Genomic DNA, 131,046 nt, shown 5'->3' with positions numbered 1-131,046 from the left:
TCATCTTTTTAAAAAAAACATTCAGAGAGGTTGTATTTACCTTTCCAAGGCTGGAAAGCATGGGAATTGTCCGATTTCCTAATTTTCCACTAGAGGAATATATGTAAGTAGAAAAGTCATAACTACTTACATATATTGTATCTCTCTGTGTGTGTACGCTGTATATATGTATATAAAATTGCGTGAAAGAGCTGCATACTGATTTTCATATGAGAATGTTTTGTGATGTAAATGTAAGACTACATTATAGGCAAAGGCCTCCCTGCATTTGAAGAGCAGGTTTCATTTATATGTATTTTGGGATAAAAAAGGAATAAAATTTGTAAATATAGCCCCATATCTCGGCAATTGAATGTTGGTCCTGGTGAAGCAGCAGTGTTTTCTGAATTGGCAGTGAAGGCGTTTTCCTTCCCAGAATAGTTGGGACAGGTTATATATAGTGGGCTTCACCCCAGTTTCTCCCTGTCCTGGCTATTTCACCCTTGGGGTGTGGAATGGGGAGAAAGGAGGAATGATGCAACCTGCAATCGGTGCTACTGCTGACTGTTCCTCTTGGGTTGAACCTTATGTTAGATTGTCTTCTTTACAATTGTTTTTCCATTGAGGTCTCACGTACCCATGTGTGCTCGGCTAAATGTTGGCGAGTGGGGAGGGGCAGCTGGCTAATGTTTATTCAGAAGAAATGGAAAGATCCTCTTTGAAGAGTGAACACAGTAAGGTCAGGTGAAAGGTTAGATGACCCGACAACGTAAGAGCAATTAGCATCCCCCCAGTGTGTTGCACATGGGCCAGTACAACTAATATTTTCCCAAGTTAAATGTGCCACATAGATCATATGTTACATCTGTGCATGTCTAAAAGGTGGGTTTTGTTTTGGTGAGTTTTTCTCTTGATCCAGCGTGATGGTTTTCTCTTTCAGGGATTAGGCCTAATCTGGCATCTCACTCCAACGCCTCCTTGTTCAGTCTGTTCTATTCGCACTATTGCTTCCTGCAGGCCTTGGGCTTTGCCTCACACACCAGCCTTGTGGGCACTGTGATGGGTGACTACTTTGTCTACATTTTTCCATAACAGGTCCCAATTGTGGAGTAAACTTTTGTTTCCTGTGGATTAAGAGAGTCTTCATGCCCAATATCTGGGAAGGTGTCCCCCCTACATACACCTTTTTTTAAGAAAGAGGGTCAAGGAAAAGATACTACCCATCTCCAAAGCCAAATATCACCAGTAGACTTCTCATTTGAAGCTGACATAATCCTAAAGCTTTCTTCTTGAATGAATTCAGTGCTTAGAAACTCATGTTCATCTAAGCTACGTATTTGCAACTTTATTCTCCACCTTTTCTCTACCCTGGCTGGCTTGTCTACAAATTATTGCTGTCAAAATCAAGCTATCTGCAAAATAGCCCTTTGCTTCTGATCCCCTCCCCCAAATCCTCTGGTGGTCTGAGTCCTGCCAAGGTAGGGGACAGTGTTCAGATTTTCCCCATAAAACCTCTTTCTAGTCATCTAGTTCCCTCATTCTAATATTGACAAAGGACAGCTCATTAACTACAGCTGGTGATGTAACTTTCAAATACTTTTATTGTATCCTGGTGATAAGTAAAAGCACAATAATCAATTCAGACAACTGAAATTTAAAAAAAAAATTTGTATTGAGTATGTCAGTATACAATAGACATGTAGCTTGGTTTTAAAAGGCTTAGAACTTAACATTTTCAGATTGATTATTGATATTGTACTCAAATGGTGATATTTTTTAACATCCTTCCCTTTGTGGAAATCTGTGGATGTGAGGAATGAAATTATATTAATCAAAGCCTAAGTGTGACACACCACACACCAGCAATGACTGCTTGTGAGATGACGTTCTCAGACCACGATGGTCCTGGGTATGTGAATTTACATCAACTGAAAAGGCTACTTGATTGAAATGAAAGCTTTGGAATTGGAAGCTTCATTTGGTCTCCTAGGTGAAGTTTCCAGTATATTTATCAAATGGGAAACAATTTTAAGACAGTTAATTTGTTCACATGTACTCTAAAGTTTTACAGTGAATTAATTCACTAAATCAATAGTTGCATAAGCTTACCATGCTCGCATTTGATTTACAGCTGTGAGTTAGAAGCAGGGAGCAATAATTTAGAGGTGGGCTGCACCATGTGCAAGAGATGGCATTTAAGGTATGCCTTAGAAATGAAGTGGATTTTGCATCAGTAGAGGAGGGCATTGTTTCAGACTGAGCAGTCCAGGGGACAGCAGAGCTGGAGTGGAGGATGTGGAAAGGATCCTGTAACATTAAGTTGTTTACCTGAAGACCCACAGCAAATTAGTGGTAGAGCTAGGATGAGAACCCACCTCAGTCCTGGTTCAGTGGTCTTTCCTCTGGACTGTGGCTTCCCATCTCCCTAGCAGAGCTTAGTGAAGAGATCTGAGGAGGGAAAAGACAGCTGGTGCATTAGGCTGTCCATTCATAGGGGGTTCAAGGAAATCACAATGGCTGGGATTTCCAGGGATAATGAGGGGCTCAGGCAAATCCTCACCTCACCAAGTCATAGCCAGAGCTGCTTGGAAATCATTATGTTGATTCATAAAAGTAAACAAATGTTCAATAATCAGGTAGCTGAGAATTGCCATGAACTGAGACCTCAATGATAAAACTGGCTAAAACTTAGGCGTACTTTCTATGTATAAGGCATAGTTTTAAGCATTTTACATGTACATTGATGCATACCTTGATACCTTCACACTTCTTCCTCATAATCCTACGAGGCAGGCTTCTTTTATCATTTCATTTTGCCGATGCAAAAACTGAGGCACAGAGTTGTTCAAGTCACACAGTGGTAGGTAGGACCGGGATTCAAACCCAGTCACCCTGGTTCCAGATGCCACATGCTTAACCACTGTGATATACTGCTTCTTAGAGCCATGAGAGTTAACAAGATCTGGCCGTCAAAGAGCGATATAACCAGTGCTAGAGCTACAAACAGTGCTAGCGAGGAGAAGCAGTGGGGATTATGGAAGAGAATAAGTATAAGCACAGAGAATAAGCACAGAGAAATAGTATTCAACCAAGCCTTAGTCAGTTACTCAGAAGAGGCCAGTGGGGATGAGGAAAGAAAGGAATATGAATTTCTAGGCAGAGAGACTAGCACTCAGAAAGATCTGAAGTAACAAACTAATGAAACTTTGGAAGCACTTGAAGTTCAACAGGGAAAAAAGGGTGAGTGAGACTTCTTTCTGGTTTCTGAACCCTCCTGCTTGAAAGTAGCTAAAATTTCTGGATAAAATATAAGCAAAACAATTTCTTAAAGCATTCAAGAACCTACAAATTAATAAAACAGTTGTTAGGCAAAAAGTGAAGATAAATAAGAATCCAGAGAGAAATGGACTGTAGATGTCTGGAAGCCACATTTGGTCTAAAGGCAAACCACATTTGATTCTAGGAAATCAGATCTTACCCTAGCTTGAATGGGACAGAAATCAAAACCCAAAGCCCACAGGCAATAGTCTAATAGAACATGATTCCCACAAAAAGCTGGTCTATCAGAGGTCTATAACTTTTAGAATAAAAGAGTGGATCAGAAATTGAATCTTCCCAGGTATTTATAGCCTGGAAGCTCAGGAAACCTCGGGCCTTGAACTTGGTTTAGGATGACCCGGTGCCTCCAGGTGTCTGAAACAAATGAAATTCATCTTTGGAGGAAGGGACTTTTTTATCTCCCCTCTAGTTATTTCCACATTTCCCCCCAAAGATACAATTATTTTTATTAATGAACAAGAAAAGGCACTATAGGTGAGAAACAACAGAAATAACGGGTTGGCCCGGTGGCTCATGCTTCTAACTCCGAGGTCGCCGGTTCGATTCCCACATGGGCCAGTGAGCTGCGCCCTCTACAGCTAAGATTGTGAACAACGGCTCTCCCTGGAGCTGGGCTGCCATGAGTGGCCAGCAGCCAGCGTGAGCCGCTAGATGAAATGGACCAATTCTTCAAAAACCATAAACTACCAACATTTACCTGATAGGAAATAGATTATCTGAATAGTCGTACAGATATTAAAGAAATTGAACTTGTAATTAAAAAGCTTCTGAAAAGAAATATCCACACCCAAATGGTGGAAGAATTCTACCAAACATTACAAGAAGAATTAGCACCATAGTGTACCTTCTTTTCTAGAAATTAGAAAAACAGAAAATACCTCCCAACTTATTTTATAAGGCCGTTATTATTTTGATACCAAAGTCAGACAGGAAAGTACAGACCCTACACACCAATACCCCATGAACTTAGCCACAAAAATCCTCAGTAGAATATTAGCAAATTGAATCTAGCAATATATAAAAAGAATTACACAACATGGTCAAGTGGGGTTTATTCCAAATATGCAAGGCTGGTTCAACACTTGGAAACGAATCTGTGTAATCCACTACACCAAGAGGATAGAGAAGAAAAATCACAATCTGACAAAATTCAGATTCAGGAAAAGAATCTGACAAAATTCAATACCATTCATAATTAAAAACTGTCAGTAAACCAGGAATAGAGGCGAACTTCTCAACTCGATAAAGAGCATCTACAAAAACCTTACAGCTAACATCACACTTAATGGTGAAAGACACTACTTTCCTAAGACAGAGAAAAGGTTAAGGATGTCCACTCTGACCACTCTTATTCAACAGAGAACTGGAAGTCCCAGCCAGCACAGTAAGGAAAGGAAAGGAAATAAAAAGCACACGGGGTGGAAAAGAAAAAATACAACTGCCAATTTGAAGAGGAAATGATTATCTGTGTAAAACATCCCAAGGAATCTACAAAAACACCTCCTGAAACTAATAAGGGAGTTCAGCAAGATCCCAGGTTACAAGATCAACACACAAAAGAAATCCAGACTGTAGCAGAGAGAGACAAAAAAGATAGTGGGTAAACAAAATGAAGGATTATTATGTTTAATCTAGAAGGAGACAGAAAATGAGGCAGAGGCATTATCTGAAGGAAAAAAGCTGAGAATTTCCCAGAACTGGTGAAAGATACCAAACTATAGATTGTAGAAACCCAAAGACTTCCAAGTAAGGGGAAAAGGAAGAAACGAGGAAGGAAGGAAGGAAAAAGAAAGGAAGGAAGGAAAGAAGGAAGGAAGGAGAAAGGAAAAAAAGAGAAAAAAGAAGAAAAAAAATCCTATCGAGATTAACGATAGTGAAATTTACATAACTGAAAATTGGAGAGCGCTGAGGCTGGAGAAGCAGGGCCCAGGTGAAAACAGTGAAGGAGACTGCACTTAATGAATAAAGCTAACACTCACATAGTCCTTATTACTTGCTAAGCCCCTTTACAGACATAAAGTGATTTACTCCTCACAGCAATTGTATTAAGTAGGTACTATTATTACCTCCATTTTAGAGATAAGGAAGTTGAGACAGTGAAATTTGGTTACTTGCCCAAGGTGGCTCAGTTTATCAGTGGCAGCTAAGGTCGGATTTTGAACAAGGTAGTTCTGGCTTCGGTTTTCGTTCTTAACCACCACACATACAGTACTTGTCTCTCTAAAGGGCAATGAGAAGCCATTGAAATGTTGAAACCAGGGGAGCGACACATTCGTTTTCCAAAAACAAGTTATCCTGGCACCACTGTGGATGAGAGATTAAATGCAGTTTAAGTGTGGAAACAGGAATCTGTTGGAATAATGTAGCCAAAAATAGGGAAGGCCGGGATGCCCGAGGGAGATGGCAAACACAAGTAAATAGATTTGCGGGCTCTTCCAGGGTCCAGGGAACTTCGTTTTGTATGGGATGAAGGGGGTGAAGGAATGAGGCTGATGCCCAGGTTTTTGACTTGGGCAACTCGGCGGGCCGTTTAAGTCATTCGCTGATGTGACTTAGGAGGAGTCTGGTTTTGGCACGGTGAATTTGCAGCGCCTGGAAAAGTCAGCCGTCCCTGAGGGGCAGAAATGCCTGTAGTGCCAAGACTAGCAGATTGCCCCACCACCGCGGGCCTCCAGGTGAGCGCGCGCGGGACCGAGGCCCAGAGCGCCGCCAGGCCGCGTCTCCGGAAGCCGCGAGCGCAGGCGCAGTGCGGCGCGGGCGCCCCCTGGCGGGCGGCGGCGGGCAGGGACCGCCCCCACCACCCGGCGCCGCCGCTGCCGCCTCAGCCCAACATGGCGATGCACAACAAGGCGGCACCGCCGCAGATCCCGGACACCCGGCGGGAGCTGGCGGAGCTCGTGAAGAGGAAGCAGGAGCTGGCGGTGAGGGGCTAGCACCGGGGACGCACGGCGGAGGATCCGCGCCTGCCCCCACCTCCAGGCCCCAGCCCCGGCGCGCCAGGCCGTTAGGGCGCTGCGCGGCGGCCGACAGTCCGGCGGCCCGAGGCTGGGCTGCGCATTCCGCGGCTCGCCGGCGCCTCGGCTTCCTGGCTATGCGGGAGCCCGGGCCCCGAGGGCGGGGCGAGAAGCCAGGAAGAGGAAGGAAGACGGGGAAGGGGGACTAGGCGGGCGGGGGGCGTGGAGGAAGGATGGCGCGTGGGGCTGGGGTGCTTAGGTGTGGGAGCCGCAGAAAGGCAGTGTCCGTGAGCTTTGGGGGTGGGTGAGGGCGGGCGGGTTCGCAATCTTTGAGTGGGGGGGGCGGGCGTGTCGGTGGGCTGTAGGGGATTGGTTCGGGCTTGCCTGTGGGCTTTGGCGGGGTGGGGTAGGAGGCGTCTGTGGAAGGGGGACCCAGTCATCCAGTCTGGTCTTTGGAGGATGGAGGGGCGCATGTCCTTTTGGGAACTAGGAGTAGATCCATTGGATGGAATTTTTGATGGGCAGGGATGTGATGTGTTTGGGAATATCTAGAAGGTGACAGCCGAGGGGAGCGGATTCAATCTAGGGAATAGGAATGTGACCCAAGGTCTCATGCACCCTGGTGGCTAAGCCCTCCCTACCCCCCTGAGTCTTGGCTTGGGCACCTGGGAGGCTCATCTCACCTGAAGCTGCCCTTCCAAGTTTCCATAGCAACTGGCTGACCATTGCAGGCAGCCTTTTTGAGCCTGCGGGGAGGGGAGCGACTTGGCGCTGGAAGGCTACTCGCCCTTCCCTCCCCACTGGCATTACCTTTTATGAGTGGAGCCTGCCTGAGCTGGGGTTTTTGACAGCTGTGTTTCCATGAACCCTCTGAAGTATACACAAAATTTTGCATGTATGTACATTTTTCAGGGGACAGGCTCTCTATATTTCATTCTATTCTCAAAAGGATCCAACAAGACAGGTCTAGACTGTCTTAGTCTGAAACAGCTTGTCCCTTCACATACCATCTGTCTCTCCACAAGGGTAGTTGAGTGTAGTTGTGCTTGAGTTTCTAAGTCTAATATTAAGGTTTCAGTTTGGTCAGACTTAATGTTTGCATTTAAAAGGCATTATCCGTTTCCCTGTTTTTCATCTCTCAGGAAACACTGGCAAACTTGGAGAGACAAATCTATGCTTTTGAAGGAAGCTACCTGGAAGACACTCAGATGTATGGCAATATTATTCGTGGCTGGGATAGGTATCTGACCAATCAAAAGTGAGTGTCAGAAAGAGTACAGTGTTTGTACTGTGACCTACTAATACTTGTTTTTAATGCTGTATATATTGGTGGCAACTTTGCAGGGAGGCAGAACTAAGTAGCAGTGTGGAAAGAGGTTTGCGCTTGAACTTTGCACTCTGGCTCAGCCTCGCTGAGTCATCCTAGACAAAGCCTACATCCATAGACTGGTCGATAGTACAGGGGTGTGAGAAGCTGAAATGAAATACAGCCTATCCTACCTTACACAACAGCATTCTCTTAGTGTCTTCCACATTTTAAGCAGTCATGAGTTCCACCGTCACAATATTTGCCAGACCTGTGTGCCAACCCTACCACTATTTATTTAGTGCTATTAGTCTTGAAAACTTTCTAAACTTTTTGAAATTTTTAAAATCTATAGAAAAATGGAAAGAATAGTACATGAACACTTGAAACCCTTCGCCGACATTCACCGATTAACTTGCTGCATTTACTTTCTTGCTCTTTTCTCTTTTTCCTCACTATTATATAAACACACATACCTGTATTTACATTTTAAAAACATTTTGTTTAAATTTTGAAATCATTATAGATACGTAGGAAATTACAAAAATACTACAGAGAGGTCCCATGAACCCTTCACCCAGTTTTCCCCAGTGGTTTTTGTGTAACTATAGTACAATATCAAAACCAGGAAATGAACGAGTACAATGTGTGTGTGTAGTTCTGTCATTTTATCATTGTGTATAGATTCCTATAACCACCACTGCAATCAAGATGCAAAACTGTTCCATCACCACAAAGATCTGTTATGCTACCCTACCCCTGTGTGATTGTATCTCCCTTTTGCCCTATACTTTGGGTTTTTTTTTTCCCTAAACCATTTAAAAGTTAGAAACAGATATCATGACACATTGTCCCTAATTATGTCAGCAATTATCTCCTAAGAATAAGAACATTTTTCTTAGTTAACCACAGTTATCATGTCTAGAAAATTAGCACTACATTAAAAGTATCTTCTAACACACAGTGTTTATTCACATTTCCCTAATTGTCCCCAACATGCTTTGCTACCTTGTTTTGATCCAGTCAAAGTTTTTCATTGCATTGATGTTTCTTTGGTTTCTTAATAAGAGCGTCTTCCACCCTTTTTGTTGGTGAAGTTGTGGTTTACAACATTGTCTTGTAGATTGTCCCAATTCTAGATTTTTCTTACTGTGACCTCATGAGCGATCCTTTAAACATTTTTGGCAGAAATGTTGCATTAGTGATTTGTGTACCTCTTGTTTACCTTTATTTTATTAGGCAGCACATAATGTCAGATTGCCCCATTATTGGTGCTGCTAAGTTTGATGATATGATTTCTCCATTATGAAAGCTTATTTTTTCTCTTTGTAATTGACAAGTAATTTTGGAGCTTATACTTTTAGACAGTGGGAATATATTGCTCCCCACAAATTTTATTCACTGGTTTTATTATACATTGTTGATTCCTACCTGAATCAGTTATTATACTGGAGGTTGCAAAATGGTGGTTCTAATTTTACTGTTCCTTTTACATTTATTACTGGTATTCTGAAAGAAGAGCCTTCCCCTTTTATCTTCTCTCCCTTTCATTCTATCTCTGTCTCTCTTTAGTATCACTATAGACTCGTGGATTTATTTTTAAATCGGTGTTGGGATCTAGTGCTGTCACTTTTTTATTGTTGAGGTTTTATTTTTTAGTATAAATTAATTTATTGAAATTGATAGAGAAGTGCACAAATCATAAATATACAGCTCAGTGACTTCACAAAGCCAACACACCCATCGTTAATCCTTTTTGATGCTAGTTTGTCCCGAATGTGGCCAGAGGGAGCCTCCTCAACCTGATACCTTTGTCCTTTTGATATGATCCTATTAGTGTCAGCGCTTTGTTTCTGTCATGTCCTTTTCTTGTCTTAGACCTAATTATCAGCCATTTCTCTAAGGAATCTTGGTTTATTTCTTTAAATTTTAAAAATTAAGTTTGTATAACAGAGACACTTCATATCAGTAGTCTACTAGTTGTTTTTAATAATCATTAAAATAAATACATATTAAAATGAACATGATTATGAACCAGCTAAAGTAATCTCGTGTATCACAGAGGAGTACATTCCATACATTGGAAAACATTTGTGTCTTCATAGGCATTCAGCGTAAAGCTTATTATGGTCAATCTGAGTGGTGTGGAGGTAATAAAAACAGAGTTCTCACATTTGCCCTGGGACAGCTTCAGCTTGAACCATAGACCGAGCTTGGTGCTTATAATGAATTCTTGTGTGTGTTTTAGAAACTCCAATAGCAAAAATGATCGAAGGAACCGGAAGTTTAAGGAAGCTGAGCGGCTCTTCAGTAAATCCTCAGTTACTTCAGCAGCCGTAAGTGAGGTCGGGGTATCCTTATGTGGCCCTTTGTTGTGGAAGCCCTCAGTTAAATTTCTGAGTTTTCTCTTTCCCTTCTGTCTCTGAGTGCTCTCCGGAGGTCTGTGATAATCTTTCTAGTAACTAGTGGTTTTTTTCTTCAGGCAGTAAGTGCATTGGCAGGAGTTCAGGACCAGCTCATTGAAAAGAGTAAGTTTATGTTTTTACTTTTTCATCAGTTTATTTTTTAAATATTTCATTGGGGAAGGGGAATAGGACTTTATTGGGGAACAGTGTGTACTTCCAGGACTTTTTTCCAAGTCAAGTTGTTGTCCTTTCAATCTTAGTTGTGGAGGGTGCCGTTCAGCTTCAAGTTGTTGTCCTCTCAGTCTTAGTTGTGGAGGGCGCAGCTCAGCTCCAGGTCCAGTTGCCAGTTGTTAGTTGCAGGGGGCGGAGCCCACCATCCCTTGCGGGAGTTGAGAAGTTGAACTGGCAACCTTGTGGTTGAGAACCCACTGGCCCATGTGGGAATCGAACCGGCAGCCTTTGGTGTTAGGAGCACAGAGCTCAACCGCCTAGCCACCGGGCCGGCCCCTCATCAGTTTATTTTGAAGCTACCATAGTACCTATCTTCAACTCCTATCCAGCTGTGTATCTGAAGATTGTATCTGTTATACTCTTATCTTTCTAGAAGTTGGTAACTCTCTTGCATATCTTTAATCATGTCTTTCTTATGAGAAAGACATTATCATGTCCTTCCTTCCTGCCTCTTCTATCACAGGTATGTTGATGTTAGCTGCTCAGAGATACAAAGATATGTCTTCACTCCTGATAAGTCGTAGGGAAGTTTTTTAAAGTTTAAGTATGTTATCATGGAAAATTTCAGATTCATCTAATAAATTCCCCACGTACCCAATTTAGTAATTCGTAGGAAGTTCTGATCCTGCAAATAGAATATACCTGTGTATTCTTAAATATAAAAATGTAGGTAGCATTTACTTTGTAGAGAAATTGTCATTCTTTGTATGTAAGCCATACAGTCTAATTCTGTTTTAATTTCTAGTGATGGGCTATAGACCTGTACATTTATCTTTCTGAGTCAGACTCTGTGTAGCTGTTTTGGATGCTGTCCCTGTGTATTGGTTCACTTTGAAATACAACCTGTCTTTTGTATTGTGGCTGTGTACTTCTTTCAGGTGGCATATCGTGTTGTGGGATCCAGTTCTTTTGTTTGCATTGGGGCAGTGGTTTGAGGAAAAGCGATTTTGGTAGTTTGGAAATTAGAATTACTCAGTGACTTCAATTATTATCTCTATGAGCAGATTTCTAAATTTTTAGCTCTAGCCTTAACCCTTTCCTGAGCGTTAGTCATACATTTCTAAGACATTCTAGAAAAATGCCTTCTAGACATTTCCACACAGATACTCAAACCCAAACATTTTGTCTAAAACTGAGCTGTTCTATTTCCTTCACAACATGTCTGCCCAATTTTTCTGTTATGGTACTTCTGTTCTCCCTCATTCAAAACTTTGTAGGCATCTTTTTTCTTTTTTTAATTTTTATTTATTTTAAGTGTGTTCTTCCAGGACCCATCAGCTCCAAGTCAAGTAATTGTTTCAATCTAGTTGTGGAGGGCGCAGCTCTCACTGGCCCATGTGGGGATGGAACCGGCAACCCTGGTGTGACTAGCATCGCGCTCTAACCAACTGAGCTAACTGGCCGCCCCTGGAGGCATCTTTACTTTTTTTCTGCCGACCTAATCAGTTGTACCAAGTCTTTTTGATTTCTGTTTTGCTATGATTGTCAGTTAAATCTTATTTCTTTTCAATTAATGCCACTTTTAGAATGTAGAGCCATTTCATCTGCTTTGTACAGTAAATAAGACGGTTAAGGAACATTCTGGATCTCACTCCTGTGAGTTGAGAAGGAATGATATCTGACTTCTCAGTTTTCACAAGAGCCTATTATCCTGCCCCTGGCTTAGCAGATAGTTTAGTATATGGCTCTGTACCTAATTATGCACCTAGGAAAAGACTCTTAAAACTAGAAACTTGACTGAGGCAAGTACATTATGTATTAAGGATTTTCTGACCGCCCATTACCCTAAGATCTTCCTCCTGGGTTGAGCCTCACCTCTGTAATACCTCATATTGGTATTCCTTGGCCTTCTGTATAAAGTTGTATTTGGTCTTGTAAAATGTCTCTCTCTATTGTAAGAGGATGTTGCAAATGTTGTTTACTATCATTCTAATTATCATCTCCTTTAGGAATAGTTTTCCCTGACCGACTAGGTGTTTCTTACTGAAAATCTTGTAATTGACTGCTAAAGTGTTTAAAGCCAAATTTGTGGTTCCTCTCTAGAAAGCAAATTGGAATTTATAGCATGCATTTTGAAACTGAACCATAGTATTGCATCCAGCTTACTTTCCTTTTCTATTCCTCTTTGCCGTACATATCTCATTTTAAATTTGTTTTATTGAATTTCATTATACGAATCACAGTAAACTGCCTTGAATTCTTTTTGGAATAAAGCAGAATATAGAGTATTACATAAATACTGGAGTTCATTAATTCAAATGGTTAGAGCCCCTTTAAAGTAATTCTGTTGCATTTTATCTCACCACCTCCATTACCACTTTCCACTGCTATTTTTAAGACTTTATTATATTTTTGTCTTGATTTTCTGCAGTTAACTGCTATGTGTTTAAGTATGATTTTATTTTTTAAATTTTTCTCGGCTTGGTTTTCACTGGACTTCATGAAACTGTGGTTTGGTATTTTTTTTTTTTTTTTTATCAATTATGGAAAATTCCTGGCGGTTACCTTTTTAGATACTACATTTGTTTTATGCTTTCTCTCCTCTCCTTTGGGTAGTTGGGTTAAATGTATGTTAAACCTTCTCATTTTATCCTTTAAGTCTTTCATTATCTTATCTCTTCTATATCTTCTATCTTTTTGTCTCTGTATTGCATTATGAGTAATTTTTTTCTGACCTATCAGTTCCTAATTCTCTTTTCAATTAAATCTGATTTGCTATTAAACCTTCCCTTGATTTTAAACCTTTTGTTATTACATTTTTATTTCCAAAATTTTACTTAATTATTTAAAAAATTTGCTATGTAATTTTTCAATAGCTTTCTTTGTAGTTATTTTCAAACTTGTCTTTTATTTCTTTAAGTATGATAAGCATAGTCATTCTATAGTCTGTATATAATTTCAATTTCTGAAGTCTTTAAGGACTTGTTTTAGTTATTGTTTTCTGCTGGTCATTACTCATGAAATCTAATTTCCTGTGTGCTTGGTTTTCTTTGTGTCCTGCTCATTATTATTAAAAGTATTTGTAGAATAAGTTGAGGGTTAGGATGAAGGTGCTGTCTTCCAGAGAAGACCTATGTTTGCTTCTGCTAGGTACGTGGACCTCTTTAGACCAACTTCAAGGCTTGAATGACCCAGGTGTCCCTGAATGACCCAGGTGATTCAAATGAAGTTTTAATTCCATGAGAGGAATGGTGTACTTTGCCTTTCATTTCTTTTCCTTTGTACAGAATCTCTTCAATGGCTCAGAATTTCTGTACAACAAATCTTGTGGAATGACTTCTGTTTTTCATCTTTGGTGGCAGTGAAGTGAACATTCTTTTCTCTTGAATTTTGACTTGCATATTCTTAGATCTCAAGGATTTTAGAATTTTGCACTTTCAGCATTTTATTTTGAAACCATTCTGAAAATTTTCCTAAAAAATGCATTAATTTTTGTTTCCTTTGGCTAAGGAATGATAAAGTGGATTCGCATGGTCCCCAGAGGGGAATTTTATGCAAATTAGTGAAGCATTGCATATTTTTTTAAAAAGACTTAAAGATAAACAAAACAGGCGTATTTTATCCAGTTTCCTTTAACGGATCTCTACTGTTTGTTTTACTGGACTCCTCTGAAGCTTTCATCAAACCAAATTTCTCCTCAACATTTATGTCATTCCAGTGGGTAAGTAGACAACTGCATGAATTGTTGTTCTGGATATCTTCCTTAGCTCCTTTAAACTTGTGCTGATCAGAAGTTATTGCATTGACACTGTGTAAAAGCTATTCCTTTATTTGAATAAGTAGAGTATCTTATTTGAAGATGTATTAAACTTAATCAAAACCCGATGTTCTTTGCTCTAAAAATCAATTGCTCACTGTTATGTCAATGAGAAACAAACTTACATGTCTTCCCCTGGTGGCAGTGTCATTCGGTTGGCTCACTTGCTGCTGCACTTTGAGATGTTGTCACCCACACCTTTTGCTGTCACTCCTCTTCTGCTTCCATGTGCCAAGGAAGAAAATTATTCTTACTTTGTGTCTCACTTTGTGTTTGAACAGTGTTTAATCTAGTCTCCCTAGCTCCAGACCCTCTTACAAACCACTTCTAGCCCGATAATTCTAAACCGTGGATTTGTACAGAGAACTCAATAGTCATTGTTGGGTAAATCTCTATTCAGAGATTCTTGTTTGTTTGTTTGTTTGTTTTTTGGAGTGTTCTTTTTTTTTAATTAAAATTTATTGGGGTGATGATTGTCAACAAAACTACATAGGTTTCAAGTGTGCAATTCTATAATACATCATCTGTATATTGCATTATGTGTTCACCACCCAGAGTCAGTTCTTCCATCACCATGTATTTGACCCTATTTACCCTCTTCTATCACCCCTCTCCCCCCTTACCCTCTGGTGACCACTGAACTGTTGTTTGTCTATGAGTTTTTGCTTATTTGCTTGTCTTGTTCCTTTGTTGCCTTTAGTTAGTTTTTTTGTGGGTTATTTTTGCCTTTAGTTTTATATGCCATATGTGAGTGAAGTCATATGGTTCTCTGCTTTTTCTGTCTGATTCATTTTGCTTAGCATAATGATTTCAAGATCCATCATATTGTCGCAAATGGCACTATTTCATCTTTAATTACAGCAAAGTAGTATTCCATTTTGTATATATACCACAGCTTCTTTATCCATTCATCCATCGAAGAACATTTTGGTTGTTTCCATGTCTTGGCTACTGTAAATAATGCTGCAGTGAACACCAGAGTACATATATCTTTACGGATAAATGTTTTCAGATTTTTGGGGTAGATACCTAGGAGAGGGATTGCTGGGTTGTATGGTAATTCTATTCTTCATTTTTTGAAGAACCTCCATACTGTTTTCCATAGCAGCTGCACCAATTTACATTCTCACCAATAGTGTAGGAGGGTCCTTTTTATCCACAGCCTCTCCAACACTTGTTATTATTTGTCTTCTTGATGATAGCCATTCTAACAGGTGTGAGGTTTTGAATTGCATTTCCCTAATAGCAAGTGAAGTTGAGCATTGTTTCATATATCTGTTGGCTGTTTGTCTTCTTAGGAGAAGTTTCTGTTCATGTCCTCTGCCCATTTTTTAATTGGATTATTTGTCTTTTTGTTGTCGAGTTGTATGAGTTCCTTGTATATTTTGGATATTAGCCCCTTATCGGAGGCATTGTTTGTATCTTCTCCCATTCAGTTGGTTGCCTCTTTGTTTTGTTGATGATTTCTTTTGCTGTGCAGAAGCTTTTTAGTTTGATATAGTCCCATTCATTTATTTTAGCATTTACTTCCCTTGCCTTTGAGGTCAAATTCATAAAATCCTCTTTGAACCCAAGGTCCATAAGTTTAGTACATATATTTTCTTCTATGCAGTTTATTGTTTCAAGTCCTTTGTTTAGGTCTTTGATCCATTTTGAGTTAATTATGTACATGGTGACAAATAGCAGTGTATTTTCATTCTTTTGCGTGTGGCTTTCTAGTTTTCCCAACACCATTTATTGAAGAGGCTTTCTTTTCTCCATTGTATATGTTTGGCTCCTTTGTTGAAAATTATCTGTTCTTATTTATGGGTTTATTTCTGGGTTCTCAATTCTATTTCATTGGTTGTGTGTGTTTTTCTACCAGTACCATACTGTTTTGATTATTGTCGCTCTATAGTACAAGCTCAAGTCAGGGAGTGTGATACCTCCAGCACTGTTCTTTTTTCTTAGGATTGCTTTGGCTATTCGGGGTCTTTTTTCTTAGGATTGCTTTGGCTATTCGTGGTTCCATACAAATCTGATGATTTTTTTGTTCTATTTCTTTAAAAAATGCCATTGGGATTTTGATGGGGATTGCATTAAATCTGTATATTGCTTTGGGTAATATGGCTATTTTAACTATGTTGATTCTTCTAATCCATTAACACGGAATGTGTTTCCATTTCTTTGTATCTTCAATTTCTTTTAAAAATGTCTTAAACAGTTTTCAGTGTATAGGTCCTACACATCCTTTGTTAAGTTTTATTCTTTTTGGTGCAATTGCAGAAAGAATTTTTTTTTTTAATTTTTCTGAAATGTCATTGTTAGTGTAGAGGAATGCAATGGATTTTTGTATATTCAGAGATTGATAGCTTTGCTTTGTTATGTCCTGCTAACAACTGTTTTACTGCGAATAGTATTTACTGTTTGTTTAGAAGTTGACTTGCATGCTTGTAGACCTCAAAGATATTGAAATTTGAACACTTACTGTATTCTGGACACTAAGCAAACACTTGATTTGCATGATCTCATTTAATCCTTAAAGCTACTGCTTGAGAACAGGGAATATTGCTGTAGCCCCGTGTCTAGCCCAGTGTCTGGTCCATAAGAGACACTCAACACATAAAAGAAATAACTCTTATTTTACAAATGGGGAAACAGGCTCAGAAAGGTTAAGCGACAAGTCACTTCTCTTAACCATCACCTCATACTGTCTCCCTAGATAAAATCCCTTAATCTGACATTTACGAGTCCTCTTAACCTGTCGTTCCATATCACCTCTTATTTCTCAAGCTCTCTGTTCGAGTGATGTTGTTTGATTCATTTGTCCCAAATATACCTTGTGTTTTCTCACCTCTGCACTTTTGCTTATGCTGTTTTTTTGGCTTCTCATTTTTCAAGGTTCAGTTTAAATTTCACCCCTTTAATGAAGCTTTTCCTACATAATACACTGACTCACATGTTACTTAATATCCATATCGGTACTTTGGGACATAGGTTACTGCCTGGGATGTTAACCTCTTTAGAGGTAACATAGGTGGATTCTCCATTCATAGGGCTTTGGCTCAATTTACACTGTTTTGTATGTGTTTGCACACGTGCTTATGCACGTGTGCTTAACTTACAGAATATGACCACCTCATTCATTTACTCAATACTCCCATAAGCATCTGGCCGAAAGTGAATAAATAGTTCATTTTGCTCATCAGTGTCTTTTAATAAAATTGCCCCATCAATGTTAGAAGGGACGGATTGGCCAGTATACCCTTGTTGAAAACCTATTGATCATAAATGTTAAGAGTTTATATCTGGACTCTGAATTCTTTTTCCTGGATCTGTGTGTCCGTTCTCATGCAAGGACCACGCAATCTTGATTACTGTAGTTCAATGTGGTAAGTTTTGCAGTTCTTTTGCAAATTTTTGTATAAAATCTGTTTTCTAGAACTTCAGAAGTGCCGGATTGGTCAATATACTTTTTCTAGACTCATAGTTCTAGAGCTCCCTCTTCTGTTGCTTTTATGAAGTGTTCAAAAATAGTTTCATGAGTTCTGAGATCTGGTTCTGTTTCTCTTTTGCTTTGTGGGGACCATCTCTTCCTTTCACTTCTCGAATTCATGCGCTACTCAATTTGAAGTCTTCCCAGGAGTTTATAATACAAAAACATTAAAAGAAGAAAAGTGGTCCCTGGTCCTGCTGTCCTCTTTTAACAATTTTGGAAGCAGAAAATGTACATATTTAGGGTCCTTCAGCAGCTGAGTAAAGTACAAGTCTTCCCCCATTCTTATCTATCAGTTTGAAGAAATTTTCTTTCAGGGAAAAAAAAAGTATGCATTTACCAAAATATATGTAATTATTCTTTATATATATATATATATACACATATTTATACAAATAATTCTTGAACTTGCTTGTTTCATATATCTAAAGGATGTTTTAAAATTGGGACTGTGTATCAGCTAAAGAGTATGATTACTATTTTGTTAAAACTATTCTTAAGACTTCTCAGAGTAACTCAGGTAATGGGGCTCTCCTCATGGGCCCCTTTTCTTGATAGAAAGACAGGATTCCTGTGTGGTTTTGGGGAAGGAACCAAGACCAGCTATAGGAAGTTTTCCCACGGTCATCCCTCACCTGTCCCAAAGACCTGTTTTCGGTAATACTTCTTGTATAATTATTAATCCCATTAACATAATCTGTGTTTAAATAACCTTTATGCATTGAGGTTATCCTGGTTGTATGGTCCCGTCTCCCAGCAGTCCTTAGATCTGTTGCCTCTGGTTTCATTGTTTCCAGTTACACATTCTTCAGAAACTCTGATAGCTTTAATGCTTTGTCTGTATGTATCTTCTTGTCAATTAGAAGGTATGGTCAGTGAGGAGAGAAATATAGTCGTTTCCTATACATTAGTGCTCAAAAAAAATCTCTCCTGACTGCCAGACAGATTGCCTGAAGAATACTGATGATGTTTCTGGGGGTTTGTGTTTATCCCTTCCAGGGGAACCAGGAAGTGGGACGGAAAGTGATACTTCTCCAGACTTCCACAATCAGGAAAATGAGCCCAGCCAGGAAGACCCTGAGGAACTGGATGGTTCTGTGCAGGGAGTGAAACCTCAGAAGGCTGCTTCTTCTACTTCCTCAGGGAGTCATCACAGCAGCCATAAAAAACGAAAGAATAAAAACCGGCACAGGTTAGTGGCAGGGACCACCTCCCACACCCCGTATCTCCCCATCCCCTACCCCAGCCCACCCACCCAAAGCTTCCATGACCATTGCTGTGAAGGGACTTGACTAGAATAAAAATTCTTCAAGGTTGGTTCTGTCCTTCTGTTGCTATTGGGAAGAAGTTCCATTGGTCCAAAGGAGACAGACTAATTTTTCTGAGGGCTGAATTGGTAGACGTCAGTGTAACCATGCAGAAGGAAGGCCTTCTCACTGTTTCTAGTGTAAAAGAATTTTATTCCATAAAAACTTTAATATGGTGAATTTGGAATCCTTTGAGAAGTGGAGAAGGGGAATAGAAGTAGAAGCTATGTAATAGTGTTTGGAAAATGCCACTCGTCCACGTTGGGAAGCTGCAAAGTAGGATAAAGTCCTTTGCTCTCAATGCTGATTCCTGCCTTCTCTATTCCCTTGTGCACGCAGACAACTAACATTCCTTTTGTTTTTTTTTCAAATATAGGTTCTGTGGTTGCTTGTGATTTCTCTGTGTTTATGTATCTGCAATATGCTGATATCAGATATCAGAGGAGTAACATAAAGTCTGTAAGACGTAGGAGTGCCTTCCTAGATTAACATTTGTCCACTGTGTTTTTTTGCAATGCATAATGAGATAGGAATGACACCAGTGGACAGAGAGGTCAGGTGTCACCCAGAGAGGATTTTAGCGTTCACTCTGCTTGGGGTTTGTATAATAATGCAGTTGCCTATTAACTCTGATAATGGGAAATACAGCTGCACCCAGAGAGGAGAATGCATAGTTTCGAGAGTAAGGAATCTTGCCCTGGCCTCAGGCCTTCTGGAAGGCATGGAAACCAGGTATCCATAAGGGAGCTTTTGTTCTGCTCCTCTTGGGAGCCTGCGTGCTGAGGAGATGAAAGGAGGCATGCAGGGGACGGGTGGGGTTCCCTGTTCTCCAGTGTGCTTCTGGGTTGGGTTGCTGTACAAACATGTGGGATATTCCTTCGTGCACCCAAGATACTGAATTGCTAGCGCCATGGGTATGATCCTTGGGGATAATACAGAATTAACTCTAACTGGTTTAAGCCTCCTTGGCATGAACTGATTCTTTTACTCGTTTAGGAGTTTTTCTTGGTGGTGGTGATAGCTTTTAGATTGCAGATCTAGAATTTCCTCCAAATAGTGGCTAAGGACTGCTGCTTAACATTTTTCTGCAAACAACAGATCATCATGCCAATCTCATAAGTGCAGTAAGAAATAGAAAAAATTACATATCTTTTCTTTTTTGTAAAGGCGACATGTTGTTTGATCACCGATAGGACCGATGCTAGTTTATCATAAACAGTAGCAGAGAACCATACTCTTAAAAATACAGTTTTTCAATTGTCAGGATACTTAAATGTCATGTTCTGTGTTGCTTTTCTTAAATTTATTCCACTGTCATTTTAAAATAATGGTGCTTTTCCTGTTTCAGAGTGTCTAGAGTAGGGGGGACATTCCCTGAAAGTTTCTGGGACTATTTTTCCCATTACTCATACAAATAGACTCTAGCTAGCTATGGTTTATTTCAGGTAATGCTTTATTTTCCATAGGGACCTGATGATAAAATGGGATTAGGCGTTAAACTTAACATACTTCTTGCGGGTTTCTAGTAAATTTCCATAGGAACAGCACTTCTTCCTATCCTTTTCTCTCCTGGCCCTGGAAGCTAACTCCTTCCAGAAAAATTACTAGGATTTATAAAGATCTTTGATGTTAGTTATTGTTTTCACAAATAAGTGCTTTTTGTTTGGAAAGCGGGATCCTTTGGCCGTTTTCCTGGTTTAATCAGGCTGGGCTTCTCCCTTAGTCTTAGGTACTCGCCTGCTCCAAGGGAGCAGAGTGGAGCTGATTTACCTTCTTTCTAGGGAAAACAGGTTCCGTGCGCCCGAATGGCACCCCCGGAGTCAGTTAAGGGTCTCAGCAGATTCCTGACACCTGTCGTTAGGCAATGTGTCTGGCCCAGATGCCTCGCCCCCTGGCTAATGTCTTAGTGGGTCTGACAGAGTGGAGCTGAGGGTGGAGCACTTGGCACACATTTGTAAGTTTGCACCCAGTCCAGTACTTGTTTCTCCTCCAACGTGCCATACCCCATATAGTCAGATAAAGCCAATAGTAAATTATTTCAGCAAGTGTGTGAGTAACTGTTATGTGCCAGACACTGTTTAGTGGTGAGTAAAGCAAAGGGGAAATACATATGGTACTTAGCAAAAAGGAAGTACTTTTGAATTTGTTCTCTTCAGGAATATGAAAATTTATCAATTTTTAGCATTCATAAGTGCTGTTCTGAGTTTTTATATTTTACATGATATCTGAATGATTAAGTCCCAGTATCTTTAAAGAAAAAAGTTAAAATAATAACTTATAGCTTCTCTTTTAGATAAACTACTATACCAAACTCTAGAATTCTTTAAGATAGTTTGTGAATTTTTCATTAAGTAGATACAGTCTAATTTGTGAACAAAGTTAAGTAAGGCTGAAAGTTAAATTTTTGATAATTCCTGGTTTGTACACTTACTGTATCCTCTTTCTTCCAGCTTCACTCTTGCAAACATTGGCTAGGAGGAAAAAACAGACATTATGCATGTTGTTTTACCACCTGTTATAATCTGAAAAGCTTTGGAGCCACCTATGAAGCTGGTGGTGTCATGCTCCAGGTTCATGTTTGTTATAGAGGTCTGTCCAGACATGGTCTGTCAGCAGTGATGGCCCCAAATGGCCTCCTCCTCGTACTGCTCCCATCCAGATCCCCGAGGCTTAGGTGCTTGTGGGTGTCAACTTTCCTTTGTTTTCATAGGGGCGCAGCAGATTTGGGTGTTCCATAATTGTAGCCCTGACATAAACAGTTAACTGCCATCACCAGGGCAGGCTCTGCAGTTTCTGGAACGAGACTCACCTATCACTGAAGTTTATTCACTCGACCCTTGGCTTCTAGAATGAATGCTGTAGAAAAGGAGTACCATGATCTCTGGACATAAGTAGAACATATAACTGGAGTTAAAAGTTGTAAAATGTTTTTTTTAAAAATTGTATAATGTTTTCAAAAATGTATAATGTTTTTATCTTTTATTGTAGTGCAAGTATGTTTTGCTGAGTTGTTAGTACTGTCTTCAAAGCACCTTTCGTTATATGACTAAACCCTTCTTTCTCTGTTTCTTCTAATGCCCTAATTCTATTTGTCATTACAATGAAATATTTTCAAAGTTCTAACTCTGAATCTGACAGCTAATACAAGGCCTGCAGGTATCTAATTTCTAATGCAATAACTTTTCCTTTCATAGTCTGTTCTTCTGATATGAAAACCATTGAGGGAAGGGAATCTCTCAACCACAAAATCTTTGGTGCTTTGATGTTTGAAACTTTATGGCTTTAGATTCTTAAAGCTGATTTTGTTTCTACAAATCTTGTTAGGATGGCTAATCGACTAATTTATTCAATTAGTATATTAATTTCTATTGCTTTCTTCCTTTCAAATGCTGCCCCTCAGCCCGTCTGGCATGTTTGATTATGACTTTGAGTAAGTTTGATTTGAATTAGTATTTGTGCTGTGTTGTTTAGTGTGTAGAGACCAATGTGCCTTTTTGAGACCTTTCTAACCCATAGTTTATCTGTTTAATTGTAGGTATGTATATTAGGTTAGGCTGGGAAGTTTTTTTTAAAAACAGAAAAACGTGATGGAGGTAACATTTTATTTAATAACTTCAGCAAAATTAAGTAAACTTCACTTTTATGCATTTTAATTGCTTTTAAAATAGATAACTTTTACTTTAATTCTTATTTAAATTGATTTTCTGGCTTTGCTTCATAAGGATTTTAATAATTTAAGATCTTGATATTTTGCTTTGGAAAGATTTAAAAACTGAAATTTGTTTAATTTCTTTTTGTGTTTCATGCCCAGAAATACAAACTCCTAGTCTCTTTCCTGTTCTTAATCACTGTGTGTCTCAGTGATTCTCAGTGGTATAGTTACAGAGCTAACACATTAACGTAGAGCATGCCCTTTTAATCCAATCTCTTTAACGTGTAATTTTGGAATCACTATTAAAAATTATATGGCTTTCATAACTGCTATGTATTTCTTTTTGAGTCATCTAAGTTTGCCTTGTGGCAAAAATATTTGCTCATGTTTTAAATACTTGCTTAATAACTGGATAAACAACTAAATATGACATAGTCTAATGAAGAATGTGGATTTTACTTAACCAAATAGTCTTCGTTATAGCTTGTGCCCTATGCAGTAGCTGATTCTTGGACTCTTTCTGTAAATTAAAATGCAAATATCTTTTATCTTTCCTGTACAGGATTGATCTGAAGTTAAACAAAAAACCACGAGCTGTAAGTATCAGCTGGACCATTGTAGAGAGGCTGGTAATTCTGGGGATGATTAGAAAAATGTATTCGTCTTCAGAGCTTGAATGTTCCTAATCCGGGGTCATGACTCTCGTTTTAAAATTTGGGGTGTCCATCTGTACCCACTTCAACTTTCAAGTGTTACTTTTTTTATGTTTTGGAGAAAGGAGTCGCACATTTTTACTGAAGACAACTTCTCTTTGATTAAATAAAGAATTGTTATACTAACTTTTTTTTCTGACTGGTGAGCTCAGGATGTCTAATGAAGGCAGAATTGGTCTTTTAGTCCCTTGGCGGACTCAGAAGACAGGCTATTTTCAGATACGAAATAACATACAGTAGTACCTTGGTTTTTGAACATAATCCGTTCCAGAAGACCGTTCGAGTTCTGAAACGTTCGAAAACCGAGGCACGGTTTCCCCATAGAAAGTAATGCAAAATGGATTAATCCATTCCAGACCTTTAAAATCAACCCCCAAAACTGCAAATTTAGCGTGAATTTTACTATCTAATGACACCATAGATTCATAAAATTTATGGCATTCATAAACCGAAATGTTCGTCAACGGAGACATTTGAAAACCGAAGTACCACTGTACATTACATTTAAAATAGAATCTTTGGCTACAGAACAATCCCCTAGCAGAGTTGTTTATGAGATTTTGTTTGTCTTTAGGTTTAAACCAGGGTTCTTCTGTGAATTAATTGGGACTTTGTTTTTCTCTCTTTAGGATTATTAGAAGACTCATTAGTGCAGAAGCTTCCAGGCTGTAGAGCCCTGCTTCCCTCCTCCGACCTCACAAAGATAAACATCCCTCACCTGAGTGTGTGGCCATCCACCTCTGCTTTCCCAGACCCAGTGCCTGTGACTCTTGAGTAGTTTGTTCTGAAATGTGGTGACAAACAAGTCGTTTCCGTAAGACCACATTGGATCATTTACTTTGTGTCATTTTTAGTAACAGAACTGCAAGAAGACCAAGACATGGTTATAATCCCATCAAGTTGCTATCTGAATCTCCCTTCTTGGAACAAATGTCTCCCCCCAAACTGGCTGGCACCAGCTTTGTCTGTGATACCCATTGAGAAATGGTCTCTGCTTTTGTTTTATGCTGAAAGTAGAACACAGGTTACATTTCAGAGGGAGGCTGTAAATACCTTGCGTTTTCTTATTTTGTTTGTGTTTTATCATTTTTCTATTGTTGTTTTTATCATCTTATTTTCTTTTGGGACTTTTTTTGTAATGCCTTTGTACAGCTCATACCTTCCTGCTTACATATCTGATAATCTGTTTCGTGGAGTTGCCAATATTCTTAACTGAAGGTAATCTGGTTGATCGCAAATAAAATGAGGAACTTGGCTCTTTGTTTTGTTGCAGGGGAAAGGTAAAGAGTGTTTATTTAATAATTACCTATCTTAAATCTTTCTGAGTTGGAAGCAGTTTCATATTCAAGGAATAGGAAAAGGTGAAAAACTAAGTTTTAATCAGTCCTTTTAAAATAGATATTTTTATTTTTTTGTATAAATAAAGTTTCATAGGCTTTGATTTCTCATGCTTTACTTTTAAACCTGAGATTGTTTTTTCATTTATTTATTTGTATCATGCCTTACGGACATTTCTTTTTCCATCTTTTTTCTCTTTGCTGGTATTTGCCTGATTAAGTATTGCTCTTAAAATCTTCAAGGCATATGGAAAGCCTCAAAATTGTGCTCAAAGCTGATAATGTATGGAACTCTTGAACAGGGTGAAAGATAGGATCAACGAGAACCATCAGTGACCAACAGGTCCCCCTTCCTTATGGGTGTGATGGGCCGAGGAACTCGTTGGTGATTGTTCCCTGCTTCTGGAGCAGTGGTCAAGGTAGCTTGACTGTACTTTGGAATTACTGGGGCAGCTTAAAAAATTACTGATATCCGGGTCCCACCCCCAGAGACTCTTGACTAGGGTACCATCTAGTTAAGGGAATTTCCTTTCAAAGAGTCCCTGGAATTGTGATAGGAAGCCAAGCTGAGAACCACTACATTAGGAGACTGGATGGTGTGATTTAAATCCAATGTTGTGAAGCATTCTAAGGGGTAAGATTTGGGCCTCACCTTTCCTTTGCCTCTATTTAGTCATAGTCCTTTACTTATGCCCATATCTTTGTTAGAAAAAATATGTTCCATTTGTGATGATATTGGTAGAGCTGAATATGGGTGATGTCTATTATCAAAACAATTCTACCTTGTCAGATGTGCAGAAGCTTTCACTCTTATTCTCAAATAAACTTTGTTTTGTTTTGGACTCTGGCTGTTTAGATGTCGTTGGCTATGTCTTTGGTAGCAGAACTCCAATGTCAGGGTTTGTTGTTTTTTTTTCAATTTTTTTCATTGGGGAATATTGGGGAACAGTGTGTTTTTCCAGGGCCCATCAGCTCCATGTCAAGTCATTGTTTTCAGTCTGGTTGTGGGGGGCACAGCTCAGCTCCAATTTAAGTTGTTTTCAATCTAGTTGTGAGGGTGCAGCTCACTGGCCCATGTGGGAATCAAACCGGCGACCTTGGTGTTATGGGCACTGAGCCAACTAGCTGCCCCCAATGTCAGGGTTTTTAAGGAAATAGTTTCTTACATTTAGATTGTTCCTTAAAAAAGGAGGGGGGGCGCAGCCAGATGGCTCAGTTGGTTAGAGCACAAGCTCTGAACAACAGGGGTACTGGTTCGATTCCCCCATGGGCCAGTGAGCTGCGCCCTCCACAACTGGATTGAAGACAATGAGCTGCCACTGAGCTTCCAGAGGGGCGGCCAGATGGCTCAGTTGGCTAGAGCGCGAGTTCTTAACAACAAGGTTGCTGGTTCAATTCCCGCATGGGATGTGGGCTGTGCCCCCTGCAACTAAAGATTGAAAACAGTGACTGGACTTGGAGCTGAGCTGCACCCTCTACAGCTAGATTGAAGGACAACGACTTGACTTGGAGCTGATGTGCCCTGGAGAAACACACTGTTCCAATATTCCCCAATTAAAAAAAATTTAAAAAACAAAACAAAAAACAATGAGTAACAATGGAAACCAAAAACAGTCTATATCCTTATCAGTTTGTCTCCTTTTCTGGGCGGCGGGGGTGGGGAGGTGGGATACCTACACTTACCTTAACTCTGCCAGAAGTATATGGCAAACCTGAAAATATTTGACTTTCGTAGTTTGACATTTGCTAAAGGTAGAGTAGGACAGCTCTTTAAAAAGTATATTATTTAAAAGCATATCTGTGTGTGTGTGTGTGTGTGTGTGTGTGTGTGTGTGTGTGTACATGTATGGATATATATATATATATAATGAATATACCCACGTGTATATATGATTGCAGAGTCGTGCTGCTTGCTTTATACTTACTTTCTCTACGAAATTTAATCACTGATTACGGGAACCTCCCAGTTTTCCTGTAAGTTGGCCAGGTGTACTGGAGATTTTCAAGTCCTGAGAGATTGCTTCGATTCTCTATACTCGGGTAGTTTAGAAAGAGGCACCAAGGGCTGCCTGCCTACCATGCTTGTGATACTTGTAACCTCCATTATAAACTATGTTTGCCTGACTTTAAAAGGAGGTAAGGCAATGACTTTGATCAAGTGATTGATGAAAGGAACAAAGGTGCTAACCCAGAAGGACACAGTCACTTAGGTGGCAGATGCCTTCCTAGTACCCATCTGTAAGGTTTGGGAGAGGTAGTCTGCTGGATGGCCTACGATATCCCATCTTAGCAGCCCCCACCAGCGACCTCTGAACTGGAATGACTGCCAGGACCACCCAGAAGGTGCCTCCTTCTGGCCATGCGTTCATCAGGTTAGCTGGGTTTAGAATAGTACTTTGCTTCAGGTCTTAGGGACAGAAAATCGGCTTAAAGAACGAGAGCCAAATTGCAAGATGACTCCCTTCTTCCCTGTCCTGTAATCCAGAGGGACAAGAGGGCAGGGGGCGCTGAGGGCAGTCATGCTGGTGGATTTCTGCCATCTGGGTAAACTTGGTTTTCTGTACTTGAGCCTTCTCAGCTCTTAGATGGAAATAGGTTGTCCTTTGCTCCTTTTGGTAGTTTTAAGACATTAAAAACAAGTCCAGACACTGTACTTAAAAAAACATTTTATGTCTTATCTTGGGAAGGTGGTGTCTGTACCACGCTTCCTGGCGAGTCTCAAGTATGCTCTTCAGGGGGCTGAGGAAATAGTTTATTTAAACTCAATATTCTAAACACCCTCAGGCCCTATAAGTTGCCTACAGCAACTTTGCAGGAACAATCGACAAAGTAAAAGATGGAGTTCCATAGGGCCTGGGTGGGGGACTGAAGGGAGGCAGCATGAATTTGGACAGGGCCCCTGGGTTGAGAGAATGGACTTTCAAAATCGCGATACACATTTTGGGGTCGAGTGCTCTAGGAATTGATCAAAAAGGTTAAACATTCTCCCCACAACTGACTTTATACTTTCTGCTTAGAAAAAAATCCCTTGCTTTGAAAGAGTAGGAAGCAGGCATCAGAATTATTACCAACTCCAAGCTTGAGTCTTTGTGTGCTGCAGTGACCTAAGTACTCTATAAGGAGCGTTCTTGACATCCTGACCTATGCAATAAATAAGGGAACCAGGCAAGTGTGAAATGGCCTGTGCTTGAAAGCAGTAAGTGTGCTGTTTTGAAAGACTATGACCTAGTTTTTGCTTTTCTGACTTCTCTGTCCTTCAACCTTACTCCAAATTACTGAGGCATTATTACACTAAAAATTCACACCTGAAGCCCAACCCCAGGGCAGTGCTGTGGTTTGGCTGCGGTGTGGAGAGCAGATCATGCTGCTTTGTACACATTTACTTCTCCCAGGTTGGTGACAGGTTGGTTGGGAAGCTGATGTGTGCGGAAGATGCAGAGATTATGAAAAGAAGGGATTGGGACTCATGTCTGTGTTAATCTAAATGTTACCACGTCTGAATTTTATAAGCGCTAAGAGTTACGATTTGAAACAGTTTTCCCTTTGCAAAACTGCTTCTGTAGAGTAGAAGTTTTCACTGCTGAGCTGGGCTGTCGTGGAGTTGATTCTGACCCTCACTTTGTAGGGCAGTCGTCCCCAGGGGGGAGGGTATGGAGGAAGGCTCATGGCTGGTGGGAAGAATATATCAAGACTTTGATTTGTATTTACTTTCAGGCTCAACCTTATTTAGTTCCTCACTTTGTGTTATAAACTAAAATGTTAGTTTATTAGTACATGTAGATGATTTATGAATGAAAGGTTGAACTACAAGCAATTGTTGATATTCAACCATTTTGATCTTCAAAAATGACAGCCATCACAGTTTAACAACATATGCATAGTAGAGGTATATATGCTCCAAGGTTTTACTATTCGTGTCCAAGAATAAACTGGAGACCCCTGGACAGTACAACCCACCTCAGATCCTCACCCGCACCCCCATAACTTACTTCTGTTCTCCAAAGGGCCTTTACAATTTTAATTTAAACAAGGAATACATACAAATGGCATATAGTCAGGTACTCTAAACGTTCAGAGAAACTTCTCTAGTAACAAACTACAGAAATGATCCCTGAAAGCATAATCTTTCAAATGGCAGGCATTCAAACGGTACTGAATTGAGTCAACGAAATGTCAGTCCACCTGTCTCAGCTACCAGCTGTCCTTCCCAGAGACAGTTTCTTGTGTATCCTTCCAGATGAACTTGGTACATATGTGAGCAATATGCACACGTACATGTGTCTCTCACAAAAATGGTAGTGTATGACGTGCACTGATAGAACCTTGCTTTTTTTCATCTAGCAATACAGCTTAGAGAATGTTCTGTCATAGCAGCTGCCTCATTGTTTCTATTGGCTACTTAATATTCCATTGCATGTGTATACCAAAATGTATTTAACCAGTCCTCTTCTGATGACATTACAGTTATTTGCCATCTTTCGCAGTTTCAGACTGTCGTGTTTTACACACCTCGTTTTGCAAGTATGTGAAGTACTTGTAGGATAAATTCTTAGTGTGATTGCTGAGCCAAAGGTTGTGTGTCAAAGGATTAAAACACATAGATCTCATTGTAACTTCATCTTCCAGATCATTTGTTAAAAACAAATGCTTGTAGTTTTCTTCTTTTCCTTTCTTGTTCCTTCAGTTCTTGAGAATTTTTTTTTCCATTCCCTTTTTATTTTATATAGTCCTATTTGTTGGAATGACTTTTTACATTGCTTTTATTTTTGTAATTCAAAAGTTTCTTTTTAAAAATTTTAATTAAATTTATTGGATGACATTGGTTAGTAAAATTACATAGGTTTCACGTGTACAATTCTATAGTACGTCATCTGTATATTGCATTGTGTGTTCACCGCCCAGAGTCAGTTCAACATGGATGGATCCTGAGATTATCATGCTAAGCGAAATAAATCCAACAGAAAAAGTCGAGAACCATATGACTTCACTCATATGTGGGATGTAAAACTGAAAGCAGCAAAGGAACAAGACAAAAACTCATAGACAAAGACAACAATTTACTGGTTACCAGAGGTAAGAGGGAAGGGGATGGTAGAAGAGGAAAAAGGGGGTCAACTATATGGTGATGGAAGGAGAATTTTACTTGGGTAATTTGTTACCCAGAACAGTTGTCATTTTCTATAGCTTTAAATTTTGTAGGTAGCTTGACTGTGACCTCTGGTGCTGCTTTCCAGGGTAGAGCCGCAGGATGCCATTAAGAATTCCATGTTTTTGCCTTTGAACTTGAACTTACTTTCCATATTATTCTCTTTAGATTATTGTTTTCAGATCCTGCTGAAGATCCTTTAGGCCCTTTGTTCAGGCCGGTGCTGGGAGCTTGGGTGGCTAAGCTGGCCCCCTGGTCCATAGGCAGTCATACCAGTAGGGGCCAGCAGGTGGCAGGTAGAGCACCAGGATGGCCCTAGCCTTTGCTAGGCTCTTTGGAGAGCAGCCAGAATCAGAGCCTTTGGGCTCTTTCCCAGTGACCTATTCTCCCAGCACCATGCCCAGCTCAGTAGAGGTGGGGGTGGGGTTGCCTGATCCTTTTCTCCCACCTAGTTTTGCAGCCATTTCTTAAATGAGTGAGTTGTTTAAGATTGCCATCAGCTGCCTTGAGTTGGGCTTCAAGAGGCCACACCCCAGGGTGACAGCTTGGTGCCTACTCCCCCTCCAGGAACTAGCTGGAAGGATTTACATACCATGGCCTGGGATGGCTTGGGTTTCCTTAATTGTAGGGCCCTACTTCCTGTCTCTTTCAGCCAAATCTCCCACACCCTTCCCATGAACTAGGAGGTCCCCAGAACAGGCTCTTACGCACTGCCCTCTACTCCACCCACTCTGCTGTGTTCTAGGGGGAAAAAATGAGCCAGAAGTTTGAGAAGCCCTGTGGCAAAAGTACTAACCCTTGGCCTGCCTTTAGGGGCATGAGCCCTGAGGACCAGCTGGGTCCAGAGCTCAGGTGGATGGCAGGCCCCCCTTCTAGATTTGTAGCCCATTGAATCCCAGTTTTTCTGTTGCTCACTCACTCTGTCTCCGACAGAGACCTGCCCAGCACCTTCTTCATGCAGGAGTCTTCCCCTTCTGTGTTGGGGATACAGACTCTGGCTTTTCCAGGAGACATGGGGGAGGTGGGCGGGCACAGAACTCTGCTGGTGGGAAGAGGGAGGAAGTGGCAGCTGCAGTGGTGAGCGGTGACCTCTTCGCAGCCACTCCCCCACACTACCCTGCAGATTAGCCATGTTTGGGGTGTTAGCAGCACTGGGAGGCCCTGGGAGAGATGCTCCCCTTGAAGCCCTAAAGCTCTCCTGCTCCTAGTTTAGGTCCCCAGATCTTTAGGGACTGCTGGGTTTTCCTCAGGCTGGTGAAGTAGGTGGGGACACCCAGGACCGGGAATTTCATCCCGTTGTGGTCCAGTTCATTCTCTGCCAGGGAGGCTGAGGTCTCCGCGGGCATCCTGCTCCCCAGGTGGTGTTAACCTGTGTGTGAGACAACTTGCAAGAAAACTCAGGGTCAGGCCCAGGGTGAGAAACCCAGGGTGGGGCCTGTGGGGGTTCAGGGAAGAGCTGGCAGGAGGCCATCCTCTGTGAGCTCCCCAGGATCATTTCCCAACAAAGCGGGAATTTGCATATTCATTGGTTTCCCCATCAGCTTCTGAGCTCCTGGAACCAGGAAAACTAGAGGAGGAAATAGCACGCAGGGCAGCTGCCCAAGTTTGACCCCCTCCAGTGCCTCAGCCTCAGCTTCTGCCTCAGGATCACTGTCCAGGCCCTGCCACTCCCTCCTTCACACCAGCCTGAGCCTGTGTGAACCTTACAAGCTGTCTAATGAGGCAGGCCAGGAAGCTGAGGCTTGGGGAGGGGAGGGCAGTTCCCCAGGGCCACACAGCCAAGGAGGGGGACTTGAACCCAGGCCTTCTTTCTCTCATGCTGCCATCTCAAGAACTGAGATACCCTCTTGTCAAATCTAGAGAGACACAGGGATCATTGTGTCCCTTTTACAGGTAGGGACACTGAGGCCCCATTGGTAAAGGTGCTTCAGAGGGTAGGGCAAGAGGTCGTGGGGAGAGCTTCACAGTTAAAACCCAAGTCATGGGAAAGAAATATCCTGGGCATTGGGCCTGGCAGCCTCTGAGTGGCTCTGCCCGGAAGTTAGATTGAGAAAGAGGCCTGAGGGGAGGCTACAAAGCCTGTGGGCCAGCCCAGCTGGCGGGGCTGCCTGCCGGGAAAGCACAGGATGCAAGTCCAGGCCAACGGCACTGAACTGACTCAGCCCTCTCCAGCCCAGCCCAGCTCCAGCTGGCACCTGCCATGTGGGCTCTGATGCCCTTGTCGGTGCCTGGCAACAAGCCAGCAGGGCCAGACACGGCCTCCAGACATCAGCCCAAACCAGCCTGGACCTGCTGCCCTCGCCCACTCCCACCTATCTGTAGGATCTGCCTCCGCGCCCCCCCTCCCTCCCAAAGCAGAAGCAGCAAATGAGCAAGAGTTCAGCTCTGGTCAGGGACCAAGTGTGAGCCCTCGAGTCTATGGACAGTCAGCTGGTGGGATGGAGAGGGGTGAAGGCACCCTATTCTGTTTCCAGACTCTGGATGCCTCACGGCCTTCATGCTCCACTGGGGTGCAGATAGAGGGGGCTTGGTGGCTGGGGCTGTTGGGTATCTGCTGCTGAGCAGGGGGGTGGGGTGGTCCTGCCTCTGTCATGCTAGAGGGATTCCTATATGAAAGTAAACATTAAGAGGGTTATGAAGTATGGGTGTTAGTTGGGGCGCCCCCACCACCTCCACCCCACTCAGGGGCCTGAGAATCACTGCAAACTAGTGCCTGGGGCCTTCCCTTCATTAGGTTTGAGAGGCCAGGGGACCCGAACTTGAAGCCCGGTCCGTCTGTCCCCCTCCATGGGACCTTGGGTAAGTCACTCAGCATTGCCATTGGCTGATAATGAACAGGACAGTCTGGTATTTTTGCTTTCTGTCCCATAAAAACAAAGGCCCATGGATAGCCTTTTAACCTGCAGTACAGTTGTTGATTGGAAAAGATATTTTATAAATAAGGCCATGAGATTTCTTTGTGCAGATCCAAATCTCCCAAGGAGGCTGGAAGCCACAGGCAGGGGGCCCCTAGCGAGCATGTTGTGGATTGTGCATGGGCTCCTGCCTTAAGCGCAGGCTTCTTAGAGAACGGTCAGCATGAGGAGTGGGGTGGGGGGCCCACCATGCAGGGAGATCACCAATGTGGCATTTTCAACATGCTACACAGCTGCTCTGTGGTAAAGCAGTTTCTTAAAAAAAAAAAAAGTACAGATACCATAAAAGCTTCATAAACAATAAGTACAGATTAGGTGAGATGTTCAAAGATATGCGTATAATTATTAAAACTCTATTTTTTCCATTTCCCCCTGCTGGTGGTGTTTGTTTGGGGATCATCTGACAGCTCAGCTTTTCACTTAAAATATTTAACATTTATACCTTAGTTTTTCATCTTAAAAAAAAAAAAAAGAGATGTATGATCCTGCCTGGCCTCTTTCCTTCTAGGGGCAGATTGGAGGTGAACACAGCCCATAGAAAGGAACAGCAGAGGTCCTTTCATGAGCACTTACTATGTACCAGGCATTGGACCACACACCCAACACGTATGATCTCATGCAATCCTTACAGCAGCCCTGTAAGGTAGGTACCATTATCCCCACTTCATAGATGAGGAAACAGACCCAGAGAGGGGTATTTACTTGCCCTAGTGACATAATTGGTGGCAGAGCCAGTTCTTGAGTTTGGGAGCAGGAGCCCTAAGCTCCTACTTGGAGGTTAGCCTAGCCTTGCCTCTCCAGGCTGCCTTTGGCCCTGCTCTGCTCTGCAATTCTGGGTTTGGAACAAGGCAATCTCTGGGAGGACAGAGCCGAAACCGAGGGCCCAAGGGCTTCTCCCCACCACCCCCCGAACCCAGCTCCCCTGGAAGCCATCTTCTCAGCCAGGTGGTTTCTCATTCTTGGCTCTGGTCACAGAAAAGGGGAACAGGCCCCATGCCCAGTACCACCCCCTCCCTGCACCCCAGTCTCAGGACGCCAGGACGCTTCCCACTTCTGCTTCCCACTTTCCCCCACCCCTGCCTGTTGCCATGGCCTCCTCCTCTCAAGGGCTGCAGGAAGGATGCCTCTGCCTCCTCTTGGTGGAGCTCGGCAGGTCTGAGGCACACACCTCTGACTTTCCATCCTTAAAAGGCCAGCTCGACCCCCAAGCACAACGCCACCTCTTTAAGGGGCTCACATTGTATTTTATTGATGTGTTCATGGAGGCAAGGACTTTCCACTTCAAATGTTAACATTACACACACCCGCCGCCCCATGTGGAAGGGTGAGACGATGCCAAGTGTGGAGGACGGAGGAGCAGAGGACAGGATCAACACAGTCCATGGACCCCTGGCAGGGGCGATGAGATCGGTGAACTAGGGGACAAAAGGAGGTTAAAAAGCATCTTGCTTATTACTAACATGAAGCCTCGTGCCAGGCAAGAGAGCATGGGTGAGGCCTCATTGGCTTAGAGGAGGGGCCCTTGGAGGGCAGGCACACAGTGCCCAACTAGCCAGCCAAGGCCGGCACCCCAGGGACGGGGCGGAGGTGGGGAGCCTGTGCAGAGGGCCTCCAGCCTCTGCTCCCCCGCCTCCCTCCCCGCCCTGAGAGAAAGGAGGGTTTGGGCTTCAGCCACGGACCACGGCCGTTACCGGCAGCGTCTCCTTAAACTACAGATACAATGTGCATCAACAGGGTGATCGCTTCTGACCCACTTGGGCAGATGGCTAGAGGTGCCAAATGGGCCAGAACCAATCCTACAGTATCATTGGTTTGTGGGTTCCCTTCCCTACTTTAATCCTCCCTCTGTCTAGCCTCCAGGGTGGGCCTCAGGGCTGGGAATGGGTTGCTTGATGGCCCACAGCCCAACCTGACAGGCCTTGGAGGGCCGACAGGGCTGCCTACTCACTGACGTGCTGGCCCTTGTAGGAGAGGATCTCGGCAGCCAGCTGCTGGGGGTCCAGGAGCTGCGGGAAGCGCCCCATCACAGCCTCTACCAGGCGTGGGGGGAAGACCCCACACAGTTTGGTGTACACACTGGCTCGCTCCTTGGCCAGGCTGCCTGCCCCACCCCACGGGCCCCTGTCAGCCCCTGGGCCCGGCACCTGGGGCTCCTGGAGCACGGGGGTGGGTGGGGGAAGCTGGTACGGCTCAGACCAGTACTCTCGAGGTGGAAAGGCGGCTAGTGAGGGTGCATAGTCAGCAGGGACACTGAAGTGACCAGCACCCACGGCCCGTCCGAAGGCAGAGAAGGCTGAAGCGGCCGGCAGCTCAGCCCCGTAGGGGCTGTAGCCAGCATAAGGGCCTCGAGGGGGGCCCGGCTCCCCAGGGCCTCCCCCTCGACCCCCCCACAGTTCTGGCATCAGGTTCTCCAGGGAGCCGATGCCCGAGTCCAGGCAGTCCTGGGAGGCGTACGGCAGAGAATCCAGGGTCTGTGAAAACCAGTCCGTGCGCCCAAAGCTGCTGCCACTGCCCCCACTCGATGGGAGACTCCTGCCTGCAGTCGTGGGGGCCAAGGTCTGGGTCAGACCCTCTTGGTGGGGCCCCAGGGATGCCTGGGCTCCTAGCTTCTTCCCTTCTAGGCTGCACTGCTCACGCTCTGTTGGCTGAGAGCCAGGCTGCGATGGAGGTGAAGGCTGCCGGCCACCTCTGTCCTTGCCCGGGGCCCTGGGGGGCGGGAGGAGGGCATTGGCACGGAGCTCGTCAGCCACAGCGCGCTGGGGGCGGCTGGGCCGCTCCGGGTGAAAGAAGCGGCACTTGATCCCGTAGGTACACTTCCTCCCTGGAAGAGAAGGAAGGGGGACTCTGAGCGGGGGAGCTCCAGAACCAGGGGCGGCACAGGCAACTTGGCGTTAAGTGGTCCCCAAAAGGAAGAATCTAGGGCACAGGTCAACTTAGGTGAGAGGAAAGGGAAGGAGTGAGAAAGGCAGGGAGGGCAGAGCGGGTCTCTTACCATAGGGACATGGCTGCTTCCTGTGCTCGGCCGTGAGTGGCTTCTTACGCAAGAAGTTGTCCAGGCTTGGCCCGTGACGGCCCAAAGGGTCATCGGGGGGCATGAACCTGAAGAGCAGTTGGGAGACATGAGGAGAACTTCCAAGTGCAGGTAAGGGGCAGGACAGCAAGCCTCACTCGGAAGGACAGGAGAGCAGCTCTGGAAGCGGGTGCCCGCCCAGCAGGGCATCCCTGGGTTCTGGGTGGGACTGCCCCAGGGAGGGGAGGAGGTCCCAGCCCTGGGCTATACGTAGCTGTGGGCGACTTTAGAGCAGTCCTTGTTGCTGGGAGCTGAGGCGGTAGGGAGGCCGGCAACCTTAAAACCTGAATCCAAGGCTGTATCCACTGGCCTCTGGTCAGAGTCAGTGCTGGGAACCAGGGAGGCTTTCTTGGAACCCCTGACCACATCCTGTTACAAATGCTCCTGCTCCGTTCCCCAAATCAAAACTCTACGCCGGCCTGGTCCCAGCCTGACCCTTCTTATGCGGAGCCATGTCCATCTCACTCCCAAAGCCGCCTGGATCCAAGGCCACTGCCGCCCAGCAGAGCTCCCCCAGCCCCGCCCGCCCGAGGGCACCTCTGTTTCCCCTCAGGACTCAAAGGCCACCAGCCCGCCCACCGCTCCTCGGGAGCTCACTTGTCGTTGACGAAGGAGTACATGAGCAGCCGCTCCTCGATGAAGCGCTTCCACTCCTGCCGCTCACCCTGGAGGTCCCGGTACGTGTCGTTGGAGACCACCACCCCGTCGGACTCGAAGGCCAGCTTCACGATGAAGCGGTCGTCGTAGCACACCACCCGCTTGCCACCCACACGCCGCGATGGCGTGAACACCATGATCTTCTTCTTCTCCAGTTCCCGCAGGATGTGCTGGTCTGGGAGGTGGCAGGGGCACAGGTCAGGGCCCAGCCTGGACCCAGAGCCAGGCCTGTAGGGCTCCCTAACCTGGTGGCTGGCACAGCGGCTCCTAGCTCCAGGTGCACGAGGACAGGAAGTGGCTCTGCTGAGGCCACTCCACACCCCAGCCGCTCACCTGGGCCTTGCACATAGTTTGCTGCCTGAAAACCAAGAACACCTAAGAACGGACCTGCAGGTCAGCTCAACAAAGGCTCCGGAGCACAGAGGTGAGCCTTGTTCTTTCCTTCTGGACATCAGGTGTGTTCATGCCTGTTCACAGGTGGGCTTGGCTTGGTGCTCACCTAGTCGGCCTCACAGGGGTCCATGAATGAGCCCCCGTTTGAGTGGGGCAGGAGACCTGTCTCGGCTCTGTGCCCTGAATAGCCGGGACAAAGCTACCAGAACCCATCCAGAGGGGGACACTTTTCACAGCCAGCCTGGCCCCATGTTTCAAGACTTCTAGGGACACACAACTCGATTTTTTACTCTCAAAGGTTGGGGTTCTTGTTGTAAGAACAATGGTTAACAGCTAACATTTACCAAGGATTTGCTATGTGCCAGGCACTCTTCTAAGCACTATGTATTAACTCATGCGACCCTCATGACAATCCTGTGAGGTTATCACCCCCCACCCATGTCTGAGGTGAGGAGTACCCGACTCACGGCAAGGTGAGCCACAAGGGACGGAGCCAGGATCCAGAGCCCACAGGCTCAGCCACCACACTATGCTGCCTGTGCCACCGGGGACGTGAAGGGCATCCCACCATTAGGTGAGGGAGGTGTCCAGTACTCAGAGGCAGGGGCTGCACAAAGTGACCTCCAGTGGTCACTGTTCAGAGCAGGGATGCTGAGAACAGCACAAAATGGGAAAAAGAAATGCTGGTCCCTGCTTGAGGCCTAGATGTCATTGGTCACACCCAAAGGGTCTTTCCTGGGGAGAATCAGGGCTCGTGGGGCGGCAACACCTTCCCTGTCCAGAGGTACCATTTACCTGTAATGGGCGCATCAGGCCGAGGCTGCTCCTTCCTCCAGGATGGTACAAATACTGTGATGTCTGTGTGGCCCCGCTCCAGAAACCAGTTTACAGCCAGAAGGATGCCCCGGCAGGAGAAGACCTCCTTGTTCCCATGGCTGGGGGGGAAAGAAGGGTTGGGGTCAGCCCATGGGGATGGCTCGCCTGCTATCCTCTAGATCCGAGCAGGACGGAGGTCCCACTCTAGCCCCTGCCCTGGCTCAGGCCACCACCTTCAGGCTGGGGCCCAAGGCTTGCATTCCCTCCTGGTTCTCACAGTGCCTGGGATGGCCAGACCTGGGGCTTTCCCTCATATTCCATCTCCCGACAGTGAGGAAACGCCCAGGAATCTGGCAGCACTTGCTCCCCACGTGGGGGAGGGTCAGGCTGCTTGCAACACACCTGGGGGTGGGGGAAAGGAACAGGAGACTTCTGGTTCCTGCCCCACCCGAGGGTGCTGGAACCAAGGGGACACAGATGTACACATGCAGACTGAGTCACCACCCCTCCCTGGCCTGGGGGTGGGGGTGCGGGAGGCCTGCCCCAGCTCACTGAAGAGAAACCAGATTGCTGTGGATTAAAGTTCAGTCCTGCACACACTGGAGGAGCTGGGCTAAGGGGCAGAAGCCACGAGCCCAACCTCCGAGGCAGGCAGGCAACAACAGATGGAGGAGGCTGCCAAGGAGCCTTTCAGTTTGAAAGTGAAAGGATACTGCTTTTCCGCTCAAGACCGCCAATTCCCCAAAATGCCTGCACTGCCCTGTACTCTCCTCACCACTCTCAGAAGGGCATAACCCGAGGCAGAAAGACTGTCTGGACAGGAGACTCAGATAGCACGAGAGCTGGGACATGGGACATGCCCCTGCCGTGGTCTCATGACCGGACCTCATCCCATCCTAATGGGGTCGGACCCAGAAGAAAGCCCTGAGGTGCTGCTGGGTTGCTCTGACTCAGTTTCTCTACCTGAAAAATGGGCCTGGCTGTCTGCAACCTCCTTAAGAAGGCCCATATCAGTGGGACAGCTTTCCTGTTTGCTTGAGACCAAAGATAGTCCAGCAAAGTGGAGGGTCCCACTGGCTTCCTGGGAGGGTGAGAGGGTGGGGTCCCCGGTAACACTGGGTACGGTGGAAGGGCTCCAGGACCAGGCTTGCAGAGGGGCTGGAGAACAGCTGGGGGATCCCTCCCCAGTAGCCTCTGCCCCTCGCTAACCCCTCAGTGAACAACTCAGACTCTTATATTTGGCAAATAAAACAGAATAAACGTTACGCAAAAGAGGCAAGTCCATGGCCGACCACATCCTGTGGGTGGCTTGGGGGGTGGGGGGTTTGATAGCTGGAGCCCCAAGAGAAGGTAGAGAGGGAGGTGGGGCCGCTGGGGGGGCACAGAGGCTGTCTGGAGGTGAGGCCGGGGCTCCCAGGTCTGAAGTTCTCTGTAAATTGTAGGGAAGCAAAGTTCAGCCTGGAGGCAGTGCTCATCCCCGCCTGCTGGCGCCTCCCGGCCAGCTGCACCCCGGCCAGCCTGCTTATGATAAAAGTTAACATTTACTGAGAGCTCGGAGCCAGGCCCTGAGCTGTGTGCTTATAATGACTCATCAGCAAGCTGCTGAGGAGAGTTCTACCATGAAAAGGCTCCTTTCCCCTTTGTTCAGATGAGAAGATGGTGGTCCACAGAGAGCAATGAGTTGCCAGCATCACGAAACAGCGATTGTGGAACAGAGACGCAAACCCAGAGCCCGTGCTCACAGCCACCATAGGTGCCGATGCTCAGACAGGTGGCAACCCTGACGGTGAAGATGGAGAGGGGATGAGTGGGTACCAAGCTCCTGTTGGAGGCCAGGTGCATCTCACCCCTCCTGGCTTCACCCTTACAAGGCGAGCGGCAACGAAGGAAACCAAGGCTCCGCGATTCATCTAAGATCTCCCAGCTAGTGCTAAGAGACAGAACTTGAACCCATGTCTGGGACCACTGGATTGTCTTCCTGTTCCCCACAGCAAGATGTGAAGTTTACTTAGGAGAAAAAACAAAAAGCTCCCAAACTTGAATTTGAATAGTGTTAAGAGGGAGGGCAGGCTGGGCACAGGAAAAATGATGCATCTGGCCAACTCCTGCTCCTCCATCAGGACCCATGTGAGGCGTCACCACCTCTGAGAAGCTGTCTCTGACCTTCCAGGATGGGTCAACTCCCTCCTGGTTCGTCCTCATAATGCCCATTGTATGAGAGGGACTAAAATTAGCTGTAGGAGGCCTCCGCACCTGGGAGGACAGTATCTAGTGTTCTGCTTCCCCTATCATATTACTCCCTTCCCTGGGCCTTCTGTTCTGTGTCCCCAAGACCACGGGGGTGTGATCGTCTCTGGCTGGGCTTCCTCTCTCAGGTACGCAGTCCGCACAGCATCCACCTACCTCCTTCTGTACACATGTGTGAACATGCATATGCCCCATCCGAGGCCAGCATCTTCAAGCCCTGGGACTTAGTGGGATGCCAGGGCTTCCAGGGCAGCATTCTGCCTTTGGGCATCAAAAACCTTGGCTTGCTCTCAGATGCCCTAGCCTCCAGAATATTCCCTTGGCAGGTTGTCAGAGCCTTACTCTTGGCAGAAGTAGAACAGATACTGCCCGTCCAGGCCGGGAGTGCCGCCCTACAGCTAACTTTAGTCCTTCTCACTGCAACGGAGGAAGCTCGGCTGGCACAGGAAAACCAGATCCTCCCACTCCCACCACAGTCCTGTTTGCCCAGGTCAGGGCCCCCCAACCTGGCTAACTAGACACTGGTAAGGCACCTGAGTACATAGGAGACTCCTGCTCAGTTGCTCCCACCCTAGGACAGAGGCCAGGGCCAGGCCAGGCTACCCAGGTGAAAAGATCTGCCTGGGCTGGGCCCAGCTAGAGAAAAATTCCCTTAGAAGGAAACAGAGGTGAATTTCCCCACGATTTGCATATGGTGGGGGCTGGCCCGCCTCCCCTGTGGGGGAGGGGGCGGCAGGGCAGGAACACAGTAGCAGCTGAGACAGGAAGTTTGAGGCTGGAATTCCCCTCTTGCTATGGCCCTGAGCTCAGAAACCCCCAGCGGCTCTGCCTCATCAGCCAGCTTCTCCAGTCACCGGGCCTCTACCACCTGCCCCTCCTTCCTCTCAAGCCCCTCCTCCTGCCAGGATACAAACACACACAGCACATGGCTGCCCCAGGGCTCAGCACTCTGGCCAAAACCCCTGGAGGAAGGAATCACAGACACATGCTGGCTCCTTGCCCAGCCACATGCTGCTGGGGCCTGAGAGGACCCCTAACTCTCAAAGCCCAAGTTGTGATCAGCTGCCACTGGCATGTGGGAGGCAGCTTTACCCACCTTTCCACCCAGGCTCAGCCCATTTCAGAGATGGGAATACTGACTTACATATAGGTGGCTAAACTGGGACAAGACGAGCCAGACAGCTCTGACTTGGCCCAGCTGGGCAGGGAGTGGGAGAGGTGGAGGGGTGGAGGGGGCCAAGGGCCTCGGGGCCTCAAGCAGCCCACCAGGCAGATCCGGGAGAGCAGAAAGTGAAGGAGCACTCCACTCTCTGTGCCTGGAGTCTCTCTGTCCATGCCCACAGGAACTTTTCCTTGTGAATGATATGCCAGGCCTGACTCACCAGCCCACCTTAGAGGGACTGAGAGAAAGAAGGCTGGAGGGCAGAGCCTGGACTGAACAGGGGTCTGGGCTGTCTGGGGTCAGGAGCAACCCTGTCCCCATCCCACCCCATTCTGTTAAAGCATGGGGGGAGGAGTACTGGGATTGGGTCCTGGCTCTGGCCCTAGGGAGCTCCCAGAGCCCAGTCCAGCCCAGGTGGCTCTAGCCAAATCAGAATGGACCCAAGTCACAGTTCACCTGACACCAAAGCATTAGGCCACCCGTTTATATCTCCCACACAGAGCCAGGTCCTCGAGGTCACGCTTGGTCACAACTACGAAGGCCTCCATAGCTGGGCCTGCTTCCATGCGAGCCCAAGTCTGAGATAGGCCTCAGAAGCCCCAGCCCCTGAATAACTGTACTCACAACTACTATTACTGTTTCCTGAGCAGTTCCTCTGCAGGCACTGCATTCACTCCTCACAACCGGGGGCTGGGTTAGCCCTGTCTTAACAGATGGAGGAGGAACGCAGGCTCAGAGAGGAGGTGACTCCTGGCTCCTCTAGGAGTGAGCGGGAGCCCAGTCTGATCCCTTCCACTGTACTGCTTCATGTCACAGGAAAGAACAGAGAGTGCTTGCCCTTGGGGAGAGACAAAGGGCATAAGGGGAGCTCTGGAGACAGAGGACCCGAGTTGCAATCCTTGCTCAACCGCTCCCCAGGAGTGTGACCCTGAGCAAGTCTTTGAGCCCCCGTTCTCATCCCTAAAACATTCCTAGCCAACCCACTTCCAAGGATGACAGGAGCCTGCTGGCACGCAGTAGGGCCTCAATAAGGAGCTTTTCCTTCCTCTAGACTAGTGTGTGAGAAGAGGTCAACTCCTTTCCGAAGGCCCCTCTACCCGAGGTGCAGAGACCCACCATTCCTGGCCACATCTTGGCCACAGAAGTGACACGTACCTCATGGCCACGTTGCTCCCGTCGATGACCACCGGCCTTAGGTCACTGCTCTCCTTGTCCTCCTTTGGGGTTGAGGGTTCCAGGATGGGAGCCTTAGGGGTGCCCCCACCTCGGGGGACCAGAGGGGGCTGAGGGCAGGGGTCTGGTGAGGCCTGGCGCTCCCGCTCAGCTGCTGACCCATGTTTCAACAGCTCGCCCAGCACTGTGTTGGTGTCCGCCTGGACCCCCAGCTTCTGCAGGACGCTGTGGATCTCAGCAGATGAGTAGCCCAGCTTCCTGAAGAAGTCCACCTTCATCTGCAGCTCGGTAGTGGCTGCTTCCTCAGCAGGGGGCTCCTGGGCCGACCTGGGGGTACCTTGGTAGCTGTGACTGTCTTCAAGTTCCCACAGACTCATGGCGGGGCTGGCTTCCTGGGTGGGCCTCTCTCCACCGGCCACTCACAACTCAGACTGGTGGAAGGCACCTGTCACAGCTCCTTGTAGAAGAACCACGAGGATTAGGGATGGGGAATGGCTCTCTCCCATCCGCCCCACCCAACAGGATGAGGCAACACTGGTGACACTGTGCAAATCCATCTTCCTGTGTTACCTCTGTTAGTCCTCTCAAAAGTGCTCCCAGCTAGGGATCATCGTTTGCATGGTACAAAGGATGAAACTGAGCCACAGCCATTAAGAACTTGCTCAAGGTCATCCGGCTGTTGGCTGGTGACGAAAGGATTTGAACTTAGGAAGTCTGACTCCATCTCTATCCCAAGCGCAGTCCCACAACAACTCTGGGGACCCACAAATCTCGGGAGGTCTCAGAGAACCTCGCCGCACTCCCACAGCTGCGGGGCGGGGCGCTCGGATGGAAACCCCGGGCTGGAAGTGCGTTGCGTCTGTGTGTGTGGGGGGCGGGGGCTTCCCCACTGAGGCCATCGCCTCTGCCTGCCCGCCCTGCTCACGGAGCCAGGCCCAGGAGGCGCAGGGCCGGTGGCCAGATTCCTGGACCGGGGGAGGAGAACTTTCCGGGGAGACCCACAGGCGAGAAAAGTTGCTGGGAAACTCTGGTTGGCCGCCTACCTCGGTGACGCGGAGGCTGTCCCAGCTCCGAGCTCCGGAGCTTGGTACCCCTTCCCCTAGGTTCCTTCAACTTGGGCTAAGTTGGAAGGGGTCTGAGGATAGGCAAGGCCGGAGAGGATCGGCCCTACGTCCCTCCTCGTCTGGTGTATCCAGCCGCAGCCCTCCCCGCCCCCTCCTCTGCCCAGTCTGAGGCCCTCGCCCCTGCCCCACCACCGCGCGCAACTCACCCCGCCGTGCGCCGGCCGCAGCAGGTGGCGTCTCCATGGGGCCGAGTCCCAGGAGCAAGGCCCGCGGCGCCTTTATACGGGGCGGTGGGCGGAGAGCTTGCGTTAAGGACCTTGACGCGGAAGCCGGGCAGGGGAGGAGCAAGTCGACCCAGGGGGCGGGGCGGCCACCGCCCCTTCCTGCTCCGCCCCACCGCCCCGCCTTCGGCCTTGCCCCGCCCCTGCCCCGCCCCCGCGCAGCTGTGCGTTCAGGGCCCCGCCGGGAATAGGGGCGGGGGACCAGGGGAGGCAGCCCCTTCCGTAGGTCTCCAGGCCCTGGCGGAGAGGAGATGAGGAGGGCGGGAGTGCACGGCCCGCATGCGGAAGGTAAGCACAGGCTGAACCAGACACGACTGACTGAGATGCGTACATAGATGCAAGGACAGGTACAGCCACGTACGTTCAGATACTTGACAAGTACTCCACGACTGACTAAGGTACAGTCAGAGACGCATTGAGTGAATCAGGTACACAGGATGGTCTACTCACCGTTGGAGGTAGGTTCTTAGTCATAAAGACAGGTACGCTCAGACAGGCACTTTTCAGATCGAGACAGGAACACTCAACAGGTACACCGTGACTACATACAGCAGGTACACAGATTCCCTGAGCTGCACTCAGGGCCAGGAGTTTTCTGAAATGAGGACCTTACCAGGATAGAAAGATAGGTACGTAGAACTAGCAGATACACAATTAGGAGGCGGAAAACCAGGCAAAGAACGTGCGTTTACACCAGTCGCCATGTGAGTTTTCACAGCATGCTGTCTTACACAGCTCTGAAACTCACAGAGGCCACCCACCCCTCCACAAGAATGCTTTTAGGTTCCCAGGTCAACCAGTCATGATCCCACACTGAGCACAGCACTTTACAATATGTACCCGTGGGCTTAGGTGAGGAAGAAGACAGAGGTTATTATGCCCATTTTACCCTTGAGAAATTCAGAAAAGGCTAATTGCCCCAGCTGGAAAGACTTGGAACCAGGACCAAGAGCTCCCATTCCAGGGCATCAGCTGCCAGCCACCTTTACCACTTTGAAACCACCAGTGACCTAGGGAAGAGGGGAGACTCTTCTGGTGGAAGGGTGAGGCCTGGGACCTGCGCTCAAGTGTGTGTGTGTACAAACGGAACAGAGAACCCACAAGCTAAACGACCAGTTTTTGGCAGTGCTACCAGCTCACTTTGCAAATGGGAAAACTGAGGCCCAGGGAGCCAAAGCACTCAATACCAAGTGTATCCTGTGTGAGCCAATACTTTACTTACATTTTCTCCGCCTTATCATAGGTAGTATCTTGTAAGGTTGGTATTAGTGTTGTACCTAAGAATTGTTTATTGTAAAAGACACCGTATAGTCTATTCATGGGCAGCTTAACAGATAATAATAATAATAAAACATCCATGTATCTATCACCGAACTTAAAAAACAGACCCTCTGTGTGCCTCCTCCCCTGCATCCTCCTCCCCTCATCCTAAAGAGCCTTTCTAATTGTGCTGATCATTTCCTTGACTTTCTTTTAGTTTTCTCACCCTTGTATGAATCCCTAAATAATATTGTTTAGTTTTGCTTTTTTTTCACTTTGTGCAAATGGAATCATTCTATATGATTATGTGTATATGATTATGTGACTTCCTTTGTTCACGCAGCATTGTTTTTTTTTTTTTTAAAGATTTTATTGGGGAAGGGGAACAGGACTTTATTGGGGAACAGTGTGTACTTCCAGGCCTGTTCTCCAAGTCAAGTTGTTGTCCTTTCAATCTTAGCCGTGGAGGGTGCCGCTCAGCTTCAAGTTGTTGTCCTTTCAGTCTTAGTCGTGTCGGGCGCAGCTCAACTCCAGGTCCAGTTGCCGTTACTAGTTGCAGGGGGCACAGCCCACCAGCCCTCGCGGGACTCGAGGAATTGAACTGGCAACTTTGTGGTTGAGAGCCCACTGGCCCATGTGGGAATCGAACCAGCAGCCTTCGGAGTTAGGAGCATGGAGCTCTAACCTCCTGAGCCACCGGGCCGGCCCCACGCAGCGTTGTTTTTTAAATCCATTTCTATTACTTATGTACCTATAATTTATTTACTTTACTATTGAATAATATTCCATTTTAGAATATACCGCTGGTTAGTTATCCATTCTCCTGTTATTGGATGTTGTTTATAGGATGTTTTTGGTTTTTGCTGTTACAAAGGGTGTGCTTTGGATAGTCTTGTGCCTATCTTAATGCAGTTGTAGAGTTGAGGAAACGGATGCTGAGAAATTCAGCAAGGTGAGGTCACCTGCCCAGGGTCCCGGAACTGGTGGAGCTGGAAATCACACAGCTCTCTCTGAGGCATTCATCTCCACATTGACACCTGCTTATTCTGAGACCACCCCAACGAAGGAGGGAGTGTGCATTTGTAGCCGGATCCTAAAGCTCTTCCTCTCGGCTTGCCTGACCCTGTCTAGCCAAGTCCCTGTGTTATTGCCTGGTCATCTTTAAAGACCCCAGAATGTCCCCTCCTCTGTACCCCCCAGGGACACAACCACCTCCTCACATGCTCACAGCCACTCCCCATCAGTGCTGTGTATGCTGCACCCCTCATTCTTCCCAATAACCCCTTTTAGAGTTGAGAAAAACTCAGTGACAGTAGGCATTTATTTATTGTAGTAACTACCTTTAAGATAGGACCAATCTTAAGTAATGAGTCTAGGTTAATAATCGTGATGACAAGTCACCCACAGCGATAATGCCTCACATGTATGAAGTACTCACCAGGCGGCGGGCCCTGTGCCAGCACCTGGCAGGCACTCCGTGCCTTTGTATCCGCTTCTTCCCCAGCCCAGAAGTGTCCTCCCTCCCCGCTACTGCTTGGCCAATTCTATTCATCTTGTTGATGATGTCACCTCCTCTGAGGCCTGCCGGGACTCTTTAGATGCTGAGTTCCTTCCTCTTCTGTGTTCCCCCTGTGTCCCTATATGCTGGGTTGTGGTTGCCTCCCTGGGACGACCTCTGGGGCCAGGACTGGGCTGGGACTCCATTAGTGCTCCCGGGCTACATGCTGCCCAGCACTGTGCCAACGGGAGCCTGAGGGACATCGATGAGTCATGCAGCTCCTGTGCCCTCCCAGAGTGAGTGCAGTTGCACTCTCTCTTCCGGCTCATAAAGGCTGCTCTTGTCCAAGAAGCCAACTCTTATGCAGAACCCATTGCTGCTCCAGGGAACTCCTGCTCCACTTACAGCTGAATTTTGCAAACGTTGGCCCCAATCCCCAGGAGTCTTCTGGATTTCATGGTGCCCAGCCCACACACGCCCCTCTGCCTCTTGCATGCCTGTCTCAATGGCTGAGCTTGCCAATTTCCTTCCTGGAAACTTCCTGTTCTCCTGCCACCTGCCTGCACCTGGCTAACCTAGATGAGGTCTGCAGAGCTCCAGGACTGGTCACCCCCTGGGTGGGGGGGTGGGTGTGGGGGAAGGCTGGAGAGGGAAAGATCCCAGGAATTAATTACCTTGGCCTTTGGAAGCTCCAGTGGGTATCTCTAGGAAGGACGTGGGCGTTAGGTGACCTCTGTAGAAGTCCCCAACCCTTAGCGGAGTGGCTGCAGAGGTTAAATTCAACAAGGTCTCCTGAAAATGGAGAAAGGGCCAAGTCCCTTCCGTGTTCTGAGGCTCCTGGTATATTTACCAAAGATTTGATACAGTAGAGCTACAAACACTGAAGTATGTCTTAAACTGTAATTGAACAAATTAACTTTTTTTAACATGTAGTCAAATGCTGCGCAATATATTTGGGCTATTGACAAGATGATTGAAGGATTTGTTTTTTAAAATTTATTGTTTCCCTGGTGAAAGGGCAGGGGCAGAGAAAAGGTGAGCCTGGAACCTCTTGTGGTACCAGAATTAGGAAGTGCTCAAAACACGAAAAGGATGGGGGTGTGTGTGTGTCAGTGGGACCCAGGAGCCAAAGGTTCCCAATGGCCAAAACTGCAACAATTAGAGCAATAAAATAAATAACGGAATATTCTATTGTAACCCAAAGCATGAAATACATATCTGTGAGTTCCTACAGGTAGAAATAAATGATTGAATAACTAACTAGCGGGAGCGGGGAGAGAAAGGGCAAAAGAGACAAGTCTTCCAAATAGCGTAAGTAGATTCTCCCCCCTCCAGCTTAATTATCCCTCATCTAATAGTAACTTTGCAGTGGAGAAACCTGACAGACATCACCTTGACCAAGTGGCCAAGTTCAGCATCACCCCGGAGTAAGTCAAGTGGATATCACGTGATGAGGAGGGCACTTCACTTCTGTGGTATGCTTCTCCCAAACCCATAACCCCGGAGAAAAACATCTGACAAACCCCAGTTGAAGGACATCCTACACTATACTTGCCCGGGGTCTCCTCAAAACTGAAAGGGGCATGAAAAGCATGGAAAAGCAAGAACAGTCACAGGTCAGAGGATGCTAGGAGACATGCTGACAGATGCACTATGGTTCCCTGGATTGGATCGTGGAACAGGAAGAGCATTAATGGAAACGCTGATGAAATTCAAATAAGGTTGGGACTTTAGTTAACAGAGATGTGCCAATGTTGTTTTTATTTTTAGTTTTGACAATGTACCGTGGTGGTGTCACATTGATAACACTAGGGGACACTGAATCTGGGAGAGAGGTACATGGGAATTCTACTATCTTTGCAACTCTTGTGTAAATTTCAAAGTAATGCCAAAATTGGAAAGTTTATTTAAAAAATATATAATTTCATGGGCCTTACAGTAGGTGGTACGTTTTGGTAATACGGCCAGACATCTTTCTCCATTTCTCTCTCTCTCTCTCTCTCTCTCTCTCTCTCTCTCTCTATATATATATATATGTATTTATTGTGACCAAACGTAATCATTTGGTGATAGCGTCCAAAGTCTAAACTTGGGGACTTTTTGTCTGTGGGGCCCTGGCCAGCTGGGCCTCCTGCTCCCCTCTCCCTTCAATTCAGCTACTCCTGCTCCCTCTTTTCTGAACTTTAGAAGCTCACTTTCTGATATAAATGATAAACATCTATTACTTTGTTTTGTGCACCTAAAACTAATAAAATAAAAAAAAAATTTAATTTAAAAAAAAAAAGGAAAAACAAAGCTCACATTCTGCACTGTTAGGGTGGGAAAGCCCCAGAGAGCCTGATTAGCTTGAAACCTGTGTTTCGTTGCTGGGGAGACTGAAAGAGGGAAAGGGACTTGCCCCTGGCCACATCACAAGTTCATTTCGGCAAACCTGAGAATGGGACCATCCAGGCTTTCTCCACCCCAAGCTCCCTGGCTCTATGTGCTGCAGACGTGGGGATCAGAAATGCTGGTGACTGACTTGGGGAACTGATAAAGGCAACACCTGCCTGGAAGGAATGGTAGGCTCTCAGGTATCTCCTGGAGAGCATGGTTGCAGTGAGGTTTTCTCTTTGGCACCATTGTGCACTCCCTTAATTGGTGAATCCCACCTGGTTTGGAAGGTACAGAAGAGGTGGGGTCTGAAGGAAGGCAAAAGGGTAAATCTGACTGCCCCCTCTCCCTTCCCAAAGCCTCTGCTGTGAAGGGGCCAGCGGGAATTCTGCAAAGCCACGAGAGTGTGCAGAGGGGCTGGGTCCCAGTTTTGAGGTTGAACACTCCCTAATCTGTACTGGGGGACACAACTTTGGTGATTTGCTGGCCTTCCTTAGGGCTAGGAGAGTGTGGGGCTGGGCTGAGGTGGCCCTGCTATGGAGCATTCTAGAGTGGACATTCATGCCCTCTGGCCTGGGAAGGGGAGGGGCCTGCCCCTGTGCCAGGGCCCCTGCGGCTGCCCCCCTCACTGTGTTCCCACACTGAACTCTAATGGGCTGGGGCGCCACCATCTCCCCACATGACTATGGCTCCTTGGAGATGGGTCCCCAGGACAGGACCTGGCACAAATGGCGGTAAATGCTTGGTGAGTCAACACACGAGGGAGCTGGAGTGGTTTCAGGTATGTTTTGCCCTGAGCACCTCTGTTGCATCCCCTTTTCCAAGTCTAGTTCATGGATGTCTCTGTGTCTCTGAAAAGGGCAGTCATGGGCCTAAGAACTCGGGAGCTTGAAATTTACCTGCTGTCTCCAACTGAGCCATCTGTGGAGAATCAGATAGGAATGGAGAACTAGAAGCTGTAACGTGGACAACTTGCAACTGAAGTCTAACCACAGTCAGGAGGTTGCTGCTGGCTGGGCTGACATCAGCTCATGTGGTCAGTGTGGCCACCCACAGAAGGGGTTGTGTTGTGACCAGCTCACAAGATCCTGGAGGTCACTAGTGTGCACCTCACATGCTGGTCAGAAGTTCTGATGGGCTGTTGGAGATATCATTGGCTAATAAACATGTGATGGGAACCTTACTGGCTGTCTCGACGGTTCCCTTTGCCGGATTCTTCTTTTATACTGGGAATTTCCCAGCCTTGTGATCTGGTCAGATATGACCCCATTCTAGGGGTGGGTCTTAACTGGCTTAAGCAAATGAGAATATCGACTCCTCCAGGCTATAGTAATTGGTCAGGAAACCGCACATGACCCAAATCAGGCCAACCAGAGTTAAATGAGTCTGAATTCTGGGTCTTTTCTTTGAGCTAACTGGGAAGCAAGTGCTCTGTTTCTTGCCAATCACAAATGAGAAAAGCAGGCAGTGCTAGGAGCTTCTGGAAGCCACCTTGTGACACATCATAGGAAGCAGAGCCAAGAGAATGAGAGAACATACGGCCTTGGTAACAGCTTCTGGATCAAGCCTTGCCTGAAGCTATTCCTAGTTCTAGGATTTTGGGCTATGTAAATCTATAAATTCTGTCACTCACAACCAAAAAATCCTTTATAATGGTAACAATAATTACTTAATAATTATTAAGTATATAATAATTACTAAATACAGTTTAGTGAGTAAAGTCTTACAAAATATGGGGTCTATGGGGATGGTTTGGAAATAAAGCAAACCCTTAGTGGTGAAAGGTCAGCAAACTGCTGATCTAGTTCAAACTTTGCCATTTGGTATGTGGTAAGGCTAATGCCCGGAAAGATCTTGAGATTTGCTAGGGGTTTTAGAGCTGCTCAGTAGGGCCTCCTGACTCTGTTCATTACTTCTTGATGTTTGATGATGATAATTGGGATGCTTGAATGTCTGTGCATTCCTTGTGAAATGATCACTATGTTTTTCTCTCTTACCTGTTTTTCCAAGAGGCAGAGAAAGAATGGCAATAATCCTTTTCATTTCTCAAATAGGGAGGCAGAGCCCAGAAGTTGGTGGTGGAGGCTAACTGTCCTGAATATCACCTCGCTCCTTACGCTAGCTACCTCTGCCTCCATTAGGAAAAGAGTAAAGATTAGGGGTGTGGCAGGATTCCTTCTTCTGGTCTTCCTTCTCAGCTGCTGAGTGATTAAAGACGACCTTGAGTTGTAAGGGCCAAGGAAGTAACATGGGCCCTGGCAGATGGGTCCTGCCCCCGCAAACCTTAGGAAAACCAAGGCTATGAGGCTCAGAGAACACTTAGGATGTTTCAGTTGCCAGAGCCTCCATCAAGGGAGACCAACCTAGAGAGATGGGAGTCTGTATGCATGGGATTCTGGCCTCGTAATCCATGTGACCTCAGCTCTGATATCTCCTCTCCCCTGCCCCAAAACCTTTCATGGTTCCTCAACATTTTCAGTAGCCACAGGGGTGATATGCACAGCTGCACAGCTGGTGCACTGCACAACTTGGATTATGATCTGCGTGGTGCTCCCTGGAATTGTGCAGTTCACAGCTTGCACAACCATCGGTGAGCCTAGGTTGCATTTCTCAACACGTTTCTCAACATGTTTGGACACTTAAATTGTTTTCACAGCAATTGATGACCTTTTTTTGAACAAAAAAATTATTTCATCATTTTTGCAAGATAAAGGAGACATTTGAGAAAATTTATTTTAAATCAGTCTGATCCCAACGATTGTGTTAAAAGCTTGTATTTAATAAGATTTACTATTTTTAAAGGCTGCTTCTGACCCTTTTCCATTTCATAAGTGATGCCTAGTGTTTAATAGAATTTAAATTAATTTTATGAGGAAAAGCAAGATTTATAGGCAAATGAATTAAAAACACTTCATCAGGCTTGGTTTAGGGACTGAAGGTAGGCTGAAATTATCATTATGGATTGAAATTTAACTACTTGCTATGAGTTAAAAAATAGATATACTTGCTTTCAATACATAGGAGTTTAGAATTTTTGCATCTTGTGCTTCAGTTTTTGTAATTTATCTAGTTTTAAAAACAAATTTTGGGGGTGGCCGATTAGCTCAGTTGATTAGAACGGGATGCTGATAACACCAAGGTTGCCGGTTCGATCCCCACATGGGCCACTGTGAGCTGCGCCCTCCTTTGGGAAAAAAAAAAAAGATATCCCTTTCAATAAGTATAAAAAACCCAAATTTTATGCTTTGTTTCTAAACAAAGAGATAAGAGAGAAGATATAATTTCTTCAAATAACCCATTTCAGGTATGAATAGCTGTTATTTCCAAAAGATGAAAAGCTGAAATGGCTATATTTTCTCTTTCCAGTGTTGGGTTTTGAAGTACTAGAGACATCTTGATGTTCTACATAAGATGTTTTTTTCTTGAACGGGATACATAAACAATGTAAAAGATTCAAAAGGTACAGGTGTGTTTATAGTAGCTCTAAAATCTTTTGTTCCACAGTTCTTAAAGTGATTCTGCTCTCCAGGAACAACTGAAGTTAGCAGTTTCTTATGTATCTTTCCAGATAGAATCTATGCTGCTACAAGCAAATATTTGCAAATACATATTCTGCTTTGTTTTTCTTTATTTTAATGCAAACGAGGCCCTCTGTACAACCAACAGTAGCTTGCTTGCTTTTCTCAGTTCATAATAAACCTTTGAGATAATTCTAATCAGTACATGTTATACTGCCTCATTACGGAAAGATACTCAGCTGAAAAATATTCTATGTCCCATCATTTATTTAGGCCATTTTTGACTGATAGACATTTGAGGTGTTTCCAGTCTGTATCTATTACAAACAATGCCGCAGTGTAGACCTGGGACTACTCACCACTTTGCAACTGTGCAAATACATAGTAGGATAAACTCGTCTTCCTGAGTCAAAGGGTGTATTAGTTCACTAGGGCTGCCGTAACTTAGTACCACAAAGTGGGTGGTTAAGCAACAGAACTTTATTATTTCACAGTTCTGGAGGCTGGAAGTCTGAGATCAAGGTATGGGCAGGGTAGTTTCCTTCTGAGAGCTGGGAGGGAGAATTCTGTTCCAGGCCGCTCCCATGGCTTCTGGTGGTTTGCTGGCAATTTTTGGTGTTCCTTGGCTATTAGACGCATCACCCCGTCTTTGCCTTGATTTTCACATGGTGTTCTTCCTGTGTGTGTGTGTGTGTGTGTGTGTGTGTGTGCCTGTGTCCTAATTTTCCCCGTTTTTAAGGATACCAGTCATATTGGATTAGGGGCCCACCCTACTCCTGTATGACCTCTTCTTAACTAATTTTATCTGCAATGACCTTATTTCCAAATAAAGTTACATTCTGAGGTACTGAGGGTTAGGACTTCAATATATGAATTTTTTTTGGGGGGGGAGGATACAATTCAAATCATAACAACGAGTATATGAGCATTTACTTTAAGAAAAACAGTGCCAAATTGCTCTTCATAGAAACTGTGCCATTACCTTCCCACAAGCAATGATGAAAGTATCCATGTCACCATATCCTTGCCAGCACATTGGGCCATCAGGCATTTTGATCTTTGCCATTTTAGGAGATGAAAAATGGTTAACTCATTGTAGTCCAACTGGTATTTCACTTTTTTCATATATTTAAGATTTGCGTTGTTTTTGTGACCATTTATTTACGTCTTTTGCCTATTTTTCTATTAAATTATCGGTCTTTTATCCTGTTGATTTGTAAGAGGTCTGAAGATTAGGGAAATCAGTGCTTTGTAATATATTTCAAATATTTTCTTTTCCTGTTAGTCAATTGCTTCTTGACTTGTCTATGAATTTCTTTTTTCTTTTTTTTTTTCTTTCCTACCCAGGGAAAACAATTCAATTTTGTGTAGAAAACAGATCATTCTCTTTATGGCTTTGGGGGTTTTCTGTGCTACATAAGAAGGACTTCTGTACTCCTAGATTATGACACAAATTCTTCCATTGTTTTCTAACACATAGATGGTTTCATTTTTTTATGTACAGTTTTTTGTATCCATTGGAATTAATTTTGGCATAAGTGTAAGGTAGGGACCCGATTTAATTATCCTGGTGGCTACATGGTGGTCCCAGTGGCATTTATCAAGTATGTGTGAGACTGATCAGATGTAAGTAGTGTGTAGATATGAGGAATTTGCAGAAATATTTTCATTAAAATTTTTTTCCTATTAAGTTGTATTTCAGAATCATTTTTTTGTTAGAATTTATGTTTTTAACCAGTGATACATTATGAAAATAGACTATAAATGTGTTATTATAATAAAAATAATTTAAAACTGCGTCATAGGCAAAACTGTCCCAGGTGCTGGTAGTGTTCAGCTGAGTAATAAAAGGTCTGATAACTTTGAATCCCCATTTGATAAGCATTGAGTCTCTCAAACAGTTCCCTTTAAAAAATTAGTATTTATTAATTGATTACAATATAGAAGTAGAAACAGGTGGTAGTACTGCATTTAGAGACAGGAATCCCCTGGGAAAACTCGTTGACCCCCCCCCCCTTGGGGTTCACTTGAAGGGTTAAGAGTTTGAATCCTGACTTTTTCACCTTCCAGTCCTGCTTCCTTGGGTAACTTGCTTGACCTCTCTGTGCCACATTATTAGCTTCACACTAATGATCTCATCACATTTTACTTTAGTCCCAAACTAATGTGATCTCAGGCTGCATCTATAGAGGTATAGGGTTAGGGATGAGGGAGGTGATTGCTGGAGAGTTGTATTCACTTCTGGTTGCCATACTTTTGAGGGGACAGGGAAAGACCAGAATCCAATTTGTAGAGGGCAAAGAATAGTGAGGACTTGGGGATACTGACCTTGGAGAATAGAGACTCAGAGGGGCAGAGGCAGGAGCAATAGTATAACCCTGCCTGGATCCAAGAGCTGAACTGGGGCCCGTGGAGATAACAAGGGGCTGAGCACCAACTTGGACTGCCAGAACATTCCCACAACGAAAAAGATTACATTCAGAGGTAGTGAACACCCCGTCACCAATGGTATGCAAGTAGAGTGAGGAAAGGTTCCTGCTTTGGGCTCTCAGATTGTTTCAACAAAAATACTAGACCCTACTGGTAAAAATCCATATATACACATATTATAGTCAACAAATATGCAATCTACATGTCCCCTATTTTAAGGTATACTTTTTAAAAAAATGAATATTACTTTAATTGGTGCTGTCTTACAATCGATGTGTACACTTAACGCATCCTTCTTTCTGAAAAGTTGTTATTCAAGCATTTTTCAATCAGCAAAATGAAGTGTATGATTTCGGAAGTTTTTTGACAATCTATATTTTTATCTTATACTTGTCCCATTAGGATATGTCTTGAATTAAAAGAAATCGATCTAAATAAATAACATATATTTTTAAAAATCCAACATTCTCTTCTTAGTGAAGCCATTCTCAATCTATTGAACCCATCCGAAGGTGACATTCCACCTTGTCGCTGCCGTCCATGCATCTGAAATGGAACAGATGCAGGCTATTAAACCGTTTTTTAATCAATTCACAGCAGCAGGTTCTTGGCCGGGGGGGAGAAGACATTCCACTTATCAAGAGATGTTATTCCTTCAATAGATGAGAAGCTACTTCTCCATAAAGAGAATTTGGAGGGAGCTCTTTGTTCTGCGGGGACAACATCTGGATTTGAATATGTCCATCCTCAAAAGATTTCTAATAATGGACTGAACTCAAAACACTGAGAACAAGGACCGGTGAGTTTTCAAAAGGAGACACTTCCCGGAGGCGCGAGGGCCCTCGTATCCCCGCCGGCTCAGCTCTGGGGGTCGGTGGAGGACCCCTGCACCCTTCGCCTCTGACTGTCACAATGAAGGATTGATCATCATCCTCGTCCTCCCTACCCCACTCCGGGAATTTGGGACCTGAATTCATTTAAAAACATTGGTGGTTTCAGGAAGCTCTTTTAAACTATAAAGCTGCCAAGGAGATCTTACCATGAAAGACCATTTTAGAGAGAAGAAAGGAGGCAGCGAGGCCAAGGCTGGTCTGGCTCTCGCAGTGGGTTCATAAAGGATGGTACGCGGAGCGAGGCCACCTGCGGACGATGCTGGCGGGCACTAGACCCGCGCGGCAGGCGTCCACGGACCTGGGTTTGAACCCCCTGGCCTGCCCGTCTCTTGACCGTGACCTTGGGGAAGTTGTGTAACCTCTGGCACCGCGACGCCCTTTCCTGGAGCCCGAAGCTGGAAAGAAGCCCCTTGAAAGCACTGACATCAGAGGTGACGCGCGTCTTTGCAGGCGGAACGCGATGCCACTCCCTTTCCCGTGTTGGGGCGGGCGCGGGTGTGTCGCCTCCGACCAGGTGGGCCTGGCTCCTCCAGCAGCTCGCCCAGCTGCCCGCACCCCCTGGCCCACCAGACCCTCCCTCGCTCCTCCGCCGGGTCCGCGGAGCACACGACCCGTGGGCTGGCTTGTGGCGCCCCCTCCTGGTGACCGTAGTGAGGCCATTGTCTGGTCTCTGAGCAAAAAGTCTTTTCCGGGTCTGACCTCGATCTCCCCTGGGGCTGTCAGAAGTATGAAAATCAGGTCGCCTGGAGTCCAGGCCGTCCTTTTTCTAGGCTGGGCCGGCCATCTTGAGGCCCACATGGAAGGGCCCACCTAGCGTGGGATCTATGCAGGATTTCTGTGCTAAAAGGGCCCTTTGGGAGTAAGACTGAGGACTGTTGTGCTGATGGGGTGCATAAGTGGGGCTTCACCTGAGTGTGGGAAGGGCGGAGAGACCCAAAAGAAGGATGGTAGGTTAGTGTGGGGACAGAGTCCCAGAGAGCAGTTTCCAGGCTCTCGGCCTCACGTAGAAAGGTGCTGGCTCAGGTAGTAGAAGGCCATCAGCTGTGACTAGTTAGTCATCGGCTGTTACCGGTCAGCCATTAGCCACTGATGTAACTGCCATGGCTAAGCTAGCAAGGTGGTGGCGTGGTGGTGTGGCGTGGTGGTGTGGCATCGCGTGGCGTGGCATGGCGTGGCGGAGTGTGGATTGCGGATTGCAGTTAGCAGGGCGGGTTGCAGCTAGCAAGTGAGGTTGGTTGGCAGAGAGAAGTGGACGGCAGGTTGCGAATAGTGTGGCTCCTGCTTCCTGTGTCTCCAACTCAGCCGCCAGCGAGGCTATAGTGCTGTGACTCCCCTATCTGTGGCTCCGTGGGTGTTCCTTTTTGGCCTCACCATGTCCTGCGTTCTTATGTGGGGAGCAGGACTAGAGACCCCGTTTGACAGTTAGGGTTTCGAGGAATAAATAAGGACAGGGGAGGGGGAGAGAGTCTCTGCCAGAGGGAGGATTTTGGTGCAGCCCCCAACTCACTGACCTGGTTAGCACCTTTCTCCCATCTCCTCCCGTTCCAGATGTGATCAGTGTTCCAGCTGTATTGGTGAAAGGTCTCAGTTAACCATTTCTCTTAAGAATAGAGAGAACAAAAGGGATTAGAGTTAAGCACCAGGCAGAAGTTCTCAATTAAGTGGGATGTTGAACCTCAGAAAGGAAAGCACCGGGGGACCTTCCCATCCAGGCAAGCCTCCAGCTGGAGTGGGGTCTGGACAAAGAAGTGAGACAGCTCCCCGAAGCTCCCCATCTATCCGGAGGGTTCCGAGACTAGGGAGTAGTCCTTGGGGAACCAGGATGGAAAGGCCTCTTGTGAGGTTCGTGGTGGCTCTGGCCTTTGGGGATGGGACGTACCTGGGCAGGGAGAGAAACAGGGGCCAGAGTCATTGCCATCCTGCCCCACTGGCAAGCTCATCTTCCTTCCCCTCTTATCTGGCCTCCGCTCTGGTCCCCCCGGGGAGGTCATGCTGCTCCCCTCCCCCCAGGTTCTTCCATCGCTCCCATTCTGTAATGGTGGCTCCATGTCTGTCCTTCCCGCTGGGCTGTCTGTCATGCTCCATCTCCGTTCTCTCCCTGGCACCAACCTTGCTGCCTGGCACATCACTGGTGCTTAATGAATATTCAATGACTTCAAATATTGACTTAGGAAGGTGCTCCAGGTCTTCCTTGGCTTTAGGACGGATTTAGGCAGGCAGAAAAGGAGGCAGAGCCCAAGGCTTGACTGCCTGCCCGTGATCTGGGCAGCCCCTCCTCTCTCTGCACCGCCCCCTCTCAGGCTGGGACTCCCCTGGCAGGGTTACCCGCTCCCTTCACTTAGACACCCTCCTCACTCAGTCTTAGGCTTGGGCACCCTCTCCCAGGTTGGCCCCCTCTTCATCCATCTGGGCCTCTGATTCCTCATGCTGGGCCCCTCTCACCTTCATGGCTGCCCTACTGAACCTGACTAGGTGACATCAGCACCAGCTGTCCCATGTGTGAATGCCCCGCTTGTCCCATTTGTACTGATACTTCAGGCCAGACTGTCCCTTGTGATAGACAATCTCCTCACCTTGACATTGACACTGGGCTGCCTCCCCCACACGACCCCCTGTCGTCCTGCTCTGGTTGTCCAATGTTCCCCCACCCCACACAGATGTCTCCTTGCTCCGCTGTACGTAATGGCTTTAGGGTTGAACAGTTCAGGAAGGCAGGAAGGAAGAGAAGAGGAGCCACAGAACAGTGTTTTTTGTAAAAACATTTTAATGGTGAAAATTTTTGTGCAAGCAAAATCTTGGAAAGAATATATATAAACTAGAGCTGCTCTGGTTGAATAGAGTGAGAGAGGAAAGAGAGAGAAAGAGGAGAGAGAGAGGAGAGAGAGAAAGAGAGAGAGAGAGAGAGAGAGAGAGAGAGAGAGAGAGAGAGAGAGAGACTGGAGCCCCACCCACTTGGTCCCACTGTCTCAGACCTGTCATTAAGTCCTAGGGATTCCTCAATGTACAGTTTTGGAACTACTGGAAAAGAATTCTGCCTAGAATAAAAAGGGGCAACCCTTAAGATGTCCTCTCTGAGCTCTTCTGAGAAGCAGCCCACAGGTAGCTCGCTCACCTTGTACCCTGAGGTAGCTCTCACAGCCAATGGGATGGAGCCTGGGGACAGCAATTGCCCCTGCCTGGAAGGGTCTGAGCGGGTGGGGGCAAGAGAGCCCTGGGCAGATGTTGGATGCCCGTGGGAAGTGGGTCAGGGTCTGCAGGGCACTGCCTGTGAGTTATAGGACCTTCATGTGCTGAGGAGCTGAGCAGACCACTTCTTCCCCATCTGCACGCCTTTGGGATTCTTTATGTCTCCATCTCTGGTCACCTCCAGGAATAGAAGCTGCAAATTCTGCTTTGGTGGCTGGAGCAGATGTCATTGACCTCCTAACGGGTATTCATCAGACTGTGAGCAACACTTGAGAGTTTACAAAACACTTTCACATCCATTCACTGGTTGGATTTTGATCTTTGCAACCGTTGATAAGATAGCACTGTTACCAATTTCCTCTGGGAGGGAAGAGGAAGTTAAGGATTGGGGTTGCGTAAATTGCCCTGAGCCGCAGAGATGAGGCCAGGAATCCCAGACTCCCACCCCAGCACCCTTGGCCTTTCCCCACCCTTGTCTTGATCAGGCTAAATGAGGTAATGAGCTTCATTAGCCGGAGCCAAATGTGAGGTTAGGGCTTGGGGTTTGCAACACCAGGGAGCAAGCTCCAAGGCCTCTCGCTGGGCTGGGAAATTCGGAGTAGGATGACTATATAATTAGTCATCCAGATGATGACACTTTGGAGAATGAAAGGGAGGACCACTAATAGTTACCCCAAGGCAACAGCCAGGAACTGGGAGATGAGGTCACTCTGTTATGGAACCACCTGCCCCACCTCTTCTTCACCTCCAGTCTCAGCCCCTCGGACCCGAGGCAGGACAGTGTCCATTCATCAGGCATTCAGCTGGGCACCCTGCAGAACTTGTGTGATTGTATCTTCATGACAACGGTGGCTGATCCAGTTATTGTTCCCACTTTATTGTTGGAGAGACTGAGGCCCAGAAGACTTTCTTGTCCAAGAACACACAGCTGGTAAGGGGTGGAGTTGGGGTTTGAACCCAGGGAGGCTGGCTTTCCTTAGAAGGATTATGAGAAAATTTTAATGAATTGGTTTGGGACACAGAATTGTGCCATAGCACGAGGGTTCCCCAAGCCTCTCCTCAGACCTTCCCCCAATCTCTCATAGATGTCTTTAGTGTAGGGACATCATGGAAAGGACCTTTGAGTAGTGAGGGGATGTATAGCTGAGGGAGGGAGGCAGATGCACTCAGCAAAGGGGACCGTATGAGGAGCATGGAGTGGAAGTGTCAAAGAAGGATCAGATAATAAAAGCTCACATTTATTAAGCACTTACTGCATACCAGGCTCTGTTTTAAGTGTTTTCAAGGTATTGTGCTACTCAATCCTCACAACAACCCTACATAGGATACAACATTATTGTTCCCATTTTACAGATGAGAAAACCGAGGCCACTGCCTTCCATTATTACACAGCTGGTAAGGGGTAGAGCCAGGACCACCCAGTTGGCTTAACCATCATACAGGTTGTCTTTGAGGAAGAGGAGGCTGCTGGCCCGGGTGGAGTCCCTCTCACTTGCCTCCTCTAGGACACCCAGTGGGCTAATTTTCAGGGAGGAGAGAGTCCATGGCCCAGCCTTCTGTAGGCCCCAGCCAAGTGTCCACCAACTCCCCCTTCTGCTTCTTTGTCCCCTACAGGAGGCACGGGGTGGAGGGAGACAGGCAGAGGTGGAGCTGCCATCTCTGATGCCCTCTGCAGCAGCTCATTTTCATTCATTTCCTTCAAAAGCTTCTCACTCTGTTTTTAAATCTAATTTTTCAGCTTCTTTTTTATCTTCACTCAAGTTGCTTTAATGAAACGAAAATGTGTCTGTTTCCTCTGCTGGAGCTGCCTGGGGAATTTCAATATAAAACAAACAAGTTGGCTTTTAAAATTAAATTTTTATGGGTGGCATTTCCTCGTTTAATGGGAGGTACAAAAGGCTGGAGTAAAACCAATTAACACGGGGTTGGGACTCGGTGTTCAGCAAAATTAAACAACAGGAGCACAGTGTGCTGGCAGCTGGGGGAGGTGAGCAGACAAGGCAGCCTTGGATGGTGTGCCTGCCTAATGCCAGTATGCCCTGGGGATGGACGGACACTGGCACATGTCTACCTGCACGCCTCACCCCACCCCTGTCTCCAGGACCCCATGCCCAGGTGCTTGGGTGTACGCCTGCTCTGCACATTCAGATGGCAGGCGATGGTGGGGAGAAGCAAGTAGGGGGAGGGCTGCTTTGGATTCCTGGTGTCCTGGAACTGGACACTGGAGTCCGGAGTGTGGCAACTCCAGCTGACCCCTACGTATAGACCTGATTGTGCTGAAGACACAGGAAGTAGGGTTCACTGACAGTTACAACCAGATCCTGTAAATACTGGGCCATGGCACCACAGCCCCCAGGTAGCTCCCAGGAAAACAGTTTCAGAGAAAGGGCCTGGGCCACCTCTTCTGCTCCCATCACCTCCCTCCTCCCCACACTGATTCTCTCTGTCCTCCACTGGGTCAGCTTTCTTCCCACCCTTTCTGCCCTCTGACCCCTCATTCTATGGAGAGTACCACTCTGGTTACTAGAATCCTCAGAGCGACAATAGGATGGGGAAAGCCGAGTGTCCACCTGCTCTGGTCAGGAAATCCAGCTGGTCACCACCAGCACCCTTAGTCCTCCCCCATAAGGCCTTTGGAGCCACCAGTGTACTCCTGGACAGAGTCCTGCTGTCCCTGACTGACCCAGCGGGGGTGCCGATGGTGGGTGCTAGGTCCTGGCTCTCTTGTGAGGGTGTCTTTGAGGGAACATCTGAGGTTGGAGGGAGGGCTTCCTGATGCAGGTCTGTGCTCTGATCCATGCTCATTGAAGAGTCCCTCTGACTTCTGTCTGAGAATCCAGGTGGGGGTCCTGTTGAGATCAATCTGAGGAATCTGTAATTTATTTGCAAGTCCCTTTGAGGCCTGTTTGAAGCCTAAAGACTGGGTGGGCCTGAGGAGCAGTAGCACAAAACCAACAAAAGTGGCTCGAGGCCACGGCTGACATTGCCCCTTCTCCCTCCTTACAACAAAGAGCAACTGTGGCCAAGCTTGAAGTACATTCTTATGGCCAGGATGCTGGCAGAGCAGGCAGTGCCTTTCCTTTGGTGATGTATGAAGTTGACCCCAATCACAAAGCAGTTGGCCAGAACCCCTACTCTATCCCCCAAACCAGCTGGCTGACCTTGACTAATCTGGCAAAAGCAACACACTTCTTCAGGACCACATTAACGTCCTGGAGAGACACACAATGTGCCCTATCTGAAATGGGTTTTTAAGCATGAATAGGCGTTCACATGGTGCACAAAGTGGGAAGGACAGTATTGACGGAGTGACACCAGGGAAGACACAGAAATATGAAACAGTTCTCTGTGGGCCAAGAGAACTACAAGTGTTTCCTGGAGTCCAGGACTTGCAGGAGGAGTTAGGCATATGAAAACACACAAAATAAGGTAATCGAGACAGCCTTGTAAACTGTAGAGTGCTACACAAAATGAAGCATTGCTGTTGCCACTCGTGTCTCTCGCTTCTCATAGGAACCAAATGAGTCGAGATGTGTGATGTTGCATTGCAAGCTGGAAAAGTGTTTATAAAAATGTTAATATATTTAGAGAATAGGTAGAATAAGTGTGATAATCTGGAGATGGAGTAGACAATTAAAACATCTGCTAATTTCTCTCTTGAATTCACATTTTAGGAAATGTTTATAAACTGCGAATTCTAATTACTTTTCTCTCTCTCACCTCTTTTCAGATGAATACACTATGAGAGATTTACAGTAGCTATTAAAAATGTTGTCAATTTCCTGGTATTATCGGTTGGGATTCTGTAGCCAGTAACAGAAGACCCATCACAAAAGGATGTGTAGCTTATGTAATTTGAAAGTCCAAAGGTAGCATGAACTTCAAGATAGGTTCGATCCACAGTTTGTTACTCCTGATGCTCAGGCGAGCTTCTCCATGTTGGGTACCAGTAGCTTCTAGCTTCTTCCTCCAATTCCTGGGAGAGAGAAGGGCTTCCATTTGGCCAACCATCCAACAAAATTCCTGAACTTCACTTCTGGGTGGACCACTTGGGTCACGTGGATGGGGAATGCCAGGGCCTTTTGGTGTCGGTCTGGATCAGGTGCCTATCCCTATAACAAACGCTGTAGTACAGAAGGTGGAATGGGTGACCCCCATACCTGGTCACTGAGGTGGACCACTGGACTTCAGGTGTGCAGACCTGGATTCATGTTCAGTTTCTGCCCTCATTGCTGATTCAGCGTTTAAACTTTCTCTTTCCTGTATCTCTTCCTTTGCAGGCGTCATACTGGTCCAGGCCTCAACCTATCACCCCATACTCAAACTATGATGATTGTTTGTTTATTTGTTTTTTTAGCTGCTTACCCAGTCCCTAGCCTCTTTGCTCTCCAATAAATTTTTCTCAATAGCTGCTCAAAAGCTCACCATATTTAATCATAGCAAAGAATGAATATTACAGCCGATGTGATAAGACAGAAAACATAATTATAAAATGCAGCTATGGGAAAATTATCATCATTTGCCAAAGACAATTTTATCACTAGAAAACCCAATAAAATTAACTCAAAACAATTAATTATGGCAAATAAAAGAGTTTAATAAGATGCTAGAAACAAAATAAGAAAAATACGAAAAAAGACTTTTTTTCTGTGACAACAATAATAAGTTTTCAAATATTGTATTAGGTTATCTGGAGAAGAGGGTTTTACATTTTTTTTTTTTAAACTTAATGAGGGCATTCACTTGGGGATAGTTGATTTCTGGAAATCATGTTGGTTTTTAGAGGTAGAGACACATATGACCTTGAATTAGACCCATCCTCCCACTCTTTTAAAGAAAATCACCAGGGTGGGTCCTTCATACAAATAAGGCAAATATCACCTGGTTTTCTAAAAAGAGGCCCGGAAAAAGAAATCTAAGTGCAGGAAGGCAAACTGAAATGGTAAATATTGTGTTTTGTGATGACGGCTTTTAAGCCATTTGCTATAGATGTGATGTGGTTTTATTGGCTGAGGTAGGAGAAGAGGAGAATAGGGATTTTCAAGTATGAGAGAAAGAGAGAGAGAGAGAGAGGAGGGGGACCAGGGGAAGGAGCAGCACGACAGTGGGGTGACAAGCAGCCCTCCAGGACTATGTGGATCACGTGAACACCTACCCAGGTTCCCAGATGCCCAGGTATAATTCTCAAAATGTTAAAAACATAATTCTCATGCAATACATGGTGAGCCCAATCAAAATCTTATTTAGCTCAATGAGGGAATCTTTGAACAAAGGTGATTCAAAGGAGGATATGAAAAGCTCATATGAAAAACAATGATGGACTAAGATTACTCAATTAGATACAAAATTGGCCAGTATCCTATAGGGCGAGCAAACCATAACCTTTGGGGTTATTTTCTCTGCTGGATGGAAATCATTTGTACCTTATCAGTTTTCCACAAGTGAACGGCTAACTTTACAGAGCATGGGCCCTAATCGATAGTAATCAGAACCTCAAACAAAGCTGCATGCCCTAGAGAGTCAGCTGACTCTAGATGGGCTTGCTGGCCAATTTACAGGACTTGGAGAAGACCCACAGCTGTTTTTATTTAGTTTTGCTTATTTCCAGGTTTTGAATAGGATGAGGGAAAAGGAACCTCATAGAGGACCATGCTTTGTGTAGTTGGAGTTTTATGGATGCAGAGTCATTGTAAGCGGACCCCAGAAAAGAAATATGAGTCAACCTTGGATCCCAGCACCGTGAAGTGCGGCGAAGAGCAGGGTCTGTCAGTGCCAGTGGCTTGGGGCTCCATGGGGGAAGATGGCCTGTTACCCACCCTGTGCCATGCTTTGAAACACCTCTCCTTGGACTCAGAGTCACACTAACCTTTTTATTTTCTCGAGGTGTTTTTCTGCTTTTTTAAAATTAAAAGGTTTTTATTGTGGTAAAACATACATATACATAACATAAAAAATGACCATTTCAATAATTTCACAGTGTGCGGTTCAGTGGTATTAAGTGTATTAACATTGGGGTGCCACCGATATCATTCTCCATCACCAGAACTTTTTCATCATCCCAAACGGAAACTCTATCGCCATTAAACACCAACCCCCCGTTACCCCGTTCTCCTACTTCCTTCTCCTACACCATTCTACCTTCTGTATCTATGAATTTGACAACTCTAGTTACTTATATAAGTAGAACCATACAGTATTTGTTCTTTTGTGACGGGCTTATTTCACTTAGTGTAGATTCTTCAAGATTCATCCACGTTGTAGCATGTGTCAGGATTTCATTCCTTTTTAAGGCTGAATAACATTCCATTGTATGTCTATATCATATTTTGCTTATTCTTTCATCCATCAATGGACACTTGGGTAACTTCCATCTTTTGGCTATTGCGAATAATGCTGTTATGGACATCAGTGCACAAACCTCTGTTTAAATCCTTGCTTTCAATTCTTTTGGGTATATACCTAGAAGTGGAGTTGCTGGATCATGTGGTAATTCTATGTTTAATTTTTTGAGGAACCGTCATACCTTTTTTCATAGCAGCTGTGCCATTTTACATTCCCACCAGCAATGCACAGCGTTCCAATTTCTTTACACCCTTGCCAATACTTATTTTGTTGTTGGTGTTGTTTTAAATAATAGCCATCTTAATGGATGTGAAGTGAAAACTTTTAATTTTTAAATAATTGCTGAGGGCCAGTGATTATCAGAAGAAAGTCTGACTGAGAGTCTCTCTCCATGTCTCAACCGGCCAGCAATCTCTGGCTGATGCCCTCTGAGGTCAATCCCGCTTCCAGGACCATGCCTAGAAGAGATGAGAAAGCCCGTGATTGGAGTTACTTCTTACTGCCATGTGGTGTCGCTGTTGAAGACTAGTCCTGCACAGTCTGATGGGTGTTGCCTGTACATTGCTACCCTGTTTGCCTGAAAATAAGACCTACCCGGACCATCAGCTCTAACGCGTCTTTTGGAGCAAAAATTAAAATAAGACCTGGTCTTATTTTACTATAATATAAGACCGGGTCTTGTATAATACAATATAATGTAAGACCAGGTCTTATATAATTTTTGCTCCAAAAGACGCGTTAGAGCTGATTGTCCAGCTAGGTCTTATTTTCTGGGAAACAGGGTGCTGACGTCTCTGTTGGTTCAGCTCCCTCCATGGACACCCCTAGATCTTCAAGAGGAAACAGGATACGTTGGCCAAGATTACAGTCCCTCATTTAACAAATATTTACTGAGGGCCTACTATGTGCCAAGCATTGACCTAGGTTCTGGGAAAACTTCAGAACAAAAGAGACAATGATCCCTGCCTTTCTGGAGGCTAGACAATAAACAATGACCACAATAAAGAAGTAAATTACAGAACATGTTAGAAGAAGGTGTTAAGCACAATGGGAGAGGACAGCGTAGAACAGGGGAAGGGGATTGGGAAGTGAGGTGGGATGTTGAGGGAGAGTTCCATCATTGGGAAGGCGTGGAATAAAGTCTTGAAGGAGGTGGGCTATCCCTGGAGGAAGCGTTCCAGATAGATGGACCAGCCCTAAGGCAGGAGTATATTGGCGACGTTTGAGGTCGGAGCCAGTGAGGGGGATGGGTAGCAGGAGAGGACCGTGGCCTTGGAGACCATCTAAGCACTTTGGCTTTTACTCGGCAGGATTCTGAGCAGGGAAATGACATGACCTGATTTATGTGTGTTTGCTTTAATTTAAGTATTTCTCTATTACTTTTTTGGGGGACAATTTAAAGACTATTTTTCAGAGCAGTTTTAGGTTCATAGCAAAAGTGAAAGGAAGGGACAAAGATTTCCCATGTACCCCCTGCCCCCACACAAGCAAGCTTCCCCCAATATCAACATCCCCTCATCAGAGGGGTACATTTGTCACAGGTGATGAACCTACATGGACACGTCGTTATCACCCCGAGTCTGTAATTTCCCTTATGACTCGCTCTTGGTGTTGTATAGTCTATGAGTTTGGACAAATGTATAATGACATATATCTATCATTCTAGTATCATACAGAGTAGTTTCAATGCCCCAAGAATCCTCTGTGCTCTGTGACTTACGTTTTAAAAGATTCACCAGCCTCCAGAAATGTGAGAAATAAATTTCTATTGTTTAAGCCCTTTTAACAGACCATAAAACCGAAACTCCGAGGTTTAGGAGACCAGGTCATGCAGCTGGGAAGTGGTGGAGCATTGGGCTGGGCTGTGGTGGGCGGATGAGGAGCCAGAGAGAACAGGGCCTGGGGGAGTCCTGCCTGTGGGGGTGGGGGGCCCAGCACTGAGTGGCAGAGGGATAAGGCCGAGTGTTGGGGTGACTGGGCCTGGTGGGCTCCTGCCGGGGGTGGTACCCTCTCTGAGCAGTTTCCCTGAGGCCTGGCTCCAGCTTTTCCAGGGGTACAGGGGGTCTGCCTAGGATCCCACGGAGGCCCTTCCTTGCAATCTCCCAGGCTTGCTGGCGCTTGAGCTCCTTGAGGTGGCAGGTGGTGGCAGTGATGGGGGGGCACAAAAGGGGGAAGGGAAGGCACCCGCGTCCAATCATGACTCCCCAGGGCCCATTCGCGCTCACTCGAAGAGAAGGTGGTGAAGAGCACAGAGTGTTAATGACAGTAACTGCTTTAATTATTTTTTTGGTTTGGAGAGTCATAAAATGCGACAGCTCGCTTAGTGCTAATCATGGTAATTAGGAGGGGCTGGGGGCTGTGCTTGAAGGGCAATTGCTAAGTAGGGGGAAGCCACAGCAAAGACAGAGAGAGAAGCCAATGGTCGGTCTCCCTTTCTTTTCTCTCCTCCCTGTCCCGCCTTCCCTCCCCCCTCCCCTGGCCTTTTATCCCCTCTTCCCCCACCTCAGGTCTCCCCTCCTCCCCCTGCAATGCAGGACTCTTTGATGGTGACAGTGACCGGAGGGAAGGGGGTGGCAGTGGTAGGTCTGGAGGGAGCAGCTGTTCTGGGGAAAAGGGGAGAGTTCAGCCGCCAACAGAGGTCTGGGCATGCTCAGAGCGCACTCCTGTGGAACTCCTCCAGGGCCGGGAGGCTTCAGACAGTTGGCTTTGACCAAGCACCTTGACCCTTACACAGGTGCCAGAGGGGGAGCAGAGCTGCATCCTTGAGCAAAGTGGAGGTGGGGGCAGCCTCAGGGAACAGAAATTGGGCCACTCCCTGCTTCCCTTAACCCTAGCCAGCCAAGCCTCCTTGTGAGGGGGTATGAGGGGGAACAGAGAGGCTCCTGGGGTTTGGCGAGGAGCTACTCTTCCAGGAGGCCAGATGTGGGGAGAAGGGGCTTGTTGGGTGCCAGGTGCTGCTCCAAAGTGTGTTGCTTGTGTGGACTCGTTTAATCCTTCTAATACCCAACGAAGCAGGTGTCATTAGCATCCCATTTTACAGATGTGGAACTGAAGGACCTTGCACAATTCACACAACTTGAAAGGGTGGAGGCTGATGGGAACCCAGACAGCTGGCCTTCAGAGTCCTGCTGCGTCAACACACTCCCCACGCCAGGATTCGATGGCCTGTTCCTGCCGGTTCCCCAGACTGTCCTCCTTGAGGACAGCAGTGACTGCTTTGTCCTTTGTTCCTAGGAGGCAGCACAGGCCCAGCACAGTCTTGATGGAGGGAAGGGTAAGGGAGGGGAGGGAGGGAGAGAGGGAGGGAGGAAGGATTAGAGGCAGGGGCTGGTCCTGAGGGTATGTGGGCCTCTCACAGCTCCCGTCCTGTCCCTGCACCCATTCCCTGCCTGTTGGGAGGCCTTCTGCTCCTGCCGCCACGCCCAGAGACTCCATGGGTCCCAAAACACAGCTGCTTCCTTGTCCAATTCTATTTTCTTCCTAGACAAACGAGGGGCTAGATCCGCCTTCCTGTTCACACAGACAGGCTGGTTGTCAACTGCAGTGGCATCTGTTCTTGTCAAAAAAATTAAGAAGGAAGTGAAAGAAGCCACAGCCCTAGAACTGCAGGCTGGAGAATCTGGGCCTGGCCTCTCTTGGGAAGACCCTCCCAGTGTCCCATAGGAGGCGCCTGGGGGGGCAGGCCTGCCAGAGTGTGTCAGAGTTGGTTCTCCACCAACAGTGGAGAGGGAAGTGTGATGATCAGTGTGGCCTCTGGAGCTCATTCCTGAGCTGAATCCCCATTCCGGACTGCCTGGCTGTGTATTTGGGCAAGTTATTTACCCTCTCTGTGCCTTGGTTTCTCCATCTATGAAATGGGGACAGTGTTGCAAGGGTTAACTGAATCAATGTAAAGCACTTGGAACTGAATACATCTAGCACTTGGTGAGTATTTTGTTAGTATTAGGATACTCATTCTTCTCTTCCTGCCTCAGGGGTCGCTCCTCTGATTGGGGGACTCTGTCCATAAGGTGGAGCAGAGTGGGGAGGGCGCTGATGGACCAGCAGGTTGGAGAAAGCTTCATTCATTCTATGAACCTTATTGACCCCAGGGCCCTGGTCCCTGCCCTTGGGGACCCCCCACTTTGGTGGGGGGAGGCAGACACGTTAACAGAGAATTATTGTAAGAGGCAAGTATGTGATGTTCAGGAAAAACAGAAGGAAGCAACTAATGGATGTGGGGAGTGGTGGGGTGAGGAGATCAGGGAAGGCTCCCCAGAGGAGGTGGCACGAGCAGAATGTGGAAGAGTGAGTGAGAGTTGGCCAGGAGGCCTCAGGGTGGAAGGCCCCAGGGAGACTGAGCAGCGGGAGCCAGGCTGTGAGGGGCCTGCTCAGCCATGTTCAGGAGCCTGGGCTTTATCCTAAGGCAGAGGGAGAGCTGAGGGTGTGGGGTAGGGAAGGACAGCATTGGCTTGAAGGGGGCGTGGGGGGCTGAGGCAGCTGTTGGAGGATGGACGGGTGTGGGAAAGGACTGGAGGCACCTTCTGGCTTGCTCCCCTTCCTCATTCATCTCTGTCTCCCCAGCTGCCATGGCCAGCCCAGGTCATTGGCGTTACTGGGTACCACTGAGTGGATAAGCAAAGGAAAGGACCTCTGGGATCACCCAGGCCTGAGATGGCCGGAACCAGAGAGACGGCTGGGCCGTGGCTGGAGCTGTAGAGCTGACGGTTTGGGGCTTCCTAGAGAGGGTTTGGGGACTTCTCTTCAGGATCGTGCTCTCCTGGCTCCCCCCACATCTCAGCCTGGGGTCAGCCTTGGTGGGGAGCAAAAGCAGGTCACAGAGGCAGCTGTGCTCGGCCAGCTCTGTCCAGCAGGGGGCAGCCGCAGTGCATGGATGGGCACCCCACTACCGGCTCCTAGAAAAGGGTCTATGGGGGGCAGAAGGGGGGGGGGTCAGACGCAGGGTGTCAAGGGCTTCCTGGGTGAGGCAGGGGGCGGGACACCCTCACGTCCTCAGGATTTCATCTATGGTGGCAGTCCTGCCTGAGAACGAGGACCCACCTGCAGGACCCTAGAAGCCAGATCCGTTGCTCCAATAATTTTCCACTCTGGAAGCACATTGGAATCACCTGAGGACTGTTAAAACATACCCATGCCTGGTGCCTGCCTCAGATCAATTGAATCAGAGTCTCTGGGGGTGGGGCCAGGCAGTAATTTAAACTCCACCCGCCTTTGTGGTTCTAATGCACACTGATTTACTTGCCTGGGCCCTCTTTGCCCTCCTGGGGGTAGGTCTACCTCCTTTACATCTCGTGACCAGAGGAGTGGGTCTCGAGGCTGTGAGAAAGTGGCGAGCAGGGCACACGACGAGCATATACCAGCTGGCCCAGCATGAGGAGTTCTGAGCGGCCGTAGTGTGGGCACATTCTTGTGTGAAGGTGCTGGGTACCTACGTGCACGGAAACATGTCCCTGTGGGCACATGCAGGTACTTCTGGACTCGTTCTGTCTGCACAGAAATGTGTGCTTTAGCCTCTGTGCTACATGTATGTGTCGGTTAACGTGAGTGTCGCTCTATGCCCGCCACTCTGAGCTGTCTCTGTGTACACGTGTGTCTTTGCACACACAAGTGTGTCTCTGTGTCCCTGTGTCTCACATGCGTGGCTGTCTCAGGACTGGCCTGTGTGTGCTCATGTTCTTGGGTCTTTAGGAACCAGTGACAGATTCGACGCTCTGCTATTTGAATGTATGTTTTTCTTTCTCGCTTTCCTTCCAGTCCGATTGATATGCTGCTCCCGTGCAGCCTCCCCAAAGACCACACGCAGGCGAATTCTGTGTGGACAGAGTCAAGTGTGGGCTTAGAAAAATCCGCCGCAGCCCCTCCAGGTAGTGTCTTTAGTTCACCTCCAAATGGGCAGCCAGTCTTGCTGGCAAGAGCCTCCTTGGAGCTGCTGCAACCAGCAGTGGGCACCATGTGCCCACTGAGTGTGTCAGGCCCCCTGCCCCTCCCTGCTCACCCACTTGGAAAAACTGGGGGAGGGAACGAGCTAAGCAGGGCCTGAGGGAGACATGAGGACTCCCAGGCAGGCCAATTATTTGACACTATTTTATATTCATATTCCTTATGGGGGGGGCGTATAAAAGTGATATTCCATTGATAAAATGATGATCTGCTTATGGTAAAAAAAAAGGGATTTATTGCATGCACCGATCATAACATACATTTTAATTTATTTAGAATTGCCTTTGATATCAGAGTTTTCCCATCATTTATAATTGGAGGTGCATTGTCTGTCACTCACTGTAAGGACGTAGATAACTTGCATAGATGTGATTACAAAGTTTGCTCCTGTAGGTAGCACTGTATCAGGCATTGTTTGGTTTGAGAATGTCAGCCAGCTCTGCAAGGCGATGTTTAACCTAAATATGTACTGCCTTTTCATGAGTTAGAAAAAGGAGCCTCATTCAGGCGGCCCCAACCTCATGGACACACAGCTTTGGGGGTGGAAATGGGTGGGACTTCAGCCCCACTCACCCCCTGGGCCTCGCTGAGCCCTGGATTGGGTGGTGTGGCGTGTGTGGGCGTACCTGCTTATGTGTGTGGTGGGGCAGGCTGGGCTTACCTCTGTGGGGGTGCGTGCTGTGTACTGGGTTTGTACGCGTTAGTTGTGTGTCTGATGTCTGTAGGCACGTTGTGTGAGATGTGGGTCTGGTGGCGTCTGTGATGGACTGAATGTATGATGTCTCGGTGTAGTAGAGAGTGGGTTCCACGTGTGTGGCGGTCGTCCGTGGGGGTGGAGGTGGGTGAGTATGTAGTGAGTATGGCGTTGGAGGGGATGGTAGTGCAGGTGAGGCAGGTGCTACGTGTGTGTCTGTGGTGTGTGCCTCCCATCGAATTGGGTGAGTTGGGAGTGCCTGTACGCGTGGGCTTGTGCATGTCTGTGGATGGGGTTCCTGGGAACAGGTTCAAGGACTCAGTCCTTCCGGTCTAGCTTTGGAGCTGGCCCAGCCTTGGGCAGGCCTCCCCAGGGCCCCTACCCAGCCTCAGGCTGCAGCTGGGGGTGGGTCCATCCTGCTGCTGCCACAACCATACGGCCCTCAGGGTCCAGCAGGTTCCTGTCTGAGGGCTGGAAGGGAATAGTCCTTTAGGTAGGACGGGCAGTCGGTGGCCGTTTGCATAGGGACTTTGCTTTGGCCCGAGTCCACTCTCTCACTCCCCTGCCCCATCTCCAGGCCACCATCATGGAACTATTGCAATAGCCTCGTATTTGGCTTCCTTGCCTCCCCACCTTTCCCAATCTATTCCCCACTATATCCAGAATGTTTTTCCAAAACTCAAATCTGGGCACATCTCTCCTGACTTCAAACCTTTCAGTGACCCCTCACTGCGTGTAGGAGGAAGACCAAGCTCCTTAGCCCAGCAGCCCAGGACCCTGACCACTGACCCTTATTTCCATCTCTACTTCAGCTCCTCGCACCCATCCTGACCTTGCAGGGCCATTTCCTTGGATACCAGAGCAAGGTCAAGCCTCTAGCTATTCCCTCTGCTGGGCCTCAGGCCCCTCTGTGGTGGTGCCTCCTCCTCACCCAGCCTGGCCAGGCTCACAGCTTTCCTCTCCGGAAGCCTCCTCTGCTCTTGTTCTGCTCTTGGCCCCAGTAAGGCTCCCCACTTAGCACAGTAATGGTCAGTTGGCGTATGTGTCCCCACCAAACTGTGGCCTCCTTTGGGGCTTGTGGATGTGTGTGGTGGGGCAGGCTGGGCTTACCTCTGTGAGGGTGCGTGCTGTGTACTGGGTTTGTGCGCGTCAGTTGTGAGTCTGATGTCTGTAGGGAATACCTCTGGGCAAGCCCGGTACATTAGGGCCAGAGTCCAGCTTCTGAGATTCCAGCCCGGGCAGGAGTCCAGTTCCCACCCGTACTCTGGTGGCGGTGACGATAGGAGATAGTGACGTTTTCTCTGTTTCCTCGGTTCAGGCAGGCAGCTGGCCTGAGCTTCCTTGCCTCTTGGGAGGTTTGTGGTTTGTGACTGGGAAGGTAGAGACATCTGAAAGATGCTTCTTTGTTGGGGTTTTGTTTCCCTAAAGCCGGGATCTCTGCAGGGGTTAAGCTGGGTGTCCTGGGGGTGAGGGGAGAGAAAATTGAACAGAGGGAGACATTCTTCCTGACTAGACTAAAGGGAGAATCTTTGTCGACAAGAGCTGGGAGGTGAGGTAAGTCCGGGTCGTCCAGGCAAGGGGCTTCATGTCTGTTCCCTGGCAGGGCCTTGGAGGAGGGAGGGTGTTCAGGGGACCCAGCTTTGCCAAGTGAGCTGGGAGGGGGACCTAAAGGAGTCCTGGGGCCGGGGCCAGTGGGTGTCTCCCCAGCAATCATTGTTGAGTAACAGTCGTGATGAGAAGCCTCTCCTGAGCCTTGACACGGCACTGCCAATTCTTAGACGCCGGGCGCCGCAGCGATGGCAGGATAACGAGCAGGTCATTGTGCCTCCTCTGTAAAATGGAGATAAGAATAGTATCCCCGTCTTTGTGACAATATTACATGAGATAATAGTAATAGTAGTCAGGTCTCAGAATACTCTACCGAGGGCTGTACACATAACACATTTAATCCTTGTAACAATCCTGCATGTGAGATACCATCAGCATTCCCATTTTACAGAAGAGGAAACCGAGTTATTGACTGAAGGTCTTAAACGGCGGAGTGGATACAGGGGGTCTGGCGCTCTTAACCGCTGCCCCTCCTGCAGGAGAATGCCAAGTCTTTAGAACACAGGAAGTTCAGGAAGTGTTAGCGGCACTGCTCCAGGACAATGTCTACTTTGAACAGCACTTGCCTAGGCGGTAGCAAAAGTGAAGGCTGTTGTCACCAGGTGATATATACCAGGTCCTTACTGGACCCAAATGGAGACTGGACCCGTAAGCCAGTCCTTGGCAGAGTGCTGGTGTCCGTCCTGAAGTAACAGACCCACCATCAGCTGCCCTGCCCTCACCTTCTGGCGTAGAAAACCCTGAACTTCTCTCTTTAGCAAACTGCTCAGTGAATATCTTCTCTGGTGTAGGGACCCTGGTCTGGCACGTTAACACACTCAGATTTTGTTTTATTTTTTATTATTTAATTTAGCTCTGCTGGTTTTTGTTCTGCTCCTTGACAGTTTTCAAGGAGTCTGTGCCAGTGTTAGCTATGACATAAGAATCTCGGTCTACGTACTTAAGTGTGCAAGAAATACCACATTTCCCCCCTTTCAAACCAATTTTATTATCTAACATTGAGCTCCCAATTTTTCTACTGAGAATCTGGGAAATTCAGCCTCAGACACTTTTGTGGCTAAGTTGGAGGTGTATGCGTGTGGGGGATGGGGTGGGGTTGGGGGTAGGGTGGAGGTCGCGGTTCCTGTACACAAAGTATCGTGAAGCTGTAGATCAAATGGGAGCAGCTCGGGGGGCATTAGTGAAGCAGAAGGTTGGTGCAAGGACTGCCGCGGAGAAGAAGCTGCCTGCACTGCCCTGCTTGGCATTTCTCCTTGGGGACGTGTCCAGGACGCCGGTCCTAACTTATTCATCAGAAGCACCCTACCTCTCTCTGACCTCCCAGTGCACTTTATCTGGGTTCTTTGAGGGCCCTGAGCACAGCCTATCTTGGGTCGTGGTGTTGATTCTATCCAGTTCAACACTGCTGGACTCGGTGCCAGATGCTGAAGGTAAAAGAATGAGCAAATTAGATTTGACTCCTGCCAGTAGTTTAGTGGGGCCACTGAGATGCAGACACATGATGAAATACGTGCTTCCATGAGAGTGGGGCCTGGGGAGCATCAAGCAAGGGTTTCTGAGCCAGTCTGGGGGTCAATGAAGCCTCCCAGAAGGACATGGCATTGAAGCTAAGAGTGAAGGAGGAAGGGCAGAAGTCTGCAGGTGGAGAGCAGGTTTCAGGAGGGATGGAGTATGGTGGAGACTAGAGGCCAGAGAGTGGGGCCTGGCAAGGACTTCTCTGGGGCACAGAGACATCTGGAAGAACATAGGGAGATGGTAAGGATGGAATCCAGAGCGATGGGCTGGGGCTGGCTCATGCAGGGCTTTACAGAGGCCTCACATTGAAAGTTTGGACTCCACCTACGGATAACATGGAGCTGTTGAAGCAAAGTGACACTTATGCTTCAGTCTTAAAAGAACACCCTGTCTGAGGTGTAGAGGGCGTGCTGGTAAGCATTTAACATCTAACTCTCTGGAAACAAGCCCTTTTGCCAATTTCTGTGGTGTAAATACTCCCTCCATGATGGAGTTCAAGCTACCAAGGGGATGTGACACGTTGGGATGAGGAGCTGGGATGAGATGCTAATAGTCTGAACTTCTGAGCTGGTAGCGGCTGGCGCCAGCGCAACACTGGTGGGAGTGGAGCAGGCAGGCGTTATTTCTCTTACTAGTGGGAGTGAGCAAGCAAGGCCCCCTGTCATTTCCCTCTGTCTCCTCTCCAGAGTGAGCACCGAGGCCCCGAAATATTCTGGAAGGACAGACAAGGCAGAAGAACCCTCAGGAGCATCCCATTCCATTTCCTGAAGGGATCCCTAAGAACCAGACCTTGGGAGGAAGTCAGAGGCAGGAAAGCGTGCCCCATGTGATCAGATTTCAGGGCCAAGGACGGGAATAGAGCACACTCATGAGCTGATGATAATAATTATGACAATTATGCAAAACACACAAATAATAATTACAGAAAATCATGATTATTATTTGTGGGTGTGAGATGTCTTCAGCTTTTTGGAACCACACAGAAGCATCAGATGCCCCTTTTTCTGTGTGTGTGTGTGTGTGTCACAGCTAAGCTCGGGATATGTGGCAGGAAATGGAACTTACAGCCCTCTCTAGGTAGACTCCTGCCCAGAGTCTCGGAGGGATCCAGCCTTCCTCACCCACTGACAGTCTGGGTGGGCTAGACTGCAAGGTCAGAAAGGCAGGGCCCTCTGCCGGTTCCCATCTCAGGACGTCACCCTCACTGAGGACACTGCTATTGGTGGAGATGAACCGGGAGAAAGCAACGATTAATCTGGAAGAAGAATTAAAAGGCTCAGAGGCTGCGTGTCTCTTTCATGAGCTGGTTTCCTGGTTCATGGCTTATTGGATACCTGACCCAAATGGGCTCAGTGAGATTCTCTTTTCCAGAAATTGAGAACTAGGACTGGGAGAAGGCCGTGTTAGGATCTCTAACTGGGAAGGTGGGAGTGTGTAGGTTCTACCAGTGACCAAATGGACTGCAGACAGAGAGAGAAAGGGCTGATTCCCGTGAATGCCTTCTGCATTCCAGTTACAGCTCTCTTCCACGGAATTCCCTGGATCTTTGTAATGCAAGTCCCAACCATGCCAGCTTGAGGGTTTTTTAAAAATTATGTGCAGCCAATATTCTAAGCAGGGATGTATGGCAAAACCTTTGAATGTTTTGGTTTTGTGGATCAGAGATCCACTCAGGCCAGCTCACACAAGACCCTCGTGGCATCATAAGGGCACCCTTATGGAAATCCAACGAGAGGCGCTGGCATAGGGCTGGGAGACCGGGGCCGACTGAGTTTAAGATGGCGCCAGGACCTCCACAGCCGGAAGGAGTTTATTAATTCTCTTAACATGACTTCGGTTCACATCCTTGTAGCTGCTTTTTCTGTGCTGCTATCAATTAACTAGTTCTTTTTTATTTCTTCTAGTTCAAACTCCTGAGAGAAAAATTCTGATTGGCTCAGCCATTGTCTCTTTATAGAGTCTTTTGTGTCAAGCTATGTGATAGGCTATTAGGTAGCCAATGGATGAGCTGCTCTGGTGTCAGGTGCTCATTTATGGTCCAATTAGATGTCAGCTCTTGGCCGGATGCCTTTGGCAGGGTAGATTCAAACAGAAGTTGGTTGCGTAGTGGCTGACCTGTGCTGCGTGAATGCAATTCAGTAGGTGATGGGGAGTCCCCGAAGTTTCTTGAGGATGTGATATGATCAAAGCTGGGACTTGGGAAGATTAATCTGGTTGCAGGGAAGAGGATAATTGGAAGTGGGGAGGCCTGGTGATTGGCTGCTGCCTTAGCCGAGTGAGAGATGATGAGCTGGGCTGGCCTAATCTAGAGAGCACCGCCTGCTGGGGTAGGGTGGGCGAGTGAGGTTCCAAAGGCGACAGCTGTAAGGAGGTGCTCACTCTGTGTCTGCAGTTACAGGGACCTGACAGTGCCCCCTTTAAAGTTTGCCTCCCTCACCTCGCCCTAGGCCCTGGGTGGGGGGATGCAGAAGGCAGCTGAATTTAGGCTTAGTAAGTGGTGGGTTGCAGGTGGTGAGCGAGCGGGACGAGCGGGTTACTGCTGATGCTTCTGGTGCTGTGGCCAGAGGCCAGATCCAGAGACGGGGAAGCGGGAGGAAGGAGGGGCAGGTTTCTGGAGGAAGCTGAGAAGTTCCCTCTGGGGTATGCTGGGTTTCAGGTGCCTGTGGGCAAGATCTGGAGTAGGCAGACGGGAATGTGTGTCTGAAGCGTGGACAGAAGTCAGAGCTGGAGAGGTGGCCTTTGACAGAGTCAAGCATGGAGATGACTGTGAGGAGCCTGGCACAGGGCCCGCCCTCAGAAAAGCTCGGTGAGCAATGTCTGAAGTCATGGGCATGCAGCTGGTCCCCCAGGGCGTGTTGCAGGGAGGCATGGGTCTCTAGTGGTGAAGTGTCCGGCAGCTAGCAATAGCTGCGGGGTTACAGGGCATTTGTGACTAGGAGGAGACGTTCATGTCCAGGTATTTGCTTTGTCCTTAAGGATTCCTGACGCATAGATGCCTGGTTGACGGGTTGAAGACCAAGGGTCATGAGGCCTCCTTGCTCTTCTCTGTGAAGGTCCCTGCTCTCCTAAGAAGTGGCTTCTCGGTAATCACCCGGAGGTCATGCCTGGTCATCAGTGGAACCGAGAGCACAATCCTCCACAATCCTCTCGCATGGGGTCTGAGGGGGGATGTCACACTCATGAATTCGCTCGAGCTTTATTATTTCCTTGTGAAGGAGAATGTGCAGGGCTCATCACCCCCATTTTACAGATGAAGCAACTGAAGCTCCGAGAGGTTGAGTGACTAGCTGCAAGCCACAGAGCTGGTCAGGGAAGGCTGGACTGGAATCCAAGTCTACTTAAAAAATATGCAATCTCCTGCACCGAGAGGTTATCATGTATTCTAGGCTTTCCTTAGATATATGATACTAAGATGACATCAGAGTTATATAAATGTCTAATATTTCTTAAGGACTTACGTGCTGGATATCGTGTTATACATTTAAACCTCACAACAGCTCTATGAGGTAGACACTATCATCCATCTATTGGCAAGAATAAAAGAGCTAGATAACAGCCAATGCTGGCCATGGTGTGGGAAGACGGCTCTTGCATATATCACTGGGAGAGAGAATTGTTCTAAGTGTTAGGGAACGAAATCAGCAGTAGCAATTAAAATCTAAAATACGGATACCCTCTGATTCACAAATCCCTCTTTTGGGAGTCCATCCTGTGGGAATAAAAGCATCAGAACATAAGGATACATGTACAAAGACATTCATTACAGCACCGTTTGTAGTGATGAAGATGAAATAATTGAACATCCATCAAGGGGGACATGGTGCGAGGCCCTGGCTTGCTGTGCTGTGGAGGGTTACACAGGCAGTGTGTGTGTGTGTGTGTGTGGGGGGGTGTCCGCATGCCCTGACCTGGACGTTCTCCATGATGTCTATTAAGTTAACAAAGCAAGTGTGAAGTAATGTGCGTCCTTTTTGTTTTTTTCTCGATAAATAGAAAGAAATAAAAAGAAAAAAAGCCCACATATGTTTTTCTGTGTTTGTATGGGCCTAGAAAATTATGTGAAAGGATGTGCACCATCTGTTGTGACCTCAGGGAGATGAGATTGAGGGGAGGGAGAGGGAGAAAATGAACTTTCATACATTGCTGTATTCCTCAACTAATACTGCCTGTGAGTCATGGGTGGCTTCACAGAGGCGGTGACATTTGAGCTGAGTCTTGGAGGATGAATGGGAGTTTGTCAGACAATGAGGTTGGGAGGGGATGACGTTTCAGGGAGGGGTGCAGAGATGTGAAAGCCCATGAGTGTGGAGACAGGGCAGTAGTCTTGTGGGGTTGCTCACTTACTAGGGGTGTGCCCTGAGCCCCCATGAAGGGCGTGGCTCTGAAGATGAAAATGAGATGATGTACACGCAGCACCTGGGGCACAGCAGCCCTCTGCTTCTGCTCCTGAGAACTGGACTAAGTCTTGCCATCTATCGGGATACGGACTAAGGATCATGTGTGGCAAATGCATGCCAGGTACAAAGGATGGAGTAGGGATACAGATGAGGGTGGTGGGGTGTGCGGCAGGGCGCCTGCTCCTTCTTTGTCCCCTTCCTTATTTCTTCCTCTTCTCCGTTAAATCCCCCTTTGTTTTCTCCCCCAATCCTCTCGCCTCAATTCCCTTTTCCTCCTTCTCCTTCCCTTCCTCCTCCTAATTCCTGTTGCCTCTTCCCACAGGCACTTGCAGGGAGAGGGGCACAGCTGTGTGTCTTACCGCAGGACAGTTGGCTGGACGTGCCACAACCCTCCTCAGTCCCTCTTGGAACTCCCTGACCTGGGCAACTCAGGCAAGACCGTAGCCTGTGATGCCAGATCAACTTGGGTTCAAATTCCAGCTCTTCCACTTATTAGCTGTGTAACCTCAGGCAAGTGGCTTAGTGTCTCTGAGCCAGAGCTTTTTCATCTGTAAACTGTGCGTGATGATTCTTCTCTCACACGATTGTTGTGCAGAGTTAATGAAATTATTTACATCTAGCATTGACTTCATGGATATAGACACAAAACGATTTTTTAAATTTCTTAATCCTCTTTCAGCCTAGTTTTGGTGGGGATTCTGATAAAGTTTTTGAACCTCTGTTTTCTGTTTGGGTGGCTTCCTTCCTTCTTCCATAATACTGGAACTGGAATTGTGGAGACAGGTTCTGCTTGCCATCTCTTCCTCTCAAACACAAAGAAGCAAGTGAATCAAAGCAGTGGAACCTACTGGGAGAGGAGAGCTCCGGGGTGGATGGCGCCGTGACTGGCTCCGCAGGGTGAATAAAGGAGGCAGCTGCAGGGAGCTGGGGGCAGGCAGCAGAGGATTTAGAGGCTCCCCAGCACCCCTCGGAGTCTGTCCCTGGTCCGTGTGTATGTGTGAGGGACCTTGGAAAGGGCCCATTAGTGGTGATGGAAAGAGCTCTGAGTTATTAATGGTATTTGTAGTTATAAGCTCTGCTAACGATTGTAATCATAGTCATTGTAATAATGTGTGTAATGAAAGCTCTAGCAATGAATTACTAGATCAGCTGTGACTTTGATGACCATGGTGAATGAGCTTGAGGCACGTCTATGTGAACAGGCCTGGGTACAGACTGTCAGGGAGAGGGGCACATGAGGGCAGGGGACGGCCTGGGGTTTAGAGGCAGCCCTGGCATGGGAAGACCTGGGCATGACCTCTGCTCAGTATCTGCAGAGCTGTGTGACTTGGCACTGTCATGTTAGCTCTCTGAGCCTCAGTTTTTTCACCTATAAATTGGAGATGATACAGAGCCTTGAGGATTAAACGAGATGATACACCTGAAGTAGGCAGCACCTCTCTGCACCCCCTTGCTTCCTTTTGCAGCTATGCTGGCTGCTTTGCTGCTCCAAGGAGTGTCACCCATGCCCCAGCCGTAGGCCCTTTGCACTGGCTGTTCCCTCTACCTGGCCCTCTTTCCTCCCAGGTATTTTCAGCGCTTGCCCCTCCTTCTGACAGGTCTCTGCTCAAATGTCCTCTCACCAGGGAGGCCTTTTATGACCTCCTTATCTAAAACAGCACCCTTACACTCTATCCTCTTTGCTTTGTTTTTATTCACAGCTCTTGACATTTTATATATGTAGTTGTTTATTACTTTATTATCTGTCTCTTCCTCTAGGCTGTAAGAGTCCAAGCACAGGGACTGTTTTTGTTCACTGTGGAGTCTCCACTGCCTACAATAGCACCCAGCCCACAGGAGGCTCAGTTATTGCATAAATGAAAGAATAGCTCTGTGACAGGCAGAGGATGTGTGCTCAATACATTGGCAGGCAGGTTAAAACTGTGAGCAAATGAACAGGCACTGATGCACTAAAAAAAATTGATGGTGAAGCTACCCTCCAAAGGCTCCCTCTTCATAGAAAAACTCAGAGCATCTGGTTTTCTGCCCTCCTCTGCTCACTCGGCCCTCTCACCAATCACCGAGAGGGAGAACCACGAAGCTGACAGTGAACTTGGACGAGGAGTCAGACCACACCATTGAAAGTATACACCAGACCTGGGATGGCAGTGTGTCAGTGAGGACCAAGACGGAGGCTTCTGAGCCTAAGAGCCATGAGAAAGGATCTTAGGAACCCTTTTGCCAGACCCCTGGCTTCTGTCTAGAAGATCTCTAAAAGTGGTGTGTGCCCATGAGTGTATTGTGAAGTGCGTGACTGTGATAAATCATTGTGCGTATGCTGGGGTGTGTGTGTGTGTGTGTGTATCTGTATCCTGAGTTTGCTTACTTGCTCGTATGTGTTGGGTGAACAATTGTGTGTGTGGCTGTACAGGAGTATGCTGGCTACTGGCTCATGTGAAAGGTATGGCAGTGGGTGACAGTGTGTGACTAGGAGTGTGGGTGAATTTGTTGTGTGCCTTTGCGTGGGGTTGATCTGTGTCATGAAGTTCAGAGATGTGTGTGTGTGTGCATGTGTGTATGTGTGAACATGTTTTGTGTGTCTATGCTAGTTGGGAGAGGGTGTGGATGATAAGTGTGCACACATAGATTGTGGGGCGGGGGTCACTGTGTGACCATGTCTGTGACTGAAACATTGTGACTGATTAATCAAGGATTTCTGTCGCCCAGTGCAGTTTGTCCTTAAAGCATCCCCCTTGAGACCTGTGCTCCCAAAGATACCAGTTGTATCATTTTGCTTGTGCTTGTGTGACAAGTTATCCTGACACGCAGCCATGGAGAGAGAGGCGGGTCTCGTGGGATGATTTCTGCTGATTGCTACTGTTTCGACAGAAACACAATTATTTCATAAGGCCAGGCTGATGGTGTTGCAAATAACCCAGACGGGGACCACATCCCGTTTGATACTAATTGGTTTGATGATGATAACTGTTGCATTGCAGTGTGACTATCTCCTAATTTAATATAATCAATAAGGTAACAACAGCTCAATGCAAATGAGATGTGGGGAACTGTGTGGCCATTTGTCAGTTGTGTTCTTAATGCATATTCCTAATTAGCTATCGCGGGCTCCCCTACCCTGGAGTGTGGGAGGAGTGATCATTTTTTCCCCTTCTTCCGCCTCCCCCCGCACTCCCCCAAGCTGTCCCACTCCCCGAAGCCGTTGTTTCCCAGTCTAGTTGTGTAGGACACAGCTCCCTGGCCCCTGCTGGAGGTATTATGAGCTTGCCCTCCCCTCAGCTGAGGCAGTCGCACACAGTAGCCCATGGCAGCCTGCAGCACACGGCAGCCCAGGCCGACCTCCGGCTGCTCACGGCAGCCCAGCTCCAGGGAGAGCCGTTGTTCACAATCTTGGCTGTAGAGGGCGCAGCTCACTGGCCCATGTGGGAATCAAACCGGCGACCTCAGTGTTAGGAGCACGGCGCTCCAACCACCTGAGCCACTGGGCCAGCCCAGGAGTGTTCATTTGTGATGCCACACATTCTCCAAACCTTCACTCTTAGGCTCAGGAAGGGCTTATCTTGGGGCTCCGAGGAACCCCAAAGACTTTCTTAGGATCAACTGAAATGGAGTCAGGGAGCCGGCGTTTAATAGACCACCTCCCTCCAGATTCATGACATTCCCAGCTCAGACCCCTGTAGGTTCACTGCCTCTTCCATCTAATTGGGAGGTGCTCTAGGACAAGCACTGTGCTTCTCTCATCAGACTTGTCATTCCATCACTCAGAAACCATGTCTCTTCCACTGAGTCAAGGCTCAAATGCCACTGCTGGTGTTTTATTCACTAGGCCAGGGCTTTACCAAGGCTATGGGGGGTTCTCTTCTTTCAAATCAGGGTCCCCCTCCAGAGTAGAGCTATGATTCCGCTCTCGGCCTGGTGCTTGCTCAGACTCCTTGCTAAGGCCTTGTGTTTGTGCACATGTGCATGTGTGTCTGTTGCAGAGTGCCCCAGATTGTGAGTTAGGAATACAGTATAGCAGCAGGAGTACGGCTTAGTGTAGTGCTTTGGAAGAGACTCTGGATGCAGACTGGCTGGGTTCAGTTCTCAGCCCAGCCACCTACTAGCTATGTGACCTTGGACAAGTTACTTGACCTCTGTGTGCCTCAGCTTCCTCATTCTGTAAATGGGGGAAATAATCATACCTGCTTAGAGGTCTCTTGTGAGATTTAATTGAGTTCAATGTCTTAGCACCTTTTAATATTTATTAAAACAAAATAAATTAGTTATTCAATCCCATTAGCCACATTCAAGTGTTCAACACTCACAAGTGGCTGGTGGCTAGAGTATTGGACAGAGCAGATATCCTATGTCATTTCTACATAATTTCCATCCTCACAGAAAGTTCTATTGGCCATCGCTGCTCTAGACCTTTGAGGTTGAATGAGCTGAGCTCCACGGAGGTCCCATACTTCACATTTTGCTGTGGGTGCACCTGTTTTTTTCTCCAAATTCTAATTCTGTGCACTGCACAAACTCCTCTTCTGCTGGCAGAAAAAGTCCATCTCTAAGCCATCTCTTGTCACATCCCCTGCACATGACGCCCAGACCTGGGAGCCCCAGTGGCTGTTGAACCAGATGGCCTGGGAGTTATTAATGAGAGACTGTGTGTGTGTGTGTGTGTGTGTGTGTGTGTGTGTGTGTGTGTGCGCGCGCGCGCGTGCACACGCGCGCATGTGGGGGTTGGGGTCATGTGCTGGGATCATCATTTTGGAGCCTTCCTTGGGGAAATAACAAATGGCATCGCTACCCAGCAGTCCTCCAGTGGGGTCACCTCATAAATCAGTGTGAAATCCCAGTCCCTCCTGAGTTGTCCCATGGCCCCAGAGATAAATGACCCAAAGGCCAAGAGGCGGCCTCTCATGGCTTCCCCTCTCACCCCACCCGGCTGGGCCTGTGGACAAGTGCTGGCTTCACCGTCAGAGCCCCAGGCCTCCCCCCTGCCTCTGCTTGCAATGAGTGGTCTGATCTTAAAGGAATCGCCCTTTCTCTCTAGGCCTCAATTTTCTCCTCTGTAAAGTTGGGGGTGGGAAGAGGGAGGGAAAATTACACAGGAACGTAATATTTGGGATTTACAATTGGTTCCACCTTCCAGCCCAGGGAAAAGACTGCAGGACTGTGCATCCCGGGCTGTGAGGAGACCGCAATCAGCTTTGCATTTCCCTGGTAATTCTTATGGACTAGAAGGTCTGAGAACCTCTGGCCTAAGGGCATGTGCGGCCTTCCTGCTTGTGGGGAGGAAGTGGCTGGGGCGTGACTTACCGGAGTGGGGGGAAGGGGATGGTTGGGTGAAGGGACTGGGTCCAGGTAGGGTGAGGACGGCTGTGCCTTCCCTCGGAACCCTAGGCCAAAGCCAAGTTTCAGACGGTTTGGCAAACTGGGAGTGAGGCCTGGCTTAGAACAAAAGCAGAGCCTGGACATCTGATCCGAGGGGCAAGTGGGATCAACGGCCTTCCTTGGAGGTGAGATTGCCTCTCTGGGTTTCTGGAGAAAAGATCTGGCCCCGATGGAAGCGGCTGTAGTAACTACCGTGTTTCCCCGAAAATAAGACCTAGCGGGACAATCAGCTCTAATGCATCTTTTGGAGCAAAAATTAATGTAAGACCCGGTCTTATTTTACTATAATATAAGACCGGGTATAATATAATAAATACAATACAATACAATACAAATAATATAATATAATACTGGGTCTTATGTAATACAATATAATATAATACAATATAATATAAGACTGGATCTTATATTAATTTTTGCTTCAAAAGATACGATAGAGCTGATTGTCCAGCTAGGTCTTATTTTTTGGGAAACATGGTAGGCAAGAGGGACATGGTTATATAGTAGTGCTTAAAATACACAGATTTTGGAGCCACACAGAACTGGATTCAAATCCTGGCTTGGTGACACTTAAACCACTGATCTTGGGCAAGTCATTTAACCTTCTTTGTAGAATGGTGACAGCACCATTTGACCTCACAGGATTAAATAAGACAGTGTGTGTGAAAGGCCCTGGCACATAGAAATACTTGTATGTTCTCCTTCACTAACTAGCTTCCAGGATCCTCCTTGACAAGGCTCAGAGTAATATGGAGGCTTGGATAGGATTTGGACAGAAACAGTAACTGCCTCTTGCACCATGTTCTGAAATCTACCAAGGACTTTCACGTCTGTTGTCTCATGATGGTCTTGTGGCAAACCTGTGGGGAAAACTGAAGTTCAGAGACATTTAGTGATTTTCTGAAGGTCATTCTCTTGGACACAGGAAAGGGGAGGGGTACACCTCTGTCCAAATTACAACCTACTATTCCAAAATTGGCCACCTGATGGCTGCTGGTGACAAAACTTGTCCAAACTCCAGAAAGAGAGTATATTTGTGGGGCAAAGTGGGATGGTGCCATCAGGAGATTCCCGGGGAATTTCCACTTGGGCCGGGCTCCTGCTTCACAGGGTCGGGTGGGGATGGGTTTCTATTATCAGGGAAGCCTTTCTCTGCCATCTGTTTAGGGTGCACTGGTGGGGGCGCGGTTTGGGTTGGGGTGGGTCTGTTGTGCCTCTCATCTTATATCCTGGACTTCTGGCTGCCAGGCCAAGTCCCAGTGCCTCTCCTTGTGACTTATTCACCGCCTACAGCTGTGTTTTCAGGAACTGGGTGGAGAGTGAGGCTGCCAGGTTGGGAAAGGCTGGGATAAACAAACGACATGCTTAGGCAGCAGTTAACGCAAGTAGCTGTATGGTTCTGGGCAGGCAGCTGGCAGAAGTGTCACCTAGGGCAGTGCAGGCGTGAACTGGGGCAGACTCGGAGGGAGTCATGGTGAGGCAGGAGGCAGAGCGGGGCAGGCATCTGCCTCTGGGGTTGGCTAAGGTCAGATGGGACACCATGTGGGCTGACAAGCCTCAGGCAGAGGCCATCAGGACCATGGATAGCTCTACAGGCTTTCTGGTGTGGGATCCCTCTGTAGACTTTTATCCCCAGACTCACTTAACATCCCATAGCTTTCTGGTTTGCAAGCCCCTTTTTTAGCTTGGTCTTTGGGAAGCCCCTCCAACAGTTCTCAAGCTCTGTTTCCAAAGTCCTGTGACTTTGACCTGCCTGGGGGTGTTTTCTGAAGGTGTTTGCGTCTTTCAAGGGTCCAGTTTGTTGGTAGGTGATCCTTGTTAATCTCTGGGGCCCCTATATTTTTAGTCCAGGGCCTGGTCCCAGCCAGGCACTCAGTCTTTACATGAGCTGAGCAGTCACCAAAGTTTGCCCTGAATTAGAGGGACTCTGCTTTTTTCTGTTTATTTATTTATTTTTTTACCAATCATACTGCCCACCCTCTCATCTCAAGTCCCCAATGCCCTGTACCAACACCCCCCAGCTCCTCTTTTTTCTCTCCTTTTGCTTGTGACTGCTGGAGTGAATCAGGGCTGAAGATCAGAAGTCACAAGTCGAGAAGCTTTTCCCACTAATGAGCTCTCTGAGGGCTGCAGACAGCCCCTTCCTTTGTCCCGCCCTGCCCTGTTCACTTATTTATAACAAATCACAGGAGGAAGAAGGACCAATCAGCTCACAACACTGCCAGTTGACAACTGGAGGGAGGAAGGGCAGAACAGGATGACTCAGTCAAGAGATTTTGCATGGGGGCAAATCAGGAGTGTTAAGCTTTATACTTTTTCTTAGCGTAAAATCATCTAGTCCAAGACCCTCGCGGTGCAGGTGAGATGTCTGAGGCCCAGAGGGGCCAAGTAACTTCCTAAATCTATGTGGCCAGTGATAACCAAATTAAGAACTGAAATTTGGGTCCTTTGAGTCTCAGTCCAGCTCCGTTTCTACTATAGAGCTCCTTTAGAATGCATTTATTTCGAAAACTGAAGCGAGGTCTCTGTTTCAATTGACAGCTTGGCATTTTTCTGTCTGACAACACTTTGATAAATTTAGAAGAAATGGACTTATTTTGGTACATCTGGGGACTAACAAAAAGATCAAGATTGCCACTGTGATGATGTCTTCACTCTGCTACCTTGAAACAAACTGGCAGTTGACATGAATGTTTTCAAGGAGACACGCTGTCTTTAATTTGTAATGGATTTCAGCATAATTTGGCTGTGGGTAGAAGTTGCTATGGATATGCCGGAATTGAAAATGACCTGGAGTTCAGAGTCATTATTCCTTACATAAGATACACTGCTTGTTCCACTGTTGACGAAACCAGCAGAGGAAGTGGCTAAGACAGTCTGTATTCTGAGCGTTTGTTACCATTATTATTATTTATGATGGTAGGTAGGCATTTGGTGCTTAGTGTTTCGGCGGGACATGGGCGAGGAAAAGCAGAGTGTGGGACAATCCATAGAAAGCCTGGTATTCTGAGGCCCCCCAAACCTCCTTTCCCATCCATCTAGCTACTTCCCTCTCGCCATCAAACCTGGAAGTACTGGAGATACCCAAGTGTCCCAGGCCTGAAGAATCCACTGTGGCTGTTTGACAATGGTCTGGACCCAACTTCCTTTTCGACATCATCAATCCCAAAGGCCAAAGGGAAAACTTCTCTCGAGAGCCTTGGCAGTTGCCTCTGGGGGTCACTCTGGCAGACTTAGTGCACCTGGTCCTTGCAGGAACTGGGGAGGGAGCAGCAAGGGCCTGAGTTCAGCAGTCGAGTGCTGGAGTGTGGGCCACTTGGGTGGAGAGGACTCCAAGGGTGGTTCTTCTCACACCATTTTCCTACATCTAAGTGCAGAATTGACTTTCCTCAGAGAGAATTAGCGGATGGAAGTCTCTCCTTCCTAGCCCCAGGCTCCCCTGCTGGACCGTCCCACATAGATGCCCACAGTCAGGTCTAAAAACCAGCTCATCTTCCCCTAAATGTGCTGTTATCCCTGTGTCAAAAAAACAAAAGTCACTGGGGGGTGGCCGGTTAGCTCAGTTGGTTAGAGCTTGGTGCTCTTAACGACAAGGTTGCCAGTTTTATCCCTGCACGGGCCACTGTGAGCTGCGCCCTCCACAATGAGATTGAAACAACTACTTGACCTGGGGCTGATGGGTCCTGGAAAACACATTTAAAAAATTTGGTTTTAAAAAGTTAAAAAAATATATATCACTGTTATCCAGCTCTGGTCAGTACCCTTAATGGATTCCTCTACACCAGGGTAAGCCACTGGCATTTTATAAGGTGACATTGAAGCCACCTCTTCCCACTTTTTGCTTTCATTCCCTTCCTACCCTCTGCATTCCTTTGCCTTATACCTAGATTCTCCATATGTGTTCAGCTTTTTAAAATTTACTACCGAATGCTTGTTATGTATCAGGTATCATTCTAAGTACTTTAGATGTATTAACTTATTAGTATCTCTAGCAGAGAGGGACTATTATTATCACTACTTCACAGATTAGGAAACGGAGGCACGGAGAGCTGAAATATTTTGCCCAAGGTCATACACAAATAAGCAGCAGAGCTAAGATTTGGACTTGGCACGCTGACTCCAGAGTCTGTTCTCTGAGCTACTATACCAGATTGCCGCCCAAATGCCAAACTGGTGAGGCATTTGATTTAATTTTTCCTCAAGATTCTGCTTCTCAGATGGACCACCTTGGCCTGGCTGTCCACTAATCTATCTACCCACCCACTCTTCTTTTCATTCAACAAATATTTCTGAATATATCTACTATGTGCCCAGCATTCTGCCAGGTGCCAGTGGGAGCCAAACCAGACACAGTTCTTGCTCTCCTAGGGATGGCAGACTTATGGAGCACATAAATAGACAACACTTAAACGCACTAATTAATGTGTGTTTGCAAGTGGGCATATGTGCCCTGAAGAAGTGATACAGTTCCATGTATCTCAGGTCATGAACCATGAACCAGGGATGCTAGGCCAGGTCCTTCCACCCTATTTCCTGGTTTTAACCCAGACCCCTGACCCCCATCAAACACAATTTCCTAAGCCTAATGGTTTTCAGGGGCTCCCACCATCCCAGTTCCCAACATAATGTCCAAAGCATCTTCCTAACCTGGCACAGTTTCGTGGGGAGGACAGAGCCTTTAGATGCAGCCAATTCTAGCTGTTCTCCCAGCACAAGCCTTTTTCTTCTTCTTCCTGTCTTTCCTGGCCCCACAAACCTCTCTGGTTATTTGACTATAGATAACATTATTTTCCTTCATCTTGAGCAGTGGTTGAAACCTTTTGTGGGGGCATGGATCTCTTTGAAAGATTGATGAAGAACATATTTTGAGAAAAAAAGTATTTCCCTGGATTTCTAAGCTACCTAATCCTCAAAAGGAGCCCTAAGCTTGCACCCCAGATTTGGAGGGTACTTTTTAAGGCTAAGGCAACTATACTAGCTGAGTAGACCAGTGGTACCCCCAGAAGTTCACTTCCTACTGGATACAGATGTTTCGTCCTCCTCACCGCAGCAGAATTCACTTGTATCTCATTACTCTTGTTCATTTTGAGCAGTGATTGAAGACTTTTTGGGCCATGGATCTCTTTGAGAGATTGCCAGAAAACAACAAAACAACAACAACAAAAAGCAAGACCTCCGTTGAGGAAAATGTACATACTTAGAACAATTTCCACATGATTTCAAGGGGTTTACAGTAGCTCATTCATGGGTCCCAGATGAATAATTTCTAACTTGAAAGATGCCCTTTCTTTGTTTTTATGGCTTGTACTACCTCTTGACACGACCTCTGAACAGTAGAGAGTTGTGAATGCTCCAGGAGCTGGTCAGTGTCTGGGGGATTCTATGGGTTTCCCAGGAGGGGTCTCTAAGGTACCATTCAGGATGTCGGGGATCAGTCACAGAGGTGGAGCTGCTGCCTGGTGCTTCTCGAGACTCCATTAGCCGGAGGCCCAGTGAGCAGAGGTGGCAGCCTCGTGGCTTCCCCGTACCTGCTCGCTCCCATGTGCACCGCTGCTCTCTGTTAACTGCGCTGAATGAGGCAGGCACCCACGACTCATCTCAATCACTCTTGGCAGGGAATCTGAGTACGTAGTGCAGGAAAAACAGGTATGAGACACATGTAATAGCCCTCCCGACCCAGCGCCCATGACAGACGTTGCTAATCAATCAGAGCTTTCTTTCCCATTTGGCCCAGATATGGTCTTATAATGCTTTTCAAATAGCAATTTAGGTAGACACCACCAATCCATCAGAGTTGGCATGTAGGATGAAATGTATTTGCCATCCTAGATACAGGGGAATGTGGGCTGGACGCTTTGGCTCTAGGCCTCCTTCTTGTCAGTCTAGGGTCTCAGATCCCACTTCCCAGCTGGCCTAGAACTCCAGACCTCTGTTGGTCTTGGAGGACCCTCCATCATCTGGTCAGTCAAGCTGTGTCCTGATGGTGACCCTAGGTATTCCCCGTAGGAATTCACCCATTCCTCAGCTAAAACGTCTTCAGCCTCCTTTGTTTTTCCCTAGCCGTGCTTCAGGGAGCTCCAGTCAAACCCTCACTACCTCAAGGCTAGAAATGTCAAGCATGGCCCCATTCTTACGACTCTATAATCCGTGCCTCACGCTTCCTCAAGCATACAATGCATCATATCGTTCCCCTTTTTGAAATCCTTTTGTCCTTTCAAACAGGAAATCCACTTTTTTTTTTTTTTTTACCATGTCCTATATAGCCATTTACAACTTGGCCTCAACTTCTTTTCCACTTCTCACCGTTCCTCTGTGCGGTCGCAAGTTCTTATGACACATCCTTTTCTGATAATCTGGGCTTTCACAAAACCCCAGCCCTTTTCTCTGCTTGGTGAACTCCTACTCTTCTTTCAGGACCCCTGTCAAATACTCTGCTCTGTGAAACCCTGTCTGTCCCACGCTGGTTTTGTGATTCCTTTGCCCCCTCCCTACTGAGCTCACCGTGCATATCTCTGTCCTGGCACATTTGACACTGTCTAGTAGCTGCCTGTTTATTTGTGGGACAGTGTCTGAGGCACCCCTGTGTCCTGGAGCCCAACCCAAGACAAGACACAGAGGAGGGATCTTGTTGACATCACCGCATGTGGCCTGCGGTGGGGGGAGACCCTCAGCCTTCTCTTCCTGTCCCCCAAGCAGCAGTTGCTCCATCATGCTATCTTGCCAAGCAAAAGCTGCCTTTGTCTTTTAAATGATGACTTTCCTCCTCTTTGCGGAAAGGGCACCTCATTGAAATTCACCAGGAATGGGCAGTTCCTAACACGAGTCTCTTGGCTGACCAGAGATACAGCTGCCGATACCCGGCACTCCTAAAAGCAGAAGGGATTTTGTTCATGAGCCGCAAGGCATTGCCTTAGACCCCTGCAGGAAAACAGCCCTTCCCTTTCTCCACTGGCCTCTCCCAGGCGACTCTGGCTTCCCTTTGCTTGGTGTGTGAGGCTGGGGAAGTAAGGGGGCTGGGAGCCCCCCAGTGATAGTAGAAATAGGGGTGTGTGAGATTCCTGACCAAGGTGGTTTGGGGAAGAGCTGCTTGTGTGGGAGGGGCCTGGAGACTTCAACTTAGACAGAGCTTGGTTTGTGTAGGAGACTCTCATCTGTGTCATTTGATAAACATAGATGATGGGCTCCTCACTGAGCCCAAGGTGGTCCACGGGCTCAGAGAAAGATGGTGATAACAGTAAGAATAACATTACCAAGAAGAATATATCACCATGTAGCCCTGACTCTGTCCTAGGCACTGCTCTAAATGTTTTTCATATAGTAACTTCTTTAGCTGCTCAGTATAATTCTTTGTAATCCGTTTTATTATTATACCCCTTTTACAGATGAGAAAATGGAGGCCATGGAGAGATTACCTCATGCTAACTGTTCTATGGGTAAATGGGGAAACTGAGGTTGACTCAGACACCACTGGAGGAGGTCATGGAGGAGACTGTATTAAAAGTATAAGAAGAGGAGTGATGGAAATCCCCAGGACATGATGGCTGTAGCCTGGAGAGAGTTATTTTACTTCTCCATTCTTATCTAAGCAGTAGGATAATTATGTCTTTTTAGAAGCTTCAACCTAAGGTTCAGATGAATTCATATAAGTAAAATGCATATCACATTATAGATAATCAATAAACAGTAGCTGTCATTATTAACTACCTAATTGCTCTCTCTTTTGTGCTCTGTTTCATACACTTCCCTTCCAGAGCCTTATCAGGCTATTTTAATTGTCTAATCATATGTCTGTCTGCTGTTATACTCGATGCCCCTCAAAGGCAACAGTCGGCTCTTATCCAGCTTTGGGCTCTCCAGCTGGAAGGCGGGAGGTTTCATGTGAGGAAACTGAGGCTTTGAAAGAAGTTATTGGCCCAAGTGGACAAGCTAGTAAGTGGAAGAGCCCAGGTTCCCCTCCAAAATGCTACGCAGGCTATTTTCTGATCTATGACCACTGAGACGGGTGGTGAAAGATCCCATTCTAGGGCCTCTGATTGTCTGGGTGGGAGCTGCAGGTCTTTGGGGGCTGCAAGAGGGGAAAATGGGCATGAGAGTCAGCGAGCCCTCTTGGGCCTGAGCTATCGGGTCCAGGGAGGAGATGGCCTGCAGGAGATGGATGCGACAGGGTTTGCTGAGTGATCAAATGTGACGGTGAGCAAGAGGGAGGGGCACCGCTGGACTCCCAGGTTGCCTTTGGATGTAGGAGGGACACAAGAGTTTGTGGACAGGAGGGGAAGATCATAAATTAGACTTTGAAAACGCTCCGGGGCAGGAGTTTGTCGGACAAGCACCTAAGGGTCTCTAGTAGGCGTTTGTCTCTAAGGGAATGCAGGCAGGGCACCAGCATCTGCCATAAACTGTGACCCGCTGATCGACTGCATGATTCCCTTGACAAAAGGGGATCATGTACTGAGCTGGACTGAACCCCAGCTCTGCTGTCACTTGCGAGCTGTGTGACTTTGGGCGTTACTTAACCTCTGAGTCTCATTTTGTGTAAAAGAGGGGTGATTAAAAATTACCTCCTAGTATGTTGTTATGAATGTCAAATGAGATAAAATAGGTCCATGATGGAACATAGTAAGAGCTCAATAAATAATGCCCGTCAGGACCAGCTTCTCCTGCTGCCAGAATGCTGAGCCCACCTTGTCCTGGCATTCTCTTCCCTATTTCAGCCTTTTCTGTCCCACTAGCACTCTGTCTCTATTCTATCTATCTGTCTTTCTATCTGTCTTTCTGTCTATCTTTCTATCTATCTATCTATCTATCTATCTATCTATCTATCTATCTATCTATCCATCCATCCATCCATCCATCCATCCATCCATCCATCCATCACAGATGCTCTAAACCTCTTTGTCTTTTAGAGATCCATGTCCCTTAAGCATCCCCTCCAGCCCTTTTGAGCAAAGAGGAGCAGAGAGTTTTGAGTTAATGTTTCCTCCAGTGAGATGTCATCTGTACCTAAACAATGCCTTGACCCATAGGTGTGACTAATGGTGCGAATATTTGACAAGTGATAGGTCAGCACAGCAATTTCTGGGGCAGAGAGATCTTTCCAGTGCTGGTCAGACAAACACACTCAGAAGGTGTCTGCTATGTCTTCATGTGTGGACATCTGCCAGGAGTATAAAGCTCAGACTGAGGATGTGGAAAGTCTCACCTGGGATTAAGTGGGGACAGGGGACTTTGTGCTCTTTTGGTTGGGAAGTCTTTTAGTGAACTCTGCAGGCATGGCATCATTCCGTCTTGCCCTCTCGTCTGTCCCCAGGTTCTAGGAAGGCAGGGAGGTAGTGGACAACCGCCTGCTGTTTAGTACATGTTCAATAATGTGGAAGGGAGAAAGGAAAAAGCTGTTACCTGAGGATTAGGAAGCCCACGTTTAAGTCCTGCCCCTACCTTTCTTTACCAGGTGTGTGGTGTTAGACAAGCAACTTCCCTTGTCTGAACCTCAGTTATCTATAACGTGAGGATGGCAATGCCTGACTGCTTTAGCAGACCAAACATTTAGACCGATGTGTTCACTTGGTTGGTGCAGAATTTGAAGCCCGCACTACAGAAGGGGCTTGCGCAAGGTCATGAAGCCCGGATTTGGCTGCGAAACCAGATCACGTGGTAGTGCTTAGTGACGTGTTACAAGAGGGTAAGAAATGGTGTGGTATCGGTAAGGAGCATAATGGTCACACCTAATTATTTACTTGGGTTCTCAGACGAAAATGGAAAGAGAACCCCTCTCTGCTGAATCATTTACTGCTTGCCGTGCTTTCAAAGCCAGGGGGCACTCCTAGAGGAGACTGGAAGGATCAGAGACCTTGACCGTATGTATGTGTCGCAGGGGTCACAAGCTCTAGCCACATGGAAGATGCGGGCTGCTTTTGAAGCTTTTCTCAGTGGCTCTGCAAAGTTTTAGGTCTCAACTCAGCTGCAAAATGAATGAACTGCTCCTCTCACCAGCACAGAGCTCACATATGGGCCAAACTCCTTGCTCAGTTTTATGGGGCCAATACATCTGCAGAATCACTTACCCATCACTCTGCAGACGGAATGCATTATTTTGGAAAACTTTCTTTTCCCTCTTCCCCCCCAAAACTTTTATTTCATGGTAGAAATGGTTTATCAACGTCTTTAAAAAACCGCTCAGCTCTTCTTAGCAATCCCTGATATCATAAAAGAGTGGCAGTGCGAATGCAAATGAATTGGAGGGCATTAAAACACCCTCTTGCTTCGGCAGCTGAAGTGGAGAAGGGCTGAATGATGGATAGCACACGGCTTTCTGCTGAGCGATTTCGCTCTTTTTACTGCTGCCAATGGCTGATGTATTTCATCTTTTGTTTCCTTTACTGCCGCTTAAGCAACCGCCCTCAGGCTGGGGGTATGTCCCTGGGCACCCACTTCATCTGTCCCTCTGGGGATGGCTCCAGCCAGCTGTTTTGCACTTACTGCCTGGTTCATGGAAGGTACACTATGGCCCAGCTGGATGGGGCCCCAAGGGGGCACCCCTCCTATAATCACTGAGCTTAGTAGCAGAGACTACTGGAGGTGGAAACCCTCTGCACTCTCCTGAGGGGACACACATCCCCTTCTATTCCACTCATGTTTATTGAGGCCTGTTGTGTGCCAGGCTCTGTGAAGGACACAGTCCTGCCTGCAGTGACCTCACTATCATGCTGGGCAGAAAACTCACCCCCAAGCAGTTATAAACAGGAACACGCACACAGCAGAATCTTTCCACAGGTGCTCACACTCATCTTCGTGTATAAGGACACACGCTCACACTCACCTACACACCAGTGCAACACACGCGGAAACAGTCACCCACACATATCCAAGTACACACACCGGAGTGTGCCCAGAAACACACTCAATGAAGCCTACCAACTCTCAGACCCGTGTACATTCACACACACACACACGCACACAAACACAGCGCGTGCTCCTTCACACCCGCATGCGAAAGTTAAACAATAAAACAAAACTATGTATGAACCGAAGCCGGAACAAGTGGGCAGATGAGAAAGAATTCAGGGACGTTGCAGGGAAAATGACGATGTAGGAAATTTGCCTTCTAGACTCAGTGTAGTCTCTTACTGCTAGCTGTGTGACCTTGCTCACGTCTCTTAATGTCTCTGAGCCTCAGTTTCCTTATTGGAAAATGAAGCTTTTCTGGATACAAGAGCCTATGATTTTGTGAAATCAGAGGTTTAGGAGTCAATATGTGCGTAAGTAATAACAGTAATAGTAGCAGTAATAAGGGTAACAGCTAATCTATTTTGAGTACTTACCATGTGCTCTACCCTGTGTTAAGCACTTTGGGTACATTATCTCTTTTAACCTCTACAACAATCCAAAGAGATGAGTACCCTTAGCTGTGCTTTACAGGAGAAAACCAGGGCTGAGAGAGGTGAAGTTACAAGCCCAGAGTCACAGAGCAAATAGGGATGGAGTCTGTATTTGAACACAGACAGGCTGGATCCAGGGCCTGTACTTCTGGCTCCGGTGACCATGTGCCGCGTTGGACTTGTGCTGGGCACTGGGACCAGGAGAGGAAGGGCATACACTGCCTCCCCTCGAGAGGCCCACAGTCCAGTGGGGAGGCAGCCCTGTACTGGACATTGGGAGCGAGGTGTGTCACGTGGTGCTGGGGAGCCCGGGCTCCTGGGAGACCCGCCTCCCTGTGCCTGTAATGACACCCGCTTGGGAGTCTTGGGAGTCAGGGCGGGTAGGTCTGACCGGGGGAATGTGCCATCAGATGGAGTTTCTCTGGGTTGGGTGGGAACTGTGTCGAGATAATGAGCTTCAAGTCAAGCTTGAGAGGCTGGAGCTCTTCTGGGGGTGTGTTGGACGTGTCTTTGTGTCTCGGGTTAGGACACACTGTGATGCCCTCTGTCCTGGCCTGGGCCTGGGCTGGAGCCTCCATGGCTTTGGGGGAATTAGGGAAAGAGTTTTTCGCCAGAGAATTGCAGCCCTGCACCAGGGCGGGGCCCGGGGCTTGGCGATGGAGTGGGGGCTGGATTTCAGGTCCCTACTCATCCCTACGTGTGGTGAGCTGGGGAAGGCCAGAGGGAGAATGGCATGGAGTGAGGAGATCAAAGGTCCTCACAGGGCTTTTCCTTGCTGGGGGAGAAGGAAGGTTGTAGGGCCTTCTGTTAGTCTCTCAGGAGAGGGGCCCCCTTCACCCTGGGGTGGGAAGGAGACATGAAAGAAGGAGGCGGGGGTTGGATTGCCAAACCCCAATACAGCTCCAATAACAAGAATAGCTGTTCACGATTGCACATCCAGGAGTGAGTGGCAGGGCTGGGATTTGCAGGCAGCTCTGTCTGAGTCTAAAGGATAGTCACCTAACCATGACACTATACTAGTAGGTTCTCAGATCTTCCTTGAGCACCTACTGTGTGCTTGTGCAATGGTGTGGGGCTGTAGGATAGAGGAAGTCAGGGGACCCTGAGACACTTGCTGACAGAGTATGTGAGCTGATCGGGACAACATGCAGCAAACACACACGTGCACACGTGGAGTGAAGGAAAGGAGACTTACCTGATGGCTCTTTGTAGATACAAACTGTTTCCACTGGAAAGGTTGGTGTGACTTTCAGCTTTTCCTCCCTTGCATTTGGCCTTCATTTCGTCCAGATTAGGGCTGTGTGTTCCATGAAGGCAGGGCTCTTGGTGTCCAGGCTTTCAGTAACTCTGTATAGAATGAGTTAGTCCTTCCCGAGCTGCAGACCTCCCACCCCTGGGGCAAGCCACCCCCTCCTTTGTTTTTCTCCCTGTTTCTTAGGCATCCTAATTCTTTTCAGGGAGGGTGGTCGAGGTCATCTCTGAGTGTCCTTGCGGAATCCTTTTCCCCTTTCTTTTCATAGAAATCTCTTGTTCTCTGAAGGTTCTTCTTGACTGTGTTATGAGCCATAATGGTACCCAACCCTGTGTCACAGGGACCCAGGAGACAGGACCCGCCTCTCTTCCCTGAACCATGTGAGTGGATTTGTTCTGTCTGTCTTGGTGCTTGGGTGGAAGCCCTCAGGAAAGGCAGGCAGGGCTGCGTTTAGGTCTGGTCTTGGGTGGAACAGCTGGGTGCTCCCTGGCCAGACTCTGGGTGCTGGGATCTAGCCCTGGGGACCAGCCGAGTCCTGCCGCACACTCAGGACAAAGCCTGCCCAGACAAGGGGCTTGTCAGGAGCACGCCTAGTTCTTCTTCGAGTGGCCATGGCTAAACCCGTATCTCCGGGGTTCTCTCTGCCCTCATTTTTCTGGACCCTCTCTGATGCGGGGCAGAGCTGGTAGTTCCCCCTCCTTAGGATCCATCGCCCGTCCCTCAGCTCCCCACCTGATGATAACGAGGGCCAACCCTCAGTGGTGCAGCTCCTTCACCTCCTGTTCCCACAGCCTTCGTGCCTCGTGGTCTCTTTCCTGCTGACCACTGCTCGTCCCCTCCAACCCAGATCCCCTATCACCGCCAGGCAGCCTGCTTCTTACAAAGTTTATGGAGGTGGGATTCACATAACATACAACAAACCACTCAAAGAAACAATTCAGTGGTATTTAGGATATTCACAGTGTTGTGCAACCACCACCTCCATCTAGTTCCAAAACATTTCCATCACCCCAACAGAAAACCCCGTAAGCAATTTGGTTCCCATTCTCTCCTTCTCCCAGTCCCTGGAGACCAACAATTTGTGTTCTGTCTCGATGGATTTACTCCTTCTGGATATTTCATATAAATGGAGCCCTACAATATGTGACCTCTTGTGTCTGGCTTCTTTCTCTTAGCATAATATTTTCAAGGTTCATCCATGTTGTAGCATGTGTCAGTACTTCATTCCTTTTCATGGATGAATATAGTCCATCATATATATATATGTGTGTGTGTATATATATATATACATTGCTTTTCCATTTTATCCATTGATGGACATTTGGGTTGTTCCCACCTTTTGGATATTGTGAATAGCACTGCTATTTGTATACAAGTATTTGTTTGAGTATCTGTTTTCAACCCTTTGGGGCATACACTGAGGACGGGAATTGCTAAGTATGTGTTTTATTTTTTGAGGAGCCGCCTAGCTGTTTTCCATTTTACACTCCCCTCCCACCAGCAATGTACGTGTGCCCTCTTTTCAAATGGACCTGACTTGTCCATCCCATCCAAAACCCGCCCGAAATTCCTCATTACTGATTATGGTGGTTTTCAAAGCCTGGCTGAAGAACTGGAAACTGAACTTGTAAAACTGACAAAAGAGTAAAGGTCCAGCTCAGGGCGACACAGGGACAAGGGGACGCAGCCCTGCTGCCAGCGTCCTCTCACTCCTCACGGCCATCTCGGGCCCTCTGAAAACCACGGGTATAGCACAGGCTCCTTATTCTATGGGACACTGCAGCCAGAAGAGGAAAAGGGCTTGGTGTAGGTCACATGAGTCTGTGGCAGAGGCACGACTGGAAACAAAATCTTCTGGCTCTCTATAAAGGGCTCACTTTTTTTTTTTAAGAAAAAAAATTACAAGTGATATTTGCTTGCAATAATAAATGTGAACACTACAGAAATACAAAGTCAGAAGTGTAAGTTTTTTCATCCCTATCTCCTACCTGACCCTCCAGAGACAATCAGTGTTAAAAGTTTGACATTTTTCTACATGTGTGCACACACACACAAACACTCATACACACATTCACATACACACTCACCTATGTACACATACACACCCATGTGAGTTTTTGGTTGCTTTTCAGTTTTTGCAAAAATAGAATTGTACTAGACATACTGTTTTGTGATTTGCTTTTTCCTGTAGTTTTGGAAGTCTGGAAGAACCAAGCACTTGCCTTGGAGAGCTTTATAGTTGGAGTGACATACCATGGAGAAATGGAAGTCCTTCAAACACATTTTTGTGCCCGAAGAAGGGACCCTGGGCTACGGGACCCTGCAGGCTAGGACTGTGTTTATTTGGTGCGGGTGGTATTACAGGTGGGAACCAGCTGAACAAAGCCATCCCCGAAGGTGACAAGTGAGCTGAGCTTGACAGAAGGGCTTGTGTCGGGGAGGTAGGTGAGGGGGGATGGGCTGAGAGAGAAGGCCAAGCTGTGGAGGACCTTGAATGCCAAAGAGAGGAAAGGACAAGTTAGCCATGGGGCAGTGGGGAGCCACTGGAAGAGAAAAATGGCAGTGGTGCTTCTGGAAGACCGAAGATCAACGCCCATCGTGCACGCGTGTGCATGTGGGTTTGTGTGCTTGTGTGAGCACCTGCTTTAGAGATGGCAGGGTATTGTTTGGGCATTTGGATGGCATTAGCGGGAAGGAGCCAGTGGGAGACGGCCCCTGTGATGGATGACATGGGTAAACTATGGGAGTAGATCGAGAGATGACTTGGGGGAAGCCTCTGGACTGGTGTCCAGTTGGCAGCAGGGAAGAAGGAGACCCAGAGAGAAGTAAGAACTTGGCCTTGTGTAAGTGGGAGCAAGCGTGGGGCTTCTGAGACATTGGAGGTCAGGACAGGGTGTGGATGTAGGTGGAGGGGAGTTAGGGACTCTGGATTTGTATGCCTCAAGTAGAGGTCTATTAGCTGTCCCTGGGACACTGAATTGAGTCTCCAGAATTCTCAAAGGGGCAAGACCAAGACTGGCTGACTTGGGATGCCCTCAGCCTGCCTGCCCACTGTGTTGCCCCACTTTCTGTTTCCACCTTCTCTGCCCCCTAAGGAGGATTCTGTGAGTCAGGATTGGACCAAGTAGAGAGATGAGCCTGAAGGGGTGGTACAAGAGCCAGAGGCTCTAGCTGCAGGGTCAGTGTCAGCATTCTCTTTTGTTGTGGAAATGGAGGTAAGGGAGAAAGGAGAGAACAAAAAAGCCCAAAGCCTCAGACATTTATATAATGAGTTGCTGAGAGAGAAGCCGGGAGGGGGAGAGGCAGGAGAACTGAGCGAGCTGAGAGTGTAAGGGTAAGAATTTAAAGGCTTGCCGGGTGTGAGGCTCTGGGGAAAGGTAGAGAAAAGAGGAAAGGGCTCTTTAAGAGTCTGCTTGATTTGAACTGGATCCCTTTTACAATACTTTGAGAGATTTAAGTAAAACTTGGAATTCCTTTTTAATTGCGTTTGGCTGCCAGACTGTGTTTCTCTCAATGCAGAACCAAGGCAAGACCAGGCCACAAGGGGCAGAAGAATTCATTCGGACTGCATAAGAAATGCTTTCCTCTCCCCTTCGTTATGTTTTGTTTCGGAAAATGGGATGCATGTGAAACTGATGTGTACATTGTTAGTGAATTAATGATGGAATTTAGGATTAATGGTGTCAGAGAGAACAGGAAACAGTAGCGTCTTGATTTAAGGAATAGAAACCCGCTCAGAGTAGCTCAGTCATTAAGGGACCTTTGCTGTAAGGATGTTGAGTGCTTCCTGGGGAGATGGAGCTGGTCCTCAGGACAGGACGGGAACTGCCAGCGAGAGCTCCTCCAGCACCTCTCTCTGTCTCTGCTCCTCTGCAGATCTGACATCTCTGTCTTGCTTTTTTTCCTTCCCTGAAGAACAGCCTCCGTGGCTTCTCTGGTCCACACGGCTCCACACGGCTCCGCACGGCAGAGAACTCGGCTCCTGCTGCTCTGGAGATTATAGCAAACACCTCAGAAGTAGCTGAACATCCCTCTGATCCAACTCCAAGTTCTTGAAGAGCTTCTCTGATTGGCCCTGGTGGAGTGAGGTCCCCACCCCCCACCTGGGGCTGGCAGGGTGGAGGGTGCAGGATCATAGTTCTGGAAGCCCAGCTGCAGCCTTGTGGCAGTCGGGGCGGGGGCGGGGGAGGAAACAGTTCCTAGAGATGGCGCCGGCTGGGGAGGCATCCAGAAGCTGTTCTCAGCAGATCTCTCTCCTTTTGAGTGCTTAATTACTATACCATTCCAAGAGTGACTATAAAAATCTGATTTTCCTTGCACTTCAAGACAGAGCTAAGTCCCCTGTGTTTCCTCTGCTGCTCCGAAGGGGACCTGGGAGGGAGGGGGAGCACAGAGCCCTTTCTCCTGCTCCAGCCCTGCAGCCCCGCCCTGCTGCTGTCCTCAGCCTTGCCAGTCTCAGCGCCCCCCTGCTGGCCTGGGCCAATCCATCCTCCCAGCCCGGAGGGGTTGAAGCCTAGCATCCTTGGGACCCTCTGAGTCCTCTTACCTTCACTGGTGCTCCTGTGCTTGGTTCTGGCAAATGGGCGCCCACTGGACCCCCACTGTGGGAACTTGCTTGGCCCCGAAGCTCGTCTAGGAGGGGCTTTGTTTCCACCACTCCCAGCCCCTTCTCAGTGAATGGATACTGAGACCTGAGACCGGGGCTCCAGGGGCCCTACTGATACCCCTCCCCCAGCTCCCTGTAGCCCTGGTTCTGGCACCATGCCAGCTGGTCTCAGCGGGTCAGGGGGGGTTTGGCAGGGCTGAGTACTCCCTGGGCAAACCTGAGCATGTGCTTAGGGCAGAACAAAGGGTAGAACCTGCAGCTCCAATGATCCTCTGCAGAATTTTGCAATCTGAAAACCTGGAAAGCAGATATTTTAATTTTAAAAAGCATGATACTAATAACCTTGAATAGGCTTTCACTCCGTGACAGGTTTTGTTCTAAGTACAGCAGGTCTTCAAATAGCGTTATGACGTTGATGAAATTCTGTAGGAGCTTAACTCGTGTTTATATCAAGTAGCCTATGGTAAAATTGGTTTCCTTATAACACTGTTTTGCTTAAAGTTGTAGAACCTACCAACGTTAAGTGGGAACTTGGTGTATATTACCCCCTTAATCTTCACAACCGCTTCAAGGATGGTCATCACCTCCATTCAAAGATAAGGAAACCAAGACACAGAGAATTCAAGTCACTTGCCCAAAGTCCGGCTTTAAAACCCTAACTACCACACATACTGCCTTTGCCATTTTTGTACATTTTGTGTCATTTCCAAAAATCAAAATTTATTTTGAATTTTATAGTGGGAGAGGGGGATGGTACTAACATCTTCTCATTTTCTAGGGCATCTGAAGACTTAATCCCACCTTGACCTGATTTGCTTTCAGCTGATCTGCTTATTTTGGTTAGAGGGGCTCCACACATCTAGAACCTTCCCGGAACAAAGCTCTGGCCAAGGTTTCACCCCCTTCTACCTGAGGCCTTTGGTTGGTTATTTCCTGTGGGGCTGACAGCCCTTGCGTCACTGAGACAGGCATGGGGAGCTGCTGTGTCGACAGGTGGGTGGTGGTGGACACGCGGGTCTGAACCCTTCCTCCCAGCCCTCTCTTGCTGGAGAGATAGCCAGCCCTGGTCCTGAGCTGCACAAGTCCTCACACCCTGCTCCTGCCCCTTGCTGGCTCCACTCCCTCCCACAGCCCCAGGCGGGTGGCAGATGGCTCAGCCTTTCCATCACAGAGCCCACTCCGAGGAAGCCCCGACACCTCAAACGCAGATTTGACTCCAGGCTTTGGCGAGGTGTCTGCAGGAGGGGCGCTAGCAGGTGGTGTCTGCAGGAGCTTCAGTGTGTTTATTAAACACCTCCAGAGCCAGCTGCTTGCAAGGCCTCCTGTAGGGAAGTGCTGAGGCCAGGAGGACAGGGGTGGGTCCAGACTGCCCCAATCCAGCGGGACATTCCTGGAAAGCCATCCCTAGCCTCAGCTTCTCACCTGAGCAATGGGCACAGCTATTCCTGATGAAGTGGAAAGGGCGAGAACTAACTGGTAACAATAATAATGGAAACGAAGATGATGATACCTGAAACTTACCGAATGCTGGCCACTAGTAAACTCTTAGTGCTAAGAGCTGTATGTGTGTTAGTCACTCAAAAATATTTATTGAGTGTCTACACAATGTCAGGCACTGTTTGTGGTATTTGGGATAACACTACCACCAAACAACATGACGCGTACTGTAAGCCAGCACCTCTCTAAGCACGTTATGTATGTATTATCTAATTCTCACAACACCCTGAAGGTAAGTGCTGTCATTAGTCACATTTTACAGGTGTCAAAAACTGAGACAGAGAGAGCTTAAGTAATTTACTCAAGGTCACACAGCTAGTAAGTGGTAGAGCCAGGATTTGAACTTGGCAAGTTTATTTTGTTTTCTTTTTTTAATTACATATATATATATTATATATATATATATGTTATATATAATATATATATATAATATATATATTTTTCCATTTGTTTTCTTTTTTGAACTAGGCAAGTCAGTAGGTTTAGCTCTGGAGTCTGTGCTCTTAAACCTCGCAAGCTCTACCTGTGAATAAAGCTGCCTTCAACGATCTGATAGCCAGTGTGGGTGGAGGTATACTTTCAACAATTTATGTATATATATTTATGCGTATATATTTTATGTATATATATTTTATGTATATAATTTATATGTATATATTTTCAGATTGAAATGCGGTGAAGGAAATAAATTAATTCATACCCTAGGCTAGCGATTAACCTAGAGAGACATATGTGAGATAATGTGATCAGAACATTTAGTCTTCATCAGAACCTTATGGTGGGTCAGTTTGCTATCCCATTTTCCAGATGAGTATGGAAAGGCTTGGAGAGAGTAAACGTGGAACCAGAGAGGGGCTGAACAGGGACCCAAATTCAGGGAACCAGCCTCTAACAGCAGAACAGTGCTCTGAGGCTCTCTGGGCTATGGTTTGACCCTGTGGGAACGCTTTTTGCTAATTGTAGGGCTTAGGCTGGGTGGGGTCTTTGGGTCTGTCCTGGAGGGTCTGATCTTGCTCTTTGTTCTGAGGCATCAAGAGCAAATTGTGCCCCTCTTGTGTCCCTATTGTCATCCTGCAGGGCCTGGGGTGTGTGTGTGTGTGTGTGTGTGTGTGTGTGTGTGCACGCCTGTGCGCGCCTGCACTCCCCATGTGGGATTGTGTGTCTGCCTCCCCTCCCTGCCGCCTCCTTCTCACACAGACCATTTTCACCTTTTATTAGGTCATTTCATAATTGATTGAAATGTCCCAGGTACAGTTCTCTTAACTCCAGGGTGATTATGACAATTATGATGATTATCAAGGAGAGAGAGAGAGAGAGCAAGCGCGCGCAGAGGAGAGAGAAAGGGGGCTGGGGGCTGGGAATCGATGAGCGTGCTTTCATTAAGCGACATTGTGTGAGATTGTTCGCCTTCAAAAGGCAGCTGTGAAAAGGAGAGAGTAGCTTTAAAAAAAAGGCCCATTATGCCAGCGGTGCGGGGTGCATGGTGCTGGCAGGAGGACAAGGGGGTGTAATTAGGGCAGTGACAGGCGGAATTACGGGGTGTCTGGCCGAGTTGCCGTCTCTCGTTTGGGGGCAGGAGTGGATGGAGTAAGTCACAGGTAAATGGCTGGGAAGTTCTGACCCTTGCTGGGAGACACTGGGTCTTTTGGTGAGCCAGGGAGACCGGGACCGGGCAGAAGGGACGGGGAGTGTGGGGCTGCCAGAGTGAATTATTTCTACAGCGGGGAGGGGTCCCTTATTTTTGGAAGTCTTTCATACTGGCTTGATGCCCCCTTCGGGCTTTTCGTGCATTCCCACCCCAACAGCAAGTTGGCAAAGGAAAGCCAATTGTGTGGAACAGAGGATGCAGATAAAGAATTTCCAGCCTCCTCTACTCGGAAGGTCTCTGGCTGTTCCCCAAGGAGGGAGAGCTGCAGCCTTCTGCTGGCCTGCCAGTCCCTGTGGGTGGGCAGGGGCTTATCGGCAGGGTTTTCTCTAGTCACCATCCGAACCCCTGGGATGGGATTAAATGGTGTCTGCAGGGCAGGTGGAGAGGCCTGATGCCCCTTCCTACCTACAAAACACCAGGGGTCCACGAGTCACCTAGTCTCCCTTCTTTTTCATTCCAACAACCGCTTCCCTCTAGAGCACTCTTAACCTGGGGTCCTCCAGCCTCTGCTTGCACACCCCCAGGTGGGGGAACTTACTTCTTAGAGAGGCTCTGGGACTCGACTATCTGGGTTTAAATCCTGTTCATTACCGATGTGGCCTTGGGCAAGTTCTGTCACCTCTTTGTGCCAGTTTTCCCAACTGTGAAATGAGAATAATCGTCCTTATGCTGCTGGATTAAATGAGACACTTGATGTAAAGGAGGTAGCCTTCATAGATGCTCCTCAGACACAGCCCAGGACTGCTTTCTTGGAAGATAGTCCTGTTCTTGTAGGGAGCTGAAATCTGGCAGTTTGTCTACTGATCCCAGCTCTGCCTCTTAGGGCCAAACAGTTCTCCCTTCCCTTCCTTCCTTCCTTCCTTCCTTCCTTCCTTCCTTCCTTCCTTCCTTCCTTCCTTCCTTCCTTCCTTCCTTCCTTCCTTCCTTCAGTAAATGTATTTGCGTGCTCACAGGGTGGGTGCCAGGCCTTATGCTGGGCAGGAGATATGTTTGTGCAGAGAGTGAATATGGAATTCCTGGTTCCCAGAGCTTATGCTTCTCCGGGGTCTGGTCACTTTTCCATCATAGGCACTCTGGTCTGTACATGCCCAGCGGGGAGGGGCCAGACCTGGCCACAACGTCCAGGTGCCACCTGGCCTGAGAACAAATGGGGAGGCATGGGGTGTTTGGGGGAGGAGGGGCAGTCAGGGCCCTAGGCCTGGGCTTTGTCCTCCCTCTGAGAACAGCCAGGAGAAGGGTCTGCAACACCCCACATACCCCAGGAACCCAGGCAGCCAGAAGTGGGCTGTTGGCCAAGGAAGATGCCAAATGGCCAAGCTCCTGGTTCAGCTCTCTGATCCTGGGAACATTTGCACTCCAAGCATCCCACAGCCCACGAGTAAGGGACCAGTGCTGCCCACCAGGAAGGACTTTATGTTATTAGTACTTTTTTTTTTTTTTTTTAACTCTAACAGGCAAAATCGGAACCTCTGTTTCCTGGAACTCCTTGCGCTGTTGTTTAGATAAGTTGAAATGAGCTGTGATTAAGCTAATTTTGAGGTAATTAACTTGGGGGAAGGAATTCTTCACTTCTTAAAATTCTAAGTGACTGTTCATTATAAGAGGGAGCACTCGCGAAGGAGCCACGCAGCTTTTAGGAGCCCCGCTTAATTAAAACATAAGGAACTCAGCCACAGAAGAAGAGTTTACCATCGTTAATGAAAAATGAATATTCTTTATCTAATTACACAGCATAATTAATTGCAGTCTCCAACCACAGAGGCGGAGGGGGCAGGGGAAGCCACAGGAAGGCAGAGTCTCCCGTTCTCACACACCCCAGCCAGGGTTCAAGCCTGACTCTAGGACCCTCTTAAAGTGTCCTCAGAGCCCAGAGCCTGGGGAGACCCCAACCCAGGGAGACCCCAACCCTGTGTGCCGAAGGACCAGGCAGACGGGAGACTCCTCAGAGCAGTGGGGGTCAGTGCCTGCCTGGTCTCAGCGGGTCTCTTTGGTGGCAGTTTGAGCCCACGTTAGCCATCCTGGGTCCTATCATTCACTTTTAGATTCAATACATTTATCGAGTACCTACTATGTGCTGGACTGTGAATAAAACAGACCTCAGCGCTGCTCTGAGGAAGCACATAGGTTTGAATCCTGGCTCTGCTGCTTACTAGTTGTGATATTGGGCAAGTGCCTCAGTTTTCTCATCGGTTAAATGGGATTAACAATAGCATTTATCTCAGAGTTGTTATAAGGATTAAGTGAGTTAATAAAACATATAGAATGGTGCCTGGTACATACACGTGCTTTGTAATAAGTATTTGTTATATAAATAAATAAAAACAAGTGAGAATGGGTGCCATGAGAACAGGATGTAACAAGACTGGGGGTTGTCAGTCCCCCCACCCCCAGTCCACACCAGCTCCAGGATCCTTTTGTCTGGTGCCCTGAGGAATTTGCATTGTCTCTCGGTTCACATTCCAGTCTGAGCTCTGGTTCAAGGCACTTTACCAGAAGTTCATTTCCTTCCTGATTCCCTATCTCTTTTCAACTCTTCCTCTCTTCTTCTTTCTTGCACAGAGGAAGCTCCTGGGGTTATAAGGACACATAAGACCCTGTCCCCTTCTGTGTAGGGGCATCTAATCTAGTCCCATTCTCTGCATCCCTTGGGATGAGACTCCCCCGCCCCACACCTGACTCACCTTTGGTGAATCCAATTTTGTGGTGGAACAATGTCGTTGCTTTTGCCTTTCACAATGATTTGTGGGCTCTGTCTCAAGGCAGCCCAACCGCAGACCAGAGAAACAGTGGGGGTTGCTTGGGGAGGCCCGTCACCAGGGAGTCCACCTGTCTCCAGGCAGGACGCCTTCTAACCCTGCACACTGGTTGCTCCTTCCTGCCCCAGCTACCCTGAAGTGACAGTGATGGAGGCCACTGCCTTTGGAGGAGGCCATTCCTGGGCCTCCCAGGCCACTGCTCGGGGGTTTTGCCCACTTGTCCCCCTACCTAGTAGGGAAAGTGTCTGGCATGGAAACTGTGATGGCGTAAAGATGAGCAGGAGGCTTCTAGCTGAGCTAAGCTGATCACATTGTGGATATAGCTTTTATTTAATCTCTAAAATGTTTTGACATTGTCTTTGGAGCAGAGGGAGAAGTGGCTCTGGGGAGGGGCCAGGTGACGAGAGAAAAGAGAGAGTATGTGTCAGGTGGGGACTTAGGGAGATAAACAGATGATAGCTCTGGAGAAGAGGCCGATGGGGAAATATTGTTGGCTGTCCCCAGGAACTCACTGCTCCAAAAGGAACTTGGAATGGCCCCAGGATTTTTGAGAGTTCTTTGTTCCTTTCTTTCTGGGGGAGCCAGAGCCTTCCCAGTAATGATTCCCTGGGACCAGGTCTCAGATGGGTCAGGAGGAGTGAGTACACTAGTGGATGTTGTGCAGAAACAACGTCAGGAGGGGACATTCCATGGCTCCCATGTTTTCCCTGCAAAAGCAGCCTCCCCAGGGGCTGGGCAACTTCCTGGCATGATGCTCCTGCAGCCCAGTCTCTTCCCCAAAGCCGTGACCACTTTCATGTCCCAGTTATGGCAGAAAATGCATGAATTTATTTCACCAAAGCATTACGTTGATTGGAAGAAGAAGCTTCCTGGGCAGGAGAGGTGGGAGTCCCTCGTTTCTAGTTCCCAGAGACTCCAGCCTCTTCTGAATTGGCTGCAGCCAGACACTGGGGCTGAAGCAGCCTCTCTCGTTCCCTGACAGCTCTAGCTTCTCCTTAATTTGATGATTCTTGAGATGGTGGGAAGCTCTTAGCACCCTTCTCACAAGGGCAGGTTTGAGTGAAACCAAATCACTTCTAACATCGTTTCAATCACCTATCTGAAAGGCTAGATTTAACTCTCTGGTCAGGAAGATGGGATTTAATCAGTGTTCATCCAAAAGAGCAAATGCTTCTTAAAAAAATTACTTTTCCTGTTATTAAATAATAGCAACATTCCCCATCTCCCAGGGGGGTCCCAGGTTGCATTTTGAGAAGAGGCACAGGATGCATTAGAATGCTGTGATTTATCTTGGCAATTTTGTTTGGATCCATTTTGTGGCTCTCTTGGCAAACGGGACATGTGGCATTTGACTTTCTTCAGGGCTTTTGCAATGGCTGGTGGCAGGACTGGGGTGGAAGGGGGATGCTGGTCAGTCACTAAGGTAGCTTTAATAAAACAGGTCCAGTCACTCTGGACTGACTGTGGGATTCTCCCCTGGGGAGACACAGCCTGGCTTTGCAGTTGGTCAGAACGGGTCTGACTCCTGGCTCTGCGGGTTCCTGGCTGTGTGGCCTAAGACAAGTCACTTTGCCCCCATGATCCTCAGTTACTGGACTCGTCAGATGGGACAATACCACTATCTGGTAAGGATGCTGTGAGGAATAAATGGGGCAGCATACGTGAGGTCGCTGGCTCCTCATAGGTGCTCAGCTAATTTGAGTTCCCGTTTTGGGAGGTTGTGGATACACGTTCGTTTTTTATGTATTGAACGCCTGGTGCAGAGAAGGCACTTTCTGATTAGTTGACTACACGGAATTCTGGTATCAAAGAAATTCGTTTAGTTCTGAAATTTTAATTCCTTTCATTAGAGATGTGAATTGTGAGTTTAAGTAATTCATATGGTGACACACATACCTTTGCTTAGGCCAGGGGCCAGCAGACTACCGCCCCAAAGCCAAATCTGCCTGTTTTTGTAAGTAACATTTTATTGGAACCCAGCCATGCGCATTCTGTTGCGCATCTTCTGTGGCTGCTTTCACGCTACAACAACAGCTGAGAACTTGTGGCAGGTACTCTAAGGCCCTCAGAGCCTAAAATATTTGCTATCTTGTCCTTTACAGGAAAAAATTTGCTGACCTCTGGCTTAGGCCAGTGGTTCTGAAACTTTAGCCTGCAGCAGAATCATCTAAAGAGCTTGGAAAACACAGATTACCAGGCCCCACCCCTAGAGATCCTGGTTTAATAGGTCGGTGTCCAGGGGCTAAGAATGTGTACTTATAACAAGTTCCCAGGGGATGCGGATGTGCTGGTCCCAGGGGATGATGATGCTGTGATCCCCCGGCTTAGGCTGTTTTTTATGCTTTTCTCCCATTTGCTTTTTCAATTCCAACCCTCCTTCAAAGGTCAGCTCAACTGCAACTGCAATGATGCTTTCATTTATTCATTTATGTGTAAATTGAACACCTATTATGTGCCAGTCACTGTGTAAAGCCTTGGGGATACGATTTGGAGAACAAAACAGACACATTGTCTTTCCTCGTGGAGCTTACACTCTGGTGGGAACGCAGACAATGAACAATTAAAAACCCAAATATAACTATGACTTGTGAAGGGTGTGATGAAAGGCAGCACGAAAAATGATATCCGTGTACTCTATTTGGGAGTTATGAAAGGTCTCTTTAAAGAAGTGACATTTAAGGGGAGATTAGGAGGATGAAAGGAAGCCATCCTGCCAAGAGTGAGGAAAAGACTTTCAGGCAGAGAGAAAAACTCTGTAAAGGCCCTGGAATAGGAAAGAGTTTGCTGCATTTGAGGGAGTGAAAAAAGGTCAGTGTGGTTGGAATGAAGAAAGGGAAGAATAACATGCTGTAAGTTGAATCTGGAGATGCAGATAGATAATAGATGGTACTTTGCGCTATTGGCCCCCATTCTTAACCCCTCACTAGACTCACACACTTGCCATGGCTCGTTGTGGGTGGAGTATTCTTCCTGCCCCTTGCCTTTGGGCTTGGCCATGTGATTTGCATAAGCCAATGATATTTGTCCAGAAGTTCCAAGCCCAGGCCTTGAGAAGGATTGTATATTTCGCTTGCTCTCTTGCAACCTGCCATCATCATGAGAAAAACATGTTCCGCCTGACCTTCTGGTTCAAAGACACACGGAACAGAGTAGGCCTAAGTCATCTGAGCCAGCTGACCCACAAACAGGTGCTAATATATTACTGTTGTTTTAGCCCACTCTGTTTTGGGGTGGTTTGTTACGTAGCAGTAGCTGACGAATACAACCATGTCAAGAAATCTGAGTTTTATTCTGAGTACAATTGAATGTTATTGAAAGTTTTTAACTAGAAGGCTGACATGATCTGATTTATGATTTTAAATGATCTCTCTGGCTGTTGTGAGAAGGGTGAGGTGTATGGAGGGAGCAGGAGATGGTGTATAGACTCTGAGTCCAGCACCGTGCTCCGCATAGGGGCTGCTCAGGACCTGTTGTCCAGCTTTCCCCACAGTGGAATGAGTCTCACCCATCCCTATGCTCTCTACATGTTCTTTGGGACATTTTACTTGTGACTTGGCAATAACTGAGCTCATTATACTCCTACCATGAGGTTGTGGAATTCTTGAGGGCAGGGAACTGGTCTGACCCTTCTGTATGTATCCTGGACCCCTGGACGTTGCGTAGGCTCAGCTCAGAGCAGAAGTCAATAACTGCCCTAAAATGAATTAATATCGACGCTCTTTCCACGGCTGCTACAAGTTGGATTTTCACTTCAGTGGGTTCTAATGGATCCACACATTTAAGTGACTTCTACCAGGTCAGGGGGTAGCTTTCTTTAAAACCTCATCAGCAAACAGGAATTGCTTGAGTGGTTCCCCTTTAGTCCAAAGATGTGTGGAAGTAAGCATTGTGGAGAGAGCGCTCTGAGCTGATAGGCAAGGAGTGACTCTCCTACCAAGGTCTGAGGATCTTGGAAAGGAAACCGGTTTGGCCTATTTACAAACCTTTACTAAGAAACTCACAGGAGTGCACCCACCATCCTGGGGACACCTGTTCTGTGTGGGTGTTTGCTAACATACTTTACCTTCAAAATCTCTAGGAAAAAAAAAGTAGTCCATATATACACACTCTAAATAAGAAAACCCATTTTCTTTGATTAATTCTGACCACTCTGCTTCTCACAGTATTTACCCAAGAAGCTCAGAGTATTTAACCAAAAGGTTTCATCATTTATACTAGGATGATATCCCAAAGGAACGGACCGAAAATGGGGATAGACTCTGGATCCTTCTGTCCCTGGAAATTTTACAAAAAGACAAAAGCTCTAATGTGTTAGCTGGTCAGCTCAAAGACAGACATTCCCTGGGTAGACTCTGTTTACCTGCCTGTTTCAGAAATGGAATTTTAACCAATTTATTAGTTCAGCTCTGTGTATCAGAATTTACTGAGCACCTAATATTCACCCCTTCCTAGACTAGCAGTACTAGGGACAAAGATTTCAAAAAGCAGTTCTTGCCTTAACAATATTAACTTGGGAATGAGGTAAGATTATTCTTTAGAGCAACTATTTGATTAAAGTCAGCTTCTTTGACTAGATTGCGAAGGGACCGGGTCTGTTTTTTCTACAGTGTGGTATTACCAACACATAATGCTGTGTCTGACAGCACATAGTAGGTGCTCAGGAAAATTTGTTATAATCGAGGTATAATTTACTTATAGTGAAATGCACATCTTTTGGGTACGTTCTGACGAGTTTTGATAAATGAGTCCTCCCAGGTAGCCCACCCTTCATGAGGATCTATCGCAGGGCTGTTTCATAGCAACGTAATGGGAGCCACGTAGGTCATTTCACATTTTCTAGGAGCCTTATTAAAAAAGTAAAAAGAAACAGGTGAAATGAACTTTAATAATATATTTACATAACTCAGTATGTCCGAGATAGTATCATTTCACTATGTAATCAATATAAAAATTCATTAATGAGAAATTGTACGGTATTTTGCTCGTCCCAAGTCTTTGAAAACCAGGGTATATTTTATACTTACAGCCTGTTTCGATTCAGACGACCGTATTTCAAGTGCTCAGCAGCCACATGTTACATGGCTAGTGGCCTCTGTGTTGAGCACAGACCAGGACATTTTCATCACCCCAGAAAATTCCCCTGTTCTGCCTGTGCCTGTCCACTCAGTGCCCTTGTCCCCAGAGGCAGCCACTGTTCTGATTTTTATCACCAAAGATTAGGCTTGGCTGTTCTAGGGCTATGTATAAAGGGACTCAAAACCTTTATGTGCTCTCGTGTTTGGTTTCTTTTACTCCTCGTGCTATTTTTGAGATCCGTGTTGTTGTATGTATCAGTGATTTGTTCCCTTTTATTGCTGAGTGATATGCCATTGTATGCATATGCCATGTGTATTTATTCGCCATCGATCAACATTTGGTTTTGAATAAATGTCCATGTGACAAGGCAAGGTACACCAGGAGTGCCCCCAACAGGACAAAATGTTCTGAGGAGTCAGGGTAGCAGGATGACAACAGTTCAGGAGGAAGGCCATAGGGCAGTGGCCTGGAAAAGAGGCCTTTGAACTGGACTTAGTAGGATACTTAGAATTTTGAGGGGGGAAAGGGAGGCCAGGAGGCCTTCCAGGGGGAGGCAATGCCTGAGGCAAAGGCCTGGAGGTGGGTGGTCGGGGCTGAGCTTGGGGAATGAAAGCCTACAGGAGTGAAGGTGGTCTGGGGCCAGATCTGGAGGGTTTTGAATGCCCCAGGGAGGAGCCTGTGGTCAGTAGCTACTTTGCGAGCCAGAGCACGACCAGAGGTCTGAAAGATCTTCCTGGAAGAGGAGACATTTGGTCAGGCCTTGAAGGACAATGTTTTCCACTCCTTCCCTGATGCACTCTACACCTCTGAGCATCCCCCACCCTCCTGCACCTGCCTGTCTCCTTGTCTTCCTCTGGACTCTTCCCTCTATTGGGACGATCCTCCCCGCTCCTGCTTCAAGCATCTCCCAGCGAGAAAATTTTCTGTCACTTCCCCAGCCCTCATCCCTACGACATCGCTGCCTCCCAGTCAATCCCCACGTTAATGTTTCTCCGTCATGGCCTCCCATTAACCAGCAGCTGCATTTATGTGGCCCATACATCAACCCAAGCCTGTCTCTGGTGAAAAGGGGTGCCATGCCACGGGGGCCATTCATCAAACCTGCCCGGTTGCTGAAGGCTCCCTGGGCTTCGGGGGCATCAGGCTAAGGCTGTCACAAACACCCCAGTTTCACCCTGTCTCTGCGGGGAGGGATCTCCAAGTAGTCTCTGGCCTTGAGAAATGGCCGGGATGTTCCCTCACTCAAGCGATGATGTCACTGTAACATGACAGAGTATGCGACTTCGGTCGGGAGAAGCAATGGGTCACACTATCAAATCTGATTAACATTCATCCTCAGTCAATCTTGTTGATGTATTGGTTGCTGAACTAGAAGCCTGAATATATCTGTTTTCATTTACTTTTCACAGCAACCCCGTGAGGTCCAGAATAGTTGTCCCTCCTTCAGGGATTAAGAAAGTGCGCTTTAACTTACTCAGGGCTCCTTCCACTTCAGAAAAGTGACAGAACCAGGGTCTGGAACCCAGGTCGGATTCAAACTCAGTGCTCGCTCCACACAGCCAGGGGCCTGGTGAGTGGCTTAGTGGTATGGCTCCTGGCTTCTCTCTGGCCTTTCTTCCTTTCACGTCCCCCTCCCAGAGCCTTCCCAGCGGGTGGCTTATTTCTTGGAAGGCAGCTATGCTCACCACTATACCACCAACGCTCACAAGTGGCTTATTTCTTTAAGCTGCAGAAGACGAAAAAGGAAAAGGGAAATGGTGAAATGAATGTATTACCAAGTTAGAAACATTGGAGTGAAGAATTGATCCCTAAGGCTAAGTAATTTCCCTCTTTCGTGCAAAATATAAATAAATCTGTGTGGCTTCTGCTGAGTGATGAGCCTGGGCCTCCGGCTGGATTTCATAACATGAAATGCCCTTCAGAGCCTGGCCTCCTCTCCTTGACCTCACCAATGAGCTGTTCTAAACAGCTCTTGTGTTTGCCCCGAAGTGGGGATGTTGGCAGCACCTGCGTCTTGCCAGCTCCACTTAGGCAGACTTGGGGACGTCTCACAGAGTCTTTCTACTGCTTAGCTCAACCGTAGCAGGTGTGGCCTGGAACTGCTGATTTTCAGAACCATAAATAGACAGGCTTAATTATTATTATTACTATTCGTTTCTCTAGGCTAAAGGGGAGGAGGTAGGAGGGGGGTTGTTGGTGTCTCAGGTGTGTGATTATGTAACACAGATCAGTCCTCTTCCCTAAGGGTTTCATCTAATTTCTGGGAAGAGAAGGCTGGGGTGGCGTGCCCTAAATTAATCATGAGGTGCGGGTGGGGTGGGGCAGCTTTAGTCATCCTGCTCTCGCTGTGGTTTAATTTTAGCATGTTTCCCTGGGGTAGCCCTTCTTCCAAGCCTCTACCTAGTCTTAGGTAAGAACCTGGAAAGAACGAGAGGGAGTGTTGGCTGGCCGACGCTGCTCCCTCCCGGGCTGGCACGGAGACAGCACGCTGGCCTCTGTGTCCTGCTGTTGTCAAGTGGGGTCCTCTGGGCTTGGATCTCAGGAGATGATTTCATAAAGTGCAGGAGTTTTCCAGAAGACAGATGGCCTGGCCTTGTTGGGTGGTTTTTCCATCTTTGAAGGGTGCAGAAGTGCAGACAGACTCTAAGGGCTTAAGGAACCTAGGACTCGAGGGAGAGAGTTGGCCTCCTGTGTCTTGATGTGGGATTGTGACCAAAGGAGCAGGAGTTGTCAGGGCATGAGTTAGAGGGAGGCAGGAGACATAGAGTGACTCTTAGCCTTAGTTTATTCTTTAAGACAAAATCTTTGCAATTTTTGTCTTCAGCACCCCTAAGACTGACCACCTCCGGGGAAGGGAGGCAGCTCAGCTATCACATAGATTCTGCCTGTGGCTTTGATCTTCTGCCTCCACTGGGAGTGAACACTGGGTTTAAACAGGGAGGGTCTGCCCAGGTGGGACCCACAAATCCCTTCCCTATGCTGTTAGCAGGGGTTCAGGGGGATCCTGGGGCTGACGGAGTCTTGGGGTGGGGTCATAGACCCTAAGTGATTTGCCTGTGCAGTGGCCTCCGCCCCTCTGTTCTCTGAGCCTCATAGATGCCTTATAACCGAACCCCTATCTCTTCTAGTCGGGAGCTTGTTGCTGCTTAAAACTAAGAGGGCCTCGACAAGGACAGAAATTGGTACTAGGGGACGGGATGTTGAAATGACTTGCAGTGGGCATATACCATACTTGTTGGTCTCCTCGCATTGGACCCACTGTCCCATGTGTGAGAATTCTTCCATCTTCTGCGTCTTGATGGGAACCAGCAGCCTCAGCAGAGAATCTGGAAACTCACTTTCTCAGCTTCCCTTGCTGTCCAGGGCATAGGCTCAGGACCAATCAGACACATCCCTCCTGGACTTTGACCAGGGAGTAAAACAGCAGGGCTCTGCAGACTCCCTTCCAGTGAGGGGCTAGCAACGGCAAGAACTGTGTCTACTTTCTGGCAACGTGAGTGGTGAAAGTCCCCGGAGCAGCATGTGGGAAATACGTACAAAGGGGCCTGTGGTGGTGTGGTGGAGTGGAGAGCAGGGGACTCTCCTCTGGGTCCAGGGATAAAGTGACAATAGTCTGGTTTGCTGCAGTGAAGCACCTACAAAAGTCTCCCTAAGGAACCAGATGTGCACCCACCATGTGGTGGCCCTAGAGACTATATGAAGAGTGGAGTGGGTGGTTACTCCTTTTGACTTTAAGGAAAGTATAGCAGGAAAGAGATGAGGTCTGGTCTTAGTTTTCTGCAAGATAAGGGGAAAAAACAACAACCCCCCCAAAAAAACCCCAAAAAACCAAGTCATGTAATTCTACTGTAGAAAGCCTTTTCTGCCAGCTGCTTGTTCTCTGAGATCCCTGAAGGCCAACTACAAAAGTGACCGTAGATTACCAAATGGCAGCTTTGGCCTAGTTCTTCACTGGGCTGTGTTCTCATGGTCACGCCTCAGGGGATCTTCCACCTCCTGCTTCTCTGAAGTTCTTCTAATGCAGGGTCCCTATAGGACATAGATGAGCTCTCCCTCCATGGTGTGTGTATATGGGTGTATGGTGTCTGGGACTCAGCCCAATGTGGGTCTCTGCCAATATGCAAGAACAGATTAAGGCTGCTAGCTGTTCTCGGGATAAAATTCAAACTCTGTATGACCCATGAAACTCTGCAAGTTCGGCCACCACCCACTTCTGCCTCAAGTCTGGCTACAACTGGCTTTCTTTCAGCCATGCTGGCCTTTCCTGCAGGTCTTCAGAAGCAGTTAGCTTTTGTCTCTGATTCTTCATACCTATTTTCCTGTTATCTGGCATATTCTTTCCATCCTTTCAAAGGAGAAATTCCGGGACTTTCTCCATTCTTAAGACCAACCTCTGCACAAAATCCAGTTTGTCTTTCTGAACCCAATTCTCTGATTGTGGTTTACCAACATAGAGCAGAACAGGTCTATCCACTCCTTCTGTGTGGAGGTTATACCTCTATTAATGCAACCTCTGAGCAATAAATTATTTTTGGTAGCTGATTCATGGCATTGACTTACAGCTCTCTAATGTCCCTGGAGCTGTCCTCTCTTTCAAGAGCTATAAATTCAAGTCTGCTTATGTGCAGCTGGTCTCTGGAAACAGATGGATCTGGCTTCAAGGCTGTCCCCATCCTGCTTGCTCTTCTCTTCGGCCCTTTTGGCCTTTCACACACAAAGCTGCTGTTCTGAGCTTCTTGCTGTTCAATCTAGCTCTCCTTGTGAATATAATTGAAATTTCACAGTCATCAGTTTTTAAAATGATTTTTTGAGCTTTGGAAGGCGATGAAAGTCACAAAATGTCTTCAGACTATTCTTCCCAGAGCTTCTTTTAGAAGTGAATCTGCTTTCTTCCCAGCTTGCCAGAAGCATTTGCTAAGCCCCTACTGTGTGTCAGGCACTGGGCTCAGTGCCTGGAGGAGAAGGAGGGGTGTGAAGGGCCCTGCATTTGCTGCAGTCCAGTGGGGCGTGGGGTGGAGGAGGGCTCAGACTAGCAAACCTGCCTGCGACTAGAAACAAAGGCAGCCGTGATAAATGCCAGGAGGCACAAAGTGCTGTGGGAGCCCAGAGGCAGGGTGGGGCAGAAATGTGGGATGCTCCCCTGGCTTGATTTTCTTTCCATTCTGGAAAGCATGGCTCCCAGTTTCTAGGCCATCAATGTGGAGATGTTTTCAAGGGACTGTGAAGATTTCAGAGTCATTCTGCCTGGAGGCAGGGGATGGCTATGTAGACCTTTTGTGATTTCAGTCCAGCCACTGCTGTCTTAGTTAAATCTTGTTGCTGCTGGCTTCTCCTTGTAAGACTGCCCACGCTCGTGCAGGTTCCCTGCTTGGAATGGCCCTCCCTCCTGACCGCCTGTACATATCCCTCCTAGGTGCTGCCATTCTGGGAAGGCTTTCTAGATGATTCCAGCTGTGGGGAGATTGACCTCTCCTGATGCTCTAAATGCTGAGTGGGTAGCTGACACTTTGGCCCTGCCTTGGGCAGCTCCAGAATCCTTTTGTTCCGGGCTCTTATCTCTGAGCATTCTGCCTGGGCAGGCACAGTTCTTTTCCAGGACCAGTGACGTTGATTGAGAGCCTTAGAATGTGGTGGTTGAAAGTAAATGCAGAAAAGGACTAACTTTGCGGTGGGGAAACCAGGTCATCAATGTTAGCATTACCAGTAACGAGTCATGTTGATAATCACATGTCCCCAATACAATTCAAGGAGACGGGCGCTGTGCCTCTGTGATAAGCTTCTGCAAATCCATAACCTCAGACTATTCAGGAGAAAACACCGGACAAACCCAAACTGGGGAATATTCTATAGAATACCTGACAGCTACTCTCTAAAAGTGTCAAGGTCACAGATTAGAGGAGACCAAGGAGATGTCGCGACTCACTGCAACGTGGGTTGCTAGATTAGATCCCGAAACAGAAAAAGGGCATTAGTAGAAAAACTGAGGAAGTCCGATGAATGTCTGTAGTTTAGTTATTAATATTGTACCAATGTTAATTTTTAATCTGACAAATATACCAGAGTTCTGTGAGACATTAATATGAAATTAGTATTAGAGGAGGCTGGGTGAAGGTGTATGGGGACGCTGCACCATCTTTGTAATTCTTCTGTAAACCTACAATTAGAAAAGCAAAAAAAGCAAAAAAAAAAAAAAAAGGCAGAGATGCTGGAAACAGAGCATGTGGGCTCAAATCTGGCTCCTCCATTTCCTGGCTGTTTCACTTCGGACATGAAACACGGCTCTCTGAGCCTCAGTTTCCCTATTTGGAAAACAAGGCTAATAGCAGTGCTTTCCTTGTGGGATGGTTGTAAGGATTAAGTGAGTTACTGATGAGATACATACTTAGAAAGTGCCTGGCACACAAGAAGCCATCAGTAAGCTTTAGCTATTATTATTGTTATTGACGATGGAGGAAGTGCAACTTCTAAAAGCTGGGAGGAATGGAGAGTATATTGGGTGACAAAATTCAGTTAAGATTTGAATAATTCACTGTGATCCAATTAAATAAACATCGACGATCTCTTCAGCATGCCAGGCGTTGTCCTGAGGGTTGGAGAGGGAAACCAGACCCGGTCCGTGCCCTGGAGGAGATCGGACATGAAGGTGGCAAGGCAGACCGGATGCAGATAATGGTTATGTTAAGGGGACATGCAGCCAAATAGGAGCACATTTAAGTGGCTATGAGGTCAGAGGCGAGAACTCTGTTGCAATCTAGGACCGAATAGGGAATCAGGTGAGACTTCATGGCTGCGCTAACACTTGAATTGGGTTTTGCTATACGAGTAGGAATTTCCTAGATGTACAGGATGTGGGCATATAGTGTAGTAAGCACGTTATCTGTACCTATAGGCGTTGTGCGTGATGCTTTGTCTAAGTTCTTTGAAATCCTCTCCACAGCCCTTCAAGGTGGATGTTTTTATTATCAACTTATAGTTGAGTCCACAGAGGCTCAGAGAGGGATTGGGGTCCCTCAGGGTTATAGACACGACGTACTTGGCAGACTTCGGATTCAGGCCCAGTCTGTCTGACTCCAAAGCTGCCTGCCATGATGTAGCGACAGAGGCACTGCAGGCTGAAGGAGCAGCGTGCGCCCAAGTGTGGCATCATGAGAACAAGGGCTGAGGGGGCCTGATGTCATCTGTGAGGTGTGGACGAGGGAGACAGGTTAGAGCGGTAGGCTGGCCAGAGCATGGAAGACCCCACTGCTGCTCCCAGGGGTTTGCACTCTGTCCTAGAGGTCAGTGAGCCATGGAAAGGCTTACCCAGAGGCAAGGTGGTACAATCTGCATCTTAGGCAGCTCCCCCCGGCTTCAGCGTGGCATGTAGTAGGAGGCAGAGTAGAGGGAGGAACCTGGGGAAAAAGGGAGGAAAGCAGAACGAGAGAGACAGATGATGAGAGGCTGGCATCTCGAAAGATCTACTCAAGTGAAATGAAGGGAAGTGAGAAAAATGAAGCTTTACAAAAGCTGCTGTGAAAAAATACAGTGGTCTTAGTGTTCTCTGAGCCTCATGTGAACCAACCAAATAGCATGGCTGCCACCGGCAATGGATGGGGGCTGCGTGAATCGAGGAGAGGGAGGTGCCGGTCTGTACCCTCTTCTCACAGCTGCTCAGAGCACTTGAGCTCAGAGATCTGGTTGAGTTCCAGATGCTCTACTCCAAAGGGAATGGAGATACCCCAGGTCCGTCTAATATGGGGGGACATCATTCCAGATCACATCCCCGAGGGGCAGTTGAAGGACCTAAAGATGTTTAACCTGGAAGAGAAACAGTTCAGCAGAAAATAGAGCATTGTGCCCGTGGTCCTCAGAGGACTAGGGAGGGAACATTACAGAAAGTTTATTTGGGATTTCCCCAAACTCTCATTGTTCCCTTCTGTTCCTTTCTGCTTCTTTCTCTGAAGGCAGAGTTTCTTTGCTTTTATGGTCCACAGGGTGGGTAGAAAGGGTCCCCTTACACAGTGTCTAAGTTCTTGGTACCCAGTAAGACTTAGTTTCTTCCTTTCTCTCTCCCTCTATCCCTCCATCACCAGTTTCCCACAATCCTCACTGAAGGTCCTCTGATTGGTCCAGCTTAGACCAGATGCCCACTCCTTGTTCAAGCGACAATGGTCACAGACGTAGAGCACAGTGGTCACGTGGAACACTATAAAGGGCAGTGGGGGCCCATTGCTGTAACCACATGGAGGAAGAAGAGGGAGGTTACTGGAAAAGGGGGGCTGGGCAGAGAACCCAACAGGTGTGGCACAGCTAACCTATTTGAACCTCTCTGTCTGGGCGCTTCCCAAGTGAATCAAGTCTTATTCGCCAACCTGCTGTGTTTCTGGAGGAGAGACCCTCAAAGTAGAAGGGGTGTCTATTCATTGACGGCTCCTCTCATTCCAGACCAACACTAGGTTCCATTTTCCAATTGGTTGGCTACTTCCCCGGAGTGGAGACATTTCTGATATTGGAACACTAAGACTGCTGTCCTCTAGGGTTGGGGCTCCATGTCTGGGGAGAGGCCCCAGCTGCTGGCTCTATGGCTCCTGAACCCCTGGACTGTCCAGGGTGTCGGGTTGTGGTGCTTATTGACTATAAAGAGTAGGCTTGGAATTGGAATTTCCTGGGCCTCCGGGTCCCTGGTCACAGCATCTGATGCTCATTAAACCCCAGGTGATGAATTGGCTCTGTGGGTGCTGACTGTGCAACCTCAGGCAGCAACGGCAGCAGCTGGGACGCCAGCTTGGCGAGGTGCTGACAACACGCTGGACAGAGCCTCTGAGATGAGGCATTGGTGGAGACGCACTCAGTGGGCCCGAATCGCCGTCTCTCTCTCTGTGTTCGACCCGTTCTGGGTAGGAAGTTCCAAAACCTGAACTATCCAGCCTGCACCCGCCTGTGGGTGAGAAGGCAGCCACAATATCATTCGTCCTTGACTGTAAGAGCTGCAGATTCGATCTGCTTTCTGGGAGGTCTCCCCTTCCCACGGAAATCTTCCCTGGTTACATTGGGTTGCCCAGGGTAGCAGACCCTCAGCTCCATGCTCTTCTTCAATTCTCCTTCCTGGGGAAGCCCACTGCTCACCATCTGAAGGTGGCAACTGGCCGCTGCGACTACTGCTGATGCCCTCGGTGAGAAGGTTACTTCCTGGGCACTCTGCCTGGTGCAGATGGCCTGGTTCTGCTCTACCACTGCTTCATGTCCCTCTGAACTCTGCCACAGGAAGCCAGGCCTGAGGTGGAGAGAAGATCCACTTTCTTCCTTCTGCTTCATGCCAAACCGGGCCATGTGGGCACCAAAGCAGCTGGCCTGGACCCACAGTCCACACAATCAGTCCTTAGTGAAAACAGCTCCTTCATCTCCTAACCCCTCTACTGGGTTCAACCTCAGCCCGTCAGGTGGACCAGGGCAACAGGAGCTGCCTCAAACCGTCCTTCTAGTGTCCTCATTTCAAACTTCCTTCTAATTCAGGGAAATTCAGAAGCTCCCACGTATATTATTTTATAGTAGGGAGGCAGGAAGTTAGTCATCTGAATTGCCCCACTTGCTGGAAGCATCCAATATCCTGTTCCCACCCTGCCAGGTCACTGCCAGTTTCTTGATTTGATTTCTGTTTAAGTGTTTATGTCAATCAAAATTAACCAACCTTTATCGAGTACTTATTGTGTAGTCAGCATGGGAGAAATTACTTTTTCTTTAAAAAAAAAAGTTTTCTGCTCTCTGATTTTTTTTTTTCCTCCCAGATTCCTCAGCCTTCTGGAAGGGATGCCTTGAATTATTCAACCTGCAGTACAAATCTCTGGGGAACATTGCCTTGCGGCTACTTTAATCACTAGAAAGGTTCAGAGTCAGTTATAATCAAGCCGGAGTCAACGTGGAAATGCTCATCTCTGGCTTGAAAACAAGATCAAAAACAAGACTGAGGAGGAGATAGAATCTGAGAGGGGAAATGGATGTTGGTTTCCAGAGGAACTTAGGTCCTTCCCATATTTCCAAAGGGGTTGCAGACCAGAAGCCCCAGCCCCTGCAGGGCACATTACTGCATGTGTCTTTGATCTTTTCCAGTGTTACTGAGAAGTTGGTTACAGCTCTCTGCCACCTCAGGGGCAAACTGACCAAGGTTGGGAACTCTGTCTGATGGAGGCTGGGGAAAAGCGGTTGCATTTTAAGAATGTGTGAACACAGGGAAGTGGAAATGCAGACGGGTGGAAGGTCTCCTTCAATCCTGAACTAACCTGGGATTAGGCATGTTTAGGCAAGGATGGAAGGGTAGAGGGCTGGCTGGAGGACATCACTAGGGTGGAAAAGCGTCCTGAGGGAGGTGAAAGTGGGTCCACCAGCTTTGCCTTAGGGAAAGGGCAATTCTCATCTTTATTTGGGTTCCTGTTTCAGGAAAGTGATGGGGGTGGAGGTCTGCAAAGAGGTGTTTTTAGGGTCCAGCTTGTATCATCTGTGTTAGACTGTGTGGCACAAAAGGAATGGGGGCTGGGGTGATTGTGCCAGGTTAGCATGGGGCTTCAGAGAATGCAAAGTGGTCTTGGTGTGTTGAAGGTCCAGCTGTCCCATTGATGGCATGACAGTGACAGGGCCACTACCTGTAGCAGTAATGGAGCATTGAGGCAGCTGAGGTGGGGTTCCCCTATCCCCTGACCGCCCACTATAGTCCTCCCCAAGGATGGGTCAGTGTGGAAGGCAAGAAACAAAAGAAGAAGGATGCTTCTTAAGGACCCCAAGTCACATCTAGGGTTTGTGGGTGTGCTGTTCCTTTTCTTTTCCATTTCCTGAAAGAGATAGGATAGGGGCACTGGTTAGGGCTTCTCTGAAATGAGAGAAGGTTGAATTCTCTGCTTTTGCTTCTCTCCCCTTGTCCCCAGCTGGGCTGTCCTAATAAGGTGTTGTGGAGGGTGTAGCCTGCCCAGCCTGGGGACAGGCTTTGGGGCTGTTGCTCCCTATTACTGTGTTTCTGTGTGTTTTTTTTTCTCTCTTGCCCTTGCAGGCAAGAGAAAGTGAGGTCTAAGATGAGGTTGGGGAAGGGGGGTGGCGCAGCCTCGTTTAGGAAAGGGGTTCTCCTAGGCCCAGCCCAGCATGCTGGGTTGGGACCAGAGATCAGCTAGTAAGAAGGCTCTGGCCCTCTGTTGTTTCTTGGTGGGGCTCTTTCCCTACGGACCTCTTAGGCGAAGGAAGGTGGCTGGGCCAAGGCAGAATTTGGAAATTCGGGGACTGGTCCAGATGCTATCCTAGCAATTCAATCTCAGGAGCACTCTGGCCACATAGCCCCAACCCAGTGGTGGTGGAGGGTGCTGAAAGCCTCGGGGACCTTGGGAAGCAGGATTCTTGGCCCTCATATTGGTGCCCTCCATGGTAAATATTGGCTGCCACCTCAGGCGTGTGGCTTGTTCCTTTGGCTCAGTGGGCAGCAAAGGCTTTGGTGACTGATATCCCTGATGGGACCAGATCACAAAAGGGGGGAAATGGCAGATGTGAATGTGGCAGTTGGGAGGATATTTGTGGCACACATGTCACCCACGGAATGCCCAGGCTGCCTGGGGTCAAGTCTCAGCTCTGTCACTGATGGGCTGTGTACCCTCATCCTTTCAATGCCTCAGTTTCTTCACCTGTAAAGCGGATAGAAGCTTGTGGTAAGGGTTAAGTAAGCTAATGCATGCAAAGCACTTGGCACAGTGCCCGGCATGTAGGAAACGCTCAGCCAACAGCCACTCGTGCTCAAATGTGTTTTTGTGTCCTCTCAGAGACTAGAAGTCCTGCAGTAGCAGATGGGGGCTAGAGCCACGGACAAGCCCCTTGTTGCTGTGACTGTAACTCCTTTGTACCCCACAGGCTTGGGGGGTTTGGAAAATACTGGCTAATTTTTTTTTTTTTTTTTTTTTGCAGAGCAGTGAAGCCACACAAATGGATAGGACTCGCCCTCAGCATTTTCCTATTTCAGTAGAATCAGCAAAAAGTGATTACATCCTATTATAAACATGTACCACACAAATGAAAAAGTGAACACTACAGAAGAGTATAGGATTTCTCCACCCTGGGTGGCTGTTGGCAATTTGGTGGGTTTCCTTCTATGGTTATGTAAACATATCTATCATATATATTCTCTCTCTCTCTCTCTTTTTCTCTCTCTTCCTCCCTCTCTCTTTCTCTCTCCCCATCTCTCTTTTTCAGAGGGGGATCATACTACATACATGTGATTGCCATGCTTAGTAATCTGCCTTCCCCCTCTTATTATTGTGTCAGGTCCACATCTCCCTCTGTCAGTGCATATATTTCTATCAAAATCCCCCACCTCCGTCATATCTTGTAGTTCCCAGAAGATTTGGGGCATAAAAAGGGACAAATGATATTCTAACAGCCTTAAAGGAGAATCCAAAAAAGGAGGCACTTTTACAAAAACATTAAAAAAATTATTTCCCTTGGTTAAAACATTAATTTATCTATAAGAAAAGACTTGAAAAAAAATCGTATATACTTCATATTCTTACCACCCAGATATAATTGCTGTTAGCATTTTGGAATAGTTCTTTCTAGACTTTTTTCTATGTCCACTGTGTACACTAGAACATTTTCAATTTATGTTTTCCATTTAATATTGTTTTATAGATATTTTCTCTCATCACTATCTATCTATGGCCTAAATATGCAGTAGCCAGGAACATAAGGCCCAATTTTTTCCAAATGGAAGAGTCAGTAAAGAGTTTTGGGGCCAACTTGAATATATAGAAGAAATCATTGGATGCTTACTCATAATGTTTAATTTATAAATTTAGGTACACATAGATATTTAAAACCACATATAACATGAAGTATGTTGAATTTATAAAAATTAGTTGTTGTTTTTTTTGTCACTTATCATTTTATGTGGACTACCCGTAGTCTGGATATCGATGCTTTCATCAGCCTGGAAGCTGCTTTGTGAATCACCTGTCGTAGGTTTCCACAGCACAGCGATGCCATTTTTGTCTAACTCGTTTGAGATTGAGATGCAACACTTTTACAATCAGTGTACCATGTTGTCTCTGGAAATTGAACGCCAAGCCGCAAGTACCTATTTGCATAACATAAGGACAGTCTTTTTATTTGTCCCATAAGTGTGTATTAGTGATCTCTACAACATAACCACTTACTGTATTGCTTTTAAAAGTGATCTTTCAGGGCTTGTTTACAATGACAGCCAACACTTGCAATTGTGAGGTTGTAACCCTCAGAGTAATTACTAATCCCTGTTAAATTTCTTTGCTTCCTTTTGGCCAATTCTGGCAGGTGACCTCTTTAAACATCCCAGACTAGCATTGATTGAGGTCAGGGAGGTCTAATGTGATTTCCCCAAACAGTACTTTGTTGTTTAAAATAAAGTAACTAAGAGACAGCACACTTAATAGGAGCCTCTTTGTAAGAACTTGAATTTAAAGAGATTTTCTCTTTTCTATAGGATAACTGTGGGGAAAAAATCCTCATGTTATCCTTGGACATATGCTTTTTTTTTTAAAGACAAGATTAATGGAGGCGTAGTTTTACATTTTTTGGCTGTGCTCTAACTTATTTAATCATCCCTCTATTGTTGGACAGTTCAATTATTTCCACTTTTTATGCTATTATAAATAACGAGTCACATTTTTGTACTTGTATCTCTGGGCACATTGCGGATCACTTCCTTGGGACAAATTCCCACAGGGTCAAATGCTGTGGATATTTTTAAAGGTCTTGATACATTGTGCCAAATTGCCCTTTGCAAAGTTTGTGTCAATTTATAATCCCATCAGCAGTGAATGGAGATGGGCACTTTATAATAAACATGTAACATTTCTGAAATTGATGGGAAAAGTCTTCTTCCTAAACTCATTGCGCTTTTTATAGTCATGATTTATGGGAGCTATAGGAGTCCTTAGAACTTACCTAGTGATTTCCCGATGGGCCTGCATATCTCTTGTGATGGGAAGCTCCTTAGCCCAAGATGGTTTTGGTGCGAGCCTGCCTTTAGTGCAGCCCAAATCTGCTTCCCTATAATTTTCACAATTAAGTAGATGATTTTGTGCTCCTTTATTATGCGCCTGGCCTATCTCTATATTAGGCACGGCTACTCACTGGAATGGAGAAAAGGGAAATTGAGTGTAATGAGTACCAACTCTGGTCCAGACAACACAGCAGGTGCAACTCCACAAAGCGAGGGTTTTTGTCCAATATTTAATTTATTCTTTTGATGTGCTGCTTTTAAAGTTAAATTTGTTGGGGTGATATTGGTTAGTAAAATTATATAGGTTTTAAGCGTACAATTCTATAGTCCATCAGAAGCCTTGAGTGCTGTGGATATCAGCTCAATATGCCGGACGCGGCCCCTGTGCCACGGCCTGAGCCAGGCTTTCAGCACTGACTCTGCTGCCGGGTATGTCTCTGCAACAGGTATGATTTCTCCAAGCCATCATGCCACCTCCTCCCCAATTAACTTCATTAGCAGCAAGAATTCAGGGGGTCCCTCTAGGTTTTCGTGCAGCCTGATCATCCACAGAGGTTTTTCATCATAAAAAGCCTCCGTTCTCTCTTGCTCCAGCCTAGACAGTTCTGCCAGTCTTCGTCCTAAACACAAGAAAGATGCCGAAGGTTTTCTCTTGCCTTTTGATGCATTTTCAGAAATTTAACTTCCAAGTCTCTGCTACTCTCTTCAGGAAGGAAAAAGACCAAACCAAACCAAACCAAAAACCAAAAAACGAACAAACAAAAAACCAAAACAAACCATTCAGGTGCTCGAAGCAGCTGCCACTGGGAAGGAGGAAATGGCTTTCGCCCATGGGCGAGTCCTGGTCCAGGGTCCGAGAGAATTTCTCTTGTATCCATCAATTCTCAACCTCAGGGACCTGTTCCTCTTATATCCGGGTGCCTTGTAGAAATTTCCTTTCCTAGGGATTATTTCCAACCTCTTTTATGAAAACCCTTGGCTTTCATTGCTCTGTGGATACCATTGTGGTCTTACTGCTTCTCTTTCTGGTGTCTCTTTCTAGACTCTTTCAGGAGTCTCCCCACCATCCCAGCGAGAGGAACTCTAATTCATACTACCTTCTATGAGTCCCTCCGAGACTCTTATTCTCTACCTTCTCTACCAACCCTCCACCACCCCTGTAAATGCTTTTTTCAGCCGTCTGAGATCACACGACTCTCTAAGCTGCCCTACCTCTCCACCACCCCTCCCCCCATCCACATAGCCTTTGGCTCTAGCGCCCACCCCTAAATACCCTTTTTAATCTCTTCGTTCAAATTCCTCCATATATGACTGTGGCCAGCTTCTAGGATGGCGCCACCCAATGGATGGGCTGCCTTTGAGTCAGGTATTTCCTTCTCACCAATTCTCTGTGGCCAGGAGGTGATGGGGTCATGTAGTACAGAATGTGGCTGGTCCCACTTGGTAGAGGCCATGGGGGACCAAGAATGATGGATACCTTCAGTAAAGAAACAAAGGCCAGTTGTGCTCTCCAAACCCAACCCATCCAGGGCACGTGCCTGGGTCCTATCCTCTTCCTACTTGTAGGGACAGGACCTTGACACTTCAGTGCTCCCAAGACAGGAGAGTAAGATTGCTGAGCAACCAGCTGCCTAGTCAGAAGGATCAGGTCCTCTCCACCCGTCAGGGCTAAGAAGGGCACATGAAGGAGTGATTTGGGAGACTCTGAGGCTGCAGACGGCCTCCCTGGTAGGCCCTTTCAGTGTCTATCCAGAATACCCGCAAAGCATCAATGCCTGGTTTCGTCCTGAAAACTGGAGCTGCCTCCTGGAAGGCTTGGACAGAAAAGGGCGAACTTCTGGAATGGAGTTTAAGAAGTGGTGACTGACTGATTTGCTGAGTGGGGTTGGGTTGAAGAGCCGACGACCCACCTGGATATGCCCTTGCTGGCTTCTCAAGCAGTCGAGATGTGTGATGTACAGCAGCAATAATTCCCTACCACACTCCTTACTTCCCATTACCATCTCCTCCCGTAGAGGGGCCAAGGCAGATCCCAGCCCTTAGGGCCGCTGAATGGGAACTGCAGGTTTTCTGGTGGAATAGGACATCTAATTCTTTCCTTGTCCCAGATCCGGTTCCACTGTAGAACTCACATAGCTGTTGGAATAGTCTACACATTTCTGAGATACTCTCAAAACGTGACTAGTGTGTGCAGTGGAGAAAGTCCTGGTCTAAGAAACAATGACATAGGTTTTAGTCCCAGATCTTCCAACTTGCTGTGTGATCCTGGGCAAGTGCCTTCCACTCTCCGGGCCTCAATTTTCCCATCTGTGTAATGGGAGGAGAGGATGAGATAATCTGTAAGAACATGGCTAGCTCTCAAATAATCATCACCATCACAACATCACTAATGTTTATCGAATGTTTCAATGTGCTCTGTGCTTTACCTGCATTATCTCATTGAATTGTATAATTATCTGTCAGTCTTTCGGAGGAGGAAATGAGGGCTCAGAGATGTTAACATGTTCAGGATCACACAGCTAGGAAATGATGAGGCTTGTCCGATCCCAGAGACTTGGTGGGCCCTTCCACAGAAAGAGGACTACAAACTGGGGGCCTCTCCTTCTCAGACCATCGATAGTTTTTGAGACTGCGCTCAAGGCTCCAGTGCTTTCCCCGTCACTTCCAGTGGGATGGAGTCAGCATGTTTCATAAAACTCAGTAGGTTTCAAATTGTCTCACCCTGTCTAAGGTAATGGGCCACCCTGACAGTCAGCCATCACGCTGTCCCTGGACTGTATTTATGTCCTTACATGCCAAAGCTGCCTCCGGTCTTATTTCTTTCACTTGGAGGGCCTGCATTCCAGAAACTGCAGTCAGATCAGAATTTTTCCAGGCAATGTTTTCTTCCTAACATCTCCAACATACGAAATGGCCCTTTCACCGCATACAGGCACCGGGGATTTTTTCTTAAATTAAGAATTTGATACATTCCTTCAGTTCCCCTCCAGGGGTTACAGAGAGCAGGGAAAGCGATGCCTTGTGCTAATGTGCAGGTGTGGTTATGCATTTTGAAGGAGATCTAGACAATCTCCAGGAAAAAAGAAAATGTCCCCAAATGACCCTCAGTTCTTGGTGAGAAATGCTGGCTTGTGTAAGTGCTGAAGGGCGTCATGTCCCCTGGATAGCTAAAGTCTGTCTGCTTGAGGGTCAAAGGACAAAGCTGAAGGTTGTGTGTGTGTGTGTGTGTGTGTGTGTGTGTGTGTGTGTGTGTGTAGCAGGGTGCAGGGGCCCTGGGACTGATTTATTCTTTTAAAAACATTTTTTAAAAAGATTTTCATTAAAATATAGTTAAAATACAACATTATATTAGTTTCAGATGTACACCATAGTTATTCAAGATTTATAGACCTAAAGAAGTGCTCACCATAAGTCCAGCGACCACCTGACAGCACACCACGCTATCACAATAGTATTGACTATATTCCCCATGCTGTACGTTACACCCGCATGACTTATTTGATTTATACCTGGAGATTCAAACCTCTATTCCCCTTCACTTTTCCCCCATTTAAAAATTTTTCAATTACAGTTGACATTCAATATTACTTTATATTAGTTTCAGGTGTACAGCATAGTGGTTAGTCATTTGTATAATTTAAGAAGTGATCCCCGTGACTAGTCCAGTACCCACCTGACACTATACATAGTTATTACCATGTCATTGACTATATTCCCTATGCTTTACTTTACACCCCCCTGGCTATTTTGTAACTATCAGTTTGTACTCCTTAATCCCTTCACCTTTTTTCACCTTTCCCCCAGCCCCCTCTCATCTATCACCCCAACAAATCTAGTGCCCATCTGACACCATACATAGTTATTACAGTATTATTAACTATATTCCTTATGCTATACCCTACATCCCCATGACTACTGTGTAACAACCAATTTGTATTTCTTAATCCCTTCCCCTTTTTCCACTCACCCCAAGCCCCCTCCATCTGGCAACCATCAAAATGTTCTCTGCATTTATAAGTTTGTTTCTGATTTGTTCGTTTATTTTGTTCTTTAGATTCCATATATAAGTGAAATCACATTTCATCTGACTTTCTCTGACACTCCACTCAGCATTAGTGCCTTCCAGGTTCATCCATGCCGCTGCAGATGGCAAGAACCCATTCCCTTCCATGGCTGAGCAATGTTTTATTGTATATATATACCACCTCCTCTTTATCCATTCTTCCATCCACAGACACCCAGGCTGCCTCCACATCTTGGCCATTGTAGCCAATGCTGCAATGAACATATGGATACACACATCCCCTCGAAGTAGCGTTTGGGTTTCTTCAGATAAACACCCTGAAGTGGGATTAGTGGGTCCTTCTTTATCTCTTGTTATAGCCTGTTTTAAAGTCTATTTTGTCTCGTATCAGTATTGCTACCCCAGCTTGTTGTTGGTTTTTTCAT

The 131,046-nt window shown here is 47.2% G+C and overlaps 2 protein-coding genes, 1 long non-coding RNA gene and 1 pseudogene across 9 annotated transcripts; 2 read left to right on the top strand and 2 right to left on the bottom strand.

Annotated features, from left to right (window-relative positions):
• The first annotated feature begins 6,086 nt into the window (after nt 1–6,086).
• Nucleotides 6,087–25,297, top strand: MEAF6 (MYST/Esa1 associated factor 6). Of its 7 annotated transcripts, XR_004423893.1 has the most exons (10): nt 6,087–6,239; nt 7,415–7,530; nt 9,827–9,914; nt 10,061–10,106; nt 13,873–13,875; nt 18,446–18,638; nt 22,154–22,183; nt 22,289–22,346; nt 22,968–23,001; nt 23,748–25,297. XR_004423893.1 is itself a non-coding variant. In XM_033114927.1 (9 exons), the coding sequence occupies exons 1-9, from the start codon at nt 6,150–6,152 to the stop codon at nt 23,754–23,756; spliced, it is 609 nt and encodes a 202-aa protein (XP_032970818.1). In that variant the 5' UTR covers nt 6,087–6,149; the 3' UTR covers nt 23,757–25,297. The 7 variants fall into 7 exon arrangements, 4 of the variants coding, with proteins under 4 accessions (XP_032970818.1, XP_032970821.1, XP_032970820.1 ...); XR_004423894.1 differs by lacking the exon at nt 13,873–13,875; XR_004423895.1 differs by lacking the exon at nt 22,154–22,183.
• A 3,194-nt stretch (nt 25,298–28,491) lies between these two features.
• On the bottom strand, nt 28,492–28,582 carry LOC117027894 (uncharacterized; annotated as a pseudogene).
• A 5,167-nt stretch (nt 28,583–33,749) lies between these two features.
• Nucleotides 33,750–43,429, bottom strand: ZC3H12A (zinc finger CCCH-type containing 12A). The gene is made up of 6 exons (XM_033115407.1): nt 43,305–43,429; nt 42,017–42,491; nt 37,432–37,571; nt 36,184–36,418; nt 35,509–35,615; nt 33,750–35,337 (listed from the first exon to the last, which is right to left on the bottom strand). The coding sequence occupies exons 2-6, from the start codon at nt 42,409–42,411 to the stop codon at nt 34,457–34,459; spliced, it is 1,758 nt and encodes a 585-aa protein (XP_032971298.1). The 5' UTR covers nt 42,412–42,491; nt 43,305–43,429; the 3' UTR covers nt 33,750–34,456.
• A 112-nt stretch (nt 43,430–43,541) lies between these two features.
• On the top strand, nt 43,542–101,097 carry LOC117026605 (uncharacterized). Its single transcript, XR_004423792.1, has 4 exons — nt 43,542–43,667; nt 97,319–97,410; nt 99,222–99,394; nt 100,951–101,097. It is a non-coding gene; the product is annotated as an uncharacterized LOC117026605 (long non-coding RNA).
• Nucleotides 101,098–131,046: the final 29,949 nt, after the last annotated feature.

This window comes from Rhinolophus ferrumequinum, chromosome 9, assembly GCF_004115265.2.
Source record: "Rhinolophus ferrumequinum isolate MPI-CBG mRhiFer1 chromosome 9, mRhiFer1_v1.p, whole genome shotgun sequence".
Classification (NCBI taxonomy): domain Eukaryota; kingdom Metazoa; phylum Chordata; class Mammalia; order Chiroptera; family Rhinolophidae; genus Rhinolophus; species Rhinolophus ferrumequinum.
This window is presented reverse-complemented; position numbering and strand designations above follow the sequence as displayed.

Excerpts from the sequence above, each read along its gene's own strand:
- MEAF6 (XM_033114927.1), top strand. The coding sequence starts at position 6,150 with ATGGCGATGCACAACAAGGCGGCACCGCCGCAGATCCCGGACACCCGG. Across the intron at positions 6,240-7,414 it reads AGAGGAAGCAGGAGCTGGCG|GAAACACTGGCAAACTTGGA; the intron begins GTGAGGGGCTAG and ends TTCATCTCTCAG. Across the intron at positions 7,531-9,826 it reads AGGTATCTGACCAATCAAAA|AAACTCCAATAGCAAAAATG; the intron begins GTGAGTGTCAGA and ends TGTGTGTTTTAG.
- ZC3H12A (XM_033115407.1), bottom strand. The coding sequence starts at position 42,411 with ATGAGTCTGTGGGAACTTGAAGACAGTCACAGCTACCAAGGTACCCCC. Across the intron at positions 37,572-42,016 it reads GGGAGCAACGTGGCCATGAG|CCATGGGAACAAGGAGGTCT; the intron begins GTACGTGTCACT and ends TTTCCCCCCCAG. Across the intron at positions 35,616-36,183 it reads TACTCCTTCGTCAACGACAA|GTTCATGCCCCCCGATGACC; the intron begins GTGAGCTCCCGA and ends ACTGCTCTTCAG.